We start from the raw sequence: 144,179 nt of genomic DNA on the forward strand, positions 1-144,179 counted from the left end.
TTATTTACATAGATAAGGCCAACCTCTGCATTCTCAGGATGCCATTCTACTATCCTGAGAGTGGTTTGAATGCTAAAAGTGTATTTTGCTGCACATAATGACCCGGTCATGATTAATAGTCAGGCTGTATGACAAAACTAGAGTTACCCAATAATAAGGGCTTCACAGTTATGGAGTGCATGAACTCAGTCAGGCACAGCCAACATATTACACACAAAATCCAATAATATTCTAAACATAATGTTAGCACTGGATCTGGCCTAGTTTGACCAATCTGATGAGTGAGTTTATCCATTCTCTGGACCCATCAGATGTCCATGTTTGCATAGAATCTAAGTATGTAAAATCTGACAATGAACACTTGAAATTCAAGAATGAACCTCAGAGTTCAGGCCTACACAACATTGGTTAAGAGGCACATGAAAGTGGTGTTAGTGTTTTTCCCATGCCTGGATATTCACTGGGCTTTAAGGTGGCAAAAGGGTACTGAGTGGTGTGACGCCCTTCCCTGGCTCTCCCTGTCAGGTTCCTACCTGCACGTGGCTACTGCCTGTCACTAGGCACCACCAGGGACTCCACCAGTCTGGACTGTCCTTTTTTATTGTTTCTCTCCCCGCTCTAGCACAGATCTCAACAGATCCCCCTGCTAGGCAACCACCAGTCACGTCCTAATACTAGTATTCCCAGAGACTCTGAATACTGGTATTGTTATTCTCTTCACCGCTGCCACCATTTGTTACAGTTCCCCTTCAGCCTTGGTCATTACCTTACCCTCCCTTCTGGTCTGTGAAACCCCAGCCAAGGATTAGGCCTTTGGTAAACCAAATTAAGTATTTATTAAAGATAACAAAGCTAACAAGATTAACAAGATTTCTTCTTAAGGCACATAAGCATATGGTTTTACTCAATACTAATCCGAACTCCACCCCCCTCCTTCTCCACTCTCTCCTGGCAAACAACTCTCTCAAACCCCACCAAGCAACCCACTCTTTCTCTTCTTCCCCCCTGATTCCACTCTCACTCTTCCTTTTATACGTTTAGCCATTTTAAACACTCAGCCAATCATCTAGCATTCTACTGCCCATTCACTCCCCCTCCTCTTTCACTACTTACCATATATCTTCTAAACAACCAACACTTACCATATATACATTAATATAGGAACATCACATTTCCCCCCCTTAAAACAATGGCAGAGTATTATTCCTGTTCCAGGATTTATACGTCACGTTAACAAATAAAAGTCTCTATGGGGAAAATGTCTTTCTTTGTTCCTCCATCTGGTCACGTCACTGCAGTCCCAGCCACTTGCCTGGAAAGTCCATCGGCCAGTACATTGTCCTTGCCTTTGATGAACTGGAAGTCCACTTGATAGTCCTGTAGGGCTCAGGACCACCTCTGCAGCATAGTGTTATGGTTTTTCATAGTCTGCAACCATAACAAGGCCCGATGATCCGTAGTCACTGTGAATCTTCGTCCCCACACGTATGGGCGCAACTTGTTCAGTCCCCACACGACCGCTAGGCACTCCTTCTGGACCAACGAATAGTTTTTCTCCCTCGGCGTCAGCTTGCGACTCAGGTACACCACTGGATGTCTGGTGCCTTCTCTCTCCTGCAGCAAGACGACTCCCAGCGCCAGGTCCGACGCATCTGTAGCCACGATGAATGGTTTCTCATAGTCTGGTGCTATTAATATGGGTCCTTGGCACAAGGCTTGCTTCAGTAGATCAAAAGCCTTCTGACATTCATCCGTCCATACCACACGCTCAGAACACTTCTTCTTTGTTAATTCATGCAAGGGGGTTGCTATTTCCCCAAAATTTCTCACAAACTTCCTATAAAATCCAGCCACACCCAGAAATGCCCTTACTTGTTTTTTGGTTAAGGGGATCGGCCACGCTTGTATTGCCTCCACCTTGCTCCATAAGGGGGTGATTTTCCCACTCCCCATCTTATGTCCTAAATAGATTACTTCCTTTAGTCCAAACTGGCATTTCTTAGCTTTTATTGTGAGGCCTGCTTTTCTTAAGGCCTCCAATACTGTTGTCAGGTGTTGGACATGCTCAGGCACCGACTTGCTAAAAATGGCCACATCATCGATATAAGCCACTGCAAAATCTGACATGCCTCGCAACACAGTATTGATTAGCCTCTGAAATGAACTTGGTGAGTTCCTTAGTCCCATGGGTAAGGTCACAAACTCATATAACCCATCTGGTGTACTGAAGGCAATTTTGGCTCTGGATTGCTCGTCTAGTTCCATTTGCCAAAATCCTTTACAGAGATCTAGTGTAGAGATAATGGTTGCTGCCCCCAATAACTCTAACATAGCGTCTACCCTAGGCATAGGATACGCATCTGGGACAGTAATTTTATTGATTAGCCGATAATCAATGCAAAACCTGGTCGTTCCATCTTTTTTCGGAACCAGGACAATACTTGAGACCCAGGGACTGATGGATTCCCTGATCACTCCCAATTCCAGCATATCTTCCACCTCCTTTTTGATCTCATTCAAAACTTTCCCATTCACACGGTACGGAACAGATCTGATTGGGGCATGATCTCCAGTATCAATGGAATGTATAACTATACTGGTTCGGCCAGGTTTGTTGCTAAAGAGATTCCTATAGGTTTTCAAAACTCTCAGAATCTCTTCTTTTACTTCCTCCTTCACCTCCTCTGACCATTCCACTTGATCTACCCCTCCTTTGTCTTTGCTTTCCTGTACCAAATCTGGAAGTTCAGGCCCACTTCCCTCAGGGAATAAGGTAACTTGCAACACCTGTGCATCCCTGGTATGGTAAGGCTTCAACATATTTACATGAACCACTTTGCTTTTGTTTAATTGGTCTGTGGTGATTACATACGTCACTGTGTCAAGCCTTTCTCTGATGGTATATGGTCCTTCCCAGTTAGCCTGTAATTTGTCATGTTTCCTGGGTATGAACGCCATAACCATATCTCCCACATCATACACACGTTCCCTGGCTGTTCTGTCATACCAGTAACTTTGCTTCTGCTGAGCTTGACTGAGATTCTCTTTCACCACTTCCATCATTTGTTTCACTGGTTCACATTCATCCTTTCTCTCAGCAGGCATCCACAGTCTATATAAAATCCCATTCTCACACACAACTTGATTCCTCAGTTTGTCAGTGAAAGGAATCTGTTGGGTCAGGGCTTGCTCCTTTATTTGATTCAAACTGGCATCCTTATTCAGTTCTTCTCTGAAATGCTCTGTCTCTTCCCCAGAGACCAGCTGATTCAGTTTGTCTCCTTCAGCAGGCCTGCTAGTGGTTGCTATGGTGACCTGAGGCTGGTTAACAGATTCCACCCTGTTTGTTTCAGCCCCCCTTAATATGGCTTCTTTTTCTCTGCCAAGTTGCTGTCTGGTCACTACATATATCTTTCCTTGAGCTCCCATTACATCTCTTCCCAGTATTACTGGTTCTTGTTGCTGGGCATTAATGCCTACTTTATATTGGCCCTCTCGGCCTCTCCAAGTCATTTCCACCAGGGCCACAGGCAAACTTTCTGGTTGACCCCTCACTCCTTGGATAGTCACAGTTTCCTGAGGTAATATTACCTCAGATTTTATTAAATCTGGCCTCAGTAATGTCTGAGCGGCACCAGTATCAAGCAATGCCCAATAATTTGCCCCTTGTACACTCACTTCCTCTCTCAGACTTGAATCAAGGTCTGTTACTTCTGTCCAGTTTATCTGGCAGAACTGAACCTTTTTCGCTGTTTCTAAAGCCTTGGGCTCTGTTTTCACTGCCCTTGTCTGAGCAGGATTACTAATGGGGTTGGCAACCTCACCTTGAAAACATAGGTGCCCCGGTCTACCACATTTGTAGCATAATTTCTCCTCACTTTTAGGGTACACAGATCCACTCTGGGGTGTCCTGTGCCCTTCAGATTTTACTGGAGGACTCACTCTCTGTGGTACCACATCCCTTCTGCCAGCGTTATATGGTCTGGGTTTAAAATCTCTTGATGTTTTCCCCACCCAGCCAGTTCTGTTGGAGGCAAAGTGATCCGCCATCTCTGCGGCCTCCTGCACCAATGTAGGGGAACGGTCTTTGACCAGGAGCCTTATTTCTGGTGGTAACTGATGGTATAATTGATCCAATATCATGAGGTTTTTCACCTCCTCCACAGACTGAGCTTTTGCACTTGTCAGCCATTTCCCAAATATGTCTATCAGTTTTGCCCCCAGCTCCACAAAAGACCTCCCTGTCTGTATCTGGCAATTTCTGAAAAGCTTTCTAACTAATCAGGCCCCAGTCTGAATCTTTTAAACACTGCTTCTTTGAATTCAGCATAGGTGACTGAGGGGAAATATTGGTATACCTCAGCCAATTCCCCTTTAATCAAGTTTGATAAATACTGCATGTATTTATCTTCAGGTAGCCCCCACAACTGAGCTGCTTTTTCAAAGGTGCTGAGGTAAATTTGAGGATCTTGACCAGGCTCATAGACAGCAAAGTCCTTTGGAGTAATTTTTATTTTTGCTCCATCTCTGTCTTTCCTTGCCTCCTCAGAGTGAAATTTCTCTCTATCAAATTTTAACTTTTCTACTTGTAATTCAGCATCCAATGCTCATTGCTTCTCCCTCTCCTCAAACCCCATTCTCAACTTCTCAGTTTCCAACTCCCTCTGTTTGTCTTTTTCCTCAGCCTCAAAGACCCGCTGTTTGTCTTTTTCCTCAGCCTCCATCCTCATTCTCTCAGTTTCCATCCTCAACTTCTCTCTCAAGTACTCTATATAAGCGGGATTGCTTAAATATCCTTCTGGGGACTCTTCTCTGACAGGTTGTTTTTGCTGGGCAGTTGCAAATCCTATAAGTGCTACCCTCAATTCATCTACCCCTTTACCCTCGTGAGGTAAATTGAATGTTATGCACTTCTCCACCAGCTCCTCTCTTTTCATTTTTATATATTCAGCCATGGTGTTTGAGTTCACTCACTCTTTGCCACACACTCTTTGCCAGTCACTCTCACAAGTAATCTTGTTTTGTTATTTCTGTTTGCCACACCACTGGTAGGGATTCTCTAGTATTCGTATCTCACTGCTACAGTCAACACCTGTGACGTAGTCTCCTTTGTTCGGATCTGGATTCTCTGTTGTTCGTATCCCACTGCTACTGCCACCACGTGTCAGGCGTCCTTCCCTGGCTCTCCCTGTCAGGTTCCTACCTGCGCGTGGTTACTGCCTGTCACTAGGCACCACCAGGGACTCCACCAGTCCGGACCGCTCTCTCTTATGCCACCTATAGCAAGGTGCAAGGGGCATGCAAGGGGTGGGTACGTTGAAAAGGTGTGATTTCACTATGCACTATTACCCATTTCCCTAGATCATAAAGACTGGAGTTTGATTCTGTAAGGTAGCTGTTGCTTTAGCAATGAAGCAGTTGAGAATGAGAGCTTATCTAGGAGATGGGTCTCTATCATTTCCTGGCTAGGCCCTGATCCAGGCATGAGCTTCCCCCTCTTCCTGAGTAGACTCATATGCAACTAGCCAGCTACTTTGATGACCACTTTGAAGCTCTTTCCTGGTTGTCTCCTCCACTGCTGTAGCCCTGTGGGACAGGGGTAGCCAACATGGTGCCCTTCAGATTTTTGTGTCACTAACTTCTATCAGCCCTGGCAATCATGGTGAATGTTCTGGGATGTTGGGGTTTTTAGTCTACAACTTCTGGATGGCACCATGTTGGCTACCTCTGCTGTGTGAAATGAGGAGTGGGACAGAGAGCTAGCTAGGAACCCAGGCAGTTGGTGTGATTACCTTCAGTCCTGGGATGTCTAGATTCAACGGCTCTTCAGTGTCACTGGCTGTGTCTCTTGCCCCTGCTCCTCCTGTGATGAGACACAGAATAATAGAATCATACAGTTGGAAGGGCCCTATAAGGCAATTGAGTCCAAACTCCTGCCCAATGCAGAAATCCAATTTAATGCATATCCAACAGGTGGCTGTTCAGCTGCCTCTTCAGTGTCTTCAGTGTGGAAGAGCACACCACCTCCCTAAGTAATTGGTTCCATTGTTGTACCACTCTAACAGTTAGGAAGTTTTTCCTGATGTTCAGCTGAAATCCGACTTCTTGTAACTTGAGCCCGTTATTCCGTGTCCTGCACTCTGGGATGATTGAGAAGAGATCCTGGCCCTCCTCTGTGTGACAGCCTTTCAAGTACTTGAACGGTGCTATCATATCTCCCTTCAGTTTTTTCTTCTCAAGGCTAAACATGCCCAGTTCTTTCAGTCTCTCCTCATAGGGCTTTGTTTCCAGTCCCCTGATCATCCTCATTGCCCTCCTCTGAACCCATTCCAGTTTGTCTGTGTCCTTCTTAAAGTGTGGTGTCCAGAATTGGACACAGTACTCAAGATGAGGCCTAGCTAGTGCCAAATAAAGGGGAACTAATACTTCACATGATTTGGAAACTATACTTCTGTTAATGCAGCCTAAAATCGCATTTGCCTTTTTTGCAGCCACATCACACTGTTCGTTCATATTCAGCTTGTGATCAACAATCTCAAAATCCTTCTTGCATGTAGTATTGCTGAGCCAAGTATCCCCCATCTTATAACTGTACACTTGGTTTCTTTTTCCTAGGTGTAGAACTTTGCACTTATCCCTGTCAAATTTCATTCTGTTGTTTTCAGCCCAGTGCTCCAGCCTATCAAGATCCCTTTGAATTTTGTTTCTGTCTTCCAAGGCATTAGCTATCCTTCCCAATTTTGTATCATCTGCAAATTTTATAAGCATTCCCTGTACCTCCTCATCCAAGTCATTAATAAAAATGTTGAAGAGTGCTGGGCCGAGGATCGAGCCCTGTGGTAACCAGCTCGTTACCTCTTTGGGTTCCAGAGAAGGGCAAGGCTGAAGCTTGACAGAACTATTTTCTCTTAAAGCTTCTGAAACAGAATTTATTTTCCTTATGATTTCACTGTCATATCATCACACCTTGATTTAAATTTAGTAAGGCTGCCAGAGACCAAATCAGGACCAGGATCCAATCCTGGAGGCTGTAAATTGACCAGCTATAGCAGCCTTCTCCTACCTGATGTCCTCCAGATGTTCTGGGCTACCATGCCCATCATCCCTGATCATTGGCCATGCTGACTGAAGTGCACGGGAATTGCTGTACAATGTACACAGAGAGACACACACTCCTTGTGGGCACCAGGTTGGAGAAGGCTGAACTATAATGTACGGCTAGGGATGGAAGATCTGTCAGTTTGCTCAGTTTCTCATTTTTCCAATCTTAAATTCAGTTCTCCACATTTCTGCAGCAATTTGCCTCTTAAAAAAATCCTCATGAAAATTAGTCAACATTTTAGTGTGAATTTCTTCTAATAAACACATTTTTGCATGCAGTTTTGACTAATTACACCTTTTTGCAAGCAATGTTTCCTAATATGATGTATAATGCATACTTTCCTCTAAAATATGCATTTTTGTAAACACCAGTTGGAGAACTGCATTGCAAAATTCAGATAAGTATGAATTTCGAAGGATGGCTGTGTTTCAGTTCTCGTATTGCTTCAGAAAGTGCAAATTTGATAGATTCAGCTTTAAATGTGTGAACTGAATTGAATTTCTCCCCCATCCTTATGTAAGACACATGGAACACACAGCAAAGTTAGTGTGCTGTTTCTTGCTATAAATGCCTGCATGGCTACATCATCTATACATGCTGGGCTTGAAGCTAGGGTAAAAACAAAAATGAGATTGAATACTAAGAAATAATCTAAGGCAAGAATACTCTCTGATGTTATTAACTTATCCTTTGTAGGGGTAGCCATTATGGAGAATGAGCCTGAGAGGTAAACAGATGTAGAGAGAGAGAAAGGCCCAGGCGCAGGGCTGGCAGTGCATGCCATACAAAACAAAGAGCATAGTTGGATAAATCACACATGCCATACAAAGCTGGAGGCACTGGGATTTATCTCCTGTCAATAGGGGTGAGAAGTGAGTCATCACTCACTCATTCCCTGCCTCTTGAGTGAGTGATGGCACCAGCTTAGACACTTCTGTCCCCAAGGAAGATAAGTTCCACATCATCTGTATTGTCAAGGCAAGTGGGTTCGTCACACACATACACACACTTTCTTTCTCAGTCTCTCTTTCATATATCATATGCTGGGCTTTACAGTGTTGCAATAAGCAGCATACAGAACTGATTGTCTCTAACCCTGGATCTCATGATCTACATACCCCTTCATTCATTCATTTATTCATTCATTCATTCATTCAGTTTATATCCGACCCTTCCTCCCAGAGGGAGCCCAGGGCAGCCAACAAAAACACTAAAAGCACTTTAAAATATTTTAGAAACAAAAAAATCTTTAAAACATTAAAAACAACACATCTTTTAAAAAACAACATTAAAAACATCTTAAAAATACAATTCCAGCAGAGACACAGACTGGGATAAGGTCTCTACTTAAAAGGCTTATTGAAGGAGGAAGGTCTTCAATAGGCACTGAAAAGATAACATAGATGGTGCCTGTCTAATATTTAAGGGGAGGGGATTCAAAAGTGTTGGTGCCACAACACTAAAGTTCTGCTTCCTATGTTGTGCAGAATGAACCTTCTGATTTGATGGCATCTGCAGGAGGCCCTCACCTGCAGAGTGCAGTGATCAACTAGGTATATAAGGGGTAAGACAATCTGTGATGTATCCTGGTCCCAAGCTATATAGGGATTTGTACAATAAAACCAGAACCTTGAACTTGGCCCAGTAGCTAATGGGTAATCAGTGCAATTCTTTCAGCAATGTGATAACATGTTGGCAATACCCTGCCCCAGTAAGCAGTCATGCTGCTGCAATTTGCACCAGCTGCAGTTTCCTGACCAACCTCAAAGGCAGCCCCACATAGAGTGCATTACAGTAATCCAGCCTGGGGATTACCAGTGCATGCACAATATTAGTCAGGCTATATCAGTCCAGAAACAGCCACAGATGGTAAAAGCTCATAAAAGGCACTCCTAGCCACTGAGGTCACCTGGATCTCTAGTGACAAGGGTGGATCTAGGAGCTCACCCAGATTTAAGTGCAAAGTAGCTCTCCTGCAGATAGAAGAAAGTAGAAGGGATAGAACAGGGCTGGGGAATTTGTAGCCCTCCAGATGTTGCTGGATTACAGCTCCTGTCTATTAACCATGCTGTCTGAGGCTGATGGGAGTTGGAGTCCAACAATGATATCTGGAAGACTTCAAGCTTCCTCATCCCAGGCATAAAGGGAACAAAATGGAGAAAATGGAGACATTATGGTTAATTAATGAAAATGGATAAATAAATACTGAGATGCAGAGGTTCCTAGAGTAAGAGCAAGAAGTATTGCCCTCACTCCCACTTGGCTTCAGACCGCTGTTATGAGATCACCACGTTGTGTTGTTTTGAAGCTAGTCCGGGTGAGAGCAACGCTGTGTGCCCTCACTCTGTTGGAAACTATGGAAGAATAAAATGGCAGCTGCCAGCCACTAGGAGACATATTGCTTTGTTCAATGTTAGTCATACTCAGAACAGACCTGTTGGCGGGAATGGACATGGCTAACTTTGGCCTTTTCATTACAATGGGTCTTCTCTGAGTATAACTTAGTTGGATGCAGCCCAATGAAGCACTGTCACATCAGTGGGGAGTTTGCTGCCAGCTTTGCCCACTTTTGTGCCCTCTAAAAATCCCCCTGGATCCAACTCCAGCTTTGTATCTATACATGCCCTATATCAGGGGCCATGAATCAATATTCTGCCCTCCAAATGTTGTTGGACCATCATCCTTGGCCTTTGGCTTTGTTGCCTGGGGTTGATGGGTGTTGGAGTCTAACAATACATTGGCTGTTGGTGCCCTATGGCTTATCCCTGAAGCACTGATGCAATAAATAAAAAAGATACATAAGTGTTAAGGCATATGCATGTGTGATGTGCCAACCCATCCATCATCTGCCAAAAAAGTTTGACTGGTCAGTTGTATTCTACTCATATTTCCTCCCAGCATTTGTTTCCATCGTATCTGTAGTTGTTAGTCACAACAGTTGTTGTCTTACTCCACATCTCTTTGTTAGAGAGGGAAAGTTTTATTCCCCACTCATTTTTTTTGGATACACCATTCTTTTGATTCATTCTCCATTTGATATTTATCTTATTTCTCCCAATTTCCCTTTTTGCTTCAAGAGATGTGCAATATTTTTACCGCTTCTCTCGCTCCCTCCCTTCCTCCCAACAGCCCAAATCCATCTCTTTTTCAATATTTATTTTACTTTTTGTTATCTTTTCCCCATATAGCGTCTGTTCTCAGGATTTATTTTCCTTATTCCTGCAATCCACCTCAGAATCCACTCCATTTTTCTCTTATATTGGATTATTGTTTAATAATGTAGGGGGTTGTGTAGAGGCTTTGCTTCAGGGTTCCACATCTAGGGACTAGATCAGATCAGGTTTGGGGAGCTTGTGGCCATACAGATGTTGCTTGAGTACAACTCCCATGATCCCTGGTCATGACTGAGGTTGATTCTGTTTTAGAAGAAGGAGGAGTAGAAGAAAGAAAAGGTCAAGGTCCACTGGCAGTGAATAAGGTATTGTTGATTGGGGCCTAGTGGTAGAGGGCATGTGACTCCTAGCTGCTGATCTGTTGCTTGGAATAATTCAAAGTTCTGGTGGTGACTTAGGACCAGCCAGGTTACCTGAAGAGCCACCTTCTCCCACGTCAGCCTGCCCAGGTCCTGAAAAATTTCAGAAGTATTTCTCTCTGTCTCATCAACACCAGGTGTGTGTTTGGTGGGTACTCAAGAAAGGGCCTTCTTAGCAGCTGTGCACAGATTTAGCCTTTCACTGGCAGGCATAAAGCCTTTTATTATTATTATTGAAACAGGTGTTTGGCCATTGATGTGATTGGTGGTTGTTCTTCATGAATGAATAGAACTTCACTACCACCAGTTAACCCAGTAGTAGCCTTCATGATCTTGCTGTACACAACTACCCTTTCAATTCAGCCTTCCAAGGACAATTTTGTTATTTTTATGCTGTAAACCGCCCAGAGAGCTTCGGCTATTGGGCGGTATAGAAATATAATAAATAAATAAATAAATAAATAAAATAAACTTGGAAGAACAATGCTTCTCAACTCACCTTGTGCAGAATGGAGGATGGATTATTTGCTTCTGCAGCTTAGAACAGGGATCTCTCCAGGCCTCTGTATCTGGTTCCTGGAACTGGGAAGGGGTGTTCCCTGGGGAGGGGTGTTCCCTGGGGAGAGCCATAAGGGCCTAGAGCAGCCTTTCCCAACTAGTGGGCCACCAGGTGTTGCTGGACCACAGCTCCCATCAGCCTCAGCCAGCATTGCCAATGGTCAGGAAAGATGGGAACTGTGCTCCAACAACATCTGGTGGCCCACTAGTTGGGAAAGGCTGGCCTAGAGGGTTGCGTTTCGCCCCTGGTCCTACGATTCTCCATCCCTGACATATTAAGAGTCTGGCCCAGGGCAGACATCAGATGTGAGTCCTTCTAGAGTGCTTGGAGAGCTGCCTGAGTATGCCTTGTAGTGGTGCTGGGCCTGCGCATAAGTTCAACCCATTAGATGCTAATGCTTTGATTCCAGGGTCATGGCAACAGCGGCAGCATTCACACAATCACCAACTAATAGTACTAGCAGCTCTACTAGAGGTTAGTTAGAGGACATGGTTTACTTCTCTGGTATTCACATGTCAAGATCAGGAGCCCAAAACACTATATTTTCCCCCTAGTATCAGAATCAGTGAAACCATGTGAGGTTATCAAAGAGTTGGGTCAGCTGGAGTTGCCTCCAAATTTTGCCTAGATGTCCTCTTTAACGCCCCCCTTTGTCACTCCTCTATTCTGGGGCTCCAGAAAGCAGCTTTCATAGAGAGATCTCATCTCAAACAGCTGGTCCATTAGACTTACAGCCAGATCCGATACCAGAGGCCGGCCAGATCAGGCCCTGGCTGAGGGTCCCTGCAGTTCAGAGGGGCCCCTGAAGGGCTCCTCCTTAGGGTGGGAAGGTGGCACTCTGATTGGGTCAGCTCCCGACCCTGCCATGGATCGCAAAGAGGGAGCTCCCAGACACCCCCTCATACAGTCAGTGCGGGCTTCACTAAGCCCGCATGCACACCTCACCTACCTCTCCTGTCCCTGTGAATGACATGCACACTAAGCACGCATGCCTACCATTAACCAAGATGGTGATGGGGGCTTCCCTAAGGGGCTGATGCACCTGTTGCCATCTTGGTTAATGGTGGCAGAGGCTTCCTTAAGGGGCTAATGCCCCTGCTGCCATCTTGGTCGATGGCAGGCATGCACATGCAGTGCTCATGTCATTGACAGGGACAGGAGAGGTAGGTGGGATGCATGGGTGGGCTTATTAGCCCCAAGCTGCCTGTATGAGTGAGTTGGGCTATGGCACCGCAGGCCCAGGGCAGGCTGGTACCCAAGGGCTCAGTCATGTCTGGTGCCGGTCCTGCTTACAGCTGTGAATGGGACTCCGAATTGTGACGAAGGTAAAAATACATTGTACTGCAATTTAACATTCTGATTGTTCTGAGCAAGATCTCATCTTTCTTGCTGAAAGAAGATTCTTACCATATTCATTTTATTCTATATTTGTTTTATTTGTCTTCTTCTCCTGAATCAAATGCTAAATAGGTTGGTAGCCCTGAGGTCCAAGACAATTACACAATGGTAACAATTGCACAGAGATCAGGATGCTTTTTCCCCCTTTTGCAGTTTGAGAGGGGCAGTGAATGCCCCCATAGGATAATTGGGTTTTTTAGATGAAATATGGAAAGTAGGCCAGGGGTGTGGGGAGGCTGTATGTTTACCTTAGCTGAATGTAGTGTAATGAGTTTGTGCAGTCTCCAGAATTTTTTTGTGGACGGTAGTGCTTTGGCAGTGGTACTTAATATAAAGGAGAGGCGAGTAAACCCCTGGCCCTTCAGGCTTCCCCATCTGGCCCGCAAGGTCATTTAGGCTAAACCATACTCACCTGCCCTCAGTCAGACCCAGTCAAAATGGGAATTGCAAAGGGGGCGTGCATCCTTGAATCAGTTCAGGATCCAATTCAGTGATTGTGATTGGGCCATAATTCAGGCTGGATCTTTCTGTGTCTGACTCAATCAATCTTAGCACAATCTTGGCCCTGAACTGACTTGAGACCTTGCAAAGTCCTAGGCCCTCGCCGCCCAACTGCATATTTAATATCATACACACCTGCACCCAACTCCAGATCACTCGCCGTGGACCCAATCTGATGTGGGCTGCCTTGACCTGCTCCAGACAAATCCTAGGTTGGCCCAATTTGGTTTGGGATCTGGTATTTGGAATGTGCAGACTGGACACACATTCCTAATCTGCATCCCATTGGTGGCACCTGCAAAGCCCTGTGTAACGTATTCGGCACAGGGCTTCAGAAGACCCAACAAGCTGTTGATTGTTGGGTCTTTCAAAGCTCCATGCAATATGTTCCACAAGACTGGAGGGGGCTGTATGTGGAGGTGGCTTTGGAGGAGGAACAGGATTAGCTAAATGTTGTTTCATAACAATAACACTATTTTTATGGACTGCATCCTAAATGAGACTAATGGAATGATGTTTGTTTTGTTTTAAATCTTTTGAGTGGTTTTGTGTGATGTGTGTGTGTGTGTGAGCACATATGCACGACATTTTGTAAGGTACAAGATAGGTCCTTGCCCCTAGAAGCATACAATTTTAAATTTGACACAGGGAAGAGCTTTATATTCATGTTCAAAAGCTCATCATTATTACGGGCAGGTAAGGTGGAAAGGGGGCAGAAGGATCGCAGGGCTCCTTAATAGGTGCACAGTGGCACTCAAACCCATTTTTTCTGGGGCCCATACAAACTTATAATTAGGAATAGAGAAAATAGTCTATTTTAAGCTGTGTCATTTTTGCACATGTTCACCCATAAATTTACATGAAAATTTGCATGTAAATACACATTTTAGATATCTGTGAAGGCACATTTCTAAACACATTTTCTCTCAATATAAAGACTTCTTTTTGTTCAAAATGTGTATTTTAAAAAATGTATTTTGATATGTTTCTTGAGCCAAGAACTGTTTGGGGAAGCCAGTAGGTAACTAAGGCTGCAATTCTGTACCCATTTGCTACCCAATGACCTGGACATAGCCCCCCCCATAACACTGTGGGACTTATTTCTGAGTTAACCTGTATAGAATTATACTATGAGTTCCATAGGAAGTTGCTTTAAACTGAGTCAGACCATAGGTCCATGTAGTTCAGTGTTGTCAACACTGACTGGCATCAACTCTTGAGGGTTTGAGGTAGGGGACATTTCCAGTCCTACCTGGAGATGCTGGGAATTGAACCTGGGACCTTCTGTGTCTAAAATAGATGCTCTCCTACTAATCTATGGCTGTTTCCAATTCACACATGAGACCAGGTGGTGCAGATCAGGCCATTTCATGTCAGAACTTGCAACTACTGAATTCCACAGGCATCCCTGCTTCCCCACCACAATTTCATCTCATACATACAATCCCATGAGACTTAAAAGAAATAAAAAATGTATCTGAAATGACGTACATAGACCCTTTCATTTTTCAGCTTGATTTTTCCTTTTTTTATTGCAAAATCGTGACTGACCTCACTGAAGTCAATTTCCCTCACAAATCAATAGACAAAATGGCAAGCTGACTTAAAGTGTTCTTATGCCAATATAAAGCTTTCAGGTTTTGATGAGTGCTAGCTTGTGCAAACTTTGCTGATGCTGGAGGCACTAGAGGCAGGTGGACAGCCACCTGTCGGGTACGCTTTAACTTGGATTCCTGCATCGGGCAAGGGGGTTGGACTTGATGGCCATATAGGTCCCTTCCAACTCTACTGTTCTATGATTCTTTCAGTTTCTGCCACAGTCACTCAGTGTTCAAGAAATCTATAGGGCCAGCCATACTTAATTTCTTTCTGCAGTTGTGTATTTTTTTTTAAATCTCATGAAATAAAATCATGACTGCTATCCATGTTGGTGATGTTCTACCTCCACTGTCTGAGGCAATACACCTCTGAATATCAGTTGGTGGGTAACAGCAGCAGGGAGAGTGTTATTGTACTCATGTCATGTTTGCAGGCCTCCCAGAGGCATCTGGTTGGTCATTGTGAGAACAGGATGCTGGACTAAATAAGTCTTTGTCCTGATCCAGCAGGGCTCTTTTTCATGTTCTTCAAACAAGTGCAGGCAATTTCCCAAAAACAGACTTGAAGATTTTGGATATTTGAATCCAACATTTCACAAGGAATTTTTTCAGAAAAATCTATATAGCAATTTGTGAAGGAGAGAGCCAGTGTGGTGTAGTGGTTAATGTGTTGGACTATGACATGGGAGACCACGGTTCGAATACCCACACAGCCATGAAGCGCACTGGGTGACCTTGGGCCAGTCACTGCCTCTCAGCCTCATGAAAACCCTATTCATAGGATCACCATAAGTCAGAATTGACTTGAAGGCAGTACATTTACATTTATTAATTTGTGAAGGAGAGGTTTAAAAGTTTCAGACTCAATGGACTATACAACAAGTTTTATTCTTTGGCACATGCCTGATGTGGCTAATGGTAAAAAAAAAATGGCTCTGGGTAGCATCACTGAACACACTGGAATTATTCCTAGATAAATGAGGAGCTGGATCACAACTTGATGGGTGAAAATGAAGCTTGCATATTTCCTCCTGGGATACCAACAAATTCCAAAGGCAAAACAAATTATCTTTTTATATTTGCTGTTTTCTTTTTCATTCATTTTGTCTTTGTAGATGTGCACCCAGCTTTGAACTTCAGTGCGTAATTAAGAATCCCAAAGGGGATTAGCAGATCCTAATAAGGCATCTATTTTGGTAACCACCATCTCAATATATTTCCCATGGCTTAGGCATGAATTCTTACTTTTATTGGTGTGCCTGAGTACCCTGAGAGCTCTTTTTAGGCCTTTTCTCTTATTTTCATATACTTTTAACCCTCATTAAATTGGACTCTTCCCTCCTCAAACTTTTGAAGGTTTTTTTTTTAAAAGGTCTGTGTTTTTACTTTCAGGAAATAAAACCATCCCCTAGTTTTTGATGGCTAGATCTTTCTGAACTCCCTATTAATAAATGCATTTCTTTTCAAACATTATATATATATAAAAGCAGCAAATCCTTCTGATATGTTAAACAGCCTTACCACTCTCATCATCTGAAACCCGTCTCTAGTTGAAGTTTAGGTCTCTTTCTCTATTAATTACACAGCCTTAAAGGAACTCCTGTTAAAGACACATAAATTCTCAGTAACAACACTCTTCCACACTCTCTAACAGCTTATTCCCCGAAACACACACACAGAGTCAACAATAGAAGCAGAGCTCCCAAAGACAGCATTCAGCCATACAATGTAAGGGTCCAGCTTTATCTGAGACAGTCCTTGTTTTCTGCTCTGTCTCAGGAATGTTGCTGGATTGTATCTGACGAAGGTCAACTCAGAGTAGATGCGTTGGACCTGATGGACCTAAGTTACAGAGCAATCCAAATCTGCTGCTGTCAGTGCCAAGGCTCTACGGAATGGCCGCCGCAACCAAGATCTGGCAGTTGCAGAAGGTGGGGGGCCAGGCAGATTGGTCCCAGTCCTTGAGCCAGCTCTAATGATCAGTCCTGGATAGGAACCGATGCTGGCTGGCTGGCATAACCGTGAGAACAGCTCAGGATCCAGCAGATCCCAGACTGGCTCAGCCCACTCTCAGAATGTCCAGTCTGGGGGTGTTCCACTGGGCTGTGCAGGCAGAAATACCACTGGTGGACTTTCTACGTACCCACATATTCAGGGTGCGAAAAGAGTGAGCTGCAGTAATGGGAGGTCAGCTGAGCTGGCAGAACTAGGTAAAGGGACATCTCCACTCAATGCAATCCAATCCAAACCCCACACACATACACACAGAGCCTGGAGTAAGGTGCGTTGGATTGCTGCCTTACAGTACAACCCTAACCAGGTAGGGCAGGATCATGGGCTGTCCTGGCTGATCTCAGCCAAGGCTATGCCGGTGAAATTCCCTCAGCCCAGCTCAACTGGGGCTCATCCAGTGGAACTTAAGTCAGTGGAGTGTACATTGGGGTACATCCCTTAAAAAGGGCATTCTGGGGGTGTGGCAGGGCAAAGAAAGACTTACACCTATTCCAAACCTCTTTCAGCTAAAGCATGCGACCTGGCAACCCAGTGGAACAAATGCCGGCCAAGTGGGTGACAGAAGTCAATCTCTATCTTAAAGGCTTGTTTTCCCTCTTAGGCCAGCTCAGTTGGCATTAACTTTGCTCCTGAATGGTGTTTGGCATGGGGCAATTGACACCAGCTTAATTTAAACCAACATAAGTTCTGCCAGCTTCCTATACTTAGAACTGCGCAGTTAGTCTTGCTCAGGGGTTTTTCGAGGAGCTGCTACCCGAATTTTATGCATTTATTTATTGTACTGTGAATATTTGTAATCTTTCCTTCTGCGTAAGGTCCAAGGATGGGGTACATACAAAATCAAGATAACAAATTTAAACAGCATATAACATAAAATGTCAATTAAAGCCATACTTTTAAACCCCACAACGTAACTAACAATTTAAGCAGCAAAAGCAACACAAATACAGCAGAGGAACTTTTCGTTTCATCTGTTGTCCCTATTTTTGCCGTCAGGTGATGCTTTGTTAAAAAAAGAACAGCGTGAGAGGATTAGAGCCGAGATGAAATTTTGCAAATGACATTTTTCTGAAATTTTTCTTTCTCCCGCCCCCTCCCTAGAATAAGGCCACGTTGCAGAATTTTCTCAGCATATCATCCACCTATTTACTTATTTATTGTGGCAGACACCATTTCTCCCACACACATACACACACAAATATTTTTGGAAGCTGAAAAACAATGCCCAGGCTACCTGTATAGGTGCTGCTGCAAAACAGGAAAGAAAGAAAGATGCATTACTGCCACTCTAATGGTGACCCTTTCACACGCTCATGAGAAATTCTTGGAGAATTTCTTCTCCTCTGCAGAAATCCAATGAAATGGTATCTCCAATTTCACTGTAACTAATAGCTGTTTGATCGTTTCACTATAACAAGCAAGGTGAAGACTTCGGAGGGGTCATTCGCACCCAGCTCTGGAGCTGATGGTGTGGTCATTCATCAGGGTTCAGCTTCTTTCCTCGGAGTCTCAAGAAGGTGATTCTTGAATGAGGAACGTATGCCTCTTACCTCTAGTGTGCAATTATTCATTTGTTTACGTGCAAGATTTCTATGCCATCTATTAACACAAACATTCTCTGGCAAGTACACAAATAAAACAATTAAAAATAAAAATAGAACGTAGATATACAACCCTAAAATAGTTAAAACAGTGCCAGATTCAAGCCAGCATAAACACCAGCAGCAAAAGACAGCCTTGGAGGCACCATAGCTCAGTGGCAGAGCATCTAGGTTCAATCCTTAGCATCTCCAAGTAGGGCTGGGAGAGATCCCATCTAGAATCCTAGACAGCCACTGACAGTGAGGGTCCATAATACTGAGCTACATGGGCCGATGGCCTGACTCGGGATGAGGCAACCTCCTTTGAACACTAAAGCGCCATACAGAACACACCTTGCAATTTCACAGTGTGCAGTTGCTGAGGCATAATTCCAATAGGGGTGGACCCAAAGAATAAATCTTGCAGCAATTTGGGGAGGGGGTATTTTGAGCCCCAGAGACTAGGAGATGCTTTGGGACATGGCCGCCTGGATTTTTTCCCCTTGATGCACCAAAAGGCTACTCTGTAATTCATAAACATGTTTGAGGGCAGCGTTGATATAGCTGCTGCTGTCGATCCGTTGCTGTGGTTAGGCTAGGACCTGGGAGACCAGGGTTAGAATCCCTGCTTACCCATGAAGCTCATTGGGTGACCTTGGGCCAGTCACAGTCTCTCTGCCTGACCTACCTGACAGGGTTGTTGGGAGGATAAAATGGGGAGGAAGAGAACTATGCAGAGCTTGGAGAAGTTACTTTTTTGAACTACAACTCTGATCAGCCCAATCCAGTGGCCATGCTGGCTGGGGCTGATGGGAGTCGTAGTTCAAAAAAGTAACTTTTCCAAGCTCTGGAACTATGTATGCCACCTTGAGCTCCTTGGAGGACAGGTGTGACATAAATGTAGTAAGTAAAAAATAATACTTGCTCATCTTATGTAGGGTGCTCTGAGGCGTTGTTAAAACTGACAAATAATAATAAAAAAGTGGAGGCTTCATAGCTTAGTGATAAAGCATCTGTCCCCAACCTGAAGCCGTCAGATCTTTTGGACTACAATTCCCATCAGCCCCATACTCCACTACCAGATGTTAGGGATTATGGGATTTGTAGTCCAAAATATCTGGAGGCTTCTAGGCTGAGGAAAGCTGTGCTAGAGCATATACTTGCGTTGAGTAGGTCCCTTGACCAATCCCTCAGTATCTCCAGGTTTAAAATGGTCTCTGGTAGTGTTTAGGATAACCACTGCCAGGCATAAGAAACAGTGTAAAGCTAAATCAGGAGTAGCCAACATGGTACCCTCCAGATGTAGTTGGATTCCAGCTCCCATCAGCCCGAATTAGCAGGCCAATAGTTAGGAATTATGGGAGCAACATCTGGGGGGCACCATGTTGGCTGCTTTGGAGCTGCATGGACCTAAGGATTGACTTAGTAAAAGGCAGATCCTCAGTTTTTTCCTTGATTAATTATCAAGCTGCTACTGAAATTTCATCTGGCAAAATATTTGATGTTGGCATGGAGGCTCCTTGGGAGAAAGCCCAAATAATTCTGATGAGACTTGTGCTATCCCCATCCCCTTAGCAAAGTATATAAACTTTACATATCAAAGCCAATCCCCAATATTGGTGAGACCAAGATACAAAATCCAGAGTAGGATTATTTGTTTTATTTATTTATTTATTATTTGATTTATATCCCGCCCTTCCTCCCAGCAGGAGCCCATGCTGGCTTAATCCTTAATGTCTGGGTTTATGGAACCATGGATTATCTCTTGTTCCACCTGTGGCAGTGGGCTTCCCACCTGCCTGTCAGTCTTGATGAGCCTTTTCACTACTGTATGATAACAAGGATGACATTATTTTCATATTCCTTTGATGTCTGCTGTAAAATTTGGCAGTTACATTTTGAGCAACAAGTGTTGGCTTTGTTGTAGCCTAGAGACCAAATTCATTCCTCTAAAAATAATTTTAAAATTATAATTGGAACTGTTGTGGAATAAGTATGAGTGTCATGGTACATAACTGAGGAAGGGCCGTACCCCATGACAAAGCACTTGCTTTGCATGCAGCAGGTCCCAGTCCCCATTCCCCAGCATCTCCAGGCAGGGCAAGGAGAGACCTCTGTCTGAAACCCTGGAAAGTGGTTGCCACACTCAGTGTAGGCAATGCTGGATGGACTAATAGCCTGACTTCTTCTTCTTCTTCTTCTTCTTCTTCTTCTTCTTATTATTATTATTATTATTATTTATTAAATTTATATACTGCCCGACTAGCAATAGCTCTCTGGGCGGTGAACATAGAAATACAATAACATAGGAAATGCAATAAATGACACAATATGATACAAAATAATACAGTCTAAAATCAATACAATAACATTTTTAAAATTAATTCAATTTAAATTAAAATGCTTCAGAGAATAGGAAGGTTTTAACCTGGCGCCGAAAAGAAAGCAGAGTCAGCGCCAGGCGCACTTCCTCGGGGAGACTGTTCCATAGTTCAGGGGCCACCACTGAGAAGGCCCTAGATCTTGTCACCACCCTCCGGGCTTCCCTATGAGTTGGAACCCAGAGGAGGGCCTTCGTAGTAGAACGTAGTGTACGGGCCGGTTCATATCGGGAGAGGCGTTCCGCAAGGTATCGTGGTCCTGCACCATATAAAGCTTTATAGGTTAATACCAACACTTTGAATCTGGCCCGGAAACATATTGGCAGCCAGTGCAACTGGGCCAGAACAGGTGTTATATGCTCGGACCGCTTGGTCCTTGTTAGCAGTCTGGCTGCCGCGTTTTGCACTAGCTGTAGCTTCCGAACTGTCTTCAGAGGTAGCCCTATGTAGAGCGCATTGCAGTAATCCAAATGCAAGGTTACCAGAGCATGTACCACTGATGTAAGGTCCTCTTTACTCAAATAGGGACGTAGCTGGGCTACCAACCAAAGTTGGTAAAACGCATTCCTTGCCACCGAGGCTACTTGAGCCTCAAGTGAGAGGGAAGAGTCTAAAAAGACTCCCAGACTACGAACCCGCTCCTTTAGGGGGAATGTAACCCCATCCAGAACAGGGTATATATCCACCATCCGATCAGAGAACCCATCCACCAACAGCATCTCAGTCTTGTCTGGATTGAGCTTCAGTTGGTTAACTCTCATCCAGTCCATTGTCGCGGCCAGGCAACGGTTCAGCACATCGACAGCCTCACCTGAGGAAGATGAAAAGGAGAAGTAGAGCTGCGTGTCATCAGCATACTGATGACAACGCACTCCAAAACTCCTGATGACCTCTCCCAATGCCTTCATGTAGATATTAAAAAGCAGGGGGGACAAAACTGACCCCTGCGGGACTCCATATTGGAGAACCCACGGTGTCGAGCAATGTTCCCCGAGCACTACCTTCTGGAGACGACCTGCCAAGTAGGAGCGGAACCACTGCCAAGCAGTACCTCCAACTCCCAACTCCGCGAGCCTCTCCAGAAGGATACCATGGTCGATGGCATCAAAAGCCGCTGAGAGATCAAGGAGAATCAACAGAGTTACACTCCCTCTGTCTCTCTCCTGACATAGGTCATCATACAGGGCGACCAAGGCCATCTCGGTGCCAAAACCTGGCCTAAAACCCAATTGAAATGAATCTAGATAATCAGTTTCATCCAATAGTGCCTGGAGCTGGCCAGCATCCACTCGTTCCAAGACCTTGCCCAGGAATGGAACATTCGCCACTGGCCTGTAGCTGTTAAAATTGTCTGGGTCCAAGGAAGGCTTTTTCAGAAGTGGTCTCACCACTGCCTCTTTCAGACAGCCAGGGACCACTCCCTCTCGTAAGGAGGCATTTATCACTTCCTTGGCCCAGCTACCTGTTCCATCCCTGCTAGTTTTTATTAGCCAAGAGGGGCAAGGATCCAGTACCAAAGTGGTTGCACGTACCTGTCCAAGCACCTTGTCCACGTCCTCAAGCTGAACCAACTGGAACTCATCCAACAAAACATGACAAGACTGTGCTCCGGACACCTCACTAGGATCAACTGCTATAACTTGAGAGTCTAAGTCCCAGCGGATGCATGAGACCGTATTCTGGAAGTGATCAGCAAACTGATTACAGCGGGCCTCCGATGATTCCACCGTGTCTGGAGGGTTTGAATGAAGAAGCCCCCGGACTCGAAAGAGCTCCGCTGGGCGGCAGAGAGATGATTTAATAGTGGCAGCAAAATGATGTTTTTTAGCTGCCTTCACCGCTCCTACATACAGCTTAGTTGAAACACTAACCAGCGCATAATTGTATCCGTCAGGAGTTCACCTCCATTTCCGCTCAAGCCGCCTCCTATCTTGCTTCATTGCTCTCAGCTCCGGAGTATACCATGGAGCTGTATGAGCTCTACACAGGAGAGGGCGTGCAGGAGCGATCGTGTCAACAGCCCGGGTCATCTCCGTATTCCACAGAGCGACCAGGGCTTCAACAGGAGCGCCAGTCCTATCAGCCGGAAAATCCCCCAGAGCCCTTTGAAAACCTTCAGGATCCATTAGTCTCCGGGGGCGGACCAATTTAATAGGTCCCCCACCCTTGCAGAGGGAAGAGGCTACTGAAAGTCTAAACTTCAGCAAGCAGTGATCTGTCCATGACAAAGGGAGTGTTGTAAGACTCCCCACATCCAGATCACTATCCCCATGTTCAGTAGCAAAAACAAGGTCTAGAGTGTGCCCCGATACATGCATTGGACCACTAACATATTGAGACAGCCCCATGGCTGTCATGGAAGCCATGAAGTCCTGAGCCGCACCAGACAAAGTAGTCTCGGCATGAATGTTGAAATCCCCCAGTACTAATAGTCTGGGGGATTTCAACAATATCTCCGAGACCACTTCCGCCAGCTCAGTTAGGGAAGCCGTTGGGCAGCAAGGTGGGCGGTACACCAAAAGGATTCCCAGCCTGTCCCTCTGGCCCAACACAAGGTGCAAACACTCCAGGCCAGTAACTGCATGAACATGGTGAGTGAGATGGAACTCTTATAGACGACAGCAACCCCACCTCCCCGACCCTCAGATCTACCATGATGCTGAACCAAGTACCCCGGTGGGCAGAGCTGAGAGAGACCAACTCCTCCCTGCTCACCCACCCAGGTCTCGGTTATACATGCCAGATCGGCTGTCTCATCCACAATCAAATCGTGGACGAGGGAGGTTTTATTATATACCGATCTGGAATTTAAGAGCAGCAACTGGAGATCTGAGAGTTGGCTGAGAGGACTACCAATGACCTTGCGGATGTGGGAAGGACCGGAACAAGGCACAGCCACAACATGTCTGGGCCGCGTTCCCCTTACCTGGCACATCCTTCTCACAGCGCCATACCTTCCTTTGCCCGTCACTACGGCAATTGGGGCCCCCTCAAGTCTCCCTGCCTGATAGATAAAGCTCTCTCCGAAGCACATAATAGAAACTTATATATACAACAATTATATGTATAATTGGTAAAAGGCATCTTCATATGTCATAGGATCATAGAAAAGTAGAGCTGGAAGGGGCCTGTAAAGCCATCAAGTCCAACCCTCTGCTCAGTTTAAAGCATACCCGGCAGGTGGCTGTCCAGCTGCCTCTTGAATGCCTCTAGGGTTGGAGAGCCCACCAGCTCCCTAGGTAATTGGTTCCATCGTTGTACTGCTCTAACAGTTAGGAAGTTTTTCCTGAGATTCAGCTGAAATCTGGCTTCCTGTAACTTGAGCCCATTGTTCCATGTCCTGCACTCTGAGGTGATCGAGAACAGATCTCAGCCCTCTTCTGTGTGACAACCTTTCAGGTACTTGAAGAGTGCTATCATATCTCCCCTCAGTCTTCTCTTCTCAAGGCTACACATGCCAACTTCTTTCAGTTTCTTTCTCCTCATAGGGCTTTGTTTCCATTCCCCTGATTATCCTCGTCCTCCTCTGAATCTGTTCCAGTTTGTCTGTGTCCTTCTTAGTGCGGTGTCCAGAACTGGATGCAATTAGGGTTGCCAGGTCTCCAGTTTTTGCCCAGACTCTGGATTTTGGGGGCCTATCCGGGTCTCCAGGTGAGTCACCCCAATCTCAAGACTCTCTAGTTTCATGAAAAAAAAATTCTAGGTGGTCTGGTTCAAGAGATATAAACCAAAATGTCAGCAGCCCCCCTGCAACTTTTGTTAAATGAACTTGTAGCTGGCTGCTCTAACCCCATCCTTTCAGGTTTGTAGCCAATAAGTGAAATCAGGGTTGTGATTGACAAGGGATTTGTTGACCTCCAGCTAGAACCTATTGCAAGGCTGGAAAATTGTTGTCTTTTCCTGGTTTATAGTTTTGAGCAGTAGCAAAAGTCCCTTTCTCTGTGTATGCAGGTCAGGAGATGTAGAATCACAGCAGGATCTTGGTAGGCAGTTGTTTCCTATAAACAATTTCTGTTATGATTATAATGTAAGTGTGCATGCAGGGTTTTTTTAAAATTACTTGCAAAAATAGCTTATTATACATTTTATATTTCAAATAATTTTTGAACAGAAATTTAGAAGTGTACATGCAATTTGTTTACATTTTCCTAGGCTGTTTAATTAGACAAATAAACTGCCCTCTTCATTTTTTCTATTTTGAAACCTTCCCAACATGAAGCTTTAATCCTATATTCACCTTTCTGGGATTAAAGCTGCAATGCTAATTCCACATACCAGGAGTAAACTCCATTGAATTCAGTAGGACTTACTTTTGAGTAGACTTGGTTAGGATTATGCTGAAAATCGATGGGACATTTGACTGAACATAGGAAAGGATTATGTTTGTGTTGTAAATCTTTCTCTCCCCCTCCAATCCTATTTTTTAAAACAATTGGGCAGGGCTTACCTAGGTGCTTTAATTTTGTAGGAAACTAATATTGATTTTATTTTTAAAAAATGTTCTGCAATTACCAACTAGTTTTGACAATAAACTATTATATGTGGTGTATGTTTTTTTATATCTCCAGGGTGTGTATATATGGAATCTTTCCAAGAACCCTGTTGGAAACTAAGGTAGCTCACAACAAGAAATAAATCCATTTAAAATCCTATAACCATAAACAAGTATGAAATAGTTATAAAACAACTTAAAATGGCATGATTCTGAATTCTGGGTTGGGTGAGTGAAGTTCCTTATCACTCGAGTTTGCAGTCTTGTGCATGCTTGTAAGCCCCACTGAATACATTGGGAATTGCTTCTGAGTAAACACACATAGGATTGCGTTATAAATATCTTTACAGGTTATGTAAATAATAAACATTTTTGGCAGTCATGCTTATGTAAATATTTCTTCATACTACATACTGATAAATATCTGATTTCACACTATGGTTGTACATTATTATTTCCTCTACATTTTAAGTGTGCCCTTCTTCCTTGGGGTGGTCATGGTCTCCCTCCATTGTTTCCACTCTGAGGGGCAAGTTAGCCTGAGAGATGGTGAGTAGCCCATGGTCACCCAGTAAACTTTGTAGGTGATTTCCATTTAAAAAATAATAATTAAAATGATTTACATGCAGGCAAAGTTTATTAAATAGATCCACATAATACATTTAAAGCACATCCAACAAACATTTAAAGTGCATGACATCCCCCAAAGAATCCTGGGAAGTGTAGTTTCCCCCTCATAGTTATAGTTCCCATGATTCTGTGGTGGGATTCATGTGCTTCAAATGTGTGTTGAATGTGCTTTAAATGAATGGTGTGGATCTGCCTTAGTGTGCTGTGCATTCATTAGTGAATTGAAAAGAACAATTTTAAATAGGGGAAGGGCTGTAGCTCAGTGGTAGGGCATATGCTTTGCATGCAAAGGTCCAAAATCCAATATCTTGAAGAAACTATTGCCTGGAATCCTGGAGAGCCAATGTTAGTCCTTGTCATCAGTACTGAGCTAGATGGTACCAAGTGGCCTGACAGTACAAAAAAAGGAAAGAATTGCAAGGGCCACAGTGCCTCCAAAATTTATTTATGTATTTTATTTACAACATTTATATACCACTTTGTTGTAAAAAAAACCTCAAAGCAGTTTACAGTAGAAATTAAAGCAATGAAATTATTGGCAAAAGCAGTTTAAAACAGGAATTTAAAAACATTCAAAATAATAGTACCAACAATAATAACAGATAAAAAACATAATAGCTGCTGCATGCCTAGGTAGGCTTGCCTAAACAAAAATGTTTCAGCAGGTGCCAAAATGAGTACAATGAAGGCGCCTGCCCAGAGCTTGGAAAAGTTACTTTTTTGAACTACAACTCCCATCAGCCCAATCTAGTGGCCATGCTGGCTGGGGCTGATGGGAGTTGTAGTTGAAAAAGTAACTTTTCCAAGCTCTGCGCCTGCCTAATGTAAGTAGGCAGGGAGTCCCAAAGAGTAGGTGCTGCCACACTCAAGGATCGATTTCTTACAAGAGGAAACATTGATAAACATGTTCCTGTGATGGACCATCTTTTCACCAAAGCATATGATACATGGAGAAAATCAGCAGAGAATCTACTCCCCTCCCGGGACTGGCAGAGGAGGAAATTAATTAGGAGGAGGAGAAATGATATTAGATATTTACCTAATCAAGACATTTGAAAGAATCCGCTATGCAGACACTGCACTCCCAATTTATTATGATAACAGCAGCCTGGCACCACTAATGAAATGGCAATCTGATCAAACACAATGGGCTATTTCTGGGAGGACTGCTGGCTCAGGCTGTAGGCAGTACAATAGAAATTGAAATGTAAAGGAAGGGCCATTGTGTTCCTAATCTTGCTATTGTCCCTCCCTAATTATTAGACCTGATCAGGACAGTAGAGTGGTGGAGGGACTCTCCCATTGTCCCAGGTTTCAAAGACAGAAACACAAAGGTGAAGACTCAGGAGTACAGAGGGCATCCAAAGGAATATGAAACAATCCTTTAGAGCATCATCCCTTAGATCAGGGGCAGCCAACGTGGTGCCCTCCAAATGTTGTGGACAGCACCTTCCATCAGCCCCAGCCTGAATAGCTAATGGTCAGGGATGATAGGACTTGTAGTCTGCAACATCTGGAGAGCACTATGTTGGCTAGCCCTGCCTTAGATACTGAGAGTGAAAATGATGCTGTCCTATCCTAAGGAAATACTCCTTCAGGGATGAGAGAAGCCTCTTTGTGGTACAGATAGTCATTAGGAGAGGTACCATGTCCCTGGGGGCTTGTGATGCTGCCACCTTGATGAAACTAAGCAGGTCTGGGTCTGGCCAGTGTGAGAATGAGGGACCACTTGAGGACCTCACGTAAGCAGCCTTGAGTCCCATGACAGAAGAAAGTCTGGACACAAATACTCTAAATAATGCCCTCCCTGAATACTCTGAGTTTGTATATTGATTGGTTGAGGACACAGAACAGAAAGCCACTTCCCTTAAATTAGCCAAGCAAGGACGGTGGGTTCTCCAACTGTTTTCTGTTTTTTTTCAGAGTTGGACAGACATTATTCATACAAATACATACAACATCTTATAGATCATGGAAACGGACAGGGAAATATGCTGAGGCTGGGTATCATTATGATTTATTTTTCAATTACTTTATACAAAAGACAAAAGTCTCAAAGCAATGTAACAAGATAAAATACAAAACATTAAAAGTAATTTGAAACCAGAAAAATTTAAAGCAATGAATATTACAAAAACACATAAAACGTTCATCCAATAATATATCAAGAAGGACAAAGTCCTACCCACTGTTTTTTTTATAATGTTTTAAACCCTTTTTAAAAGTTGTTTTTTTAAATGTTTTTAATGCTGTTTTGTTAATGTATTCTAAGATCTGTTTTTATGATGTTTTAAAGTGTTTTAGTGCTTTGTTTGCTGCCCTGGGCTCCTGCTGGGAGGAAGGGCAGGATACAAATAAAATAAATAATAAATAAATAAATAACAAATACATAAATAAAAGATGAGCACTACCATAGGAAGCAACACAATTATCAAAGACCTGAGTGAACATAAAGGTCTTAGTCTGGCACCTTAAAGAGAGGTCATGATGGTGCTAGGCATGTTTCCCTGGGGAGAGCATTCCACAAATGTCGGGGTCACACTGAAAAGTCCTGTTCTCATGTGGCCATCCTCCACACCTCCCTCGGTTGGGGCTCATGGAGAAGGGCCTCCAATGAAGAGGCAGGTCTGAAATGGTTCAGTTGTCAGCTTATTCATTTTGTATTGTAATGTTAACAAAAAAACATTAAAAATAAACTTAGGTAACACTCACCTAATAACCCATGTTCCTTGTAGAGAGCTCGTTTGGAATGATATACTTTCCGGAGGGAGGGAGAAACATTTTCAATGAGACCAGACAAGTTTTGGCCTGTCATTATCCATCAAACTTTAATACAAGGTCAAGCCCAGACCAAACATTCAGGACATGTATTATGCAGAAAAAAGGCTCCAAGATAACCTAAGGGTCCCAGCTTCCCCATGCACCCTCACTAACATTGCAATCCTATATGTGTCTCCTCAGAAGTAAGCCTGATGAGTTTAATGGCACTTGCTCCCAGGTAAATGAAAATAAGATTGCAGCCTAAGTATTTTCTAACTTTATCCCTTTTCAACAAAATATCCTTTCTCCGTTGGAACAACACCTGCAGCCAGGTGGGTTGCATTAGAGAAACTCAGCACGCCTTCTCCAGCGTGGAGCTCTGCTCCCAATGCTGGGCACATATGCTTGATGGATGGCCCTGGTGTCCCTCTATTTGTGCAGCCAAAAAGAATTACACCTTCTGCGTGATGAAGACAGACGTGTAAAGCAAAGCAGAGATCCCGCTGTGGAGGCAAGATGTGAGTGCATGGATGGCTTTATGCAAAAAAAAAAAAAAAATAACCCAGGTTAAAGGGCACTGCTTGAACAGAAGATCTCAAAAGGGATGCAGTTAGGCATCTCTAATTATGGAGTGGAGGGATGCTATAATTGCCCCAAACAGCATTAGGTCTGTACAAAGATAATTTCAGCAGGAGGTGCTGCTGCCGGAGAGCTGACCATTACCTTTTTAAAATCTGCTGCTCAATTGGGGGTGGCGGGGGGGCATCACCCAACCTGCTTCTCTGCCAGCTTCTTAGTGCATCTCCCCCACCTGGTGTCTGACATTTGTGAGAGTCTTGCTTGTTATAGGGGGAACTGCTGGGGAAGATGGATTCGTAAACAGCTTGAAAAGGACGAGGGAACTCTTCCACTTGTAACTTGGCTTCAACAGCTCTTTGTTTGCTGCATTTATCTATTAAGGACGAATCTGTCTGTTTCACATTTGTGTCATTTTTGCATCCAAGTCTTCACCCATGATTCTATTCCTTCTTGCTTCCACATTAATCTGCAAGGCTTTTTTTTTTTTTTTAAATATCATAGGAAAATACACATTACCTTTTAAAATTTCTCTCAAAGGATGTAATTATCGTTGTAATCCTGTGCATGTCTACTGGGAAATAGGGATGGAAGGATCTGTCAATTTCTGTTCTCTCAGTTTCTCATTTTTTATTTTTGCGATCTTAAATTCAGTTCTCTACATTTCTGCAGCAATTCGTATATATTTTTAATCAAAAATCCTCATGACAATTTTTCAGCATTATAGTGTGAATTTCTCCTAATAAACATATTTGTGTATGCAGTTTTGACTAATGCACACAATTTTGCAAGCTATTTCTCCTGTTATAATGCATTTTATATCTCATTTTCACCAATATATTCATGCTTTGTGCACACTTTCCCCTAATATATGCATTTTTTAAAAATTGTTTGGTTGGAGAAATGCATCACAAAATTCAGATAAGTGTGAATTTTGAAGGATGGCTGTGTTCCGGTTCTCATATTGTTTCGGAAAGTGCAAAATTGATAAATCCAGTTTTAAATGCAAACTGAATTGAATTCCTCTCCCATCCCTACTGGGAAGAAATCCCCACTGATTTCATTGAGTTTTACTTCTGGATAAATGTGTATAGGGCTGCACTTTAAGGTAGCATCCAACTGGTCCTGTTACCTCTGTTGTTCCACCAGAAGGCATCCTCTAATGTAGGAGGAAGGGTGGGTTTTTCTTCAGCTTTCTCTCTCTGCTGCACTCCCTGTACCCCCACCCCTCAGGATATCTGGTCTGGACGGCTGGAGGACACTCCAGAACAAAAATTGGGGGCACTGGAGGCTTCAGGGAGTGTGGGATTGGCAAAAATCACCTCCGCTCTACCATTAGTGGACACCACTATTTGGACTCAGCCCTTAAAACAGGAGTGGGTATCCTTGCGTTTGGGGGCCGAATGCAGCCCTCCAGATGTCTCTCTCTGGCCCTTGGAACTCTCCCCAGGACATCTCCCATTGGCTCTCCTCCATGCCTTCATATGCTGTAGCCTTTCCCAACCTTTGGATCCCTAGGTGTTGCTACACTACAGTTCTCATTCTCCCTGACTGTTGGCCATGCTGGCTGGGGCTGATGGGAGTTGTAGTCCAACAACATCTGGGGACACAATGGTTGGGAAAGGCTGATATAGTGCATTTCTCTGGCTGGAATGTATTCTGAACTATAATAATGACTTTTTTTTTTTTGCCTGGATGGAAAGCTGTGTGAGTAGAAACTGTGTTGCCAGAATGTAGCATATTTATATATTTATTTCAAAATCTCTAAGTTCAATATGAAAAGAGTATCTATTAAAATAAAAAAATGCAGCCTAAAATCAATAAAAGAGTATGAAAACACAAAAGCAATAAAACAGATTCAAGGGATTCATGCACAGAAATAATGGTCCAGTCTTACGGGTCACGGCAAGACATCTGAAGCAACCGATGGTCCCTGCTTCATGTATGGCAGAGGAAGGGCACTCCAGAGAACAGGGGCAACAGCAGAAAAAAATGCCCATTTTTGAGTCACTGCCATATGATATTCTGTTTCTTTAAAGTGGGTCTGTGGCTGGACTGCCACCACCCTGTCAAGCATCTTATCCCCCAAAAGGGGTATTAGTTGTCAAGTATCTCAGGCTCCAGGGAGGGCTGCTTGCACTACTGCCTCCTTCAAAGCAGCAAGCGCCCCCCCTGCAAAGACATTTTAACCACTCCCTGGGTCCACCCACCCAGCCCCCCTCAGCTGCTTTGAATTAGCCATGATGAGCAGGGGTTGAGGGCACATGAGGGCCAGACCACTGCAAGCACCTTGTCCACATCTCCAGACCTCATCACCTGAAACCAGTCCCAGAAGACTGGGGAAGATGTTGTGTCAGACACCTCATCCGGCTCTATAATAACGGTAGCATTCAACTCAACATGGAGATGAGTGATTTTCTCTCCAAAATGCCTTCAGGCCTCCAAAGGTTCCAACACTCAGTTCCTGGGGACTGGTATCTGCTCTCCCCTCACCTCAGAGAAAAGCTTTGGTGGCCAGGTGATGCCATGGGAGCAGCAGAGTAAGCCTTCTTTGCTCTCTTCAGTGCCGTGCAGCAGGCGTGGATATGTGCTCCAGAGTGCGTCCACTCAACTTCACGTTCAGTCTTACGCCACTTGCACTATTATTTTATTATTTATTTATTTGTTGGGTCATTTATTTATTTATTAAATTTATATCCCTCCGTCCCTCCCAGGAGAAGGCTTCCAACCAGAGAAGCAGACTCAGACACTGGATTTTACATAAAGCTTTATTCCAGAAGTCAGTATAGGAATTCCAGAAGTCAGGAAATCACAATGTTTGAAGCTTGAATACAGAGCACTGACAGCTGCGCTAGGCATGTGGAAGCAACAGAAAGTGATTGCAATGACCCAATCAACCCAGACTTTCTAAATAAAGAAGAGTTGGGTGGACAGTCTACTTGCTCGAGCTAAATCTTGCACTTTTCAGTCTTAGAAGCGAGGCAGGGACTTCTCCTGGGAAGAGATGAGGATTTTTGAAGCTCCAGGCTATGTTACCTTGCAGAAAGTGTTCTTTCTGGCCCTGAAAAACTATCTTCATCCTTATCTTTCTGGAAGAGTCCAGCCAGTTCATTAGAGTCTGTCTGTTTGAAAGCTAAGTCTGGACTGGGTGCCAGTGAAGATTCCTCTCCCTCCGTCATAGGAAAAGGGGGGTTATGGATGGGCATAACCATTAGGCTCACTAGACATGGAGCTGCCAGAGGTTTCTGGTAGCATTTCCCCATGGTTTCCCCAGTACCCTCCACAACATCTGTAACCCCCTCTCCATTCTCCTATTCCTGCTAAGCATTCTCTGTGGGGCCCATGACAGGCAGGGCTGGAGCATGACTTGGCCCTTTTGGCATCAGACTGGTCTGGGCCTGTGGTGCCCATACACAAGGTGCTTCATGCCAATTCCCTGCACGCTGTGCGTGCATGGATGCTATCAAGTTCAAGGTTTTGGTTTTGGTGTATAACAGGCTATACAGCTTGGAACCAGGATACCTGAAAGACCATCTTACCCCTTATATACCTAGTTGATCAGTGCACTCTGCAGGTGAGGGCCTCCTGCAGATACCATCTTATCAGGAGGTCCGTTCCCCACAACATAGGAAACAGACTTTTAGTGTAGTGGTATCTACCCTGTGGAATTCCCTCCCCTTAAATATTAGACAGGTGCCATCTCTGTTATCTTTTCAGTGCCTACTGAAGACCTTCCTCTTTCAACAAACCTTAAGTAGAGACCTTAACCCAGTCTGCATCTGTGTTGGAATTGCTTTTTAATATGTTTTTAAACCTTTTTTTTAAAAAAATATGTTTTTAAAGCTTTTTTTAAAAATGTTTTAACATTTTTTTGTAATGTTTTTAAAGATGTTTTGTTTTAATATGTTTTTAAGAATGTTTTGTTTTAATATATTTTAAAGTCCATTTTTAAGATGTTTTAGAGTGTTTTTAGTGTTTTTGTTCGCCGCCCTGAGCTCCTACTGGGAGGAAGAGTGGGATATAAATCTAATAAATAAATAAATAAACCAAGATGGTGGTGGTGACTTCCCTAAGGGACTGATGCCTCAATTGCCATCTTGGTTGATGGCATGCATGCGCACTATGCAGCACGTGAACATGCCTGCCATCAACCAAGATGGCAGCAGGGGCAGCAGTCCCTTAGGGAAGCCTTCACTGCCATCTTGGTTTCTGGCAGGTATGCCCACACAGTGCACACAGCATTCATGGCAACGGGAAGGTAGGTGGGATGTGTGGATGGGTTTCACAGGCCCACGCAGCCTGTGGCACTGGCTCTGATGACAGGTTGCCCATGAGGGAATGTCTCCTTGCTCTACCACTTCATTTTCTACCTTCTTCCGCATCTGTATCCACCCCGTGGATGCAGCCTTTAATGTGCATCCTCTTCCCACCCACCCCGCTGCCATAGCACATAATTTAATGTGTGTTCTATCTCAAATTACTCATTTTTAAATGTATATTTTCCTTAAAAATAGGCATGTAAAATGTGTACTTAGATATGTTAAAACTGCCAAGAACTGTGTCACACTCACAACATTGGGAGAAGTGCAAAATCCAGTGGAGAGCTAAGTGTCAATAGGCACTTTAGTTTCAGAGTTTGTTTCAGGACATTTCATATACAAATACAAACAGACAGAATTCCCAACGCATCCCTACTTCATTCTGCCTGCTCCAAATCTGGAGGCAGGTTGCCAAAATGGCAGTGCAATACCGTGTAGTAGCTTAGCATACAAGTTCTTTATTTATCTGCTTAAGCATGCACATCACACCCTTCTTTTTTTTTGGAATATAAGCCTCCGAGGCAATGAACAATAACTAAAAATGTTTCCTAAAAGGCTAATAAAAAAAAAATCAGAATATCCTTTCCATCAGTTCTTTTTTTTTTTTTAACCAGGTGTTCAAGGCATAAAAATCATAATCTGCTATCAAAATTCTGTTTGGAGAAAAATGTTTTCATCTGTGTGTACCAGTCCTTGTGTTGATTTATCAACAGATGCTCCAGCTGTCTTTATTTTTCAATGACAGCCCCATTTTTTCCTGTAGCAGTCCCCAATAAATCTGGAGTACTATTGTGTCCAGTTCTGGGTGTAAGGTTTTGGAAGGATGTTGACAACTTAGAATGTGTCCAGAGGAGGGGAACCAGGATGGTTGGAGAAATTAAGGCTTATAAAGAACGGATGAAAAAGCACAGTATATTATTGTTGTTGTTTATTACATTTGTATACCGCCCCATAGCCAAAGCTGTCTGGGTGGTTTACAACAATTAAAAATAAATATACAAATATATAAATTTAAAAACACATTTTTAAAAAAACAATTTAAAAACACAGTATACTGAGTATACTCAGGCTGGAGAATATTGTTCCTGCTATAAGGTGGGAGTTAATTTGTCACCCCACCTCCTTCCTGAAAAAAGTCTTGAGAGATTTTTTCCCAAAGGAAGGGGTGCAATGGGGAACTACATAATCTGGATAGCCCAATGAAGAGGGCCTGCTGGCTAGATATTTAAAACTGAATTTCTCAAATTCACGCTTTCTAAAACAATAAGAATTGAAGCACGGACATGCTTCAAAATTCATACTTTATCCACATTAATAACAAAGTACGACTTTATTTGGCACTTTTGATGGTTTGCAAGGATGATTGAAAAATCAATAGGTATACCCTTTACCCCGATTCCACCCAATGTACCTTAAGATGAAATTGTTTATGCTGGGGTTATGTATTATTCCAACCTCCCTTTATGTGTATCAAATCATGGTATGTTTTGTTTTCTCATAATAGTTATATGTTTGTACACACTGTAATATGTGACATCTTCTAACAAAGTAAATTCTCTAAAAGAAAAAAAATTGCACTTACTCAAATTTTGCAATGCAGTTCTCCGACCAACCAAAGTTTACAAAATGCATATTATTACAAAATGTGCCTAAAAATAAATATATTAGTGAAAATAACACACAAAAATGTATTATATGATAAATGGCTTTCACAAATGAGTACATTAGTCAAAACACATACAAAATGTGTTCATTAGGAGAAATAGGCACTAAGATATTGAAGAATTTTAATGTTTTTATTTTAAAAAAATCATAAATTGCTGCAGAAATGTGGAGAACCCAATTTAAGACTGGAAAAATAAGAAACCAAGAGAATTGAAATTGACAGATTCTTCCATTTCTAATTAATAGCAGTTTCTCTCTGTGTGTTTGAGTAGGACAAACAAATAACTGAGCTCTCTTTTTTATTTGTTGGCCAAGTGTTTTAGCCACTATTAAATGAAAAGGTGTTGTCGAATTCTGACTACAGGAGGACTGGAATGGTGATCCCTACAGAGCAGAAGAGTCTTTTGATACCTGCTGTGGTAGCTGGTATCGTTAAGCTCCTTTATTGTTGCTTTAGGAAGGGTTACCTGCTCATGAGGATGCTATTTGAAAGGAACACATGTAGGGCCACAACTCTTGCAATGTCAGGGGGTCGCTTTGAAGATTTCAACAACAACAAAAATTGCTGTATAGAAGCAAGCAGACATGCATTGGGAACAATGGGAAATAATGATGGGGGGTGGATAAGTTCATTTGACAATGATCAGCAAATGTCTGTAGAAAAACAGTGAACTTCTGTGGAACACTGATTTTAAACTTTCTGTAGTGTGGCCTTCTCTATGGAAAATCCCCCAGATTTATTTTCTGGTTCAACATATAAAGTGTGTGTGTGTGGGGGGGTAAAAGCATCCAAAGGCACTGTGGAATATAGCTTTGTATATATATACCCCTGTACTGTATGTCATATGAACATAGGAAGCAGTCTTAAATGAATGGGCCATCTAGTTTAGTATTGTCTACATCACCGTTCTTCAACTTTGGGTCCCCAGATGTTATTATTATTATTTATTATTTTATTCAATTTCTATACCTCCCACAGCCAACGGCTCTCTGGGCGGTGAACAGCATAAATTTAAAATACAATATAATAAAATCACATATCAATACCACACACATAACAAAATTCCAAAGACTAAAAACATATTACATAATTGTTCTAGTATACTAAGATGTAATAAATATACTAAGAATATTAAAATATTAAAATGCCTGGGAAAAGAGGTACATTTTAACCTGGCGCCGAAAAGAGAGCAAAGTTGGCGCCAGGCGCACCTCGTCAGGCACACTATTCCATAGTTCGGGGGCCACCACTGAGAAGGCCCTAGATCTTGTTGTCATCCTCCGGGCCTCTTTATGAGTCGGTACCTGGAGGAGGGCCTTCGATGTTGCACGCAGTGTACGGGTAGTTTCATATCGGGAGAGGCGTTCCATCAGGTATTGCGGGCCCGCGCCGTGTAAGGCTTTATAGGTCAAAACCAACACTTTGAATCTGGCCCGGAAACATATAGGCAGCCAGTGCAAACGGGCCAGAACAGGTGTTATATGTTCGGATCGTTTGGTCCTAGTCAACAATCGGGCCGCAGCGTTTTGCACGAGCTGCAGTTTCCGAACTGTCTTCAAAGGTAGCCCCACGTAAAGCGCATTGCAGTAGTCCAATCTTGAGCTTACCAGAGCATGGATAACTGAAGCAAGGTCGTCGTTGTCCAGATAGGGACGTAGCTGAGCTACCAACCAAAGTTGATAGAATGCACTTCATGCCACCGAGGCTACCTGGGCCTCAAGTGACAATGAAGGATCTAGAAGAACTCCCAGACTACGAACCTGCTCCTTCAGGGGGAGTGTAACCACTCCAGAATAGGTTGAATATCCACCATCTGATCAGAGAAACCGCTCACTAACAGCATCTCAGTCTTGTCTGGATTGAGCTTCAATTTATTAGCTCTCATCCAGTCCATTATTGCGGCCAGGCAACAGTTCAGTACATTGACAGCCTCACCTGAAGAAGATGAAAAGGAGAAGTAGAGCTGCGTGTCATCAGCATACTGATGACTACGCACTCCAAAACTCCTGATGACCGCCCCCAGTGGCTTCATATAGATATTAAAGAGCATGGGGGACAGAACTGACCCCTGCGGGACCCCATACCGGAGAACCCAGAGTGTCGAGCAATGCTCCTCAAGCACTACCTTCTGGAGCCGACCTACCAAGTAGGAGCGGAGCCACTGCCAAGCAGTACCTCCCACTACCAACTCTATAAGTCGCTCCAGAAGGATACCATGGTCGATGGTATCAAAAGCAGCTGAGACATCAAGGAGAATCAACAGGGTTACACTCCCCCCATCCCTCTCCTGATACAGGGTGACCAAGGCTGTCTCAGTACCAAAACCGGGCCTGAAACCGGATTGAAATGGATCTAGATAATCGGTTTCATCCAAGAGTGTCTGGAGCTGGTTAGCAACCACCCGCTCTAAGACCTTGCCCAGGAATGGAACATTCGCTACCGGCCTATAGTTATTTAGGTTTTCTGGGTCCAAGGAAGACTTCTTTAGAAGTGGTCTAACAGCCGCCTCTTTCAGGCAGCTGGGGACCACTCCCTCTCGTAAAGAGGCATTTATCACTTCCCTGGCCCAGCCGGCTGTTCCATCCCTGCTAGCTTTTACCAGCCAAGAGGGGCAAGGATCCAGAGCAGAAGTGGTCGCACGCACCAGTCCAAGCACCTTGTCGACTTCCTCAAGCTGCACCAATTGAAACTCATCCAATAAATGAGTACAAGACTGTGTTCTGGATACCTCATTAGGTTCAGCTGCTATAATATTGGAGTCTAAGTCCTGGCGGATACATAAAATATTGTCCTGAAAGTGCCTGGCAAACTCATTACAGCTATCTGTTGTTGGACTACAACTCCCATCATCCCCAGACAGCAGGGTTAATGGTCAGTGATGATGGGAGTTGTAGTCCATCCACATTTGGAAACCCAAGGTGGAAGAACAGTGGTCAACACTGATTTGGAGCAGCTATCCAGGGTTTCAGAACGGGGGCATTTCCAGCTCAACCTCACAGTTCTGGGGATTGAACCTGGGCGCTTCTGCATGCAAGGCAGAGGCTCTACAAATGAGCCCTACAGAGGCACTACAAGCGAGGCCCTGCTCTCCCCTCCTTATACCAAGTAGGGAGGGCAGATGTCATGTGACAATGGCATGAGCAGAGCAGTTGAGAGGAACAACAAGTGCTTTGTCTCCCACTGCATTAGGTGGGATATAGTTTGGTGCTTTTTATTTAAACTCCAAAGTCCATCAAGCAAAATAGTGGTTGGAGGGCAGTCCCAGTTACCTACCATGCATCATGTTTTGTACACTAGGATGACCTGCACATACAAACATAAATTTCCATCTGATTCTCTGCTGCAGATCAGGAATTCCACCAACCTACTATAGAAAGGGATTTCACATTCAGGAAAAAAGAAGCTTCTTGTGGTTTGTGCTATTGTGAAATTAATGTTGTATCCACTGCTGGTCCTATTCACAGTAAATGCATTAAAGGGCATGACTAACAGCTTCATTAATTTTAATGGGTCTACTCTGAGTATAAAGTTGTATTCAACCCGAAGATTCTGTTACTCTTGCTACTAATAAAAACCAGTCCTTCCTAAAAACACTCCCAGATCAAATCCAGGAGCAGAGCTGGTGACCAGGCCAGGAGGACAAAGATATATTACATTTGCCAAGAGTCTTGAACAGAGGTTCCCAGACTGTGGTCCGTGAGCGTCATTCACGTGGTCCATGGCACGTCCACATTAAAAATCCATGTTGACTTAATTGTATTTTTATTGCTTCTTTCATTTCCTATATTGTATTTTACTATATTGCAATTTGAATTCTATGGAATGCAAATTGTAATACAGTAAAGAATAAAAGAAGCAATAAGATACAATGAAAAAGCATACAGCACCTAGCACAGCACATTACAATAGCTGCAAAAGACAGAAAAATTAAGTGGTCCCCCCAAACCCTCAGCAATTTTCAAGTGGTCTGTGGGGGGAACAAGGTTTTGGAACCGCTAGTTTAGAAGGCATGAGCAGACCAGATTCTGCAAACCATTCTTAACCTTAAGTGGCAATTTCTTGAGAAAGGGTTCCCAAGATGTGTGTATGTCTGCAACCACCTTCCCCAATAATATCTGGCTGCCCAAGTAATAAGTAATTAACCTGAGCTGAGAAGAGGGGTGGAGTGTGTAAGGCTTCGAGGAGTGAAGCATGTTGCTTTCATGTGGGCTGCTTGAGGAGTATATGAAAGCACTCCAAATCTTCTTGTTGCATAGCTGCATTCAACACGTTTCACTAATCCTTTATTAAAATGCTGCCGCTCTTCCAAGGCTCCTTCAGGTCTGAAATTTTGCCATGGAAAATGTCATCGGAGAGAGGGGAGAGAGAGAAAAGCAAAACAGGACTTTCTTCATCTTTATCTTCTCCTCCGTGTTGAAATTAGAAAACACACACACTCACCCTTTCTTGGAGCTTACGTGTTATGAGATGAAAGGAAGAGGAAGGAAGAAGGATGTGCACTGTCTTTTAAATCGCATCCTTGGCTCATAGAGGTACATTTTTACTTTTTAGTAATCTCAGCTGTCATATGTTCACCGTGAATCGGTAATTGGGGGCCGCAACAGATGGCAAAAGCTTAAAATGACATAGACTGGCAGCACTACCTTGACAGAACGCAGCACAGATATGCTGGGAAGGAGTCAGGGTATATGGGAAAAGGAATATTTGCGGCAGGAAATTCAGTTATGGTATGGAATCCAAGAAGGAGGAAGGAGCCACTCTTGCCATCTGTTTTAGCCCCTTCCCTTGTCACAGGAGACTCCAGGGCCCACCCCAGACATTTTGCTGACTGTGGTAGAGCAGCAAATGTCTTACTCCTGCTTATACCTCCCTGCAGAGCCTGGGGCCCATGCTGGTTTGGGCCCTGGTGCAATCGCTCCGAGTGCCACCCTGGGCTCCTGCTGGCAGGAAGGGCGGGACATAAATCAAATAATGAATGAATAAATGAATGAATTCTAATCTAGCTATGCCTGCCCAGTCATTGGGACAGGCACTGCAGGTGGTGCCTTATCTACCGGATGTTCTCTCCAGTTGTTAAGGAGCAGGGTATTTGGCATTGCAGCACTTGGTTTGTGGAACTCCTTCCCAGTGAATAACAGGCAAGTATCAACAGTGCCAACCTTCAGATGCTTGCTCATAACAGTTATGCTCACTCAGGCATTCCCTGAAGTGTGATTCTAGCTATTTACATATTTGGGATCATGGCCAATCTTATATTGTTTATTGCGCTTTTTATATTGTGCTGGCCACTGCTTTGATATTTCGTGTTAAGGGGTATATGATTCTGTTAAATAAATCACCGCCACACTGTTAAATAAATAACCACAATATCCAAGGCAGACTAGATTTTTTGTTTTGGGAGGGTGGTTACACCTGAGGAAAAGAAATCCCAAAAGTGTTCATCCCTTTCCCTGGGGGCAAAATGCAACAGCAATAAATTCAATAAAAATGTACTGCCTTCAAGTCGATTCTGACTTACGGCGCCCCTATGAATATGGTTTTCATGAGGCTGAGAGGCAGTGACTGGCCCAAGGTCACCCAGTCAGCTTCATGGCTATGTGGGGATTCAAACTCTGGTCTCCCAGGTCACAGTCCAACACCTTAACCACTACACCACACTGGCTCTTAATAAATTCAATAGGTAATACTTTGTTGCTCTTTTGTGACACCCAATATCAGCTGTCTGAAGAAAGCACAACATTCTACCTAATGACAGAGCCGGCCCCAGGACAACATCTTTCTTACCCTCATGGCTGGTTAGAAGCGGCTAGTTGGGTGGGGAGGAGCTGCTTTCCTAGTTTCCTGGCAGGTGGGTTGTTGTTGCTTCTGTGGAAGCTCTGCTGGATTGACTCTGCTGGTGCATTTGCACCACACTAAGCTCCCTGCCATCTCGCCCCTCTCCCTCTCGGCAAGCAACAGTGCCCCACCTGCCAGAAAGCTGGCATAGCAGCTCCACTCCACTTGAAGGCAGTGGCGGTGATGCAGTGGCACTACTGCCACTGCCGCCGCCAAGGGTTTAAATAGGTCTAGCCACATCAGTGCATTAGTGTGCTGTGCACACACTTTCCATCACCCAAGATGTTGGTAGGGCACATTGACACCCCCACTGCCATCTTGGGTGATGGCAAGTATGTGCATGTAGTGTGCTGTTGTGGCAACACAGGAAGTGGCAACATGACAATGTGAGAAGTGGCACAGCCAGTCCACACTGGGACTGGGGAGTGTTGCCCAGGAGGGTGGCTCCCTCTCTGTGATCCATGGATTACAGAGCAGGAGCTATACCAGCCCAGCCCCAGCAATAGGGGCCCCTCTCAGTCACAGGGGGCCTCAGCCAGTGCCCAACCTGGCCGTCCACTGGCGCTGGGCCTGCATAGAATGGGAGAGTATTTTTCTGCTCATGTCATGGCTTTCCATAGGCATTTCATTGACAACTGTGAAAACATGTTTTTTTTTCCTACTGGCCCAACGCATGTGTTGGGACATACTCTTGATTTGATCTTCGCCACTGGTCATGGAGATGGTGATCTGGAGGTGGGATGTTTTTCATCTACCCCATTGTCATGGACAGATCACCGCTTGTTGAGATTTAGGCTTACAGTAGCTCTTCCCCTCTGCAAACGTGGAGGACCTATGAGGTTGGTCCGCTCCCGGAGTCTGATGGATCCTCTTGGTTTTCAGAGGGCTCTGGGAGATTTTCCGGCTGATAAGACTGGTGCTCCTGTCGAGGCCCTGGTCGCACTGTGGAATACGGAGATGACTCAAGCTATTGACACGATCGCCCCTGCACGCCTCCTCCGATGTAGAGCTCACACAGCTCCGTGGTATACCCCGGAGCTGAGAGTGATGAAGCAAGAGAGGAGGAGGCTGGAGTGCAGATGGAGGTGAACTCCCAACGAATGTAACCATGCTTTGGTAAGTGCCACCAATAAGTTGTATATGAAAGCGGTAAGGACAGCGAAAAAGCTTTATTTCGCTGCCTCTATTAGGTCATCTTTATGCCACCCAGCGGAGCTTTTTAAAGTTGTGCGGGGGCTTTTACACTCTGGCCCTCACGATATTATAGAAACATCTGAAGCCTGATGCAATGAAATTGCTGGACACTTTCAAAATAAGATTGCTTGCATCCGTGGGGACTTAGACTCCGATGTTGTGACAGATGAATCCAGTGAATTGTCCGGAGCACGGCCTTGTCCTTTATTATTGGATGAGTTTCAGTTGGTGCAGCTCGAGGAAGTGGACAAGGTGCTTGGAATGGTCCGGGCAACCACGTCTGTTCTGGACCCTTGCCCATCTTGGCTAGTGAAAGCTAGCAGGGCTGGAACCACCGGCTGGGCCAAGGAAGTGGTTAATGCCTCCTTGTGAGAGGGAGTAGTCCCTGGTAGCCTCAAGGAGGCAATAGTGAGACCTCTTTTAAAGAAACCTTCCCTGGACCCAGAGAATTTGAACAACTACAGACCGGTGGCGAATGTCCCCTTTTTGGGCAAGGTTTTGGAGCGGGTGGTTGCTAGCCAGCTCCAGGTGCTCTTGGATGAAACCGATTATCTGGATCCATTTCAATCCGGTTTTAGGCCCGGTTTCAGCACTGAAACAGCCTTGGTCGCCCTGTATGATGACCTTTGTCGGGAGAAGGACAGGGGGAGTGTGACTTTGTTGATTCTCCTTGATCTCTCAGCGGCGTTTGATACCATCGACCATGGTATCCTTCTGGGGAGACTCGCGGAGTTGGGAGTTGGGGGTACTGCTTGGCAGTGGTTCCGCTCCTACTTCGCGGATCGTCGCCAGAAGGTAGTGCTTGGGGAACATTACTGGACACCCTGGACTCTCCATTGTGGAGTCCCTCAGGGGTCGGTTTTGTCCCCCATGCTTTTTAACATCTACATGAAGCCTCTGGGTGCGGTCATCAGGAGTTTTGGAGTGCGTTGTCATCAGTATGCTGATGACACGCAACTTTATTTCTCCTTTTCATCTTCTTCAGGTGAGTCTGTTGATGTGCTGAACCGTTGCCTGACCGCGATAATGGACTGGATGAGAGCTAATAAACTGAGACTCAATCCAGACAAGACTGAGACACTGTTGGTGAACGCCTTCCCCGCTCAGATGGTGGATGTGTATCCTGTTTTGGATGGGGTTACACTCCCCCTGAAAGAACAGGTTCGTAGTTTGGGGATGCTTTTCGACCCTTCCTTGTCTCTTGAGGCTCAAGTGGCCTCGGTGGCACGGAATGCATTTTACCATCTTCGTTTGGTAGCCCAACTACGCCCCTATCTGGATGGCGACGACCTCGCCTCCGTTGTTCATGCTCTGGTAACTTCGAGATTGGATTACTGTAATGCGCTCTACATAGGGCTGCCCTCGAAGACAGTTCAGAAGCTTCAGCTAGTGCAGAATGTGGCAGCTAGACTATTGATGAGGACCAGTCGGTCTTCGCACATAACTCCTGTTCTGGCTCGCCTGCACTGGCTACCTATTTGCTTCCGGGTGAGATTTAAGGTGCTGGTTATGACCTATAAAGCCTTACATGGCGTGGGACCGCAATACCTGGTGGAATGCCTCTCCCACTATGAACCTACCCGTTCACTTCGTTCGTCATCTAAGGCCCTCCTCCGGGTACCAACTCATTGTGAAGCCCGGAGGGTGGTTACTAGATCTAGGGCCTTTTCTGTGGTGGCCCCCGAGTTGTGGAATAGCCTCCCCAAAGAGGTACGCCTGGTGCCTACACTATTATCTTTTCGGCGCCAGGTAAAGACCTTTTTATGCTCCCAGGCATTTTAATCATTTTACTCTTTTTAGCTTTAATCTTATCATACTAATCCTTTGATTTTCTTATATTTTGTCTAATTGTATTTTGTTTTTGTTTTTGTCTTGTATATGTTTTGTGATTTTACTATTATGATGTATGTATTTTACCCTATGCTGTTTACCTCCCTGAGAGCTACTTGCTATGGGCGGTATATAAATGCAACAAAATAAATAAATAAATAAAATAAACATGCTGCTAGACTAAATGGGCTATTGGCCTGGTCCAGTAGGCACCTCTTATGGCCATGCATCATCTGCTTCTGCTTGTGGCCATGGATAGACTTAAATTTGGCTGGATTGCAGATTGGTTTGTCCCAGTTTCTTATTTTTCCATTCTTAAATACAATTCTCCACATTTCCACATCGCTCTGTTTTGTTGTTGTTTAAAAAAGGTCCTCATGAAAATTTATCAGAATTTTAATGCAAATTTCTCCTAAAATAAAAAAAAATGCAGTTTTGCCTAATATAATGCATTTTTTTAATCATTCCTTGGCTGGAAAACTGAATTGGAGAAGCGCAAATTTCAAAGGATAGCTGCTTTCAGTTTGTGTATTGTTTCAGAAGGTGTGGATTTGGCAGGTTCGCCTTTACATGCAAACTGAATCAAATTTCTCTCCCACCCTAATTGTTCTAGTTCACTGCAAGCCATGTGCCACAGATGCTTCAACAGACAAAGCTGCTTGAACGTTTCCTGAATTAAAACTCTGCTCCTTTTGCACTCCAGTGCAGCTGTACATAACTCGCTGGGTCAAGGGAAAGAGAACACATTTTACTAAGCTTGTGTGTTCTACGTCACAGAGAGATTTGTCACTCAGAACACTGGCATTCAGCATTTCCTTATATATTTCCATCCCGGCCACTGGACCATCTGAAACCACAAGTGACTCTCAAAGGAAAAGTCATTGTTCCACCACAACTTTTCAATCAGGTGTTGGGAACCTTTGGCCCTCCAGATGTTGCTGAACTACACCTCTCATCATCCCTGGCCATTGGCCATGCTTGCTGAGGCTGATGGGAGTTGTAGTTCAGCAGCATCTGTGGAGGACCAAAGGTTCCCCACCAGTGATTTAAATGGAGGACCTGAAGCTCAGTGGTACAACACAGGTTTGGAAGCAGAAAGTCCCTGCCAGGTTCAAACCCTGCCAGCACCTGGTAGAGCTGAGAAGGACATTTGTCTGAATGCTCCCCCCCCCAAGAAAACAGCATAAAACACACAGTAGATGTATAAATAGTCTGTATAAGGCATTGATATGTTTCTAAAACTTTTTTCCTAGCCTTTGCTGAAAAGTCTCCAAAGAAGGTGATTCTTATTGGTAGACTTGGGGAAGGGACCACAGCCTCTGCAGTAGAGCTCATGTAGAAGGTCCTTGATTCAATACTTGGCATTTCCAATTAAAAGAAAAGCCTGGAGAGCCCCTGCCAGTCTGAGAAAACAACATTGGCCTAGATAGACAAATCAGCCTGAAATCAATCAGCTTCCTATATTGGCCTTCTTTCCAACACAGAACTGAAAATCATCTTCCAAGCATTTAATTCTGTTTCCTCCTGCCCTCTCCTTCTGTTATATGTGCAGCTAGCAAAGCCAATTCACAGGAGTACATGCATTCTCAAACCACCCTCCAGCTTGTTAGTTGCTAGTCTTGATGTCCACTTTGTGTGGATACTGCGGATATATAAGACATATCCTGCACCTGCTTGCATCTACATTCTGGATTAAATCTAAAGCTCCATCTGTCTTGGCTTGCTCCACACCAGCCTTTGCCAATGATCAGTTCAGCAAAGTCCAAATGCCACAGCCAGGCAAGCAGCAGGCTGATATCTGGATAGTTGAGTTGGCTATGAGAAGGGAATGGGTTATAACTGCTATGTAGACAGCGTCTATTCTCCAACAGAGCACCAAAAAGCCATTGATCCTAAATGAGCATAAGGGGTTGTGAAAAAAAGAAAAAAAATTCTAAAGTCAGCAATTAGGACAGATTTTAAATCTGGAACGAAGTAGATGAATTTAGAGCAAGGTAGGCAATGTGTTAAATGTGCAATGATACCATTTCACCTATTTTTGGGGGGGGTTAACAGCAGAAATGGGGGTCTCTGATCAGGTTTCAGACTGTGGCATCCAAGGTAGAGGGTTTAACCCAAGGGAGGGTAACCTCAGGCCTCAGGTCCAAATGTAACCTCCAGCTCGCTCCATTTGGCTCTCCTACCTTTTCTCAGGCCACACCTCTCCCCGCTCCACACCCTCGTTGGGTTCTCTTGCCTGATCAGGATGTGCCCTTGAACTGTGATCATGCCTCTTGCTTTCCTAGATGTAGAACAGAGAGGTGCATGCATGTTTGGAGGAACCTCCAACGTTTGGCTGTTTGGAACAGAGTCTCCTGTACAAAGGTAAGGCTCGCATCCTGTCAGGGACCAGGAGTCAGATTCCATTTCATCAGGTGTTGGAGGCAAGGACTCGGAATCTGAAGGGGAAGGACAAGCAAGGACAGCCCCAGAAGCACCGCTATCAGATGAACCCATGGAGATAAAACCTCACCCCCACGGCCCAAGGATGTAGCACTCCTGTTCTCTGACTCCTAGGAGTCCGCTAGGTAGAAGAGCCAGAAGACTCCCCTGCTCCGTTGCACTAGGATATTACTGGAGAAAGTTGGGTGCTTTTAAAGAATGTGGCATCTTGAAGCACAGGTGGTATTAACAATCAGGTTTCATCTACTGCTTCTACTGTATAAGGGCTGAGTTTCACCTGGTTCCTTGCTGGAGCAACTTCAGAGCTCAGTGCACTCCTTGTGTCTAGCCTGCCCTGCCCTGCCCTGCTCTTTGTATCCCTGCCATTTCCAAACCTTGTCCTAACTTGTCTTCTTTTACACCCTGGTCAGGCTTCGCTTTGCCTCACCACAGAGCAGGACACATCCATTGTCCCACCCATTTTTTGCCACCCACCACTTTCATGCAGTCCCCAGAGGTTTGTGTACAATGAAATGAAGCCCATGGACTGCATAAAGGTCCTCCATGCCTGGTTTAACCTTCCCCCCAGCTCACATCACCTTACTACCAGAAATTCCCTGCCCCCTCCCCTCCCACCAACCCAGCAGCTATTCCATCTAAGGCTGCATTCACACAGTACATTTATTCCACTGTTACTCCACTTATTCCCCAAGGAATCCTGGAAAGTGTAGTTTGTGAAGGGTGCTGAAACTTGTTAGGAGACCCCTATTCCCCTCATGGAGCTAAAATTTCCGGAGTTTCTTGGGAAGAGGGATTGATCGCTAAACCGTTCTGGGAATTGTAGCTCTTTGAGGGGAATAGATGCCTCCTAACAACTCTCAGCACCCTTCACAAACTACACCTCCCAAGATTATTTGGGGTAAGCCATGAGTGTTTAAAGTGGAATAATAGTGGAATAAATGTATGATGTGAATGTGGCCTAGAAGGGAAGCAGAAATGGCAGCTTCCCTCTGAAGGGGATTAGCTGCTTCAAAGGGGGCAGATTTCCACATTTCATTTATTGCCTAGTTTGGTCTTTATATGCATTTATTTTCTCTCATGCAAGACTGTACCAAGGAAAAGTCAGCTGTAACATAGTTGCAGGATTTATCAATCACCAAATAGAAGGAGCCCATATACGGGGCCGACACCAGAGGGCGGCCAGGTTGGGCCCTGCCTGAGGACTTCTGGGTCCCAAAGGGCCCTGAAGGGTGCCTCCTTAGGGTGGGTGGGTAGCATTCCCTTCCCTGATCTGCGGCAGCATTGGCTCCCAACCCTGCCATGGATTGCAAGAGGAAGCTCCCAGGCACCCTCCCTACAGCCTCACAGGCCTGCAACACCCACCTGCATGCCCCACCTACCTCTCCCTTGACATAAATGCTGGTTGCACTGCATGCACAAGCCTGCCATCAACCAAGATGGTAGTCAAGGTTTCCCTAAGGGGCTGATGCCCCGCCGCCATCTTGCTTGGTGGCAGGGATGCCCGTGTGTAGGACGCACATGTGCCATCAACCAAGATGGCAGTGGAAGCATCAGCCCCTTAGGGAAGCCTCGGCCACCATCTTGGTTGATGGCAGGAGTGTGCGCACAGCGCTGGCAGCATTCATCAAGGGAAAGGTAGGTAGGTGGAGAGCAGAGCTTGGAAGATTACTTTTAAAAAGTAATAAATTACAGTTACAATTACTTGGCCCAAAAAGTAGTAATTACCGTTACAATTACAATTGCTCTGAAAGTAACTGATTACTTTACTTTTTCTCAAAAGTAATCACTACAATTACATTTCAGTTACTTTTTTTAAAAAACTCCTACAAGGTGCTGGCCTTGGCTGCTGCACATCTAAGAAGCCTAAAACAATATTAAAAATAAACACACACACACAGGGGGTAGTAGAATAAAAAAAATTATCCATAAGATTAACATAATGGCATAACAGAATCTCACATCCCCCCAAGCAATGAAGTTACCCCAACTCTTGAAATCAAATTTTACACTTGAAATGCTTTTATAATATGTTTCTGTTATGTCTCAAAAGAACAAGATGCTCAAAGAGCATGTCAGACAAGGCATGTCTTTTTACAGTCATTACGTTGCCACCAGTACTGAACAGGCGTTCTACTGCGGCGCTTGAAGGCATGCCTGTGTTGTGCTGCAAAAAACACCGCAGCACACGTGGAAAGCCATGGAGTGATGACACTTCCCTGCTGGGAGACCTCAGGTACCTCACCAGTTCCTCCTCAGCAGTGTCCACTGCTGACTTCTTGCCCTGGGGCAGAAAGTTAAAGAAGTCATCTTCTAAGTCATCTCCTTCCTGGTCTTTATCTGAAGACTGATCATTGTCCTCATTAAGTACACCCATCTTTATTTCAGCTTTCAACAAGGCTTACATTGTGTATCTAAGAAAGAGAGAGGATATGTTAACACATATATGTTAGGAAACCATCATCTGGTCTTCATTTCCTGATGCTTGTCATGTCCCGGGGTTCAGGGTCCAGCCTGAGCCTGTGGATGATGACATGGAAGGTAGGAAGGTGACCAAGTCACCACACTCATGGGGCAGCACAGCAGACCCTTAAGGATTACCTGCAGCAACCCAAGGTTGTGATGAGGAGCCCCAGGAAGAAAAGGCCCAGCCCCTGCCTACCACCTTAAGCCCTCTGATGCCTCCCTTGAGACAACATTTCCCTTGGAGTAATCCACCCAAAGGGCTTCCCTAATGTTCTTACTTGTTGGTATGGGTGGCGGCCTGACACGATTCCAGCCAATCTAGTTTGAAGCGAGGATGTAGGCAGGCTGCCAGAAGCCTCTTGTCCTCCCAGATAGCTGCAAACCGCTTTCTTAGGGCTTCGCGCACACCTCTCAGCAGCTGAAAACAGTATGTGTACCTCTCAGGTTTGTTTTCCAGTCCTTCTAACTTGCGGTCCAGATTGCAGAGCGTTGGTAGCAAATATCCCATGAACATGCCGTTCTCCCGTTGCAGGATAGCTAGGGACTGGGCTAGTGGCTCCATAATCTCTGTGTATTCCTGTACCACTTCAATCTCAGCAGCTGTGATCCTGGACAAGGAGCAGCGGTCCATTATGGCATGCATTTTTAGTGGCACAGTTGACAGGAGCTCATGTAGTTGCTTCAACGCATCAAAGGTGAAATTCCACCTGGTCTTATTCGGTACCTTCAGATACACACCACATTGCGCACGGATATACTCAGCAATCTGGGCTGACTGGTTCTGCTTGGACCACAACTTGCTGCACTTTCCCATCAAGGAACGAAACTGTTTCTTGAAAGGACCAAGAAGACTACTTTTGGAGGAGTCAGAAAGCATGGCCTCTATGTCTTGTGTTGCCACAAGGTTGAGGGTGTGGCTAGCACATCTCTGGTGTGGTGTTAAAACAAAATCCTCTCCTGAGTCTGCAGCTTCTTCCTCTGCCTCAGGTCCTGTGTCCAGGATCTCACAGATAGGCACAAACTCCACCTCAGCCTCCTCCTCCTCCTGGTTATCACCATCATCATCACTGGTGCCTGCAGCTTCCACTGGTTCTTTGGCCATGAAAACTCTGAACGCTTTCACAAAGTTGGAGCCATTGTCTGTAGTAGTGCACATAACTTTGTTGTGGATCCTGTACTGCACATGCACATCATGCAGTGCTTTTGAAAGGACATCATATGTATGGCGCCCCTTCAGACGCTTACAAGCCAAGGCCCCGACCTCACATTTCAGGGTAGTTGGGTTATCCAGTGGGCTGTTACCCCAAAGTAACTCTTCTTGCCATTGGTCCAACAATCTGCAGTGGTTGCTATATATGCCACAGCACCCATTCGGTTTGCAAGAGTTTCTCTCATGTGGCATGCTCTCTTCTCAATTCTGTCTCTCAGAGTCTTGGCACATATGATGGTGAGATCTTTGGGGAGTCCAATGCAAACCAGATTAATGAATGATGGTTTGTCCACAGTCTGAAGTGGTAATGTCTCCTCTACAATGAAATCAATGATCCTCCTGTCGAGATTGCTCTGGGTGACAGGCTCCCTGCCAGATCCCCACCTCTCAAGGGTTGTCTGCTGCTGCTTCAGCATTTTGGGAGGAGGGGTGTCATGCATTGGTTCAGGAAGGCCACGTCTCCTTGCCTTTATTGCTTCTTCAATTGCTCTCAGCTTCTCAGGGTGTGCCCTCTGAGGAAGAAGAACAAAGCATAAATCCAAGAAAAAATGGAAGAGGAACTTCACAATTTAAACATAAATAGACAATGGACACTCTTTGAGGACCAGCATGACAAAGGCTTACCTCAAAATGTTTCTTCACATTGGATGAGGAGGAAACAGCTGATCTCAGATTTTTGATCCTTGGAAGGCAGTAATTGCATCATACAACAACATTTTTCCCACTCTGGCTCACAAATGTACAAGCTTTCTCAAAGCCAAACCATGGTACTTGCTGTTCTGCAGATGTGGCTGTGGGCAACTGGCACTGCTTCATGCCCTCCTCCTCCTCCTCATGCACAGGGCCTCCTTTCTGAACCTCGCTTTCTAGTTTTGCCTCCTCAGGATGAACAATCTGTGACTCAAGTGGCCGCACTAACTGACTGCTGCTCTTAGCAGCAAAACCTGCAACAGGCATCTCTGTAATAAACAAGAGATAATGCTCCTATATGGGTGAACTTCAGCTGTGATGTGCCCCCATCTCTTCCCCATGCTGCAAGATCCCCCAGTCAGAGTGGAAGTAAGCAGGTCGATAGCACAATTAAAAGAGATCCTATTTGCATCATTTTTGCTCACTGAATAACCCTGCCTGGGCCAGTCTAACCTACTATCTCACAGGGTTGTTGTGAGAACAAAATGAGACAAGGGTTCAAATCCCCACATAGCCATGAAGCTCACTGGGTGACCTTGGGGCAGTCACTGCCTCTCAGCCTCATGAAAACCCTATTCATAGGGTCACCATAAGTTGGAATCAACTTGAAGGCAGTACATATATTTTTTATTTTGAATATGATGATTATGATAATAAATATGCAGCATTTCAAATTAATTCTGTATGAGAAGCATTCCATGCCAAGCTTGGAAAACCAAGGATGAGGTATAAAATGTAGACAAAAATACTTTTGACAAAATGCTGTTTATCTTTTATATCTATATCTATAATTAGCAATACAGCTGAATGATGTATGAAAAGTATTTTTTCTTTCCCTTTTCTTTTTTATTAATATTTTAGTACTACTGCTAAAGTTCTGATGAAAGAATAAAGCATTCATTAGCCAAATTCAAATGATTAGAACACATCACATAAATTCCACTGAAGTTGGAGTTTTTGCCATAGCAAATGAAAAAAACATATAACCTATGATAGCCCAATAGACAATCAGAACTAATATAAAACCCTATTGCTTCTCATTTGCAAATCTTGCAAGATCTAAGGTAACTCTAGATCATGTGAGTTCAGGTGATGCATGTTATGTACATTTGTATAGATATTAGCAGAGATTGTCAACAGTCTATCTCTCTCTGGGACTGGGAATCTCTCTCTTTCTCACAGAACATGAGTTTGAGAGCTGGGAGACTGAGAGGAGGAGCTGCAAGGACCCTACTTCTCATCTCATCTCTGCCAAGAACAAAAAAATCAGCCTTAAGCCATTTATTATATGCCTAATGATTTTTTATTTTTATTATTACTGAGACAGTTTTTGTCCCACATACAATTCAGTCTTGTGATTAAACAGGACAAAAATACAAATAAAAAGAAAGATGGAGTTCAAATAAATATACAATAAAAAGCTAGCTGGCATTTTAAAAGGCAGGAGTGCTCTGTCTGGATAAATACAGCACACAGGTATGCATGGGAACAAGGGGGAGAGTTCAAAAAGGGGGGGAAGGAAGAGAAGTAGGCCAGAGCTTGGAAAAGTTACTTTTTTGAACTACAGCTCCCATCAGCCTAATCCAGTGGCCATGTTGCCTAGAGCTGATGGGAGTTGTAGTTCAAAAAAGTAACTTTTCCAAGCTCTGGCCTACTTCTCTTCCTTCCCCCCTTTTTGAACTCTCCTCCTTGTTCCCATGCATACCTAGGCAAGGAGAGGGGGGCGGGGGGGCAAAAATGCCACGGGGGGCAGAAGGGGCCACGGACACACACACACACACACACACACACACACAAATCATTGTCACTCACCTCCACAGCTCTTCGCCATTCTGCTGCTGCCTTCTCCTCCGTTGTCCTTGCCCTGGCTTTTTCCTCCGGCGTCCATTTTTTCCTCTCAGACGCTAGCAGGCCCTGCCTATTCACCTCTTCCCTCGTGCCTCCTAACACAGATCATGAGGGAAGAGACAGTCTGTGCAGAGGTCCAATCAGTGTGAGGCACATGTCTTGTGTTAACCAATCACAGCCAGGAGCTGACTTCCCCTTGTTCCCGCCCCCAAGTAACGTCCAACCTAACGTGGAAACGTTAAAGTTGCAGCTGAAAAGTAGGGAAATTACTAGTCATTCCGTTACTTGCCAAATGTAATGGAATTACCCACTCATTATTTAAAATTGTAACTAATTACAAGTAACTCGTTAAAAATAACGAGTTACTTCCAAGCTCTGGTGGAGAGTGCTTGCTTGTGCTAGGGCCTGGGGCAGGCTGGTGCCCCAGTGCCCCAGCATGCCTAGCACCAGCCCTGCCCATATAATTAGAGTTGGATGGATAAGTATGCTTATGGAATGTCTCACTTTTGCATCTGTTCATTCTTAAGCCCATCTGATTTTGCATTAATCTTTATTAAAAAAAACATGTACATGAAAAATCATTTGTGGATCCAGGGAGGAGGAGGAAGAGGAGAAAGGGGGAGCACAAAAATAATCAGGCTTCAGACATGGATGGGTGCATGTTTGTATATGCATTGTGGTACAGCTCCTGCAGCTATATTATGCTCAGGGTCTTTCCTGCACAGTCTCTGTTCAACTTTTCTCAGCTGGCAGTTGCCAAGCAGATATCAATTATACTTCCACTTTTGCTCTAGTTTTGTGCCATAAATATGGCATAGGAGACACTTGCATTACGAGCCTCTGACTTCTCGAATGAACAGAGCCGGCCAAAACAAGTTCAAAGAAATCAACCCAATATATCTTGTAATGAAGAGATTCAAGAACAAAATTGCTGGCCTGGGCCATTCTGTGGTAACTTGCATTACAGGAGAAAAACAAATGAAATAACATTTTGCTTTTTGAAGTTGCAATTCTAGAGCCCCTGGAAGGGCTTTGGATCCCCACTCCCTGCTGCCATGGAAACAGCGACAGCCCTGGTCCTACTAACATCAGAGCTCTGATGTCAATGGGGCCAAACGGTGGGGGAGGGGTTAAGGAACAGGGTGGGGAGATAGAATTTGGTTTGGTTCACACTGTAATGCCAGCCTACCTAATTTGCATTTCCAGAAACAATGAAGAAACTGAAACACAGCTATCCCTATAAATTCACATTTTTCCATATTTTGTGATGCATTTCTCCAACCCAAAAATGCATACAAAATTGTATATATTAGGGCAGGGTTTATTTAATGCAGATTTTTCCAATCGCACAAATTTCCTGCCAGACAACCAACACTAAAAAAAGACAAGCCAAGGGCTGCTTTCACACTGAACTATATCCTGTTATTCTGATGATTTCTTACCTGGTAATTTATGCATTATATGTGATCTTTCACATGATGTACAAGCTAGTTCCAAAAATCTTGTGGACTATAGTCCAAGTTTAGTGCTAACCAGTGCCAGTGCCAGACATGCCGGGGCCCTTGGGCACGAGCTTGCCCTGGGCCTCGGCGCACTTGCATGCGTGCCTACCTTTCTATTGCAGGGAGGGAGCTTCTTCCTCCCGCTCATTCACTGGCTCTGTCTCTCCTGTCTTTTGCGGCTGCATGGGCTGCTACGCAGGCGCATCGCTGCCATCAACCAAGATGGCAGTGGAGGCTTCAGCCCCTTAGGGAAACCTTGGCCTCCATCTTGGTTAATGGCAGTCCTGCACGCACAGCTGCAAAAGACAGGAGAGACGGGTAGGTGGAGCCAGCAAATGGGTGGGTGGAAGAAACTTCCTCCCTGCAATCAGCGGCAGCTACTCTGCTGTGGATCGTGGAAATGGAGCGCTACTCCCCCACCCTATCGAGAGGCCCCCCCAGGGGCCTCTGTGGCTCCAGGGGCCCTTGGCCAGGGACCAGCCCTGGTGCTAATTTTCATGATAAATAATATCAGAAATGTTTGCAAGCTTGTGAACCCAGAAAATCACAGGAGTTTTTTGGTAGCTGCAGCTGCTAATGTGACATGGGACTTACTTCTGAGTAAGCATACATAGGAATAGGCTGTAAGACTGCCATCCAAGGCACATTTACTTAAGAGTAAGTCTCCATTGAACAAAAGCGCTCTCTCTCACTTACACACACACACTCTCTACTTGAACACCCCTCCTTCTGAAAACTCCTCCCAGGGGCAAAGGAAGAGAACCACTTGCTGGCAGACAACAGCATCTTTAGCATACAGGGATCCACCCACTGCTCCATCCTTACCCTCACAACTTAAAACCAAGCCCCAATCACTCCCCCCAAGCTTGCAGTGATCATAAGAAAGTAAGTACCTGGGCTTGGCTGTTTACCCTCCTCTCTGCGTAAACTTCTATCTCTCAGGTCCTCTTGACTCTCTCTTCCCCACAACAACAAATGGTAGGAACCAATCAGTGTGCAAGTGTGCATGCTCTTATTGGCTGTAGTGACTGCTCACCTTGCTAGATTCAAGGCCCGTCCTTGGGTCTTTGGCTCATCACATGGGAATTGTGCAATTTGATTGGCTGTAGAGACAGAGGGACTCTAGGAGGGGGCCAGGAGGGGGCCGCCTGCAAAGCAAGTAACAAGACGGCATCCCAAAGTATCCTGTTGCAAAAATACACTTGGCTATGCAAATCAACGAATGTATACTCTTTCACATAAACACAAGTACATCAGTGGGGACAGCTTGTACCTGTGCTCAGGGTAGCATATGAACAAGTCTTAGTGTCAGGGTGGTTTGAGGACATATTGGAGGAGAACTGGCAAATGGCCTGGATCCAAGGCCATCCTGGCCTTCTAACAACCAGGGGCAGTTTTAGACCAGTTCAAGGGCATGTATTAATCTCTTTCTCTTCTTTCCCTTCCAAATAGTCAGGCCATTGGTCTGTCTAGCTCAGTGTTGTCTACAAAGCCTGGCAGCACCTCTCCAGCGTTTTAGGGAGGGTTCTGCCTAAGGCCTACCTGGAGATGGCAGGGATTGAACCTGGGACTTTCTATATGAAAAGGAGATGCTCTACCACTGAACTATAGCCCTTCCCCACGTTGACCCCTGCCCCACAAAACTACTAGCAGAAAGTGAATAAACCATCTTTGGTCATCAGCACGCCCCCTCCCTCCACGCTCAAGGATTGTAGCCCAAATGGTTACATTTGTGGTTTTCAGGCAAGTGGATATATTTCCAAGGGATATTAGATTGTAATAACCATTTGGTATGTGACCCAGCTCCATTAATTTCAAAACCAGTCATTCCCATTCTGTTCTCCTATTTTTGGTTATTTTTTAAAGATCATTATAGGTACAAATAATATCCAATATTTTATGATCCAGCATTTATTCCAGCATTCCAGAACACCACCAAAAGATGGCAACTTTTATTACATTGTCTTATGCAAAATTAGTTGGGCAATGACACTTGCTTTGTATAATGATGATTGCCTGCAATAATGATTATGTCTATGTTCCAAACGAAAGGTCTTGCTGGCCATCAGCTTATAGGTCATTATCATAATACTATTTTATTTATTCCTGTGTTTGATTTGCACATGCAGGGATGTTAACTTTGTTGAAAAGGTTTCAATCTGGCATTGGAATGGAGCATTCTTTGTTTTGCTTTTGGTTCTCCTTTCCCTCTGTATCTCATTGCATCCCCCCGCCCAAATCTACACCAGAGGGTTGGGGAGCCCTCCAAAGGGAGTAGGTGGCTGGAGGAGGGAAAAGGGTAAACCAGAGTCTGCTTTTTAATATGTTTTTAAATCTTTTTTTTTAAAAAAAACACATTTTAAACCTTTTTTTAAGATGTGAAAAGCTTTTTAAAAATATTTTTAAAGATGTTTTGTTTTAATGTATTTTAAATAATGTTTTTATGATGTTTTAAAGTGTTTTTAGGGCTTTTGTTTGCCACCCTGGGCTCCTCCTGGGAGGAAGGGGGGATATAAATCAAATAATAACTAACTAACTAACTAACTAAATTGTTTCTCCCAATTCAATTTGTGGAAGCTCTGCTGGATCCAACTCTCATGCAGAAAGGACCGTTCTACAAACAGAACTCTGTTCCATCCAAGGTATTGTGTTTGTGGATATATTTCCTCAATGTTGATTGATTGGTGATGGATTGTCTACATGTGCAAATAAAAAGTTAATGTTGCAATCATCAAATAAACATGCATGTGTGTAGAGATGTTCTAGAATTCTGCCCAATTCAGATTTGATACCAAAGTTTCCATTAATTCGCTTACTCTCAATCACTGAGGATCAGATTTTAATGTAGCAAATTTCTGCTGCTATTTTTGAAAACAGACTTTAAAAAAAACTGCCTCAAAAACATTGAATGTAAGAATGATAATTTATCAATATTTCCTTTTAAAATATCAATATTTTCTATATTTTTAAAGGAAATATTGATATTTCCTTCAAAATATCAGTTTGTTGTTTTGTTGATATGTGCCTTCAAGTCAATTATGATTTATGGTGATGCTATGAATCAGCGACCTCCAATAGCATCTGTCATGAACCACCCTGTTCAGATCTTGTAAGTTCAGGTCTGTGGCTTCCTTTATGGAATCAATCCATCTCTTGTTTGGTCTTCCTCTTTTTCTACTCCCTTCTGTTTTTCCCAGCATTATTGTCTTTTCTAGTGAATCATGTCTTCTCATTATGTGTCCAAAGTATGATAACCTCAGTTTCATCATTTTAACTTCTAATGATAGTCCTGGTTTAATTTGTTCTAACACTCAATTATTGGCCATTTTTGCTGTCCATGGTATCTGCAAAGCTCTCCTCTAACATCACATTTCAAATGAGTTGATTTTTTCTGTTATCCACTTTTTTCACTGTCCAACTTTCACATCTATACATAAAGATCAGGAATACCATGGTCTGAATGATCCTGACTTTAGTGTTCAGTGATACATCTTTGCATTTGAGGACCTTTTCTAGTTCTCTCATAGCTGCCTCAAAGCTTTTAATTTCTTGGCTATTGTCTCCATTTTGGTTAATGACTGTGCCAAGGTATTGATAATCCTTGACAAGATCAATGTCCTCATTGTCAACTGTAAAGTTGCATAAATCTTCTGTTATCATTACTTTAGTCTTCTTGATGTTCAGCTGTAGTCCTGCTTTTGTGCTTTCCTCGTTAACTTTCATCAGCATTCGTATCAAATCATTACAGGTTTCTGCTAGTAGTATGGTATCGTCTGCATATCTTAAATTATTGATATTTCTCCCTCCAGTTTTCACACCTCCTTCATCTTGGTCCAATCCTGCTTTCCATATGATATGTTCTGCATATAGATTTAGCACATAGGGTGATAAAATACACCCCTATTTCACATTTTCTGATTGGGAACCAATCAGTTTCTCCATATCAAAGGCTTTGGTGCAATTTTCTTCTGCAATTCCTTGGTCCGTTCCATTATCCAACGTATGTTTGTGATATGATCTTTTGTACTTCTTTGTAAATCCAGTTTGGACGTCTGGCATTTCTCACTGCGTATATGGTAAGAGTTTTTGTTGTAGAAACTTGAGCATTACTTTACTTGCATGGGATATTAACGCAATAGTTCTATAATTACTGCATTCCCTTTGATCCCCTTTCTTTGGAATTGGGATATATATTGAATGTTTCCAGTCCGTAGGCCATTGTTTAGTTTTCCATATTTGTTGACAGGTTTTTTTGTCAAAATTTGGACAGATTCAATCTTAATATCAATATTTTTTCAGAGCAAAAATAAAAGATCAGTAAAAGCAACGACTAATGGGTACAAAATGAACTCAAATTGATGTCAGGCTGTTAGGTCAATAGAATGCTTTTGAACCGGCACCAGCCAACAGATCACATTCCTACATGTGTGAACAGAGTTCTAGGAGCCTGTCTACTTTCTTCCTTGTTGAGAGATGCAAAATATTTGGATTATCAGGATTTGGATAAGCAGGATTTTTGTTTTTTTTAAAGTAAGAGTTACACTGGCCTGAGCCTACAGGGTATTTGTTGAGGGGCATCTTATGAATTTCATTGAGATTTCATGTTTTCATTCATCCAAGCCCAGCACTTGAACCATTGCACTACATGAGAACTCTAAGACAAGTATTTTAAAGCTATTTCTGCCATGATTTCCATAACAACAACAACATTCCTTGCGGATTGAGGCTTCAGTCATGTACCATTTACTCACTCATAAATCCTTCTGACATCAGTGGGACTTACACATATATAACTGATGGCAGGGGGGTATCCTTACATAGTGAATTAATTACTTGGATATTAACCAACATTGGTCTCTGTGTGGGGGGAAATACCACAATGGATTTAAGGTGATTTTACAAGCTGAAGATGATGTATCTGTGCTGTTTAGACTCTCTGTATTCTTTTAAAAACCTTTTAATTAAGCACTTTAAATATATAAAAATAAACTAGCTTAATGAACAAAGTACAAAATGCAAACATGCAGAAAATAGAGAGAGAAAAACCCTCCCCCAGGGCAGCAGACAACCTTGAAACAAATAAATCCAGAGTGGTATTTAATGCTAGTTCTACTCAGAGTAGACCCTATAAAGTTAATAGACATCACTAACTTATGTTCATTAATTTCAATGAGTCTCTGCTGAGTAAGGTTTATTTGAATACAACCCAAAGAGCAGAGGACATACACATGAAGAAGTTGGTAAATATGAATGAATGAATAAAATTTATTTCGGTCATAGACCAGCCAAGTTTATATAAATACCATACAGAAATTACATTTTACAAAAAGGAACCACAAGATAATAACATGGGAATAAAAAGAGTAATTAACAATTAAAATACTTGCTCCATGTCTAGTATCTTTTTCCTGCAAATAATGGCAGCTGCACAAAAGTTGGCTACCTTAATGGTGACCATTGGATTACAGTCGGCTAACAGGAAAGAAAGATAACCAGCTTCAGAATCCTCTGGAAGTGCTTGTATGATAGGAGTAATAAAAACATGGCGGAGATCTCGATAAAAAGAACAGTACAGAAGGACATACACTATTGTCTCTGCCTCCCCATTCTCACATGGACAGACCCGTTCACAGTAGGGAATACCATTATATCTGTCTTCAAGCAAAGCGGAGTAAGGCTTAGTTGAAAACAACCCAAAGAGCAGAAGACATACACATGAAGAAGTTGGTAAATATGACAGTTACATTGTCAGATTATACACTATTTAATACACTATTTGTTTCCTGGCAAGAGTGACTGCAAAAATCACAGGTCTATATGTGAGTGAACGAATCCTCATGACAATTCTCCAGCATTAGTGCAAATTTCTCTCAAGAAACACATTTTTGTAGGCGGTTTTGACTAATGTACACTTTTTTTTGCGAGCAATTTCTCATCCTATAATGCATTTTTGTATATTATTTTCACTCATGTATTCTTTCTTTATTACGGTCAACGACCCGCCAAAAGAGATAAAATTTACAGACAATACAGCAAATTAGCTAAAATTAGGACTAAAATTACTAAAATAGTATTAAATCTACAGAGAGGAGTTAGAGGCAAATAACGATCGTTTACACTGAGCTACATAGAAATACTTAGCAACTGAAATCAAATGGATACTGTCCTTACCAGATAGCAACCGTATCATCAGCTGCTCTGGAGATCTATTAGGAAACTTTGGGATGAGAGGTGTAATATAACAGACCCTTTCCTCAGCATATAATGGGCAGTCAAATAGAACATGGGAAAGGGATTCTACGTGTCCTTCCTTACACAGACATAAGCGTCGCGCCAGAGGTATACCCTTAAATCTGCCCTCCAGCAGCGCCGACTCTAGGCAGTTGAATCGCGCCTTAGAGAAGGCTAATCGATATTTAGGGTTCGTTAGAGCATCTAAATAGAGACCGTGCTTTATAAAATTGGAGCACAAATTGTGCTGGAGGGGAGAGCATGTTTTAGCTGCAGCTTGCATTGTAGATTGTCTGTCAATGTCCTGTAGCCGGGACCTAATAATCTGCCCAGCCTTGCTGGGGTCTTGGGAGAAGAGAAATTCTATAGATAGGCCAAGGTAAGGCAACTTATCTAAAAAACATTTCATCCAGGTAGAAAGGTACCCGTCGTCCCTTAGGAGCAACAAATAGCCTGACGGGCATACAAGAATAATTTTGGTCCAAAAGTTAAAGGCAAGGGACCATGCTTGGCATTCAACTGAGCTTGATCCCACGTCTATTCTTAAAGCAGCATTTGGTACACAGTTTGGGACACCAAAAACTCGGCATAGGAAAATGGACAGCACTGACTCAACAGAGGGATTAAAAGCATGTATCCAAAGTTGGACACCATACAGTAGTTGGGATAATATTTTGGCTCTGAACACCAGGATAGCTGCCGGGATATGTTGGCCCCCATTATTGTAGTAATACCTCATTGATGACCGAGCCGTCTCAACTGCCGCACGTATGTGTGGAATCCAAGAAAGGGAGGAGTGGAATATAATGCCTAAATACTTATAAGATCTAACTTGCTCAATAATGTGACCATTAATTTTCCAATTTGAAATTAAGGGAGATTTTGCAAATGCTAAAATTTTGGTTTTTGAGAAAGTAATCGTTAAGGAGTTCTCTGAGCAGTAGTCCATAAAGATCTTAGTCAGATGTTTAAGGCCGACTTTTGAGAAGGAGAGCAGAGCTGCATCATCAGCATAAAGTAGGATTGGGCAGCTGCTTCCTCTAATTTTAGGCGAATGAAGGTCAGGCGAAAGGCATTTAGGGGCCAGATCGTTCAAAAAGAGATACACACTCATGTATTCATTTTTATGCACACTTCCCACTAACACATGCATTTTTGGAAATATTGTTTGCTCGGCAAGTTGCATTACAAAATTCACATAAGTGTGAATTTCAAAGGATGGCTGTGTTTAGGTTCTCATATTGTTTTGGAAAGTATGAATTTGATAGATTAGGCTTGAAATGTGAACTGAATTGAATTTCTTGCCCATTTTTAGAGTGCTGTAAGGCCTTGATCCACATGGTTTACAAAGCAAAATCAAACCAAACAGTCTCAAACGTGTCACATTTCTTTTGTCCTTGGGCTACTCTAATTTTGGGGGTCAATTTTTCTTTTTTTTGAAAAAAGCGATTTGCCATACTTTATGATACTATAGCTCTAAGGCTGCATTCAGACATGGGGCTTACTGCATTATTTTTCCTTATTATAAACTAGTGCTTATGTGCTGATTTCTAATGTTCCTTTAACACTTCATTGCCTGTTGTATTATGGAACTGTTTCTTCCATCAATGTATCTCCATGTCACACTAAATTTCATTCACACTAATGGGTATGTTGTGACACAACAGTGGATGTCATTGCACATGTTGCCACCCCCCCTTTTATGTGCATGCATGCTTCTGTATGCTGGAATACTACCCCGGTTCTAATTATATGAGCAGCAGTGGTGTAATCCCAAGAAAACCATGGGGAAAATTAAATATCAAACTCTCATGATTTTCCAGGTTAACAGGGTTGCAAGCAGGGTTTTTTCTGGAAACAATTAATAGGGAAATGAGTGTTAAATGTCCACTTGATTCTGCTACATTTCCAGAAATGGCTTTTACATCATGTGAAAGATCACATAAAATATGAAAATTAAAATGTAAGAAACTATCAGGAAAACTGGCATGCTTCTGAATGCAGCCTAAAACTAACCCATGCAAAGTCTTGTCAGTTGTGGCCAGTAATGACTTTGGCCATTGGCAACATGTATTCTTACATTTTTGGAATAGAAACCAGTGGGCCTTTAGTCCAAGCAATGGTATTCAGGACATGTCTTCTGATGTGGCAAAATGTGTCTCATCATTAAATTGCATGCAAATATACTGTACATGACAACAAAATAATTACCATGGTAGGGAAAAATGATCAGAATGGAACGCTTTATGATGAGCTAAGTTAAAAAAGTTAATTTGCAATGTGCAAACCATTAACCACAGTGACCCCTTTAATTAGACTATGAAGCTTGCTGTCACACCCCATATGGGAACCATATGTTCTTTTAAATGAACTCTGGAGACTTATATTAGATCATCACTTCATATAGTAATAGGGTACTCCTTTCATGTGAATTTTAGATCAGTAAAGATACCTTCAATAATTACCCATTTTCTCTTTCTCCCACAAATGGATCCAAGCTGAGGCAATTCAAGATGAGAGAGAGAGAGAAAAAGCACGTCTGATTCTAAAGATAACTTTTGTGCCAAAGCTAGGGCTCCTGACCTATTGGTATAATAACTCAAAGCTTAATATGGTTTATGGCTCACTCTAGTTCCCATCCATTGTGACCTAGTAAAAGTGTTGTACTCTATAAGCAGTCTCTCTAAAGGTCAAATGATTGCAGAGGCAAATTGCTTAGCAATGAACATCATATTTACTGGATGCTTAGCAAACGGAAAGGGGGAGTTGTAAAACATGGAATTGCATTTGGGATCTACGTTTCTGTTTTTAAACTCCTTTGAATGTTGCAGAGCTACATCATAAGGGCATATGGATCTAAATGTAATAGGTGTTTGTATCGAATATCTGGTGTGGCCAATGACATGGAGTGCTAGTCGGAACCGCTAGCAGTCTCTGTGGGGTGATCAGAGAAGGGTGGGAATTTGGGTCCTTACCAGAAATTGATGGGAGGTAGTCGTGGGCAAGGGATGCATCACTCAGGGATGGACACATCTATCAATTTTGGTTTCTCATTTTTCCAGTCTTCAGTTTACCACAGTTCTGCATCAGATTGTATTTTTTAAAGAAATCACAAAAAATCAGCATTTTAATGAGCATTTATTTGATTGTACATTTTTGTATGCAATTTTATCTGGTACAATGCATTTTTGCATATTACATTTCACTAATACATGAATTTTCATTCACGCGTTTCCTGAATCAATGCATTTTTGCACAAATTATTTGGTTGGAGAACTGTATCACAAAATTCAGAAAAGTGTGAATGTCAAAGGCTTAGCTGTATTTCAGCTCAGGAAACATGATCTAGGTGGGTTTGCATCAAAACATGAAGTGAACTAAATTTCTCCCACATTCCTAGTCAGCATTGTGAAAGTGTGCAGTTGTCGATTGGCTAGTTTCCTTTGCTGACACCAGCAGCTCATGGCCCGGAAGGAGGCAGCTAGTGACTCAGCAATTACATTCTTGGATGGAGATGTCCCCTGCCACCATTTCTATCATATGAGGAGAACCTGTAGCCCTCCAGACATTGCTGGACTGCATTGGCCATACTAACTGGCTGATGGGAGCTGGAGTCCAACAAGACCTGAAGGGCCACAGATTCACATTCGGTATATGACTTTCATTTTAACATCGCTATGCATCATCAGCAGCATGTGAAATACTCCATTATTTGGAACCACTCGCTGCCGTTGACTGTGATCTGTGTCATCAGAGATGTGAGGAGAGTATCAGGTTTGTCCCATATCCCAGTGATGTTTCTGAGGGTGCACCCGTATTTTTTCTCACATGAGCAAATGGCTTGCACTCAGCCCTATGGCAAAAAATGCATACATGAAGAATTGCTAGTGTGGATACACTTTCCATGAAAACCAAATGTGCCCTCCACCCTCTGCACTGATAGGCTGTCTCTTTATGGGCTGGCTGTCACTGGAGAAATCTTGAGAGAGCTGTGATGCAATTTGCCTCTTTACAAAGAAAGTACAAAAACATGCTGAACCCCCAGGTTTCTTGCAATGTACAGATTCACTCCCTGTTCATCATAATGATAGACAGTTTGCTGTGATGATTAACAACACATACAATGTGTATTGGCTTGGGGGGGGTCCATAAGAAAACCCCCAAATTCCATAGTCAGGCTTTATTGGGATTGACCCAAAAAGTCACAAAATAGGGAGCAAGGTTTTGTTGTTGTTGTTTTGGTTCTTCAACTTTTTTTTTTATTTCAATATAGTGGTCCATTAAAATAGAAAAGATCTGATAGGATAAGGGTGTGTGTGTGTGTGTGTGTGTGCGTGCATGCATACATTTGTGTGTGTGTCCCATCTCACCTTGGAAAAAAGTCCTGTCTTTCTTTGCTTGGCGCACTTGACCTTGGAAATGTTTAGAGTGCAAGACAAGAAAAATGCCCCATTTTCCTGCAGTGTCATCCATTACTCAGCTGAGCGGACTTGCCATTAGAAAGTGGTAGAGGAATTAAAAAAGAGAGAGTCTCAGAGGAACCACAAATTACAGTCACGGTGATCAGATAACAAGGAAATACAGTCATGTCCCCCTCACACCCTGAGGGGAAACACGTCTAATTACACATTCAGCAGTGCTAATATTTTCTTTAAGGCTACGCATAAGGAGACAAAATCTGGGTGGCAACCTGCAAATACTCTCTCTCTCTCTCTGTTTTTCCCCTCCTTTTTGCTACTTGTTCCCTGACCTTGGTGTTTATCTCCTGATTTATCAGCAGCACTAGATGGCTTTTTTCACATCAGTAGGCACCATCCAAAAAACAAAACATAACATAACATAACAATCACAAAGAATCTGAGCAAAATAAATCAATGTCCACAAATGGGCCAATTTCGGCAAGTCCAATTTATTCATAAAAGTTATAGTCTGCAATTGGCCCTTTTCTTACATCCATAACATCCTTGAATGGTGGACCATGCAGGACACAGCCAGAGGAAACCAGCTGTTTGGTAGGTTTCCTATTGTTTCTCTCTGGGTGCTTCAGCTGTCTTTAGTTTTATGTTATCTCCCCCCACCCACAATACATTTCATAAAAGGCTTCTTAATGAATTCTGTCTGATCGCTCTCCTAATTAATTTCAGATAGTAGTGAAAATGGAGCTTGCCGAATGGAGAGGGGGTAGGCAGGTGGGCTCCCCTGTGCTCTGCTTGCAAAGTCCAGGCTGCTGTAGGGAAGCCTGGTCCATTCTTGGGGATGCATCCCATTGTTGCTCTTTGGTGGTCACAATTGTGTCTTTATGGGACCCAGGCGATGACACGCTTCTGCAATCTTTCTTATATTAATTGCTCATTCTCCCCTCAGGGAGATTGCATCTCCCATCTTGAAAATGAGAGAGAGGTTGCTTGAGTTGCTTTTCAAAGGAGCAAATGAGTTTTCGTTGTCAGGGGAAAAAAGGATTTTGTAAATTCTGCTCACTTGTGTGTCAGAGATGTGCCAAATGCTCCAATAGCTCAAAGTGGTTTTCTTTTTTGGGGGGGGGGCAATTTGAGACTAAGGAGTCAGGAAAGTACTGGGCTTCCAATTTAGGCCTGGTAAGAGGTAGCCTTTCTTCCAAAGAATGAGAGATAAGGACAGTAACATAGTAGCACATTCAGAAGTGCAGGGTCCCTTCATGATAGTCACAGCTACACCCCTTCTAAGATTATACAATTTTACAAGATTACAGAATAATCTGGCCAGGTCTGAATACTGCTTTCTGCTTCACTCTCACTATCAGCATTTGACTGTCCTTTCTCACTGTCAGAGATACTGCTTGAATAACTGAATTATTATTATTATTATTATTTTATTATTATTATTTATTACACTTTTATACCGCCCGACTAGCAGTAGCTCTCTGGGCGGTGGACACAAGAGTACAATAAAATCACACAGTATAATACAATTCAGTGTACACTTATCTCCTGCTGCTACCAAATTGCTTGATGATGTAGATGGGATGCTATCACCAGGATTCACTGTCTCTTCCCTTGCAGTTACAGAATTGTCACTCTCCACAACTTGGCTTTTTGAAGTAGGAACTGAAAGGAACTCCTTTCACTGTGATTGGCTCCATTCAGCAGGAAACAACAAGGCAGTAAACAATCAGCAGGAAACAGCAAGGCACACTCCCCTTTCATGATGATTTGCTTGTAGGATGCTGGGGACATAGGGAGCCTGCTGGGACCTGGCTCTCAAAAAAGTAAGAGGTCTAAGACCCCCTGAGACTCTGGATGACTACACCCCTGGATAAGGCAATACTTTGGAACAGATCAATCTTGTGTAAAGGATCACATCACAACACAAGCTTATAAGTCATCAAACCAGTATTTAATGGTGGCCACCCCACAAAATAAATAAATAAATGGTGGAGAAATATTTAGTGAAAATTCTGCATAGTGGCTTTCCTTCTGGAGCGGAGCAGAGGGATGTGATAAAAAAATCTCAGCAATTTTCTAAGGGGAAAAAAGCCTCCCGAGAAATGTTGGCTCAGCTCTACTAAGACAACATGGCATTAACCCTCAGGACTACCTGAATCATTGACCAGCTCCGTGGAATGAGAAGGCAGGGGAGAGGCGGGGATGGAGACTGCGAAGGAGGAAGATAAGCAGACTAGGAGAGGGAGAAGAATGCAAGACAGGTAGTGCAAGAGCTTTGTTGGCAAGGCAAAGCCCCGAGCCTGATGGAAAGCATTTATGAACAGTATCAACTCTTCTGCAATCATGCAGACTTGGGAGGGCGGGGGGCTCAATTCAGGCCCTGGTTGATCCTGACACAAAAAGGAAGAAGGAAAGAAACACAAATATTAGAAGGGAGGAAATCATGGCACAATTGAGAACACAATGTTGTGCATCTGAAATTTCTGAAACTTATTAGGCAATTAAATCTTCATTCCTAAGAACCTGTGAGGCTCTGCTTTCTCTCTTCCCACCCTCGCCTCCCAGTCCTGACAAATAAGTTTTCAACCTGGCAACTGTCAAAATGTCTTGAGAAGGAAGAGCCTGTACTGATACAATATGTGCTGCTAGTAAAAAGGCTTCCTCGAAGCAGCAGGAGTCTGTTGGGATAAGTATTAAATAAAGCAAAAGACCCTTAGGACATTTATTCCGTCTGATCATATAGCACCCAAATCCTGTAGAGCTTTGCTCATTGCCCTTGGAGACTGAATTAGCTTCTTTTCACAGACAAAAATACATACCCAGCCCTTCATCCCCATTACAGATGAACTTTTCTTTCTTTGTTTCTGGGCCTGTGGAGATTTGGCCATTGTCACGGGAAAAGAATCGTGATTATTATGGCTGCAGTGTTAGGTTAATTAACCAGCTAGATTAATCAATCAGAAGCGTTTCGATTCAGTAAAAAAATGCCCCTGATTCTCATTGTTATTTTAAAAAAAATCTTAATGCAAGTACTAATTAAAACTGCAGATTTCAGGCATCATCTTAGGACAGGTATTCCTTCCTGGGAGCGAGCAAAGGACAAAACCGTCTTCTGAACTGGTGTCTCCTGTGACAGATGTGTCATCTAAAAACAAAGAAAAGTAAGTTTCCCCCCCTTTTGAACTATTATTTGGTATGCAGATATATGTAGATTTGATCAATTAATTCATCAAAAAAACCCTCAACATAATCAATCAATTGCTGTAAGCAGCCCAGAGAGCTTCGGCTATGGGGCAGTATATAAATGTAAGAAATAAATAAATCAGCTACGATTTCTTTAGTTGGTGACTATTATGGATCTATTGGTTCAGTGTTCACTTTCCAGTGGCTTTTTACAATGGGGATAGTCAACATACCCATAGTTTCCTCCAGATGTTGTTGGATTCCAGCTCCCATCAACCATTGGCCATGGTCAAGATGATGGGAGTTGCAGACCAGCAACATCTGGAGGACACCCTGTTGACTCCCCTGATGAAAATAATGCCTAAATTTACATTCTTGGAAGTAAGTCCAATTGAAATCAGTGGGATTTCCTTATGAGTAAACACAGTTAGTCGTTGGGCTGTGTCCATTCAGTTCTATGTCAAAAAATGAAGGTGGAGAATTAGAAGAATGGGTTTTTTCTGGATCTCTGCATCATTCCCTCTGAGAATATGTAGCTTGGTGTTTTCCTTAAAGCAAAAAGACAAAAACACAAACAAATGGCTGAAGTGAACAGGGATATTCCTGCCCATCAGCATGGCTTCTGACAATATCCCTTGCTGCTTATCTTGTACTCATCCTCTCCACTCCATCCCAGCGCTGGCAGCTGTGTCTGTGTCATTCCACCTCTAGAGAAGCAGGCAAGGAGATTAGCTGTGCCTGAAGCCAGTGCCAGGGCTATATCCTGGATTAGCTTGGCAAGAGTGCCATGCTTATTTCTGAGTCTCTTACTGAATGTCAGAGTTGCAGTATTTTTGCGGGGAGGAGGGTAAGATTTGTGAAGAGATGGCAGTAACAATGAATGCTGGGAAAGGGAATGACTCAAAAGCACAGAGGTCCCCTTTGGGATTTGAAGCCCATTAGCATGTTCAGACGACCACGTGGTATAGACCTCCACATAACTGTACCACCTCTAACTGCACATTGGATTAAAATGTCAACATAGGAAGCTGCCTTATACCAAGTTCAGGCTAATGGTCCATCTAGCTCAGTATTGTTTACGCTGACTGGCAGCAGCAGCTCTCAAGGGTTTCAGTCTCTCTCTCTCTGAAGGCTCCGCAAAATGCAGCAGCAAGACTGCTCACTGAGGCAACATGTCTGCCCTCTGCTGAAAGAATTGCACTGGCTACCTATTAACTACCAGGCTAAGTTCAAGGTTCTGCTTTCGATGTACAAAGCCCTATGCAGCTTGGAACCAGGATACTGAAAGACTGTACACCTTATATACAGTACCCAGTTGATCACTGCGCTCTGCAGGTGAGGGCCTCCTGCATATACCATCTCCTCAGGAAGTCCGTTCCACACAACACAGGAAACGGACCTTTGGTGTGGCGGCACCTACCCTGTGGAATTCCCTCCCCTTAAATATTAGGCAGGCACCATCTCTATTATCTTTTCAACACCTACTGAAGACCTTCCTTTTTCAACAAGCCTTTTAAGTAGAGACTTTATCTCAGTCTGTGTCTGTGTTGGAACTGCTTTTTAATATGTTTTTAAACCTTTTCTTTTTAAAAAGCTTTTTCAAAAAATGTTTTAAAATATATTGTGTTTTAATATATTTTAAAGTCTGTTCTTATGATGTTTTAAAGTGTTTTTAGTGCTTCTGTTTGCTGCCCTGGGCTCCTACTGGGAGGAAGGGTGGGTTATAAATAAATAAATAAGATGCCAGCGATTGAACCTGGGAGTTTCTGCATACAAAGCAGATTCTCTACCACTGAGCTATGACCCTTTCCACAAATGATCCCTCAAATTAAGTGATCCCTCCATTCTTCCACAACAGGAACATTTGAATTAGCTTTCAGAAGTTTTTAGTGGGAAAACTATGGGAGTTTTCATAGGAAAGTGTGTTGATTATGACACAACCAAACCGTTTGAGAGAGAGAGAGAGAGAGAGAGAGAGATTGTTCTGGCTGTCAAAAGTCTTGAGATGAAAATGACTTTGCATGTCGCTGGCTTCTTTTTTTTCTTTTTTTTAATGATAAGATTCTTTCTTTCCAACTCGAGGAAAAGAGAGTGCTCAGACATGTCACAGTCCCAATCGCTGGATAAAGAAGGGACATTTTTATTTATTTATTTATTTATTTATTAAATTTATATACCGCCCGACTAGCAATAGCTCTCTGGGCGGTGAACATAAAACAGCATAAAAATACAATAAATAACAAAACAATACTAAAATACAAGCAACAATCCAACACAATAAACATTTTTAAAATTAAATCAGTGTAACTTAAAATGCTTCAGAGAATAGGAAGGTTTTGACCTGGCGCCGGAAGGAGAGCAGAGTCGGCGCCAGGCGTACTTCCTCAGGGAGACTGTTCCATAGTTCGGGGGCCACCACTGAGAAGGCCCTAGATCTTGTCATCACCCTCCGGGCCTCCCTGTGAGTTGGAACCCGGAGGAGGGCCTTCGTAGCAGAACGTAGTGCACGGGCCGGTTCATATCGGAAGAGGCGTTCCGCAAGGTATCGTGGTCCCGCACCGTATAAGGCTTTATAGGTTAATACCAACACTTTGAATCTAGCCCGGAAACATATTGGCAACCAGTGCAAGCTGGCCAGAACAGGTGTTATATGCTCGGACCGCTTGGTCCTTGTCAGCAATCTGGCCGCCGCATTTTGCACTAGTTGTAGCTTCCGAACTGTCTTCAAAGGTAGCCCTACGTAAAGCGCATTACAGTAATCCAAACGTGAGGTTACCAGAGCATGTACCACTGATGTAAGGTCCTCTTTACTCAAATAGGGACGTAGCTGGGCTACCAACCGAAGTTGGTAAAACGCATTCCTAACCACCGAGGCTACTTGAGCCTCAAGTGAGAGGGAAGAGTCTAAAAAGACTCCCAGACTACGAACCCGGTCCTTTAGGGGGAGTGTAACCCCGTCCAGGACAGGGTATATATCCACCATCCGATCAGAGAACCCGTCCACCAACAGCATCTCAGTCTTGTCTGGATTGACATCTGGAATTAGATCCTGCAAAATCCAAACAGATGGTCTAATCCAGCCCACCAGGTAGGGCCAATAGGCAAGGCAATTAAAAAATAATAATTTATTCCATCAAAGGTAATTCCATCGTTTTAACTTGACGTACACTAGCCTTGAATTTGGCCTACAGTTTTTAAGGTTGCAAAATGTTTCTGTTTTCTGAATACATTTCCCTTCTCACCCTCAGAGGTTCATGAAGGTCATTTGAAGCCAGACTTATTCTTGTACCACCACTGCTGCCACGACCCCCAATGCAACTATTGCTCATCATCATCATCATCATCATCATTTATTTATTTATTTGCTTCTCCCAAGTATTCAAGGTGGTTTCAAGCAATAAAAAATAATAAGCAATTATAGTAATATCACAATAACAATTGATCATACAAAAATACAACCAAATGTTTAGCAAAAACACAGACCAACAGTATCATCCTATGCACGTTTACTTCAGACTGACCCACCATGTTAAACAGAAACGTTTTGCAACTCCTATATATGTCTGCATAGGATTGGCTGGACTATAATAATACTGGCTACAATAGTGCTTTTTGTGATGGTACTCACTGGTACAGAGTACTGGCACCTCTTTGTAGCTCATAGCAGCCATTTTGAGCTGCCACCCATATCAAGCTATGAGTAGCACATCTCATTTTTTTACTACACATACACACCAGGTCTGGGGTAGGGATGTGCTCAAATTTCACAAAATTTGAATTTGACACCAGATTTCCTATTTATTTGCCTTTTTTTGTCCTCGTGGATTGACTTTTCTTCTAGCAGTTTTCTGCGGCTCAAGTGGATTTTTTTTTAAAAGCCTCAAAAATATTGATATTAATATTGATATTTCCCTCAAAATGTATGATATTAATATTGATATTTCCCTCAAAATATGAAAATAAGTTTTTAAAAATATTGATATTGATATCAATATTTTTGTGGGGGGGAAAACCCTGAATTGGTATTTATCGCAAATAGTGAACATTGGTCCCCAACAATGCGATACTGGACGAAAGTTTGATGGAGTGAAAATCAAACCAGCACAGAAATGAGGAACCCATCCCTAGTCTGGGGAACGTTTGAACCTCCTGATGACACTGAACTACATCTTCCATCGTCCCTGGCCATTGGCCATACTTGCTGAGTTTGATGGGAGTCTTAGTTCAGCAACTTTGGGAGGGCCAAAGGTTTTCCAAACCTGATATGTATGAAACAGCCTGCTGCTGGAATAGAATTGCAGTTGCCAGTCCAGTAAAAGTGATCAGTGATATGGCCAGGTGTACTCCTCCTGCGAGGTATTACAGATTTTGGGTGTCACAACCCATAAGACCATCTCTTGAATACCGAAGTGCCACATATCAAATAGTAGGTAAGCTCCAAAAGGAGAGCCTTAAAAGAGTAATTCAGTTCTTGGGCAGGCTCACGGGTGAGAGGCAATTCTTGAGTTATTTTGCTCTTAGACCTTTTAGGGATTTAATGTGTAAAGCAGGTGTGGGGTAGGTATGTGCTAGAATTCCGCCCAATTCAGATTTGGTACCGAATTTTCCATTAATTCACTTATTCTCTGTCGTTGCGGATCAGATTTTTATGTAGTGATTCTCTGCCGCTATTTTAAAAAATGGGTTGTTGTTTTTTAAAAAAAAATTGTCTCTAAAATATTGATATTAAGAACAATAATTTTATCGATATTTCCTTTCAAAATATTGATATTTCCTTTCAATGTCTCAATATTAATATATTTGTGAGAAAAAAGGATTGGTAAAAACAGTGATAAAATAACAAACTTGAATAGATACCAGCCTGTTAGGTTGAGGGAATGCTTTTGAACCAGCACCGGCCAACATCCCATCCCTAGTGTGGGGAACCTTTGGCCCTCCTGATGTTGTTGAACTACAGCTCACATCATCTCTGGCCACTGGCCATGCTTGCAGTGGCTGATGGGAGTTACAGTTCAGCAACATCTGCAGGACCACAGGTTTCTCACCCATGGTTTCAAGAGCAAAACCAGGATGTAAGCACCTTAACTGAATCTGAAAACAAACTCAAGTGAAGCCTCTGCAGATGCTGCTTTGAGAAGGGTTTCCCTTCAGGAATGCCCCTTGCAAAGCAGCAGTGCATGGGATTGCTGCACAGAGCAGGTGCAGCTTTGCAAAGAACTTCCTGCATGAAAGCCGCTTGCAAAACAGCACCCTACAGAATTGTTCCCTGCCCTCATTCTGCTTCCAGTGCCCCTCTCCTGGACACGCTTCTCTGCAACTGACAGATTTGTGGGGTGGGGGAAAATGGTGGGATAATTCCACAATCGCAGAGCTATGACATAACCAAGGCTTCTTGGTAGGTATGAGGAATTCAATTCAGTTCTCATTTAAAGCTGAATCTACCAAATTCACACTTTCAGAAACAATATGGGATCTGAAACACAGTCTTCTTTCAAAACCCGCACTTATCCAAATTTTGCAATGCAGTTCTCCAGCTAAACAATGCTTACAAAAATGTACGTATTAGGGGAAGTGTGTAGAAAAAATGAATATATGAGTGACAATGGCACACAAAAATGCACTGTATTAGGAGACATTGCTTGCAAAAATGTGTACATTAGTTAACATTGCACAGCGAAGCGTGCTGAAGAATTTTCAGGAGATTTTTTAAAAGATGGCAAATTGCTGCAGAAATGTGGAGAACTGCATTTAAGACCAGAAAACTGATCTACTGAGAGGACTGCAAGGGACAGATCCTTCCATCCCTACTTCTTGGCAATCCTCAATTAAGGTTGTATCTAATGCTGCTGTGCTGCTCATGAAACTGACTCGGGCAACAAAACTTCCTCCTGTTATTCTCCTCTCCCCTGAGACCCTGCACATCCCCTCAAACTCTGCTCCAGTTGGAGGACGCAGATTATAGGAATGAATAGGGAGAGGGGAAGTCCTGCTGTGTGAACAGAATGCCCTTCGCAAAGGGTTGGATACAACCCTTAGTACATTACAATAATCATTATTTATTTATTTATTACTTGATTTATATCCCGCCCTTCCTCCCAGCAGGAGCCCAGGGCGGCAAACAAAAGCACTAAAAACACTTTAAAACATCATAAAAACAGACTTTAAAATACATTAAAACAAAACTTCTTTAAAAAACACTTCTAAAAAGTTTCCAAGACATCTTGTTTTAAAAAAAGGTTAAAAACATATTGGTTTTTTTAAAAAAGAGTTTAAAAATATATTAAAAAGCAATTCCAACACAGACGCAGACTGGGATAAGGTTTCAACTTAAAAGGCTTGTTGAAGAGGAAGGACTTCAATAGGCACCGAAAATATAACAGAGATGATGCCTGTCTAATATTTAAGGGGAGGGAATTCCATAGGGATCGTTAGTATATCAATCTAGGAAATGTACGTATAGGAGGAGTTGCCATTAAATATCATGGCATCTCAGGGGTAGACAGCAACCATGTGACAGCCAGGACTCGCAGGACCCTTACAGGGGATGGGAAAGAGATGATAAAATTTCCCTTGAATGCATGTTAGATAAAGAATTGTGAATGTAATCTTAGAGTGCCTAAGGTTAACTTGTTTTGCATGGCCTTGGTCTGGCTGTTCAATTAGATTTTTATTGCCGCAGCTACTGAAAAAAAAGGTTTCTTTTTTCTCTTCTCAAACCAATGATCTGAATTTGAGTATTCTCTCCTTCCCCTATTCACAATACATGTTTGGATTTAAATCCGCATCCTTTAGGGAGTTTCAGTGAACTTTGACCAATTGAAATAATTTGCTTAATTTATCATTCACAAGTTGTTACATCATTACCTCACAATTTGGAATCCATAATTCATGAATTCATTAATTGCTTTCATGACTGTAATGTATTATTTTGGTATTTAAGCAAGTAGTCATATAATAGCACACAGAGGAGGTCTGAAACTCTGCATGATGTGGGCTATAATTGCCATTGATCATCTGTGGAGCACTTTTACTGCAGAAAAGTTCTGAAAAATACTCATCCAATCTGCCCCCCCGCGCCGCCACCCCCGTAGACACACAGGTGCCATGTTGTATTTATATGTTGTAGGAATACACAAGGATTTCATTTGGTCTGTATTTAAGGGAAGCGGCCTGATGTGTACTTCCAGAGTGGAACATAGCTATCCATTGATTTTCACATTCACTGACTTTTGCAATATAGTTCTTGGCTTAAACAAAATGTACCAAAATGCATACAAAATGTGTATTTTAGGATAGCATGGATACAGAAATGTAGAGTTTAGTATAAAATGCATACAAAACAATTAAGAGGGAAAGGGATTGAGAGTAACAGATAGTAATATAAATAACAAATGGTCTAACATTCTTGAAAGCCAGGGATTCCCAAACATCAGTGGTCTGCAAGTTTAATTGAAGTGGTCTGCGGCATATCTGTGGATTTGTGGTTGAAGATGAGAGATGGTACTTACATCATATCAAATATTCATATGGATTTTAATTGTATTTTAATTACTTCTTTTATTCCTTATATCGTATTACAATTTGAATTCTACAAAAATACAATATATATATACAAAAGAAGCAATAACATACAAATAAAACATCTATCACAGCATATTACAATTGTTACAATAGGCAGAAAAATCATTAAGTGGCCTGCACCCTCCACAAATTTCAAGTGATCTGGGGGGGGGGGATGTTTGGGAACCACTGTTGTAAGCAATATTGAAGAATCATCAAAAGTGGAATAATCCACTGAAGAAAATACGCCCACAGATAATAAGGGATTCATTCACAGAAGCTGAGTGAGGTTGGTCCTGTTCTCCAGGTTGAGACCATGTGGTGCCAATGTGTGCAGGGTGAATATTCAGAATTTCTCCTTCTTAGTTAATGTTATTGGATCTGTTGACTTCTATAGCTGTTATAGATTAATCTAACAGACTGTCATTTTCAGTGTTGAAATGTTTTGCAATGGGTTGCTCCACTTTTTTAGTCAAAATTGTGTTTTGCAGGAGAATGGGATGGGATCCGTTGGCTAGTGCCAGTTCAAAAGCATTCTATTTACCTAACAGACTGGTATCGATTCATGTTGGTTCTTTGTCCACAAGCAACAGCTTTTACTAATCCATTTTCCCCTTGCAAAAAATATTGATGTTAAACAAAATATCAATGATTTTAAAGGAAATATCAGTATTTTAAAAGGAAATACCGATAAATGAAAGGAAATATCAATTAAAATTATAGTTCTTAGTACTGCCTTTTTAAAGATGGAATTACAGTAGTCTAAGAATGCTTTACATGTATGGTATGAATGTCACCATAATTACTGCTTTTCAGTAGAAGCTGGAAAGTGAGCCTGGAATATCCCTGAGGGTGGCAGACCCCCCACACACCCACAGACAGCAAAGACATGACTGAGACATCTCATCTGAAACTCTGAGAGACATACAAAATTAAAATGTGCAGGGCTGGTACCAGAGGGTAGCCAGGTTGGGCCCTGGCCATCAGCCCCTGTATCCCAGAGGGGCCCCTGAAGGGCCCCTCCTTAGGGTGGGAGGGTAGCACTCCTGTTCCATGATCTGCAGCAGTGGCAGCTCCCAACCCTGCCACGAATGAAGGAGAGGGAGCTCCCAGTCACCCACCCATACAGACATTGCGGGCTTCAATCAGCCCACCCACATGCTCCACCTACCTCTTCCATTGCTATGAATGTCGTGTGCGCTGCTCACACATGCCTGCCATCAGCTAAGATGGTGGCAGGGGCTCCCCCTAAGGGGTAACTCACTGCTGCCATCTTGGTTGATGGGAGGCATGCTCATGCAGCACTCATGGCATTCAAGTGATGAAAGAGGCAGGTGGGGCATGTGGGTGGGCGCTCCTGGCCTGGGGCAGGGGGGTACCCAAGGACCCAGTCATGGCTGGCCCTGGCCCTGAAAGTGTGGAATATCTTTTTTTAAGCATATCTTAATTAGAAGTTGGTAGGCTTGCCAGGGAGCAGGGACAGGCAAATATGTCCATATTGATTTCTCTCTGTTTCTCATTTTTCCAACCTTAAGTTCATTTCTCCACATTTCCACATCAGTGTGAATTCCTTTTTGTAAAATAGTCCACATGAAAGTTCATCAGTGTTTTAGTACAGATTTACCTAATATGAATACTTTTTGTATGCAGTTTTGCCTAATATACAGTACATATTTTTGCAATGTTTCTTAATATAATCCATTTTTGTATGTTATTTTCTGAACTATAGACAGTTTTATGCACACTTTCCCCTAGGTTCTTCAACCTTGGGTCCCCAGATGTTGTTGGACTATAACTCCCATCATCCCTCACCAGCTTAGCCAATGGCCAAGGATGATGGAAGTTGCAGTCCTACAACATCTGGGAATCCAAGATTGAAGAACGATGCCCCTGCACATGCATTTGTGTACACTTTACCTGGTCACAGAACTGCATTGCAAAATTCAGAGAAGTGTTAATTTCAAAGGATGACTGCATTTTGGTTCACATATTGTTTTAGGAAGTGTGGATTAGCTAGATTCACCTTTAAATGTGAACTGAACTGAATTTCTCCTCCATTCCTACCGGGGGCAAATAAAATTGCTTCAGAGGCTGGTTCCAGCCATTGTGTTCCTGCTGGCCATCCTCATGGCAGGGGAGGTGATGTAGGATTTGCACTGCTGGCTGATTTGCATGAAGCAAGAGGTTCTTTTAAAATGCAACCTTTCTTTATGGGATAAGATTGGGTCCATCTTGAAGTAAGTAAATGAATGAAGAAATAAACTCATCTTGGACCTAATCTAATTAAGCATCTTGTGTAGTCGTACAACTCATTCATTCCTCCCTATCCCCCACATCTCGTAACCAACTGTAACCAAAAGATTGCTTGTTGTATTTGTAAAAAGCTGGGTGTTTACAACTTTCTCAACTTTACAACTTTCTCCCCCACCCCAGTTGGAAGGGACCTCAGTTGTCATCTAGCACAATTTCCTGCCAAGGCAGGAAATCTCTTACTACAGAAGACTTGATAGGTAGCCATCCACTCTCTGCTTAATAACTTCATTCATTCCTCCCTATCCCCCCCATCTCGTAACCAACTGTAACCAAAAGATTGCTTGTTGTATTTGTAAAAAGCTGGGTTTTTTTCCTGTACAAGTGTGAACAAGGGAGGCAGGAATGAACACATTGTCTCTGTGTTAATTAAAAGGATGCCTGAAGGTTAGCCTCTCTTGCACCTGGAAAACTGCATGATGAACCCCATTTCAAAGATGATTTTTTTTTAATAAAAAATGATGTTTTGAATTTCAAAGGAACTCAGGATTATTTGAAGGACCAATGCTTATGACATACCTGATGCCTACAGAATCTATGTAACACAGAGGGTAAAAGGTTCCGATTGTAAAAGAAGCAGGCCTTTAGGTAAGAGGGATTGACATCAAAATACAATACACCACAGGGGACATCACAGGAAACCTTGCCCTTTGTTTTACTTCCTGTTTTTCTGTCTCTTTATGTTTACTTCTTGGGACCCCAATATCTTCTGGAACACCTCTTGTGATAAGGACATATCCAGATCCTCCAATCTGCATCTTAGGTCATTCTCTGGGCCTCTCCTTTGAGGGAAGGTTGGAAAAGGATGGCAAGGGAGAGGGCCTATTCTGTTGTGGCTCCCCATTTGTGAGTGTTAATGTCAGTGTTTATTTCTGTGCTGCCTTTTCATCCCCCAAAAAGGGCCCCCAAGGTGGCTCACAAAGGAAAATGCAAAGGATTCAAGACCCCCCACTCCAATACAACTTAGAAAAAATTGAAATCTTAACATTCGTTTAAAAAGACTGAAATACATGCATGTTCCTGGCAACGGAAAGGACCCAGAACAGGGATGGAAGAATCTGTCTATTTCAGTTCTCTCAGTTTATCATTTTTCAAACCTTAAATTCAGTTCTCTGCATTTCTGCAGAAATCTGCAATTTATTTTAAAAAAAACCTCAAGAAAATTCTTCAGCATTTTAATTTTGTCCTAATTTGTCCTAATAAACAGATTCTTGTGTTTGCAATTTTGAATAATGTACACATTTCTGCAAGCAAAGTCTTCTACTATAGTTCATTTTTGTATGTTATTTTCACTAATATGTTTATTTTATGCACACTTTCCCCATATATATGCATGTTTTGTAAACAGTGTTTGGTTGGAGAACTGCTTTGCAAAATTTGGAATTTCCATTGTGCATTTATTTATTTATTTATTGCATTTGTGTATCGCCCCATAGCCAAAGCTGTCTGGGCTGTTTACAACAATTAAAAACATTAAAAACAAATATATAAATTTAAAAACACATTTTTAAAAAAGCAATTTAAAAACAAACCGTGTGAATTTCAAAAGATGGCTGTGTTTCGGTTCCCCTGTTGTTTTGAAAAGTGTGAATTTGTTAAATTGTGACTTTACGTGCAAACTGAACTGACTTGCTACCCCGTCCCTAGCGCAGAAAGATTTCAGAGGGAGCAGTAGCAGCAGGTCCTTATAAGGGTTTAGGCAGCGGAATGGGACCTTTATGGTCTCTGCATGGCCTCTCCCCTGCAACAATGTTTCCCCAGTGACATTTGCCTGGTGTCTTTGCTGACATCTTTTCAGTACCAGGTAAAAACTTACCACCACCACCCTCAGCTTTTCATGAGCTGCTAGTTGTTCTGCTGAAACTTTTCGCTGCTATTACTGAGGGTTGGGATTTTTTAAAAAAAATAAATAAATTATATGTGTTTATGTAAATGGGTTTTCATTATAATGTATTTTTACTTATGCTTATGCTCTTAAACCTATTGCAAGTCACTTATTATGGTATGGTATATTTTTATGGTATATTATGTTTTATTGTACTTGCATATATTGTTGTACACCACTGTCATAGTTATCATAGTTAAAGAGAGGGGGAAAGAACACCAACCATAATCAAGATAACAAAACCAGCATATAATAAAAGGAGCAATAATCTGTGATGAAACTTCTATCACACAGAATAAATGTTCTGTCTCATAGGAAGCTTGCCTTATGTCCTATTAGACTTTGTCCATGTAGTCCAATATTGTCAAGTCTGACTGGCAGCAGCTCTTCAGGATTTCAGGCAGAGGTCTTTCTTGTCACAAGCTTATCCCGTCCTTTCAGGGACAGGCGGCTGGCAATCTGTTGAATTCAAGATAAAAAGGTCTTTATCGGATGCTGAAAATACATTAAAGTAAATACCAGGGAAGTTCCCCAGAGGGAATGATTTCACAAATGGGATGCTACAACACAGAAAGCATTCCTAGATAATGGTTAGAAGGTGGTGAACAAGTTGGGCCCAATCCAATTGGATACAGGTCAGGTAAAAGTCCATTTTGGAGCCTACTCTGTGGTGTGCATTTGCTAAGGAGTGAGATTCATTGCACTCAAGACTGCTTTGAGCAACTCAGATAAACTAAGATTTCTTTAACCAGGAGACAGCCCTAGTTCTTGAGTTACTTTGTTTTTTGCATTGATTTTTGCTGCAAAATAAAACCAATGGGCTGACTGAATGGGTCAAACCATAGGTCAGTTGGATCCAGTGCTCTGTTTCTTACGTACTCCTAAGTACTGGAGGGCTGCATTTGGCTCCTGGATCTGTTGTTCCCTACCCCCATATTCTAATCAGAATGCACAGCTGTTCTCTAAAGATATCTAAGAACATAGGTAGAACTATTGTTTCCTCCGTGTGTGTGTGTGTGTGTGTGTGTGTGTGTAACAAGATGGGGAGAGGAGATGAGGCCAAGAACAACAGCAAAGGAGGCTACAAAGGCTTTTGCTCCCCCTTGGCCAGATAATTGTGGAGGTGTCAGCTTGCATCCTCCATCAGTTGTAGCAAAGTAAAAGTACTGGCTCATTGCCTCTCCCAGAAGGGAAGGAGGTTGAAGAACTCCTCCTTCTTGCCCAGTACCAATAATACAACAAAAGAATCCAAAATCCCTGTAGGAGTTTACGTGGCTTGATTAAGCAGACGGCACAGCTTCTCTGCTGTGCTCTGAACCCTCCTTGCTTCCATCCCTTCCTTCCCTCCTTCAATTTTCTTTTCCTCTCCAATCCTTTTGAAGATGCATCAGGTCTGGAGTTCAGCTTAATCCAACTGCTAGATATATTATTCATTTCTACACTTTAATGATGTGATAAGGTTTCTGGAAATAGGAAAAGGCTCATTAAACTGTCATTTGAATATAGATCACAACTAAATTTGTAGGGAGAGATAGAGCCTGCCAGCCAAGCGTTCCCTCTCCATCCTGTAGCTCTGCTTTGCACACATGCCGTGTGGGCATTTCCAGAGGAGAGAGTGCAGAGATTAGCACTTATACACTATTGATTCTTCAATTAATTAGTGGAAGGTGTGCACAGGAAAGGGGAAATTCACAGGGGTGGGGGAAATGCCTACAGCTAGAGAGATCAGCGAGGCAGGTCTGCCAACTTGCTATATCATCATCGTCATCATCATCACAATACTTTCCTGCTTGATAGTCTAGCAATATCACAACGATCTCACAGGTTTTTTTTTCTGGTTGGTTGTTCTTCCCCATTTTCTAAGACAACCAACCAACGAAAACTGGATTTTATGTCTCTTGACTTCCGCACCACCATGAGGTTAATTGCTTCCCTTCCCACTCCCCTACTCAAGTCCTCTCCAGTTTCTACTAAAGACTGGAGATGTTTCAATCCTTTTTGAAACTTGATATGTGTGCTTTTCTTCTTCTCAAAAAAAAGAAAAAAAAAGCACCTTGGATCCAGTAGGATGCAATCATCTCTAAAGCTTCAGGTTAGGGTTTTGGGTTGGCAGGTCTTCATTCCATATCTTTGTGGAGTTTTCAGAGCTTATTTTTTATCACAAGGCTCCACTCATCTCTGAATAATGTCTTATGTGGTCTCCTTCCACCATTCCTGTAGAATCACAGAGCTAGAAGTAGGGATGGAAGAATTTGTCAGTTTCAGTTCTTGTAGTTTCTCCTTTTTTCAATCTTAAATTCTGTTTTCCAGATCTCTGCAGCAATTTGTGTGCTTAAAAAAAAAATCCTCATGAAAATACTGTATCATTTTAGTGCAAATTTCTCTAATAAACATCTTTTTGCAAGCATTTCCCCCTAATGTAATGTATTTTTGTATGTTATTTTCACTAATATATTCATTTTAATGCGCATTTTCCCCTAATATATGCATTTTTATAAATGTTCTTTGGGTGGGGAACTACGTTGCAAACTTCAGAAGTGTGAATTTTAAAGGGTGGCTGTGTTTCCATTTTCATATTCCAGAAATTGTGAATTTGATAAATTTGGCTTTAAATGAATCAACTTTCTCCCCCACCCCAGTTGGAAGGGACCTCAGTTGTCATCTAGCACAATTTCCTGCCAAGGCAGGAAATCTCTTACTACAGAAGACTTGATAGGTAGCCATCCACTCTCTGCTTAATAACTTCAGAGTGTCCACCACCTTTTGAGGCAATCCACTTTGAAGCAGCCATCAGGAAATTATTCCTAATGTTTAACTGAAATCCCATTTCTCATAATTATAATTTGGCTCCTGCCCTTAGAACAACAAAACACAAACATGCTCCATCATCTACATGACAGCCCTTCAAATATTTGAGGATGGCTACCATATCACCTTTTAAGTGTCTCATCTTCAGCTAAAACGTACCCAACTCCTTCAGCTTTTCCTCAAAGGTCTTGCCATCTTTGTTGTCCTCCTTTTAGACATGTTTCAGTTTGTCAATATACTTCTTAAAGCTCATTGCTTCTTCTTCCTCCCCTGTCCTCTAGGCATCTCCAGCTGAAAATTGGATGGGATAGGTTTTCATTCTTTTTGAAACAATATGTTTTTTCTTCTGAAAAATAAGCACATACGGTCATCTCTAAAGCTTCAGGTTTAGTCTTTCATGTGGCCACCATTCATTCCATAACCATGAAGAATTTCCAGAGCTACATCACTGGAGAACACAATAGATTTCATGTTGATCAACACTGTGGGAGTACACATAATCTGACCTGATTTTGGCCCAACTGCACTGGCTACAGATTAGTTTCCAGACTCCATTCAAAGTGTTGGTATTGACTTATAAAACCTTATGTAGCTCAGGACCCTAATAACTCGAAGACTGCCTTTCTCCACATGAACCAGCCTGCACTCTGATCTTCATCAGAGGACCGTTGTCATGTGCCTCACCTGAGGATGGTGTGAAGGGAGCCACATGAGAATGGGCCTTTTTCAGTTGTGCCCTTCCCCCACCATATGTGGAATGATCTCCTCAGGAAAACAGGCCTAGTACCATCATTGGCAGGTTTTAGGTGCCAGACTAAAGCATTTTTATTTACCCAGGCCTGCACTGGTCATCTTTCAGTGGGGTGGAGTAGTTGTCGTCCTTTTTATTGTGCAGCTGGATAAGCATTTTAAGAATTTTGTATTGCTCATTGTTTTAAATTTTCTGCTTCTTAATTGATTTTATCTGTTTGGCTTTTACTTGTTAAATAATAAATAATAATAAAATAAAATTTTATTTATTAGTCGCCCATCTGTCCGACTTAACGGACACTCTGGGTGACGTACATGAAATTGCTTTGAGGCTTTATAAAATATGGAATTAACGAATGTAATAAATCATCATCGTCGTCATCTTTGAACAATGACTCATGCAGTCTCCTGTAGTCTCATGTGGTCTCCTTCGACCAGTCATGCCATGCATATGTAGAGGCACATCATTCTGCCAACAGTCTACAGATAAAGATAGGAACGCAATGCCACTGTTTTCACATCAAGAATCACTTTGCATGCCCTTCACTCTCATCTAGGAATGGAGAGATTTGTCGATTTCAGTTCTCTCAATTTCTCATTTTTCTAATTTTAAATTCAACTCTCCACATTTCTACAGCAACTTGTGATTTTTTTTAAAAAAAAATCTCATGAAAATTCTTTAGAATTTTAGTGCAATTTCCCCCTAATAAACACATTTTGTATGCAACTGTGACTGATGTACACATTTTTGCAAGCAAGTATTCTAATATAATCCATTTTAGTATGTTATGTTCACTAATATATTCATTTTATGCACACTTGTCCCTAATAAAGACATTTTTGTAAACATTGGTTGGTTGGAGAACTGCACTGCAAAATATGGACAAGTGCAAATTTCTGTGGATGGCTGTGATTTGGTTCTCATACGGTTTCAGAAAGTGCAAATTTGATAGATTCGGCTTTAAATGCAAACTGGATTGAATTTCTCCCCATCCCTGTTCTCCTAATCTTCCTTCCTTTGTGCTGCATTCATTTGCATTCATGTTTAAATCCACTGATATGAAAGTGAAAAGGATGTTTTGTTCTTTTGGTTAAAGATTTACTAGGGAGAGGTTGGGCAGGGGAAAAACCGTAATTGTCTTACAATCTGTTTTGAAGTGTTCAGAACCTACCTTACCAGCTGCAGTATGTGAAATGGCAAGCTGTGCACCGCATGGTGCCTTTGGGTTCATGTGCACTTACATCTACGCTACTGCATTGGGGGCAAGATACGTTCACCCATCCAATTCAGAGATTTCACTTCTATAGACTCTTGAGAGGGAGCTGAGTCCTGGAGAATCACAACACAAGGAACTCGGACTCACAATGTTTTAACACAGCTTCCTCAAAACACATAAACGAGGACATTTGGCAGGTCCAGGGTTCAGAAAATGCCTGTCGTCTGGTACATGTGGCAGCGAATGTGCACAAAATCGACACATTGTTCCTTCTGTTTCCAATATTCAGAGCTGAGTATCGTTGCTTACATCACCAAAATGACAGTGCCCATGCACTAAAGGGAGATATAAGCAAGTCCGGGGAAACCCTCAAGGTTTGCAGAAGTACAAAAGATTTTTTGGGAAAATACTGTAGAGGAGGAAGAAATCCAGTGAAAATTGAGCATGTTCACTGGGCTCAGAATATTGTCTGCCTGTTGAGAGGTATTAGAAATGGAAAGGGGGAGGGAGGGCATGTTGAATGGAGTATCCTGGAAAAGGGCATAGCTGGCTGGCTGGAACAGTGAGCAGGAGCACCCCACATTTTGTAGCAGGTCCCACTTGCCTCCCCTTAACTCCATCCCTGGTACCCATTCCTCTCTCACCTTGAGATCATCCGCAGAAGAGAGACAGTTCAAGGCTTAGTGATGTCCACATTATCAATATGGTAAAGTTTCCTACAGTTAGAAACGTGGTCAGTGTGTCTTCATGATGTGATGAGGAGCAGTGGTCTTGAGGAAGGTTTCCCAAAGGCTGTGTTGTGCCCCAGACTGAGGGAGAGCTAGATGAGGGAATGGAGTCAGATGAGGATGAGGTTCCTTGGGAAGCGGGAGGAAGGGAGAGTAGTGGGGAGGGTTCTGGCAGACCCCAAACTCCCATGCCCAGCACTTCCACGGATGCAGTTCCTGCCCCTCCTGTGAGTCCAATGCCAGAGCAGTTAGGAAGTGACTTCCCAATCAAGCCATCCACAACCATGCAGGAATCCCTGCCGGACACTTCAAACGCTTCCCAGCCAATCAGCGTTCAGCTTCCAGAGCCCACACTGGCACCTAGTGAAGTCCCCTATCCAATGTGCCATCTGAGGCTTGCCCCCCCCTCACCCTGCATGAGGAGGCATGAGAAGAGAGACTTTCAAAAGGTGAAACTCAGGCAGAGCTGCTGCTTGTGTGTGAAAACCTTCCCTACTTAAGTTGGTGCCTTCCGAGGCACAAGTGCTGAATCAACTTTCCCCAAATGCTGCAGAGGCTGATTAGTTAGGTTAGTTAGGAAAAGTAGAGAGTCAGAGTAGATAGGTAAATGAAGCGCACTGCTTTGGATGTAACCATAACTTTAATAAAAAGAAAGACATCATCTCGCCTCAGTCTGAATCCTTCGGCTCTGGGCAGGACAGGCTGTGCCTATACAATTTTGAGGGTCCGGGGTTTGGTTTAAAATGGTTTTGGGAGAAGGCATGTCAGAATGTGTACTTCCTCTGATAAAGTACGGGAGGCTGCAGGCTCTCCACTTTGCACCCTGCTTTACCAACTTCTGCCTGCTGTTGCATGGTGCAGTCCCTGCACACCATCTTTCCATAGCAGAGAAGTTAATGGTACAGGCACAGCCTCTAGGTGAATACCTAATAACTGTAGTTCTGAGGTGCAAGGGTCTCCTCCCAACCCACCTGCCCAGAAGGACTTAAGTTCTAAGAATAGATTGGGGACATACTTTGCTTTCAAAAAATCTTCACTCTAGCAGGGGGGCTAACTGGCTTCCACTAGAAGTCGAGCATTTACTATTGCTGGTCCCATGCTGTGGAAGAATCTTCCAGCAGAGATTTGGCAGGCACCCTTAAATTTGCTGTTGTATGTAGAGAGACCTGTGTAACTGATATTTTCTTTATTAGCCATTCATTGTAATGATCCTTTTTTACTGTGTTTATGGTGTTTTGTATCTGATTGTATAAGTTGTCATTATATGCCATGTATGAATTGGTAATATATAAATACTTTTATAAATAAATAAAATGAATAATTGGCCTGGGAAGCTACCTCCTCTTTGGCGTACTTAACACAGTAATTAATCTGGTCCTGGAAGTTCCAGTTGATTTTAGAGGAGTCCTATAAGGAGTGTGTTGAGTAAACTTACTGCTCTACTGTAGACCAGGCAGGAATGATTATGTGTGTATGTTATGCAATACATATATTATTGACAAAAGAGAGCAAGAGAGGGAGGGGTTAGACTGTAATAGAAGATAAGAAAATATACTCATTTGTACCACTTCCATATGGTGGGTCTACTTACCTGTGTGCCATGTAGTTTACTGCAAAGATGGCATAAAAGCTACTTTAGATAAGTGTGTCAGTAAAAATCTCACAGAGTACACATGTTCATTACAATGGAAAAGGTGAACATAATTTGTCTTCCACCAGGGGGTGCTATAATGTCTTGTCATCTAGCCAGGAATAACTGCAGAGGAGATGTTACATAATTCACTGGTTGGGTAAAGGCTGTTTCATTTTATGACTTTCCATGGGGTTAATCTCTGGAGATCTATTGTTGACCACCAACTTTAGAAATAGCAATGGGTGAGCCACATCCTCTTTACTTTGGTTTGATGAGGAATTGGCTTGGGTAAAATTATGACTTTTTATTTAATCAGGAAAACAACTGGTTCATTTCTGAGCCATTAGCTGGCTCCATTGCACTCCTGATGATGACATTGGGAGTACAGTACAGTCTGGGGACCTTGAGGTCTCCCCATCCTCAGAAGGAAACATATATCCCCTTCTCTTTTTCCCAATACTTATATGGCATCATTGGCAGGAGAACCATCACTGCAAGAAGCCATGGGAAATGCAGTTCCTATGGATCCTGATGTGCCTATGGATCCTTGCACTTGCCATGGCTGTGCTGAGTGCCAAGGACCAGTAAAGGTTTTCTGATATGGTACAGCTATCTCCTGCAACATTCGCAGATATTGGATGTATGGTTCTGTGTTAGCCCACTTAAGACCAAGACCTAAAGTCCTAGCTCTGATTTAGAATGCTGTTTGGATGGCAAGGTGTCAGAATTTGTAAACATCTTATCCTGAATTTTTCTGCCATCACTGACTAACAATCTCAAAGGCAGTTCTTTAATTTCTCTTCTCATTTAAGGAATGTTCATTGTGCATTTCTGAACAGATGTTAGCAATGATGCCTTTGAGGCTCCTCAGAGTTACCTCTTCAAAGTAGTTGTTTTGCAGCCATCTGAAAATAATTCTACATTCCCCTTAGATGAGCTGTGTGTGTGTGTGTGTGCGTGTGCATGCGCAGGCGTGCACATGCATGCTAAGGATTGAGAGATGAATCTATTTCTGTTCTGTTTTCCTTTGGCATTCTCCACTGGATGTTCTGTCCCATATCTGCATAAATGGGAAAAAATCTGTCTCCCCTTTTTTATTATTGCCCAGGGAGAGTGCTCTTGCACTCAGGTCCTGCATGCAGGCTTCCCATAGGCATCTATCTTCAGTTCCTGGAGAAAGAAAGATGGGATATAAATGAGGGTTGCCAGGTTCATGGCCTGAGACTGATCCTGTATCTTTAGGAGACGAGAAAGTCAGCCAAGTGCAGGTGTTCTTGCAACCCTGTAATGGGAAAAACCACAAGGTGGAATTCCCCCTCCCCCCTGAACAACTTTTAAAGATACGGAAGACTTCTTGGAGGCTGGGCTTGGCAACCAAGAGGTCTTCTGTATCTTTAAAAGTTGTGCAGAGAGAAGGGAGAATTCCACCTTGTGCTTTTTCCCATTACAACATTGCAAGAACATCTGCACTTGGCTGACTTTCTCTTCTCCTAAAGATACAGGATCAGTTTTAGGGCATGAACCTGGCAACCCTAATATAAATGTAAGAAAGTAAATAAATAAACCTGGCTGGCCCCTGTGGAAACAGGATGCTGGCCTAGATGAGCCGTTAGCCTGACCCAGCAGGGCTCTTCTTATGTTCTTATGTCCTTACCTGTTACACCCTTTTAAAAGAAGGCTGAAAATTCTGGGATTCATGTAGCGATAGGCCATTATGACTTCTCCTATTCCTCCTAGGCATTTCCTACAGAAAAAAATGGCTGCCCACATGGAACCACATTACATACACCCTGCGACTTCCAGAGTTCAAGGGGCATTTCCAGCCGTTTCAAAACACACAGGTAGCTACATTTTCTAGCTTCCACAAGAATCTAGAAAAACTTGCTTAATATGCTTGCTAAGCACATGTTTTTAAATTATTTTTCTGAAAAAGTGTTTTTAAATTTGTATATTTGAATTTAATGTTTTTAATTGTTGTAAACCTCCCAGAGAGCTTCGGCTATGGGGCGGTATACAAATGTAATAAATGTTGTTGTTGTTGTAATAAAAATACATTAAATGCAGCACTTGGACTATGTCATCAAACTGTAAGTACCAGTTCAAAGAAGTGGACACCAACCTGCACTTTGCCTTTCCAACCTACACAGTGGTACAGGTCAGGTCAGGTCACTCCCAGAGACAGAGCAAGCAAATTTCTCCACCATCTCGTTGGATTCCCCAGCATCACCACCGCTGCCTCAGGATTACAGCCTTAATAGACAAAGTGTATTAAGTCTCTCTGCGAGAAGAAAATGAATAATATGTGCCAAAATCCATTTGTACCTCAAATCTTGGCATCACCACGGCGGTTGAATGAAATAGACTCCAAATATCTTTCCTGACATTTGGAAGCCTTTACTGCAAAAGAGTGTCTCCTCTAAGTCATGTATTGATCAGCTCCTTGTAACTTTTTTTAAACCTACATTTTTTCTTGACGCGTTCCAAAAAGTCATCTTTTTGTTAAAACAGACTCCTTCCCCTTTCACCGAGTGGTGCTCAGTTCTAGTGGCATTCATGTACAAAACCACGCGTGGAGCTGGAACTCCTGGAAAGGGCGAGTCTCAAAAAATGTTCCCACTGCTCATGATTGGGGAGACACATGCATCACCCAACAACAATAAAGAGGAATGGTGGTACCAAATCAGCATTTGCTAATTTCTATACATAGATGCAAATTTGAAATAATTACCAACATATAAAATGAAACAGAGTACGTCTCACCATCATGGGAAAGACTGTGACCTGAGTGCTTGTTCAGCCTGCTGTCCAGATGTTAACTCTCAATGGGCAATTCCAAGGCCCTCTTGTTGGCCTATTTAGGGTTCTTCACCATTAAACCAGACAGCCCATCAAACAGGGAACTGCTCCAAGCAGAGGGCTACCCTTTGTAAAGTAGGACACGCCAACACTCTTTGTCTGATTGCAGGGAAAGGAGGGCTTTATACATGAAGGATGAGCTGTGCCAGATTCTCTCCCCTTTCCCCTCCCCAGATAGTTTTGCATATCTAGATCAGAGTTTGAGAAACTGCAAAAATAAAAGCCATGGCACCACACGTTCAGGCTTTTTCAGTTTCATATCTCTTTACTCCTGCACCATTTTAAATATAGAAATTAAAAGCACAAGCCAAGAACATAAAACAACAGATAATCAAAAGCAAGAGCCACTAGAACTGAGCACTGTAGCAGTGAAATTCGAGACTCGGCACTTGCCTCTGGTCAGACTCTTGGGCCATCCAGCTCAGTATTGTCTACTCTGACTGGCAGCAGGTCATCAGGGTCTAGGACTGAGGTGTTTCCCTTCATTTGCTCCCTGATCTTTTTTTTTTTTTAATGGAGAGACAAGGGATTCAACCCAGGGCATTCTGCATACAAAAAGCTCTGCCACTGAGCTGCAACCACACCTTGTTTACCAAGGAGTAATTTACTACAGTGCTGCTAAACTCATGGAAATGTGCACTGCAACTCCAATATCTCTTTCTCAAGAGTAATGCTTAACAGTGAAGGATGGGTAAGAAATTTAAACCAGTTTTCCTTTAATGGTTAATCTTCCTAACTCACACTTCCCGAAACACTATGCAACCTGAAACACAGCCCCATCCTTCACAAGGCACACTTCTCCAAAGTTGCAGTGCAGGCCTCCAGCCAAATAATGTGTTCATAAATACATATACTAGTGGAAATAACATATAAAAATGCATTATATACTTGTGTGTGCGATGACTATTCTATCAAGTGATATTGTTCTGACAAGTTCGAGTATTTAATGGGCCCTGTATAAATTTCTCTTTGCTTTCCACATCTTTTTTTTTTATTTAAACCCTTTTCCTCCACTGAAGGATAAGCCACCTGTGCGGGCCTCCTGAAGATACCATCTTATCAGGATGTCCGTTCTGCACAACATAGGAAGTGGACCTTTAGTGCTGTGGCACCTACCCTTTGGAATTCCTTCCCTTTAAATATTAGACAGGCACCACCTCTGTCATCTTTTCAACACCTACTGAAGACCTTTCTCTTTCAACAAGCCTTTTAAGTAAAGACCTTATCCCAGTCTGCGTGTGTTGGAATTAGTTTTTTAGGTGGTTTTAAAGCTTTTCTTTAAAAAGATGTTTTAATATATTTTAAAGGTGTTTTAATATATTTTAAAGTCTGTTTTTAAGATGTTTTAGAGTGTTTTCATGTAATAAAAAGGGGCCTTATTATTGTTATGATTTACCATTTATCAAGCAGCTCTAAGTCATAATCTCTGTCATTCTCCAAACTCAGTATCAGGGTGCTGTTGTGCCCATTGTACAGATGGAGAACTGAGGTTGAACTGTAGTAAGGCAACCAAAGGCTGACTAGTAATTTAATGGATGGATTGGGATTTTGCTGCATGGCACACTGACTCTCAAAATCTGCTTTACCCAACTCAGCTATATGCAGAGTGGATGTATATCAGATACAATTTTAAAAGTGCAGTCAGATTCTTTGCGATAAAAAAATGATATATAAATGCTGTCACAGCTAAACGAGTCTCATTACCTATAATAAGATGCAGTGATGTTCTGTATTTTAGGAGTGTTTCCAGGTTCCTCAAATGGCACTTCTCTGCCACCAACTCAGGCACTTACAATAATGTGGCAGGGGGAAAAAAACACCATCATTGGATGTGTTTGTGTGTATATGTTTTTATACATCCATCCAGTGGGTGTGAATAGAACATAAATTCTATAAATAAATCCCATTACAGTATTACACTGCAATTTTCTGTCATTATCCTCAGTAAAGATCAGCCTCATCTGCAGGCAATGATGAAGGAAAGTGAAATAATGTTGGAAATGATAAACTCATTCACTTAGCAGAGGGTTTTGTGGGTCTGCCACAAAAATGCAGAGTTCAGGAGTATATGTAGTACATCTTGGTACTGAAAGAGTGGCCCTTCAAGTATGGCTTCATGCTGGAAATATTCATGCTTAACAGTATTTTGGAACAACCCCATGGACTTCTTTTGCAAACTTTATTGTTCTGTTTTGAGATTACTTCCAAACTATAGTTAACATCAAAGATGGAGAACCTATGGCTTTCCAGATATTGTTGGATTCCAATTCCCATCACCCGTGCCAGCATGGCCAGTGACTGGGGAAGATAGAAGCTGTGGCCCAAAGCATTAGGAGGGTGCCAGTTTGGAGAATGCCAATCTAAAGCAATAGTCTTCAACTTATTAAGGTCTGGGATAGGGATATAAGGATCTTTCAATTCCAATTATCTCAGTTTCTCAGTTTTCCGATCTTAATTTCAATTCTCCACATTTCTGCTGCAATTTGCAAGGTAAAAAAATATGAAAATTCATCAGCCTTTTAGTGTGAATTTCTCCTAATAAACACATTTTTGTAAGCAGTTTTGATTAATTTACCTATTTTTGCAAGCCATTTCCCATCATATAATGCATTTTTGTATGTTATTTTCACTCATATATTCATTTTTATGCACACATTTCCATTACATATGCATTTTTGTAAACATTGTTTGGTTTGGGAACTGCATTGCAAAATTCAGATAAGTGTGAATTTTGAAGGATGCCTGTGTTTCATTTCTCATATTTATACAGCCATGAGAGTGGCTGTATACTATAGTCAGCATGGATTTTTCACATTCCGCAATGTTAAATTGAATATACCCCATGCCATTTTGATCCTTCCCACAAGCTCATTTCAAAACAAAACCTTACAAAACATATAGTCCTGGACTCAGAAATGTTTGCCTAACAACCCCCTAAATTTTCATGGCGATAAACAAAACAGTCAGAGAGAAGCGAGCGTTCAAAGTCTAAAAAGAGAACTCTGTCAAGAGTTCTCATAATCTGTTGAAATTAATTAAAAATCAGCCATGTTCATAGAGTACCTGAAATCCTATTACTGACCTTGCCCCATACTCTGACCTTCATATTATGCAGTTTCAAAGTTTAAAAAATGCCTGGCTGATTTTTAATTAATATAAGAATTTTTGCATTGAACTCAATGATAATGTCAGGCATGCTTAGTAAGAACCAACTGTCAGTGTTCTAAAAGCCAGACTCACAGCTGCTGGGCTTGCCTACTCAGGGGGCCACACGAACACCAGACCTTTATTTCACTTTAGACAGTCATGGCATCCTCCAAAAAATCCTGGGAAGTGTAGTTTGTGAAGGGTGCTGAGGGAAGACTCCTATTCCCCAGACAGAGCTCTAGTGGCCAGGGTGATTTAACAGTCAGCCGTCCTGATTGAAGCTCTGTTAGGGGAACAGAGTATCTCCTAGCAACTCTCAGCAGCCTTCACTAACTACACTTCCCAGGATTCTTTGGGAGGAGCCATGACTCTCTAAAGTGAAATAAAGGTCTGGTATGGATGTGGCCAGGGACAGGATTGGTTTAAATTTGGGTGGGAGGCTACATGTGCCTGCTGTAGAATAAAAAGGTGGGGAAACCCTGAAAAGCAATGATACTGTTCTCAATGATTTCCTTTTGGAAAGCAAAGGGGGTTCCCCTCTGCCCAGTGCCTACCCATCCAATCTCCTCCCCTCCCCTCCCCCTCACTCCCTCCCCCTCCACCAGGTCAGTTTTATCTATCCTAAGAATGAATACACAGGAGTAAATCCCATTGAAATCAATAAGCATGCAAATGAACAAACCTGCCCCCTCCCATCACCTCCCTTTTGCCCCTTCCTTCCCCCTTCCTCCATCCCCTTCCAATCCCTTCCTTCCCCATCCCCCTCCTTTTGCTCCCCTCCCCTTTTTTTGCAAATTGTGTTTGCATTTTGAAAAATTTGTAGGGCAGTACAATATCTCTGAGAGAAGGTCAGGTCTCCTGCTCTCCTGGTGCATTCACTATAGCTGCCCGATTTCCCTGCTTTTTAAAGTTTGGTAGAAATATCTGTTGGCTGTAGGTTCATTCTTAAACCGCAAGGATTTTTACCTATTAGTGAATAGTTTTGGAAAGTGTGAAGTTGATAGATTCTACTTGAAATTCAAACTGAATCAAATTTCTCGCCCATCCCTCCATCACTGACACACAATGGCTCTCCAGGCTTTGGGGCATGGATCTGTCCCAACCTTAACTGGAAGAGCCAGGGATTGAACCTGGGGCCTTCTGCATGCAAGGCAGATGATCTGCTCCTGACCTACAGTTCTTACCCAGTTTGCATAGTTTTTCAAGAACCTGTGAATTAGGTAGGTTCACATTAAAATGCAAACTGAACAGATTTCTCCCCTGGCCCTAGAGATATGCATATTGAAGCTTGTTTTTATGCCAGGGTTGGGGAATCTTCTTAAGGCTTGGGGTCACCTTGTTATGAATGGACCTTGGACTTCCTCATGAGCATAGCTCACTAGAAATGCAAGTTCCCTTATTGCGAGGGGAGGGAGACCTTTTGCTGGAGTTAACTGCACGTCACTCTTAAAGCATATATGTTGCTACCCTTAAGCCAATGACACACAGAGAAAGTAAAATAAAGAGTGGTTTTATTAAGAGAAGAAACAAGGGAAAATATTGCCGTTTACACTTACAATTAATAGCGAGCAATGTTCTAACTATTATTCATTCATTCAGCAGCACTAGATAGACTGAAGCAAAGAGTCTAACCTTATGCACACTTTCAGAGTTCAGTTCACCCACACAGAGAAGCTCCCTCCCTGCGAGAGACAGGTAGATGTGTGTGAGTGCGCGCATGCGTATGTGAGTGTGCCTGCACCGGAGCCCAGGGCAAGCTGGTGCCAAAGGGCCCCGGCATGCCTGGAGCTGGCCCTGCATTGCAGCCAGGAAAAAAAAGGTCAAGGAGGTTGCAAAGCAGGGCTGATGGGGGTGAGGTTTGGGAGGATGTGTGGCCTGGGAGAGCCTTGGGGGTTAGACCGAGAGGCCTAGAGGGCTCCATTTGGCCCTGGGTTCCCCATCCCTGTATTATGCACTTCTGACCCTTACGTGGATTGTGGCATGGCTGTTTGGTCTCCCAAACTGCACTGCCTTCTTGTGCAACATGGAATTATTTAGTGAACAATGAACAGGACATTTTTTCTCCCCACCCTCCAAAGCCACCCTGTGTCTAACCATTAACGCCTCTGAGGAAGAAAACAAAGCAAGCCATCTCTCTGAATTAACCTCTCAACACTGGGTGACTCTCACCTGCCACAGGCAATGGCTGATGGGATTAGGTCAGCCTCATTAAACGTGGATAATCTGATAATAAGCACTCTGCTCCCTTGCCCGCCATAACAACCTGTATTACAAATGCTTCATAAAGTGGATATGTTCTAGCAGATGCATTTAATCTGCTTCAGACTTAGCATTAGTGGAAGGGAGAAAAATATTCTGCTTCTCTCATTGGCTAACAGGGTTAGTTTTAAAATATCTTCCTTTTTTTAAAAAAACACTCCCAGAGCCTATTATTATTATGAAAAATACAATTCCGCTATTGTCTGTGTTTTAAAAAAATGTTCTGGTTTTCTACTGTGTGATACTGAATCTGAGGCAAGCAGCAGGGCCAAGAATATGTTAGGGCACACAATCAGATACCACTTAGCCAAAGCAATGGTTTCCTTCTTGGTAATATAATTTTAAGCCTCAAGGTTCTAGTCCTCAGTGCGAGTACGAACATGAAAAAAATGGAAAAATGGTTTTGAAAAGTGGAATAAATAAATAAATAACTTAGCAAAAAGAATGTAACATATAAAAAGAAGTCAAAAGGTTACCTAAACGTCCATGAAAAGAAAAAACATGTCACAATGTTCAGGAATAGCATTTTGAGGAAGCAGAGGAGGTAGAGTTGAAGAGGGTGAACAGTGAGATCACTGTAGGACGCATGCATTTAGGATTCTGCCAGGATGCTTGGGGAATCCAGTCTTTTCAAAACACACATCTGATATGCATCTCCTGTACAAATGTGCAGATCAGACATTAGTTTCCACCAGCTTTTGTGCTTGCTCAGTGTTCTAAGGCAGCTCTCAGCTTAAAAAAAAGTAGCAACACATATTTTAAAATGTGTGTGTGTGAAAGTAAATTAATTTAGAAATGCGTATCTGACAAAATATGCTTCATTTTTTTTTAAAATGCAGATTAATATGGAAATGGGGCAGAGCAGAGCTGATGATGAGTGAAGTCATGTGCAAGTGACACAGACACCCATGGCTGGTCCTCTGTGGGGAATCTCAATCTCTCACTTCATGCATGGGGCATCAAGGAAGGTCAGGTGCAACGGAAGTCCATCTTACATAATTTGTATATTTACTTCAATGCATTTGTCAGGTTTCTTGCCCCCCCCCCGAAGCTCTCAGATCTCCAGGTCCCAATGCCCTAGGAAGGGAAGGATCCTTCTCACCACAAGTCCCTTTTGTAATATGCAGTCCTTGTAAATTTCCTCTGCTATCTCTGGCTCACTGTGGAGGCTGTAGCTTCCGACGCCCTCCCCCAGCTTTCTGTCTTTTTCACAGCTGTTTCTTTCACAGCTGCCTTACTCTGTCTCCTAGTTTTGTCTCTGTAACTGCAAGCTTCCTCCCTCCATTGTCCTTCTCTCGCCTCCCCCCCCCCGCATTTAGTATTCTGTTCCTGCGGCTTCACTGGGGCAGAGGTTCTCCTCCTCTTTCTTTGCTCCTTATCTTTCCCTTGTTCCGCATTCTTGGTACTTGCCGATAACCCTCCCCCCTTGTTCCCTTCTGTGCTTTTTTATTGCTTCTGTCATACTCTGCTGCCCCCACTGACCATCCTTTATGCGAGAGTGTCTGTCCTGCAGTGAGGGTGCTGCCTACGTCACTACCACACCCTTCACACTATATAATTAATGTGTTTATACGTATCTATAGCCCACCCTTCACCATGCAATCCTATGGAGGTTGCAGACTTCGTCTAAGGTCAGATTGACTTGACAGTGTGCCTTGTTCTTTTGCAAATCTTCACAACAGTGAAGTTGGCTTGTTCAGATCCATGAGACAGTGAGAGGTCGTGTTTTGTTATGCAAGCTTTCCATCTCCATATAGGTATATGTATTGATGATATTTTAATTGCATAATTTGGTTGTTTTAAATTATGTTTAACTGTGTTAGTTATTAAATGTACATTAAAATTATATTAATCATTTCAACACAAACTAGTATACCACTTAGCCCAGTTTTGTATTTCAGCTTTTGTTCAGGTTGGGTTTTCATCTTTTGAAGTTGTAGTTTACGTACAGCTCAATACAACAATTAAACCATGTAATACATTATGCATACATGTCATTCAACCATAAACAAAATCAAAAGGAGTCAGAAACAGCAACACCACTGCAAAAAGAGGGATATTCAGATCTTATTCTCCATCCTAAAGGCCTGACCAAAAATGTATAGCTTGGCATGATATCAAAATATATCCAACGATGAGGACAGACATACCTGAGAGGTTAGTAAATTCCATGATCTGGTCCCCACCAAAGGGAAGTAGGTCCATTTATGCGATGTCCTTTAAAAAAGGGGGGGGGAGATTCCACAGTGATGTATAATAAAGCAAAGTAATAGCTATCCCCAAAATAATAAACCATAAAAGGGAGGGAAGATGCTTTCTTCATAATACTGCCAAGAACTGAGAGCTAGACAAATGCAGATGATATCTGTGCTTTTTAATGGGGGGTTTATCTAGTTATTTAATTAGTTGACATTTTGGGGAGACGGATTATGTAGTGTTAATTCAGAGAAATATAAAGTAAATTGAGAAAATATGATTAGTGATATGTTTGAGTAAAACTAAAACCATGTATTTGGTTGATGCAATTGTTTGAATATTAATACTCTATATGTAATGTTTTTGGTATGGTAATTTATATGAGAGAGCCAGTGTGGTGTAGTGGTTAAGGTGTTGGACTATGACCTGAGAGACCAGGGTTCAAATCCCCACATAGCCATGAAGCTCATTGGGTGACCTTGGGCCAGTCACTGCCTCCCAGCCTCATGAAAACCCTATTCATAGGGGCGCCATAAATCGGAATTGACTTGAGGGTGGTGCATTTACATTAATTTATATGAAATATACAGAACAATATATTATTCCCATTTAGATCTGTAGTTAACCCTTGGTATCTTTTTCCTATATGTAAGAACAAACCTCGAAGCTTTACGTATAAAACAATGGCAAATAAGGAGAACCATAGAGAAATACAAAGCTGTGTTATACTAAGTCAGACCATTGGTCTATCTAGCTCAGTCCTGTCTACACTGAATGGCAGCGGTTTCCCAGGATTTCAGACAGGGTTCTCTCCCAGCACTACCTGGAAATGCTGGGGATTGAACCTGAGACCTTCTGCATGCAAAGCATGTGCTCTAGCACTGAGCCACTGTCTCTGCCCACTGGTTGGCCCAATAGTGCCTTCAGGGTCCAACCATGGGGCCTGGGGCTTAGATTAGATATCTAATGTTGTTAACCTTTCTCAGGAGCAAATTGTGTTCATTTATTTTAGTCTAATACATCATGAACATAGGAAGCTGTCTTATACTATTGGTCCATCTAACACTAACTGGCAGTGACTCTCCAAGATCAGACAGAGGACATTCCCAGTCCTACCTGGAGATGCTGGGGATTGAACCTGGGACCTTCTGCATGCAAAGCAGGGACTCTACGCCTGAGCTACAGCTCTTCCCCAATTAGTTATGAACTTTATCAACATCACTAGTTCAGCCCTTTCTCACCTTGACCTTGCCAGCTGCTGGGACCATCCATGGAGTGTTCTGTCTGAAATGGAAAGATTCCTTCTTTCTGCTTTTCATTCCCTCCCTCTCCCTTTTTTCCTTGTGATTGCCCAGAGAATTTAGTGGGATGTGTGGAAAAAACAGGAAGAAATGAGGGGGTGGGTGGGAGGCACATCAGGCCAATGTCTTAGTCTTTATTGTTGGCACAGTGAATGGAAGAAAAATGTATCAAGTAATGAAAGGAAGAAATAAGGAAGGTTTCAGGCCAAAAGGCTGAGCTGCCCATCAAGTTAAATTTTAATATGAATTGTAAGGAATTTACATAGTTCCTAGCTAAAGCAGAGCAAAATTAAGCTGCTTATGAGTGTACTAGTGAATAATCAAAAAATATGCTTTAACTTTTCAGTAAATGTCAACCTAGGGTTTAATAAAATCCTGTGTTATGGAACGGGGAACTGGCTCCCATTTTTCTTACTTTGTGGGCATGGGGCGAGATGTACTCTGACAACTGCCAAAACTTGTTCGCTTATGACAAACTATTGCCCCTGCAGATTAAAATGAAATGAGATGCACCGAAGCAATAAGATAAGATAAAGAAACCATTTGGAGACTCCCTCGTTATATTTTGTAAGAAAACAGTATGTTCAACTAAGGAGCAAATGGATTAATTCCCCTATTGTAAACAGTACCTGCAACTTACAGCAGGGATGAAGAGCCTGTGGTCCTCCAGAGATTGTTGGACTCCAACTCCCATCTGCCTCAGCCAGCAGACCAATAGTCCGGGGTTGAGGGGAGCTGTAGTCCAACAACACCCAGAAGGCCACCTGCTTCCAGTCCCTGATATCCTACCCACATAAGGATTAGGTATGGGGGAGAAATTCAATTCAGTCTGCATTTAAAACCAAATCTATTAAATTTGCACATTCTGAAACAAGATGACAACTGAAACACGCCCATCCTTTGAAATTTGCACTTATCTGAATTTTGTGATGGAGTTCACCAACCAAACAATGCTTACAAAAATACATATGTTAGGGGAAAGTGTGTGCAAAACAAATATGCCAGTGAAAATAACATACACAAATGCATTATATAAGGAGAATTGGCTTGCAAAAATGTGTGCATTAGTCAAAACGTCATGCAAAAAATGTGTTTATCAGAAAAAATTAGCATTAAATGGATTAAATTAAATTCTCTTTAAATGCATTACATTTTCAAATTGCTGCAGAAATGCGAACTGAATTTACCATATGCTGATAGGAGTTAGAGTCCAGCAACATCTGGAGGGCCACAGGTTCCCATCCTTGCTCTAGAACAGCCTTTCCCAACCGGTGTTCCTCCAGATGTTGTTGGACCACAACTCCCATCAGTCTCAGCCATTGGCAATGCTCGCTGAGGCTGATGGGAGTTGTGGTCCAACAACATCTGGAGGCACACTGGTTGGGAAAGGCTGCTCTAGAAGCTAGGTGGTGCTTGTTGTCAAACTCAAATATTTGAAAATCTTATGTCCAGACCATAAAATGGTGTGATGGTTTTGAAATCTCAAGATTCTACAGATGATGTGTTCCCTCTGTTCTTTGAACCATGGACACATGTAACAACATGCATTGAATTTGTGTTCATTTCTGCTCATTGTTAACTGTTTTTGGGAATAAGTGCAGCTTGTGCAGTAACCAGCAGGCTGTTAAAGGGTCAAGTGGTAAGTATTGTGTATTTAGGAAGTAGGAAGGAATGATCTTCTAAAGTTTTGTAGATGTCCCATATTCTGGAAGCCAGCACATCTCATGTGCCCCCAGCAGAAACAAATTATAGACTACATTTTTAGGCAAGCTTCAGAGTTTGTTGTGTTGTGCTACATTTTCATAAATTAACTATGCACATTTCTGTAGAAAAAAAACCACTGTTGTAATTGCTTCAAGGAAAGCTAGTAACCTGACCTACAATTAGCAATGTTTTAGAGTCATGACGTTTTCTTCTCATCTTGACAGTTCTTATTTTAGGACATATTGCTTTTTATATCATCTTCATTTTGCTTACTAAATAGTATGTATCTGAGCCAGATTGGACAATATGTCTCCCTGTTCTGACCCAGAATGAGTGCATTCAGCTTCATTCTGTTCATCCTGTTTCCCTATGTCTATATCCCTGATGTATAGCCAGTTGTTGCTGGTGAGTAGCTGTTTAGGTTGGGAATTGTCTGTTTGTAAGTACAGGGCTGCCACCCAAGGCCTGTGACAGAGAAGTCTCATTGTCCAGAATGGACTGCACATAAAGAGATGTTTGAGTGATTTAACTGAGAGTTGACAAGCACAACAGAAATACGGACACGGGGACTAGAGTCCACTGTTCTTCAACCTTGGGTCCCCAGATGTTGGTGGACTACAACTCCCATCAACCCCAGCCAGATAACCAATAGCTAGTGATGATGAGAGCTGTAGACCAACAATATCTGGGAAGCCAAGGCTGAAGAACAATGGACTCTAGTCCCTGTGGCAGACCCAGATGCCAACTCTGTCCCCATATCTACTCTGGCAGCACAATTACAGGACCTATTCCTTACTTCAATGCACTCTATGTGGGGCTTTCCTTGCACTTGATTTGGAAACTGCAGTTAGTGCAGAATGCTGCAGCCAGGTTGTTGATGGGAGTGAGACCCTGTCAGCATATAGTAACACCTCTGCTCAGAGATCTGCACTGGTTGCCGATTTGTTAGCAGGCCAAGTTCAATATGTTACTATAGGTAAATAAAGCTCTTAACAGCTTGGGGCCAGTTTGCTTGCAGGACTGCCTTACCCCATATGTGCCCACTCTACTTCTTTGTTCTGCGGACCTGGCACAGTTACTGGTGCCATGTAATACTCATTTGGCACTTTTAAGAAATCATTTTTGTCATGTGGCAGTACTTATGCTTTGGAACTCCCTGCCTATTGGCATCAGGCAATCACCTTCGCTGCATTCTTTTTGGCACCTGTTTTAAACATTTTTGTTCAGGCAAGCCCTATCCAGACACATAGATGTTGATGTGTTTTATTTCTTTTTAGTTTATTGCTGTTTTAATTGTTTGTAAACTGTTTTTAATTATTTGTTTTTAACTGTTTCATTGCTAATTGTAATGTTTTTTTTGTAAACCACTTAGAGGTTTCTACAATGAAGTGGTGAATAAATTCTGTGAAATAAATAAGTAAAAAAAGTCATCCACAACATCAGGGTTGTGTTTACCTGCTGATCTTCAAGTGTTGTAAGTGCCATCATTGGTCAACCCTGCCCTTCTACGTAGGATAAATAAGCCAGTCTTTACACAAAAAGACAAAGAGACACAAATCTGACATCAGAAATGGCAATTGAGAAAAGCCAGTGGGGAAAGCATTTCAGCCTCCCAGGATACTCTGTTAATGACCTGAGAGTGACTGTTCCTGAAGAAACTTCAAAGGGAGCCTGTAACCGGAAATCATCGCATTACAATACATCAAGAGGTTCAGTGCTGTCACTTTTGGATGGAATCAGCACAAATGTACCTCCAGCTCAGAATAACACTTCATGCATCTGATGAAGTGGACAGTAGCAGCCCACAAAGGTTTACACCATAATAAATTCATTAGTCTTTTAAGGTGCCAGAAGTCTCTGTTGTTGTTTTTGTCACAAGAGATTAACACGGCTACCCAATGGTGTCGTGGCAAATTCAGAAGAGCAGGGTCCCTTCATGATAGTCATGCCACACACCTCCACAGCTGTGCTTTGCCTTGTCTCCTTTGCTGCATTGTCAAATGCCTTGCCCTGGGCAGACACAAGACAATGTAGTTCAGAAGGCAATGAACACGCTGGTGGTGAAGAAGTTAAAGAGTTTATTAGGCCAACACATGTATAGTTTCAATAGCACTGGAGTTACTTGTGTTTTCATGATTATTTCTTTCTCTGAGCTTCTTTTCTTTCATTTTATTGTATTAACCACAGAACTGGATTTGTTTCAACTGATTCATGTATTTCTGAAATGTCTGCTTTGTTGCTTGCTGTTCTGTTCTTGCACATGATGCTGAGAACCTCTCTCACACCCTTGTGGCTCATGAGTGAAAGTGTTTAATGTGGGACAGAACATGTAGGAGAGTCTCTTTTAACTGGAGCTACTCTAGGCTTTCCCTTGACATTATCAATATGAGAAATACAGAAAGACGGCTCTGCTGTCGTTGCCCTTGGCATCTTTCGCTTAGGAAGTCCAAGGTGACATGGCAAGTGTCCCTTTTGCTTAATGATACTAAGTACCTGAAACTTCAAGGGGAGGGTTGTTTGCTTTGTTATGGCAAGCGATATGTATATCAAGACATTTTGCCATCCCCTCCTCAATATGGCCCCTACATTTTTTAACTCCCTTCTCAGGAATTAATGACTCCATTAATTCCTAGGAGGAGTGGAGAAAGGATCCAGTGACTGCTAGATTCCTTGAATTGGCACAGAAACATTTATTGTTGTTGTTGTTGTCGTCGTCATCATCGTCATCATCATCATCAACAGCAGCAACATGTCCCCTGTTGGAAAACCTGGAGTTCTGCTGCCAGTCAGCATAGGCAATACTGAGCTAGATAGACTAATGGCCTGACTCTGTAAAAGGCAGCTACCTAAGATCTTAATTTTGTTTGCATCCCTTTTGATAATCAGTGGAGTTGCCATAACACTGGAACCACATGCTTTGTATAGCAAACCCAACTAGAACTTGGGCTGCTTGATCTGGGACTACTTTAGGGGAGATTTGGTGAGTCCCTTATTCCTTGAATTTGAGACTCTTCGCGTCATAATATATCCCGGTAGTAAGTAAAGGTCCAGTATTAAAGCACACCATCCTCTTGACCCGCTATTTTTATTAATAGGGCCTTGGAATTTCTTCACAGAGAGCCTATTTACTGACAGTGCAATCCAACACATGTCTACTCAGAAGCAAGCTCCCTTGGGTTCAATGAGACTTACCTCCAGGGAAGCGTGTACGGGATTGCAGCCTTAGCTGTATTTCCTTGTTAGCGTGTCCCCCTAGGAATCTCCTTTGCTGTGTCTCTCCTTACCTCAAAAGGTAAGTAAATTCCACTCTGGTAAGTAAGCTGCTGCTTCTGTTTCCTTTGTCCTACCAGCCTGCCTGACTTGTTATATCCTGGCAGGAGAAGCAGCATCCACTAGCCCTTTCTGTCACTGCCTGATTCCCCCAACCCAGCTGGGTTTACTACCAGCTGGGGTGGAGATGGAACAATGCGGGAATCAGGTCCACTCACTGCCAGGCCCAAGGTCACAAGAGTTAGGAATCAAGAATATAAAACACAGATGCAAAGTGAAAGACAGGAAAAAGAGAGGGGAGAAAAACATAAAAAGCAAAATAAGAAAAAGCAATATAGTGGTTTATCAAAGCAAACTGTGTTGTTATATATCTTCGATTATGACCAGAGCTTGGAAAAGTTACTTTTTTAAACTACAACTCCCATCAGCCCAATCCGGTGGCCATGCTGGCTGGGGCTGATGGGAGTTGTAGTTTTAAAAAGTAACTTTTCCAAGCTCTGATTATGACTTATGGCGACCCTATGAATCAGCGACGTCCAATAGCATCTGTTATAAACCACCCTGTTCAGATCTTGTAAGTTCAGGTCTGTGGCGTCCTTTACGGAAGCAATCCATCTCTTGTTTGGCCTTCCTCTTTTTCTACTGCCTTCTGTTTTCCCCAGCATTATTGTCTTTTCTAGTGAATCCTGTCTTCTCATGAAGTGTCCAAATTATGATAACCTCAGTTTCATCATTTTAGCTCCTTTTGATAGTTCTATTTAACCAGAAGAGAACATATCATACCATAGACACTTCCAATTTAATACTCTTCCACATTCTCTTAAAACTTTTCACAGGAGCATGACATCAATATCTGCTCAGTGGATTATGATTTCCTCTGGGAGTAGCCTCCACCTCTTCTTCTAGTCACCCCTATCCTCTCGTTAGGCCTTTTTCTAATGTGATGACTGAGCGCAAGGAAGCATCCCAGCCAGCAGTTTGCCTTGTAACTCTTGGAAGGAAGAGAAAGAAGAGAGCAGGAAATGGCAGTAGCCACACTGCATCTCTTGTTTGACCCTCAGGAAAAGCCCTTTAGTTAGTGTTCTTCCCCCCCCTCCAAAAAAAAATGCTACCAGTGTAAGGGTTGCATCTCTGACCATTTCTACTGTTTCCCCATTGCACCATCCATGGTGCCTTGTTTATTTATGTGGCAACAATCAGATCCCCTTGGTGCAAGGTTTTGTATATAAGCCTGTCAAGAGAAGGCACAATAGGGCAGACAGCAATGACTTGCAGCCTTGAGTGGACTGAGGTAAAACGGAAGAGTTGTTTATGTACCAAAACGCTGCTTGAGGTCTTTTTAGAGTTTTTATGGCTCCCTTTGAGGATCATTGGCTGTCTAGAAGCCAAGCCATCTGGCTTTACACATGGAGGACTGTGAAAAATAGTCCTAATAAAAAGGCTTTAAAGCGTCCCTAAATATTCCTGAACTATATCCTCCTCCCCCACTAACATGTGCTGTATCCTATGCAGAGCCTTTTAGAAGGCTGTAGAGAATGTGGGGCAGTGTGCAGATGGGGGATGAAAGGATGCTTAGGGATGAACAGCTGCAGAACTGGCCAGCAGAGTTGGTGACTGACCCATTATCACCCTTCATCAAAACCTTAATGGTGTTATCCTCTCTTTCTCCCCCACTTCCAGGACATGTATCTGTGCTCTGTGCCACTAAGAATTTTTAGGAAAAACTTCACCCTACACTGTTCTCTGACAGGTTCATGATCATTTACCTGTTTCAAAAATTGCAGTTATTTGTCCACAGTTCTCACTGTCTGAATATCTGAGGTGTTGCATGGTGCAAATTAGAAAAAGGTGGTTGTACTGAATAATGAGAGACGCTGCACTGGGCTCCTTTGGAAGAAGGTGCAGAATAGAAATTTATTAATAAATAAATAATAGGTTTGTTTCACGCTATTAAAAATGTTTTAAAAACTCTGAGTCAAACTGAAATCCCATCATTTCAGCCTTGTTTTGCTTTATTTATTTATTAAGTTGCAATTTATAAACAAATAACAATAAGAGTGCAACAATAACAGCAAGAGGGTCAATGAGTATGAAAGTAGAAAGTAAGTTGAGTCTAACCAGATTAATCCCAAAGGTTTTTGTAAGATCTTCCTTACATAATGAACCATTGGTCACAGAAAGGTTACAGCTATGCTGTGATGTAGTGGCATTTGTAATAAAATAGTACAAAACAGCACCAAAGTTGTCTTTTTTTCCACATCACTTGACTTTCATGGGTTAGCTCCTCCATGAGCACCTTGATTCCAGCTGTCCAACAGATTATTCCTCATTATTTTCTAGTTTGGGACAATTATTAATGCAGACGTTGCTATAAAAGATTGTTAATTCTTCTGCAGTATAGATTTAGAGTGATCAAGGTAAATATCATCAACAAAACCAGTTCTGGATTGGGTTATATCATTTGATTAGTGATTTTACTTATCTTTTTGAACATTAATACCCAGAAGTAGGAAATTACCTTGACATTGCCACCACATATGATAAAATGTACCACATTCTCCTCAATACGATTTTGAAATTTTGTTTTTCAATGGATTTCTGTTTATATGAGCAAGTAGTGAGTTGATACAGGAGAAGACAATGGAGGCAAGGGTTGGATAGATCTTCAAAACCGGGCTTAGAAAATCTCTGCAAGGAATTTTTTGCTTTACAGCTGAAGCTTCCCCTAAACTCTGGAAACCAGCCACAAGGTACTTTGCTCTCTGAAGGGGCATTGGCCTTCTGGAAAACCCTCCCTTATAGATAGCTGTTGGCAGCCATCTTTTCCTTCATTCAGTTCCCAAGGAAGGGATTGCATGTTCTGATGTACAGAAGTTTTCTGGAAGCATTTTAAAAGAGAATTTTACCAATGTGGTAACAGAGATGCTCTGAGCAGCTATGAAGTGTTAAAAGGAAGAAAGAGGTAGCCCTTGGACCATCTCATAAGTACTTTTTTTTTTGCTTTGGTAAAACAAACAGGTTGAAGCAGAGCCAGGTTTGTAAATAAACAAAGCTGGCATGGGATGGAAATATATAGATCTGTCTGTCCCTGTACTACAAAGCCATAAGATGTGGTGATGGTTACAAGTTTAGATGGCTTGAGAAGGGCAGTAGACACATTTATGGAGCTTATTCATTTATCTGTTTATTCCATTTATGAATCACTTCCTATGAGGCATCTCAAGTTGATCTACAATACAATTAGGTCTGTCAGTGCTTATCAGTCATGATAAGTAGTGCCTGCAATGTAATGCCTCCTCAGGTGTGCTCCAGTTAATGCACAGGTGGGGAACCTCTGGCCCACAGTCCTAATTAGGCCCAGCAGGGACTAGGGATGGATGGATCTCTCAGTTTCAGTCCTCTTGATTTCTAATTTTTCCAGTCTTAAATGCCATTCTCCACATTTCTGCAGAACTTTGTGAAATATTTTTTTAGAAAATCCTAATAAAATTAGTGCAAATTTCTCTTAGTAGATTTTTGCTTCCAATTTTGACTAATATACACATTTTTGCAAGCAATATCTCCTAATACAATGCATTTTTGTATGGTTATTTTCACTAATATTGTATATTCATTTTTGTGCACTCTTTCCTCCAATATTTGGTTTTAGAAAAAATGACTGGAAAGCTGTTTCCCCCCTGAGCCCTACCAACACCTAACATCAGGTGTGGGTCAGATACAGTCGCAGCCACAAAGGAACAATTGGGAGAGTTATAGTATGCTCTTGTTTGTTCTTGTGAAAGCAGGAGTTGCATTTGGCACCTTTGGCCCAGTAATGTATGTTCCCTAGGTGGCTCACATAAATTAAAGAAAGAAAATACAATATTAAAAAATACAAAGGAAAACAATAAAAGCAGCATAAAAATGTCATAGAATTATAAGATGGAGAAACCCACAGTATACAAACACAAGCTGTTTAGAAGGGTAAGGATTATACAGCATGTTTTTCTTGCAGAGATGATATAGTCACGCTCCAGCAAATAGACTGCAGAAAGCAAAAAGAGTGACAGCTTGGTCACATGCATGAACTGAGAAAATGATCTTTGGAGCCATGTTCCCTTCACCACATCTGATTATTACTCAGCCTTTGAGTAATATTTCCTATACTGGGCTGAGAAGACGAGGTGGGTGGACTATAAGGAAAAGAGCTATAGCAAAGAAGGCGGAGTGTTTTGTTATTTCCACTTCAGGCATGAAACAGACACACAAGAGCACAAGATGGTCTGTCAGTACATTTCTACAAACTGCAAGTTGTTACCTAGACATATTGATTTAAAGCAACCTGTCGTCCCTGATTTTAAGAAGCCTGTTTGATTGCTGACAGGTTTATAGGATTATGGCTTTAATTGGATGTCTGGGCTTTGCTGGATGTAAGGAGAATTTATAGCCATGCTGATATATTTTTGGCAGCTCAAAGGGGGAGTCTTCTTACAGAATCACAGAATTATAGAGTTGGAAGGGGCCTACAAGGCCATCGAGTCCAACCCCCTGCTCAATGCAAGAATCCAAATGAAAGCATACCTGACAGGTGGCTGTCCAGCTGCCTCTCGAAGGCCTCTAGTGTTGGAGAGCCCACCACCTCCTTAGGTAACTGGTTCCATTGTCATACTGCTCAACAGTTAGGAAGTTTTTCCTGATGTTCAGCTGAAATCTGTCTTCCTGTAACTTGAACCCATTATTTCGTGTCCTGCACTCTGGGATGGTCAAGAAGAGATCCTGGCCCTCCTCTGCGTGACAAACTTTCAAGTACCTGAAGAGAACTATCATATCTCCTCTCAGTCTTCTCAAGGCTAAACATGCCCAGCTCTTTCATTCTTTCCTCACAGGGCTTTGTTTCTAGACCCCTGATCATCCTTGTTGCCCTCCTCTGAACCCGTTCCAGTTTCTGACCACTCCAGTCCTCGACAGGAGGCACAAAACATCGTCACCAAAAAAAAAGGGGGGGGAAGCAAACCTGGAGTTAGTTCCATCTCATTTGATTTCTCAGCCAGCCCTGTGACTTCTGGAGCTCAGTGTCAGGGCATACTTTTGGACAGATCACACTAACGGTACAGCTTTGAAAGGAGACAGAGGGAACAGGCAGCAACCCAGTGTATGCATTTCTGGTGGAACATGGTGGTGAAGAGTTTGAGCCACCAAGTGGCTCCAGTAAGGATGGGGGGGAGTTGGTTAAAAAAATGCACTTCCTGAAAGAATATGCAAAAGCACCAATTTCCTTTGAAATTTGCACTTCTCTGGATAATGTGTATCAAAAAAATAAAAATAAATGAAGATGTTAGGGGAAGTGTGCAGAAACATGCATGGGTTTACAAAAATGCATTGTATTTAGGGGAACTGCCTTACAAAAATGTGTCTATTATGCAAAATTGCACTGTAAAATGTGTACAAAGAGAAATGCTCAATAAAACACAGATGAATTCTCACAAGGACCTTTTAAAAGAAATTCGGAGAACTGAACTGAAAAGAAATCCGGAGAATTGGGAAAGGGAGAGAAACTGACAGAAACTGAAAGTGACAGATTCACCCATCCTTAGCCACTTCTCGGTCACTATCTGCAACTGGCAGGTGTGGTTCTATACCTATATTTATTTATTAGGTATTTTTTATTTATTTAACAAAATGTATATTCCACTTGATTGTAAAGAGAACCTCTTAGCAAATTACAAAAAATAAATATAAAGTATCAATAAAGCAATGTTAAAAGCAAAAATATATGTTGGCAGGATGCAACTAAAGCGTCCCACCAGCACAAGCATTTCTGTTTGTGCAATGGCACTTCACCCTCTCCTCTCCCTGTGTGCACCCCAGGCCCTATCTAAATCTGCTCTGGAGAGTTGGGGGAGCCCCTAGAAGAGATTTAGGGGGCGCAGGGGAAAAGGAGACAGATAAAAGTTCCATTGCACAGGCAGAAATCCTTGCATTGATGGAACGATTTAGCTAGCACTACTCTGGATACAAACCTGCATTTTTATTGATCTTTACCCTGGTCTCAGACAGGACACCCTTTCAAATTCAGGACTGTCCTCTGCAAAATAGGCCACCTTCTCTCTCCCCCCCTGCTATTTTGCACTATGGGAATGGGGATGCAGTGTCTAGGGCAGTGGTGGCTGGTGCCGACTGGAACAGGTGGGGTTGAAGGCAGGGAGCCCAAAGAGTAGGCAGGGCCAGAGGGAACAAGTGGCAGAGCCAACAAATTCTAGTTTTGTCCCCATTTTCTTCACTGATTGGTTCCACAAGGGCAACACTGAGACTAAGGAGGAGGAGGACGCTGACAGGCAGCGTCATTCCCTGGGCTGGATGCGAGTAAGAAAACAGACAGGTGGGGACTGTCTGAGGGCAGACTGAGGCTGGTGGGGCGGTCTCCCAACCGCCCTAATGGACCAGCCTCCACTGACCTAGGGATGGGAGACTGCAGCAAGTGTCCTTTCTGTCTATGATGTGCTTCTTCTGCAGATGAACTTGCCAGTGCGCCCTTTCGTCACTAAGTGCCACAGCCCCACCTCTCATTCCCCTTTTCCCCAGTGAAAACGGCTTTTCTCTGACTAGATGTGTGAGAAAAAGCTTGTAGTTTCAGTAGTTCCCAGTAGGAATGAAGCAGTCATTCCATACAACACAGTAAATATCTCTATGCCTGGGAGGCAACAGTGAGCTAAACACAGTTACCTTTCTCCTCTGCTGGCCTAAGCCCAAATAACCAGAAAAAAATGAGCTTGGGAAGTCTGAAACTGGGCCCTCAGTGGAAGTCCTTCCAGGGCAAAGATCTGTCATATAATTCACATGCCCAGGCAATCTCTCTGACAAAATCATTCAAGAATGGGCCAATCCAGCTACTTAAGCAAGCCTGAAAAAAGAAGGGGGGGAAAGAAAAGTTTGGGAAAGAAGATCTAGTAGCATAAAAAATGGCATTTAAGAAATGGGGTGACTAGATGCATGAGCTGCCAGCTTTTCAAGTGGTAACTGTAGCTATGCTTTTAACAGCATCAGTGCACAGGGATTAGCATGTGATTGTGTTCATCTCCATGCTGTGAAGAGCAGCATTCCCTGCTAATTGATTTCTACAGAGCAAAATTGCTGTTAAAACCAGGCTGTTCTTTTTCTGGTCAGATGGCAACCAAACACTTGCTTTTTTGAAGAAAAAAAAAGCCTTTTCATTATTGCAAGATAACATCAATGATCTCTGGGAAAATCTTACTCCTGGCAATATATATGTACACTTGCTTTTTAAAAAAAAACAAACTTTTCATTATAATGAAAAGGTTTTTTTAAAAAGCAAGTGTATATATATATTGCCAGGAATATTTTTTTCCAAGAGACCATTCATGTGATCTTGCAGGTCATAAGAACATAAGAAAAACCTGCTGGATCTGTCCAGTGGCCCATGTAATCCAGCATCCTGTTCTCACAGTGGCCAGCCAGATGCCTCTAGGAAGCCTACATAAAGGACCTGAGCACTCTCCCCTCCTGCAGTTCCCAGCAACTGATATTCAGAAGCATACTGCCTCTTGCTGTGGAGGCAGAGCATAGCCATCATGGCTAGTAACCATTGATAGCCATATAAATACAGGTCTATACAGGGGCAGGCAGTTCTCCAGGTAACCTGGTCCCAAGCTATTCAGGGCTTTTTAAGTTAGTCCCTGGGATCCTACTGGGAAGAAATGTGGGATATTAAATAAATAAATAAATAAATAAATGGACCCAGAACATGGTCTGATAGCTGATTTGCAGCCATTGCAGTTCCCTCAGCACAGGTGTAATATACACAAATCCAGGGTCCACTTAACAACCATCCATAGCATTCTGCACCAGCTACAGCTTCTGGAACTCTCTGAAAGTGAAATGTAATTGAAAACATGGAAACATATACAGTAGGACTATAAAGATCTACAGTAACAATGGGGAACCTATTGCGATCCAGATGTTGTTAGACCATTGCTGGCACTGATAGGAGCTGGAGTCCACCAACATCTGAAAAGCTTCCATTCCCCATCTCTGATCTACGTAGATTAAATTCTAAGTAACTTCTCAACTCTCTCTCACATAGAGACACACGCCATAAACACATTATAAAAAAGGACCTAATAGAAGGGAAGATTGAAGTTGCATCTAGCCATTTTAAAATGCACGTAAAGGGACCATGCTACTGGAAAGACTCCATCTGTTGTTTTCCCTCCAAACTCCAATGCCTTTAATTTTTAATATACTTTTTATTGTTATAAAGTTATCCCATTACAAATCAGAAACTTTTCAAGGCAGCATCAGGTTTTAGATTATCTTGCAATTTGTTGTTCCAAAACATCAAAAACAAAGTTTATTTTCTCACTTTAAAAGGTTACTTGTTGTCCTTTATGCGTACATATTTAATTACTAGTCAATTTTAGCACTGAGACAGTGTCCTGTATTCTAAACTGTCAAATTCATTATATAGAAAAGGCAACGTGTTACATTTTCTCAGGCAATTGGCATTTTTACTGCTGTCAACAAATGAGCAATCATTTCCAAGGCAAGGCTCCTGCACCTTTAAGAGGTGTACAGAATAAAGAAAACCCAGCAGGTGCAGCATTCCTCACCTCCGTGTGTCATGATGCACCTGCCAAAATTCTATTTTCTGCACAATTATTCAAAACAGAGGAACCCTGTACTCCTTTGCAGAGCAGAACTCTGTGAAACTTAAGAAGAGTTGCATATATATATATATATATACAAGCACAAAATACTTTTCAAAACTCATTGTAGTGTAGTAGCAATAACAGAATAACTACTCCTTGCCCCTTGGCATTTCACAAACAACACTATGTATACGTTGACATTAGCAAAAGCTAAAAAAAAAAAAAAAGGAAAAAATGGAGGCTAGAAAACATTTTTCTCTAACATTTTTGAACAGATGATATGATGACTTGGACAACATTTATTCCACTATTATTCCAGTCCTGGCTTCCCCCAAAGAATCCTGGGAAGGGTAGTTTGCTGAGAGTTGTTAGGAGACCATCTATTCCCCTCATAGAGCTACAATTTCTAGAGTACTCTGAGAAGAGGGACTGACAGTTAAACCACTTGGGAATTGCATCTCTTTGAGTCAAATAGAGCTCTCCTAACAGCTCTCAGAAAATGTTACAAACTACAATTCCCAGGATTCTTTTGGGAAAACCAGGACTGTTTAAAATGGAATAATAGTGGGATAAATGTATGGTGTGAAAGTGGAAAGCCAGACATGCTCACTGGCTATACTCCCCAGTGACAGCATGCCCACTAACTGGTCATATACTCCCAATGACCCAACCTTTGGCATCACTGAAAAAGAAGCCTGATGTGCACCCAATTATTGATATGAACTAGTGCCAGGCCAAACATTTCTCTCTGTCAATTAATGAGAAAAGGAATTGCATTTGAAAATCATCAGTGGGAAAATAAAATGTTAGTGAAAATCTCATGGTGCTGGATTTTTGCAGTGTTTACCTTATGTTCAGAGTGAACAGCAGTGTTTGTGAGTGTCTTTTCATTCATTCTAGAAATCATCTCTCTCGCTCTCCGCAGCCTTCCAGGATGTTCAAGCTTCCTAAAAATTCCAGCTGAACTTTCTTATAAGCCCAGGAAAGTAGGCATGTTAACCACTGTGCACCTGAGAGCTTTTTATTTGTTTTAAAAGAAGTCTTCTTACATTTAAAGAAATCAGTGTGGAAATATTTCCCTTAAAGGTAAAAGGAAGGACTTCCTTTAGAAACAAAATCAGCAAATACACTGATACCAGGAGCTTGATAGATAACCTCCCTCTATTTTAGATATTGTACGGCCATACTACCCTGAACACGCCCAATCTCGTCTGATCTCAGAAGCTAAGTAAGGTCAGGCCTAGTTAGTACTTGGATGGGAGACTGCCTGGGAATACCGGGTGCCTTAGGCTTAGAGGAAGGCCATGGTACACCACCTCTGAATACCTCTTACCATGACAACCCTATGAATATATCAAAAAAAGATTAATAGGGTCGCCATCAGTCGTAATTGACTTGAAGACATTTTACATATTTTATGCCTTTTACGTACATTTTGGGTAGCAGTCAACATTAGACCTACTCAGAGTAAATTCACTGAAGTTAATGGACATGACTAAGGTTCATTAATTCCAATGGGTTTACTTTGAGAAAGTCTTAGTTGAACACAACCCTTCACATTTAATTTGCCCTGAAATTCTATGGGGGAATTGAACATAAAATACATAGGGTTGTATCCACAGTTTGTTGAGAAGTAAGTTCCATGTAGTGCAAGGTGGTTTCTTTCCATGCAAGTTGGTACAGGATGGCAACCTTACAGTGCAATCCTGTACAACAGACATGGGGACCTCCAGTCCACAGTTCTAATTGGGCCCAACACAGGCCCCAAGTTGACTTATGAGGGCAGTCTCACACACCCACACATCATATGTGACTCAATAGGTCTTGCTCAGGGGTGTAGTTGTGCAGGGTTCCAGGGGGTCTTAGACCCTTTACTTTTTTGGGAGCAAGGTCCCAGAAGAGTCCCTATGTCTCCAGCATCCTACAAGCCAATCAGCATGAAAGAGGAGTGTGCTAGCCACTGAGAAGAGTCTTCTAACATGCTTCCTTCTCCTTTCCTGCTGATTAGAGCCAATCAGAGTGAAAGGAGGTGAGTCAAACACTAAGAAGACTCTTTTCAGTGCCAATGCTCTCCTCTTTCATGCTGATTGACTCCTAGACATTAACAAGGATCTCATTCTCAACCCAACAGCAAAAAAAAAAAAAAAAAGTGGGGAGGGTGCATGGCTGTGATCAACATGTAGGGACCTTGCACTTCTGAATTTGTCACTACACTACTGGTCTTGCTTCTGAGTAGGTTTGTATAGATTTGCAGACTAGACTTTGTGTAGTGTACTAAGTCTAAGTTGCAAACTTATAGAATGCAAAGCCTATTGAGTTATCAGGGAAATGTGTATAAGGCTGCTGAGACTGAACCCCATTGATATCAATGGGACTTACTTTTGAAAATTTAGTTCCTAGCAGCTGTGTACCCAACATCCCTCTGGAATTCTAAGAAAGCCAAAGATCCATGCAGTTTTATTTATTTATTTATTTATTTATTTATTTTATTCAATTTCTATACCGCCCACAGCCAACGGCTCTCTGGGCGGTGTACAACATAAATATAAAAATACAGTAATATAATAAAATCACATAGTAAATACAAACATACCACAAAAATTCCCCAGAGCTAAAAACATATTACACAATTTAAATTTAGAATACCAGAATGTGCTAAATATGCTAAAATATGTTAAAATGCCTGGGAAAAGAGGAAGGTTTTAACCTGGCTCCGAAAGGATAACAAAGTTGGTGCCAGGCGCACCTCATCACAGAGACTATTCCATAGTTTGGGGGCCACCACTGAGAAGGCCCTAGTTCTTGTTGTCATCCTCCGGGCCCCTTTATGAGTCGGTACCCGGAGGAGGGCCTTCGATGTTTCACGTAGTGTACGGGTAGGTTCATATCGGGAGAGGCGTTCCACCAGGTATTGCGGACCCGCGCCGTGTAAGGTTTTATAGGTCAAAACCAACACTTTGAATTTGGCCCGGAAACGTATAGGCAACCAGTGCAAACAGGCCAGAACAGGTGTTATATGTTCTGATCGTTTGGTCCTTGTCAACAGTCAAGCCGCTGCGTTTTGCACTAGTTGCAGTTTCCGAACCGTCTTCAAAGGCAGCCCCACGTAAAGCGCATTGCAGTAGTCCAATCTTGAGGTTACCAGAGCATGGATAACTGAGGCGAGGTCATCACTGCCCAGTTAGGGACGTAGCTGGGCTACCAACCGAAGTTGGTAGAACGCACTTCGTGCCACCGAGGCTACCTGGGCCTCAAGTGACAACGAAGGATCTAAAAGAACTCCCAGACTACGAGCCTGCTCCTTCAGGGGGAGTGTAACCCCATCCAGAACAGGCTGAGTATCCACCATCTGATCAGAGAAGCCACTCACTAACAGCATCTCAGTCTTGTCAGGATTGAGTCTCAGTTTATTAGCTCTCATCCAGTCCATTATCGTGGCCAGGCAACAGTTTAGTACATTGACAGCCTCACCTGAAGAAGATGAAAAGGAGAAGTAGAGCTGCGTGTCATCAGCATACTGATGACTATGCACTCCAAAACTCCTGATGACCGCCCCCAGCGGCTTCATGTAGATGTTAAAAAGCATGGGGGACAGAACTGACCCCTGCGGGACCCCATGCTGGAGAACCCATGGAATCGAGCAATGCTCCCCAAGCACTACCTTCTGGAGCCGACCCACCAAGTAGGAGCAAAGCCACTGCCAAGCGGTACCTCCAACTCCCAACTCCATAAGTCTCTCCAGAAGGATACCATGGTCGATGGTATCAAAAGCTGCTGAGAGATCAAGGAGAATCAACAGAGTTACACTCCCCCCGTCCCTCTCCCGACATAGGTCATCATACAGGGCGACCAAGGCTGTCTCTGTACCAAAACAGGGCCTGAAACTGGATTGAAATGGATCTAGATAATCGGTTTCATCCAAGAGTGTTTGGAGCTGGCTAGCAACCACCCGCTCTAAGACCTTGCCCAGGAATGGAACATTCGCTACCAGCCTATAGTTATTCAAGTTGTCCGGGTCCAAGGAAGACTTCTTCAGAAGTGGTCTCACCGCCACCCCTTTCAGGCAGCTGGGGACCACTCCCTCTCGTAAAGAGGCATTTATCACTTCCCTGGCCCAGCCGGCTGTTCCATTCCTGCTAGCTTTTACCAGCCAAGAGGGGCAAGGATCCAGTACAGAAGTGGTCGCACGCACCAGTCCAAGCACCTTGTCAACTTCCTCAAGCTGCACCAACTGAAACTCATCCAATAAATGAGGACAGGACTGTGCTCTGGATGCCTCATTAGGTTCATCTGCTACAATATTGGAGTCCAAGTCCCGGCGGATGCATAAAATCTTGTCCTGGAAGTTTTGAAAGGTTCAGTCTGCCTTGGTTGGATCCATTTGTAACCAAACATAAACAAAACCTTGGTCCTCCGCAGAAAGTAGTAGACAAGCATATTATTGTGCTGCGAGTTCTTTTAAGATTGTCACTGGTTTTATTGATCTCTTCCTTTTATTGTTGTGTATTCTTTTATATTTTTAGCCACCTTGAATATTTTACAGGAAAGTTGGATATAGCTGTCAACAATAAAGAATAATTAAAAGGCTTATTAGGAACTTAGGGGGCTGTCTTATCCTGAGTCAGACCATTGGTCCATGTAGCTCAGTGTTGACTGCACTGACTGCCAGCAGCTCTCCAATCTCCTGGAGATGCCAGAGATTGAACCTGGCACTGTTTGCATGACAAGCTGATAGTCTGACACCACTGAGGCAAAAACACCTTCATATATATTATAATCCAAGGTGCTCTGTCAGTTAATACTGCAATATTACTATTTTATCTATTCTTTATTTTTTTGATATTAATATCACTGTGGTCCTCCTTTGGAACTCCATGGAGATACCCTCACTATTTGAGAGAGCATCATAGAGACATTAGACTAGTCCTCAGGAATCAGGACTTGCTTGGAAAGGTCATCTCCATTCTAAGAATGTATTTGCTGCAATACTCTTATTTTTCCCTGCTGCCTTGCATAAAGGTGAGCTGCAGGGGTGACCATCGGGACTGGTGGGGCAGAAGCAGAGCTTGGAAAAGTTACTTTTTTGAACTACATCTCCCATTAGCCCAATCCAGTAGCCATGCTGGCTGGGGCTGATGAGAGTTGTAATTCAAAAAAGTAACTTTTCCAAGCTCTGGGTGGAAGGCAGTAGAGGAGTCAGAGTCAATGATGGGTAGAGCCAACTCATCCTAGTTTTGTCCGCATCCTCATCCCTGCTGAGTTCTACAAAGCTGACACTGAGACTAAGGAGGAAGAGGAGGGAGCTGACAGCCAGGGCCACCTCCTGGGCTGGTGGTAGGAAAGAAGGTAGGGAGGGGTGGACAGGCTGAGGACAGTCAGAAGTTGTTGGGGCAATGCTCTATTAGCCCCTGTGGACCAGCCTTCACTGGTGAGCTGTCTCTGCTGATTAGGGATGGGGGAGACATGGGGAGCACTGGATTTAAAACTGGAAAAAATCAAAACTGGAATTGACAGACTCTTTCCCCCCTACCCACAAACAAATCAGAGTGAATGCTCCATAAGTAGTTCACACCATCTAACTGCCCTGCCAACGCTGGGCAAAAAAAACAGGATGAATGCTCAATCAACAGATTGCCTGGAAGTGACCTAGGTGACCAGGTGTGGCAGCTCAGTCTGCTGTCCAGGGGTTAACCCTTGACAGGCAACTTCAAGGCCCCTCCTGCCCTCTCTTTTTGTAGTCCTTTACCTTGAACTGGGACTTGGATCAGACAGCCCTTCAAACGGAGGACTGCCTTCTGGCAGCCCTTCAAATAGAGGGGTATCCTCTCCAAAATTGGGCAGATGGCCACCCTACAAGAGAGAGTATCCCAAATGCACAAAGCATGCCTCCATCACCCCCTTTCCCACTCAACCCACTTGCTTTCAGCTTTCCCCTTCAGATGCTGCACCTAAGTGGATCTCAAGCATTCTGCGCACATCCTTGGTATGCTCTAGAGGGAATTCTGGCATTACAATATCACTCGGAGCCATCCAGCACAGAGAGTGGAGCTATTTCCTCCTATAGAGGTTTATGTCATTATAGCTTGAGCTCAGCTGCCGTCTGCTTTGCATCCTCATTCGGTTCTGCCTCTTTCCTTTTTTCCCTCCCTGCCCAGTACTCACAGCTTGTGCTCCTGGCTCCATCCTGAATATGTCACCTTTACCCACAATGCTTTTCTCTCTGTGCCCCCAGGGGAATGCTTGGTATTTATCTCTGCTGTGTTCAGGGGAAAGGACCTCTCTGACTCCTTGCTCCGCTCTTGCCTCCAAATGAGATTCTCTGCTTCTTTCAGGAAAACTACCAAAACAACGCTGGGGAATATGCCTATTTTTTGCACAAAGTGTGAATTTAGCAGTCAAGAAACTGCCTGGCACGTACTGAAACCAGCTCAATGGAATAAGCCAGAGAAGAAACTGCCACCATTTCCAGACAATTCATCATTACAGACTCTATCTGTGAGGATTTTTTTTTTTTGCAAGTATTGTGCTTTAGATTTCCCACTCCTTCAGGTAACAAAAGAAACCTCTTGCAAACAAAGCAAAACAAAAAAGGGATGATGTGTTCATACATTATGTACCTTATATGGAGACCACTATAATAAAGACTGCACATAGTCACTTTGGATCAGCATTAGGGATGGAAGAATCTGTCCATTTCAGTTTTCTTGGCTTCTCATTTTTCCAAACTTAAATTCAGTTCTCCACATTTCTGCAGTGATTAGTGAAAGTTGTTTTAAACAGCTTCAGAAAATATCAGCATTTTAGTGCAAATTTCTGCTAATCAACACATTTTTTGTATGCAGTTGTGACTGGCTGTCCATTTGCTTATAGGCCAAGTTCAAGGTTCTGGTTGTGGTGTAGAAAGCCCTATACAGTTTGGGACCAGGATACCTGAAAGATCATCTTACCCCTTATATACTCAGTCGATCACTGTGCTTTGCAGGTGAGGGCCTCCTGCAGATACCATCTTATTAGGAGATCCATTCTGCACAACATAGGAAACAGACTTTTAGTGTGGTGGCACCTACCCTTTGGGATTCCCTCCCGTTAAATATTAGACAGGTGCCATCTCTGCTATCTTTTTGGTGCTTACTGAAGACCTTCCTCTTTCAACAAGCCATTTAAGTAGAGAGTTTATCCCAGTCTGCATCTTTGTTGGAAATGCTTTTTAAGATGTTTTTAAAGCTGTTTTATTAAAGCTGTTTTAAAGATATGTAGTTTTAATATGTTTTTAATTATATTTTCTTTTAATATGTTTTAAAGTCTTTTGCTTCTAAGATGTTTTAAAGTGTTTTTAGTGTTTTTGTTTGCCACTCTGGACTGCTGTGGGAGGAAGGGCGGGATACAAATTTAATAAATAAATAAATAAAGTACACATTTTTGCAAATTCAGAAGTGCAGGGTCCCTACATGACAGTCACAGCCACACCTCTACTAAGATTATACAACCTTCTATAATTATAGAATAATCTGGCCAGGTCTGAATACTGCTTTCTGCTTCTCTGTCACTGTCACCATTTAACTGTCCTTTCTCACAGTCAGAGATATTGTTTGAATTACTGATTTCAGTGCCTGCACATTTATCTCCTGCTGCTACCAAACTGCTCAATGATGTAGAAGGGATGCTATCATCAGGATTCACTGTCTCTTCTTCTGCCATTATAGAATCTCCACAGCTTGGCTTTTTAAAATAGGAACTTTCACTCAGATTGGTTCCAATCAGCAAGAAACAACAAGGGAATAAGACTCTTCTCAGTGGCCCCTTTCATGTTGATTGGCTTGTAGGATGCTAGGGACATAGTGCCCCTAGCTCTCAAAAATGTAAGGAGTCTAAGGCCCCCTGAGACCCTGGACAACTACACCTCTGCTTATATTGCTTCAGAAAGTGCAAATTTGATAGATGTGGCTTTAAATGCGAATTGAATCAAATTTCTCCCCATCCCTATTTTGGGGAAATTTAGATGATGTTGCATCAAGTAAATGTTACTCCACACTTCCCAGTGCATTTTCCCACCACTTTTTGTATCTCAAAATTTTCAATTCTGGGAAGGAAGCGGGTTTGTTGTGCAAGAACTCCAAATAAAGTGCAGTCCTGGGGCCTGAATTTTCCAGTTTGTGATTGAATCCCACACAAATACATAAGTGCGGATACACCCCTGGTCATGCTCTTATTTCCCACTATTGCAAATTGTATTGTATTTCTATGCAAACTGTAATAATTATTTCTAAATATGGATCTATACAGATACATTAACACAGTGGTTCCCAACCTTTATGATTACGGGACCCCCTTTGTAAGCTCAACACAATTTGTGACCCCCCCCACATACACACTAATTGTGATTTTAGTCTCTGTTAATTGAAAAAATGGTGCAAAATCACATCTCCAAATAAACCTTGCCATGAAAAGCTCCTTGCAGACAGGGAGGTGTTATTTTTTTTTCTTAATGCAAAGGTCCAATGAAATTGGTATCCCCCTCCTCCCCCCAGTCTGAAGAGGTACAGTCCTGTCTCCCAACACCAGAGGGGGACTGTGTTGGACTAAGATCCAGGTTCAAATCCCCACCCAGCCATGAAGCCCACTGGTTGACCTTGGACCAGACACAGTCTCTCATCCTGACCTTTCTCACAGGGTTGGTGTAAGGATAAAAGGTTTAAGGATAAAATGGAAAAGGGGGGAACCGTATGCACCATCTTGAGTAACTTAATTAATTTAATAATTAAGTAAATAAATACATTGCAGCTGCTGTATGTGTATCCCAGCCTCAGCCAACCCACTGAGCTTTTTAATAATAATAATAAAGAAGCAGCAATGTGATAGTGGTGGGGATGCTAGATTGTGAAGACAAAAGGGTGGATAGATTGAGGAAGGGGGTCAGTGCTTTCACATCTGTACCTGTCTATCTTCCCTCTTTATGACTTCCTAGCACTTTTGATTTTCAGTTTTGCCTTTTCCTGATTCATCCTACATTCCCTGAGCCTCCTTCTTTAGTCTTTCTTGTGTTTTCTACTCTGATTTTGTTCTTATGTTCAGTTCTGGAGTGGAAGAAATGGAGTGTACTCCTTCAGATGGTGTGTGGCAAAATCACATCGCCAAATGTCCCTTTCCCTTAAAATCTCCCCACAGACAGAAACCCAGAATCATGAATTGCATTAGAAACTCCCTGATGTGCTAAACTTCTATCTGCAGGGAAGGGTTGCTTTCTTTTTTTAATGCAAGGGTCCAAAGAAATTGGTATCCCCCTCCCCACCCATCCACCCACACAGTGTGAAGATGTACAGTCCTGTTTCTCAACACCAGTGGGTGACAGTGTTGAGCTGCTGAACTTTTTTTTATTAACTTAAACAAGCAGCAGCAATGTGGCGGTGATGGGGATGCTAGATTGTGTACTGCAGACAACAGGGTGGATGGATTAAGTTGGGCGGTTAGTGCTGTTAGGCCTTGGGATGATAATCAGAACTCATAGTTAGCGTGCACTTCGAGAATGGAAGCAGAGCAGAAGGCAGATCAGCACACACACACACACACACACACACACACACACACACACAAACACACCTGCCCCTCCTGCAACCATTTGCAGGTGTGCATGCATTTGGGCAGAGCTTGGAAAAGTTACTTTTTTGAACTACAACTCCCATCAGCCCCAGCCAGCATGGCCACTGGATTGGACTGATGGGAGTTGTAGTTCAAAAAAGTAACTTTTCCAAGCTCTGCATTTGGGCATGTGGAAGGGGGTAACTGCCACAGCACCTTGGAGAGAGAGATTGGGGGGTAGAGTGTAGGTGGAAGAAAGGGGGGACGCTGGCACACACACTTAGCCTCAGAGATGGGGTGTGAGCAAGTCCTGGGCTTTCTCACTGCTCCTTGGCTCCATCTGGGCCGAAGGCGAGATCTGGGCGGCCTCGCAAATAATTTTTAAAGGAGGTGGCAATGAAGCAGGAGCCAAGAAAGGGAGGCACGTTGGCTGCCAGGAAGGCAGGTGGAAAGCAGCTTTTCCTTGTAGCCTTGCTTCTTTTTGCTTCACAAAAAGCCTCTGCTCTCATTCTGAGCAAGGGTGTCATCAGCAGCAGTAGTGCGAGGAGACGGGAGCTGGCGATAGTAATCCCCTTTTCTTCCCGGTAGCTCCATCCTCAGTCTACTTTGGCATCTGCCATATGTTTTATAGCCAGACACCTGCCCTCGGCATGCCTGAAAGACGCTCTGCCACTTCAGCAAAAGTCCTCCTTCTCGTTTGGAGCAAGGGTGTGTGTGCAGCGACAGTGGGGAACAGACAGCATTCAGGGAGTGGACTTTTTTTTTAAAAAAAAATAATAATTCATTTCTTTATTGTTCGCATCCCCCTTGGATTACTTTGCAGCCCATTTGGGGATCACGGCCCCGAGGTTGGGAACCACTGCATTAACATATGCAATTTCCCTGCAAATCTGTGCCTTGGTATTTATGTCCTCATCTTTTTGGTGATGCATTTCTTCTTTTTCGGCAGTGCATAAGTGGTCACCGTTTCAGCCTAACTCAGGGTTGTGGTAACGACGAAATGGGACAGAGCATCAAACACCCTCCCTTGAGCTCAGTGTTGCAAAAGCGGTACACCACAGATCTCTGTGAAATCTATTTACATGGATGTGCTGCACACTCATTAGTTTTAGATCCTGTCTCAGTTGGGTTGCTCTTAGCCTGAGCTTCTAAAAAGTGGCATGAGAAGAATGAGGCTCTTTTGTGCCCCTGTACATATCTGATTTGATGAGGTAGGTCAATGAAATTCTGCTACACCTGCTGATGAGTCATAGTCAGTGCAGAGCTCAGGTGCAGTGTGCTTGCAATATGAAGCGGGCTCATTGAATTGTCATTTTCCCCCTGTGTTCTGAAAGGCTAGTCCTCATGCGGGGAGCACAAAGGGGCACTGGTAATGAGGACACTCTCCCACTTCTCAAAGGTAAAGCTGAGCCTGAAGTAGAGACCTGACAGGGAGACTGTCAGCCCTGAAAATGATTGTTCTCCCTTTCCCCGAGCGATGGCAGGTTCAAAGTATATTTTTAAAGGATGTTTCCTTTAAAGTGTGAGCAAGCACTAGGCACATTTGGCATCTTTCCATCAGAAAGAGAAAGAGACAAACAAAAATCTTATTTACTCATGCACATCTTCCAAAAGAACAGGGGTGCAGTCATATTTATCACCCCCCAAAAAATCCAGTTTAACCAGATCAGAAGAACATTAGGTAAGGACTTGGGATCAACCTCAAACCACTTTTTAGTCACTAAACTACAGGCTGATTCACATGCATACCGGTCTGATAATTCTCCTCCTGTTGCAGAGGAAAACATACACATACCTGCCCCCCCATCTTTTCACATGTATCCCATTTGCAGAGGGCAATTTCAGTGGAAGGAGCTGCAATACTTAGCCCCCACCTGCAAAGTTGCACTGCTTCTCTTGCTCCCACCATCACCATTGTTATGTTGTTGTTAGAATATATTACCCACCCATCTCCCAGAGGTCCCAAGGCGGATTACAAGAATTTTAAAACACATAATTAAAACAGTTAAAAACAACCTAAACAACATCATAAAAAACAGGGAGGATCCTAAAAATATACATCTCGGGTGTCGAAGGCCAGGGTAGAGTCCTCAGCATTCGCCAAAAGTTGTACAATGAAGTCACCATGTTGAGCATAACTTCTGCAGTAGGGAGTGTTGGAGAATGTGGGAGCAACTCAATTTGTTCTGAAAGGGTTAATCGGATGATAGAGGTTAGGGCTTCCAGAGGCTTAGGCTATGTTTAACCTGATGACTGAAAGATGATACCCTAAGGTTGCTGACCACAACATCTGGTCTCTCTTCTTTCTCATTCTTCTCTTTGTTCTCTTGGGAGAAAGGAGACATCTTTGCTTCTCTCTCCTCCAGCATGAGGGCATGGACTGGGATCAGTGCCATGGACGTTCAACTTAGTCAGAGATAGTTAGAATCACTTTCCTATCATCTTATGCATTTCCTTAAATAAAGTAGCTTTTTTTATTTTCAAGCTGAAAATCTCCTTGAGTAAATTCCAGACAAGGTGAGCTGCTTAACTGAGATTCACCCAGTGATCACTGCTTACTCGCACTATGTAACAGGAAGCATCTCCCTGTATGATTCCTTGTATTATTTAGAACCGTGATTGCCCAGGTTCTGAGTTCCCCACTGAACTAGATGGACCGGTTATCTGATTCTGTATAAAGCAACTTCCTATGTTCCTAAGTTTCAGAAAAGAACTATCAGCTTAGCCTTGGGTGGAAGGATTCCATGTATATCAGATATGGGGCATATTTGGCCTTCCAGATGATGCTGAATGACAAATCTCATCAGCCCCAGCAAGCATGGCCAATGGCCAGTGATGATGGGAGTTGTTGTTCAGCAACATCTGGAGGGCCAAAGTTTCTCCACACCTTATGTTGTATATGTTAATACCTGATCATCTCTTTCCCTTCTGCCTTTTTATTCGGGGTGGGTGGGTGTACCAGACATTATGCAATCTCTATGGGGGAAGGAAGGGTACACACAGGAAGAATAATGTCAACCGGATATGTGTGTCAAATATCCCACAGCCTCAAACCAAAGATCAAAGCTCGTGCTCTGGTCTTCTACCCAGGAATGGATGTCACTAACATTATGTTATTCTTAGTGAACAGAAAGAAAAAGGATGGAAGAGTTTCCTATTGCCACTAATTGTCTGCTTAATGAACTCTGATTACCCACTCCCACCTTCCACTCCATCAATTAGGAGGCTCTACCATGCCGAAGCTAGAGGACTTCTCAGAATAGATCTGGATCAGCAGCTCTAATCTTACTAATAGCAGAAGGTCAGGGGGAAAAATACTAAAGATCACCCTAGTGATGCTTCTCCCTTCCTGTACAGCCTGTGATACCCATATTAATGCACCTTAGCAACGTGCTCTTTATCTTAATTGCTGCTGACATCTTCATCAAGTTGTCCACAGTGAAGTCGGTATTATTTTCCTGAGAGGCTACAATTAATTCAGGAGCCATCAGGGTGTGTGAATAGTTTAATTGTTCCTCCCAGTGTGCATTCCCTTTCACTTGTCTGTGTTGAATAACATCTTCTAACATCACACAATTACAGTGCGTAACTTTGTTAGCCCTCCCCCTGGGCTTTTCCCAAACCTCCCATGGTTTGAGTAACCTAAATGCATGTATCTCCTCAGAGAGCTTTCTTCCTTTCTTATTGTTTCTTGCTCCCTTTGTACTAGCTGACTAAAGATTTGCTTAACAGGAAAGAAGTGCATGGACGAAGGAGGAATTTGATTCAGTTCACATTTAAAGGCAAAACTCCCTCGTTCGCACTTTCCAAAACAGTACGCAAACTGAAACGCAGCTGTCCTTTGAAACACTGCACTTCTCTGAATTTTGCAGCGGAATTCTCCAGCCAGCTACAGTGAAGGCAGGAGGCAGGGGACAAAGGATCCACCTGCATTATACAGGTTCACGTGATAATGAAAACTGCACTGAAAGGCACTTAGAATGATGTGTGACCTACAGTAAAGTACTTGCTGAAGGTTTTAAAAGTAGAGAAGTTACATTTTAGGCTCCCCTTTGAAGTAGTCAGACACTTTGGTTTGGCAAAACTCAGCAGAGTGTTCTCTCAGCAGGTAGTTCTTGATGCTGCTCAGATGGAGTAGATGAAGGTGCTCACAATCGCTCTGCCACTCCAACCACTTCATCACCTTGTTGACGTTTGCAAGCCCTGCATTTACGTGGGTGCTGCTTCAGAGGAAGCCCCACCATCGCCATCCAACTCACTCCCTGTGTTGCTGGCTTCATGCTGCTTGTTCATCTTGCCACTCATCACAGAAGCCACAGTTTCTTCCTTGCTCCAGAGCTACACCGCAGGCGGGATCCTAGCAGGTGGTGGCCTGAGGTGGGATCCTGACAGGAAGGGTCCTGACAAGTGGTGGCTGTTAGTGGTGGGATACGAACAAGAGAGAGTCCCTAGAAAGTGGTGTGATTGTGAAGGGAATAACTAATAAAGATTACTTGTGAGTGTGTGGTAAAGTGTGTGAGCTCTGAGAAACATGGCTGAGTTCTTAAAAATAAAGAGAGAAGGGCTGGTGGGAAAATGTATAGCTTTTCATTTACCTCATGAGGGTAAAGGGGTAGATGAATTGCGGGTAGTGCTAATAACTTCCACACCCACCTCCGTCCAGGCAGCCAGATCATTCGCTGCAAGATTTCCCACGAGTGCACTGCCAGCAGCCTTCACTTCCTGCGCTGGAAATGCTTCTGCATGCAACTCCATGTCTTTGTCCACGATCTCCCCACTTGCAACACATTTTTTTCCAGGAGTTGGCAATAGGCATGGAACTTAACATGACTTGGAACATGCCAAGCCGATGCTGTATGTCACTTATTTCAGCGTTAATGCATTTGAGAAATTTGGAATTTGCATTTGTGAGCTTACAATGCTGGCCAGCAACTAACTGCAATAATAAGCTTTACATGCCTGAATGATGTCTTGATCTGTGGGCCGGATCAGTGTGATGCTATTCTTCAGGAGAAAGAGGGCTTTTCTGTCTTTGGAGTGCAGGGCATTGGCTGAGGGATGGGCTGGACAACGATCCAACAGCAGGAGAGCTTTCTGTTTCAGTTGTCTTGAACACAAGTGGCATCTCATCGATGATAACAAAGTCCTCTTCAAACCACAAGGTGAAAATATCGCACGTCACCCAGGCATTGGAACTGCTGCACTGCAGCATGGGCAGCAATTTCACGTTGATGTGCTTGAAACACCGAGGACTGTGACTTTTGCCAATGCACAACATCAACATTTAGCTTGTGGTTGCCACATCTTGTTTGGCACAAAGCAACAGAGTCACTCTCTCCTTCTGGGTCTTCATGCCCGCCTTGTTTGGTGCCTTGATAATGTCCAGTGTTTTGTCTGGTGGAAGCTGGAAAAACAACTCTCTCTTGTCCTAGTCGCCCAGCTGCTCATTGCTGTAGTTGCCCTCTTTGATCACTATGACAAGAATTTTAGGGAACTCCACTGCTGCATTAGCATCACTGCATGCAGCTTCAGCGTCAAGGTGTACCTGAGAGATCCCATGATGAACCGTCCACTTCCAAAGCCAGCCACCAGAAGCCTTGAGGGTGTCATCTCCACCAAGTATCAAATTTTACTGCTTGCACTTTCAGGCTCACCCCATTTACCACAACTCCTTTAGAACTTTTCTGTAGGAACCATTTGTATAAGCAGTCGTCCATATTGCTTTTCTGAGAAAGACTGGTTTTCTCTGTCTGCAGCCCTACCTTGTCCTCAATGCTGTCTATGAACGCACATAACTTTTCTCCCTCTTTCACCCAGCCCTTGATTGTCCCTTCTGGAATTTCACACTCCTGGATAAACTGACTTTTGATTCACCATTTTTTACTCTCCTGATAATTCTGAGCTTTTCCTGCACTGTGTAGCTTTTTCTTTTGCTTGCCTTTATTCAGTGCCTGCTATTCTCCCCCTGTGGTTTCCAAGCCACTGGCAGTTTGGTAGGAACAACCCTTAGTGCGCCCAGGAAATAGTGTCTCTGCACATTCCATTTTCCACACTTTCCAACTATCCCTCCACCCCCTTCATGCAAAAAGCACTTGGAGAACCTTCCCTGATTGCATTGCAGTTCAGGCTTACCAGCGAGTATCAGTTTCTAGAGAGAAGCCAATCCACTTGTGGTTTAGAAACCCCACGGGAAGCAGGCGCTGAACTGAGGAAAGTTGTTTGGAAGGATGGGAACAAATATTATGAGTTAAAATATATGTGTAACCTATTGGACCATATATTTAACTGGGAACCATGTTCCTACCTGCAATACATCCAAGCCGGCAGTACAGTGAGACATTATTTGCCTACATGGGCTCCTACTGGGAAGAATGGCGCAATATAAATTAAATAACAACAACAAGCTTCCACTGTAATGTGTACAAAAATTCAGATACTAAGGTCAATGTGCATAAAATGCATATAATTCTACTGGATCCAACTGTTACCCAGATCTCTTGGGAAAGTTAAATTTGTTTGTGCATGTTCTCTCTTTTTGACATTCATGGGAGCAGGCAGAGGGCTGATCCAGGGAAGTAGGTGGGGGAAGTGACCAGAGGGGGGGTGCCCATTGCACCCACTCAAAAATCCAAATGTGTTCACAGACCTAAAATGGTTGGTGACCCCTACCCTAACCATTGTACCACATTGCCCCTACACAGTCATATAATCAAAATTGCAAAAATAGGCCATCGTGTTTCCACATAATATATTATATGTACTTCCATCTAATCTCTCTGCTTCCTGCCTTTGCCCCAACTGCAGTCTGTTGCTTCATATATCTTACCTCCATTTTCCCCAGACCTTCTGTGTGTTTAGAAGAAAGTACCAAGGGCCTTTGCCTCACTCTCAATCTTGACACTTTCTTTCAAATGTCGCATTCCCTGCTGAGTAATGAGCAGGCGGATCCTGCTGTGGTGAAGAGATTGAGGCCCCCATCCAAACCTTCCTTGCCCTCAGAGGGGGGAAGGAAGGATGGCAGGATCAAAGACAAATAGGTCCTTTATCAGGTGCAGAAAGATGAAGGGGGGTTAAGCCTCCTTTTTCCCAAGGTGTAAGATGCACATAATGAGGGGCTGCTTTAAGACAGCTGATCTTCAAAAAAGTGTGTGTGTTTCCAGGAAAACAGAAAAGACATAGCTGAACTCTCAGCTTCTAAAGCTTCTGGTGTTGCCTGATGGTGGAATTACACATTACAGGACACATGCAGGGCAGCCCCATCAAAAATGGCTGCCCATTTTCAAGTTAGTAATAATGCCACCAATTGCTGCTATAGTTGTGAATATTGTTGTTGTTGATGATGACAATAGTAATTTATAAAGTTCCTCGAGAAACTGACTAACAGCGTGGGAAATTGTTGTGACCCAGGTTGGGCGGGGAGGCATTGAAGAGGGTGACACCAACTTTGAGGACTGGGGTGATGAGCTGGGGAAAGCGACTAGCAGCGAGGAGAGCTCACAGCACACCCAGACCCCTGTTACTGTCAGTTCAACTTCCCCCGATCCTGGCCGTCCTGCTGGAGTGCAACCTGAACTTTCAGAGACTCCCCCGTTAGAGACTGATCCATTAGACATGCCCCCACACCCGTGCCAGAGGCGCTGTCTTGTCAACCTGACGTTCCCCAGCCGAGCGCCCCTCAGCTTCCCATGCTTGAGCAGACAGATAGCCCCCACCAGTTGGAGGAGGCAGCTAAGATCCAACCCCCATTGCCCCATGCTTGGAGGCTTCAGAGGTGGGAAATTCAACGGATGAAGTTGAGGAGGAGCCTTTGTTTATGCATGAAAGCCAAGCCTACTTAAGTTGATGCAGGGGAGGGGCTAGTTGCTGAGTCAACGTCTGAGAGCTGCAAAGACATGCTTAGTCAGTGTTAGTTCAGGGCAAAAGTTCCTAGAAAGCATAGAGAGGTTAATGAGCCACAAAGCTTTTGATGTATCTATAACTTTAATAAAAAGAGAGAAAATCACAGACACGACTGCGACTGAGTCTTTTGACTTCAGCAGGCCAGAAATATGTATATATTTTAAATGTATTCTCTGAGAATATGCATTTCTGAACTATCTAAATACACTTTTTGATTGAAACCATTCACACCAATCAAAGGCGCACAACATTTGGCAGATAGCTCTGTTATAATGCTCCATTATGAGCCATTAGTTTGGGAGGGCAGATGAAGTCGGTTTTTATTATTATTTTATTATAAAGCCACAAGAGTGACTGTGTACTATAGTCAGCATGGATTTTTCGCAGTCTGCAATGTTAAATTGAAAATATCCCCCATGCCATTCTGATCCTTCCCATAAGTTAGTTTCAAAACAAAACCTTACGAAACTTACAAAAGTTATAGTCCTGAACTCAGAAACACTTGCTTAACAAACCTCTAAATTTTCATGGTGATACACAAAACAGTCAGAGAGAATCGAGAGTTCAAAATCGAGAGTTCAAAATGTAAAAAGAGAGAGAGAGAAATCAGACCCCTTTGGGACTTTTTTCTGTCCGAGTTCTCATAATTTGTTGAAATTAATTAAAAATCAGCCATGTTCCTATCCCATCCCTCTTGCCCCTCCCCTCTCCCTTCCCCTCCCCTCCCAATCCCCTCCTCATCCTCCTTCCCTTTCCTCATCTTCCTTCCCCTGCCCTCCACTCACCCTCCCCATGGTCAGTTTCACCTATCCTAAGAATGACTGCAGAGGAGCAAATCCCACTGCACTCAATAAGTATGCAAATGATCAATCCATTCTCAGCAAACTTGCACAGGATCCCATTTCTTACCTCTTGGACTATAAAGCAGGGAAATTCTTACCAAATTCTTCCAAGCTACACAGGAAGTGGATTGGATTGTGAAAGACTAACCCAAATTGTGTTTGCATTTTGACAAATTTGTAGGGCAGTACAATATCTCAGAGAGGAGGTCAGGTCTCCTGCTCCCCTGGTGCATTCACTATAGCTACCCAATTTCCCTGCTTTTTAAAGTTTGATAGAAATATCTGTGGGCTATAGGTACATTCTTAAACCGCAAGGTTTTTTGCCTGTTAGTGAATTATAATATACAAACTTCCACAAGCATCCCTATGAACAGCATCTTTACAGGGTCTCAGGCAAGGGATCGTTCCTAAAACATGCTGCCTGACTCCATTGACTGGAGACACCAGGGATCAAATCTGACACCTTCTGCATGCAAGCATGTGTTCTCCCAACAAGTTTTGGTCCCTCCTTAAATGATGGATAAAGTGAGAAAGACATTATGGAAGGAAGGGACATCTCTTTTTTTGACAGCTTCAAGTTTTTTGTAATATTCAGTTCCACCCTTTAGATGAAAGCTTCAAATCAACAAATCTGATCAGGAATTCAGCACACACATCTGGTCCAGTATTCACTCAAGTCTTACATAATGTGGACAACCTTCATAGAAGCAGCACTGAGAAAAGAAGGAAAGCCATGCATATTTTATATAGATACTAGGGCTGCTGCCCAACTCTGCCTACAGCAAAAAGAAAAAAGAGTTAAACTTTGGAGTTCTATCAATGCATAAAATTGTACACCCACCAAAATTCACTTTGTTTTCAGGCATGTTCATGCAGGAAGTAGTCTGTTGATTTTAACAACCAAATCCTTTCACACAATGCGTAGAAGAATCAATGATGCTTCCACCACCTCACAAGTAAGTGTGCTAAAGTTAAGAAAGTAGCCCCTTTGCTCCTTCCCATAATGCAGTGGAGCCATAAGCAAAGCATGAAAAACTGCTATTTAAGACTATGAAAACCATAATGCAATGTAACAATGAGATGAACATACACATGGGAGGGGGTGGGAACATGATATATAACCAAGGCAAACAACTGAAGGTATGGTTTCTGGAGCTCATAGATCTGACCTGTGTGTGAGATTTCTGAGGTTCACTTTGGATATTTTATTCACGTTTTGATAGAAATTGGAAAGAAAGGTGACTCACTTGAACCTCTTTCTCATCTTCTCGATGACATTGGGAGCAGCTCTCAGACACAACAGATCACACATCACCAGCAATAACAGAGCACAGAAATGTGTTTTCTTTTTAAAATATTCCACATGTTTTTAGAATGGTTTAGGCTCTTTTATAGTTGGACTCCACGCTAAATTATTATTATTGTTGTTGTTGTTGTTGTTGTTGTTGTTATATCCGACCCTTCCTCCCAAAAGAGCCCAGGGCAGTAAATATAACAAAGCAATTTAACAGTAACAAAAGAAAAGCATTCTGAAAACAGTTAAAAACAGTCTAAAACCCAGTTATAGTTTAAAAATACAGATACGTCCCTTGATCTTAAGTGGACCTTTATTGCTGTTGCTGCTTAAAGGCTTTTTTAAATGAAGAAAACAGACTAGAGATGGAAGAATCTATCAATTTTGGTTCTCCCATTTTTTCATTTTTCCAATCTTAAATTCATTTCTCTGCATTTTTATGATTTTTTAAAATCCTCATGCAAATTCTTCAGCGTTTTCCTAATAAACATGCTTGTATGAAATGTTGATTAATGTACACATTTGTACAAGCAGTTTCTTCTAACATAATGCATTATTTTCACTAATATATTCATTTTTATGCACACTTTCCCCAATACATGCATTTTTGTAAACACTGGTTAGATAACAAAATTCAGGTAAGTGTTTCAGTTCTCATATTGTTTCAGAAAATACAAATTTGATAGATTCAGCTTTAAACGCAAACTAAATTGAATTTCTTCCCCTTTCCCAAAAACGACAGTGATGGGAAGGAGAAAGGGGAACAAAGAGGAAGGGAGGAAAAGATGATAGGTTACTGGTTTCTCTAAAGTCTGAAAAAGTTGAGGAATGTCAACGGAAAGGTTTAGGGTCTCTGCTTGCAAACCTATTGCCAATCTCCACTCCCCAATAATATTTGATCCCCAAAAGACTAAAAAAGAATTCGTATTTTTTTGGTATTACTTAATTTTTTTCCAGAAAACACATAAAATGTGGAAGATATATAAATTCAGATCAGATTATTTGCATTACATCTGTAATACTTTCCCCATGGTGTATGTGGTCACAGGGTAGATGGCAGAATGCCATTACTCTGCACTACAAAAAAACCTGTTATAATACTACCAACTGCGTATCTACCTAGGGGGTAAGTTGGCTTCAGCAAGGCTTGTCAAAAAATTGTGTCAACTACACATGGTTTGCAGAGTGTCTCCATGGGAAGGGTTCAAAAATACCTTTGTAAACCCATCTCTCAGCATGCGATGATACAATACGAAGACATTTGGGCAGACATTCTGCAACATTTCCCTAGATTAGAAATGAATATGGGCCTAATTGATTTTCCTGATGATATCTAATTAATTTTGTTTTAATTTCCCTTTGTACAATATTTGGGAAGCACATTATTCAAGGTGATGTTCTTCTGGTATAATGGGCAGAGTGTTCACCCTGAACTGAGGGAGACTGGGGAGCAAACTCCAATTCTGAGCTGCTTGTCACTTAATGTAGGGTCAGGGGGGACAACAGAACATAAAGCATAACAATTAAAAAGGTAAAATAAAAACCAGAATGTCCAAGTTCAGGGGAATTCTTAGAGAAACAGGTTTGTATTCAAGAGCTGGTGGAATGCTAATATCAATTGGGCCTCTCGTATTTCAGCAGGGCAAGCATGCCATGACACTGGTGCCACCAGTGAAAAAGCCTGCCTTGGTTTTACCGCAAGCTGATAATCATCAGGCTCGTTGAACTACCACTCCCATAATCCCTGACATTTGGCCATGCGGCTGAGGCTGATGGCTTTTGGAGTCCAGAAACATGAGAAGGGCCACAGGTTAGCCACTCCCTGGTATATGGAGAGAAATTCATTAGCCAGAACTAACAGCCTGTGCAATAGGAATCAACACAGTCATGGGAATCCAGGGCCACAAAGCAGAGCCACAGGTTGTGAAAAAGGGTCTAAAGCTTTGGTTAAAAATAAGGGCTGTGCACAGACACACACACCCCTGCTCTGTGGCTCCCTCGTGAGCAGAGGGAGCGATCCTGTGTGGGGTCATCAATGTGATGCCCATGAGTGCAACAATACCCTTGAGGTCTTTCCTTGGTGCCCACATAGCCTCTGGGCACTCCCACTCACTGTTCCCTTGGTCATGAGAGGATGAGAGTGGGTACCTTTTTCTCCCTTGAAAAGTACATAGAGATTAAGGAGGAAGTTGGAATAGTGACACTCTTTCCCACTTTCAACTCCATGTGTTTTTCAAGGCTCAGATTAATTAAAATCTCAGGTTTTGGGATGCTTCTGACCTGGCAACCCTATGTGTGACGCTGTTTTGCAAAGGGCTTTCAGGCCCAGGTCACTCTGGGTCATCAAATCTGACTTGTAGCAATCCATGGCTGTCAGAACCTGATTCCACTAAGGCCCCAAAACATCTGAATGGGCCCAATTTGGCTCAGGCCTCAGCTGAATCCAGTGCACTGCCCTATTAAAAAATACACTGAAAACATGTTTTTTTCCCCCCTTGCAAAAGATGTTTTGGGTAATAGCAGCAATGCCATTTCCTTACCTCGAATGTCACCCTTTTATGCTCTTCAGCTGAAAAAAGACGACAAATTACAAATTGACAGGGTTGCAATTGCGAAAAGAAAACAATGGAGGATTCCCCCCCCCAAACATACACACATACACACAAAAGAATTATTTTGAGGCTTTGCGGGGCTTTTTAAAAAGAGAAATGGTGATATGCTCTAAACTGCCCTATGCCAGAGTGGGGAACAGCAATGGTTGTGAAATAGTTCACTAAATCTCTTGAGGCAGCATCAGCCTCTTTGTATTTTTCTTCCCAATGAGAATAATTATACTACAGAAAACTTTTTTGTTTTGTTTTTTGTTGATATCATTTAAGAAGTGTCAGTCATCCCAAAGCCCCTGGAGGCATTTTCTCCATTTCATATCTTACAGTCCTCAGTCTTCTGGGTATGTAAATGTTTGTTTTGTTTTTAGCCTAAATTAAAATTGGAGATTATTTTTCCTCTGTATACTAAAAATACAATCATCTGTGGTTTTCTACATGGAGCATTTGAATTATAAGCTGGCTGTTTCTATAATCCTAGTAGGAATACATAATCAGAAAATTATTCATACCCCTATTTCCAAAAAAAATAGGGGGTCAGTAATTGGTGGTGCGGGGAGAGTTGCCCTCTGCTTGGGACTCAGGGAACAACAGGTCATATGTGCTATCAGCAATCAAAAAGAACCACTGATGTGGAGCATTTGCCTAATTGGGGAAAAGAGGATGTGGGGCACAATATGTGCATTCCAAGAAGAAAGAACTTATTAATATAAAGATTACAATTTACGGATATGCCTTGTCAGTCTTCTCAAACAGTTTTTTAGATGCTTTTAGTTTTCACTACTGGCATTTTTTGATCATTATTGATGACTGGAAGTATACTTTTATTTGGTTGCTTTTCGCTACTATATCCAGAATACAAAAGCAGTTGTAACACATGGAATGGGAGAAAGGGGGGTGGGTGGGTGGGAAGAAGAGAGATGTCAATTGTATGCTTCCTACCTGAAGTAGTACCATCAGTGTGTGAGTGCCAACTTCTTGTACCTCGTGGTTCAGGATGGAGGGTGAGTGTGCACCCCTGTAAATGGCTCTTTATGAGAGGGATGCAGCAGGTCAGTGTGGAGTCCAAATAATGAGGGTGATTTGGGGTGCTTTTCCCCCTCCCTGAGTAGAAGTGTAATGTTAATAAAGCTTCCCAGATCAGATCATGGGCCCCACAAAGTCTGTTATTTCCATACATTGCTGTCCTGTATAGCTCTATGCTGCTGCTGCTGCTGCTGCATTAGTCACTTTTTCAGAAAAGTGAACCCAAAGTGACTTACAAAAACAAAAAATTAAAAGCAAGCATAAAAACAATCTAAAAAACAACGCACACTCAGTCCCACCTGCTAAACAAAACAAGCAGAAAACTGAAGTCCAAAGGTCTGGTTGAATAAGAAAGTTTTTGGCTGGCACTTAAATGGCGATGGTGCCAGGCATGCCTGCCTGGGGAGAGCATTCCATAAATGGGGAACCAACACTGAGAAGGCCCATTCTCATGTTGCCCCCCTCCACACCTCCCTCAGAGGGGGCACATGGAGAAGGGCTTCAGATGATGAATGCAGGGTCCAGGTTGGTTCATGTGGAGAGAGGTGGTCCTTGGCGCATTGGGGTCCTGAGCCGCTTACAGCTTTACAGGTCAAAAACCTCATTTTGAGTTGGGCCTGGAAACTAATTAGTAGCCAATGAGGTCATGCCAGGATGGGTGTTATGTGTTTTCTTATACAGTAGGGCCCCACTTTTCGGTGCCCTGCTTTTCAGCATTCCGTTAATACAGCACCAGCTCCCTGCACTCCAGCTGATCGTGCCAGAGGAGGGGAAGATCAGCTGTAGCGTGCTATAGACGATCTTCTCTTCTGGCATGATCAGACTCCTGCTCGAGCTGATCGCGCCCGAGGAGGGGAAGATCTGATCTTCTCCTCCTCTGGTGCGATCAGCAGGTTAGGTTCCAGATCCCCACGCTACAGCCAGTCCACTTTTATGCGGTTTTCACTTTCCGGCGGGGGTCTGGAACCTAACCTGCCGTATGAGTGGGGCCATACTGTATCTCTATGCTTCCCTAGGTCCATGGACTTTGCAAGAGTTAAGCTGTTCAAATTGTTGCCTGAGAAGCATTGGTCTGGATTTTAATGTTTATATATATATATCTTATTAGAGTACAGCAGTGGATGATTTTTTTCTAAAAAAAGGTAAGATCTTCATTAAAGTGTATACAAAATAATATATTGCTCTGCTTTGATTACAACAAAACCCAGAGCTCTGCAGAACTCCGTAGGCAGCATTCGTGATAGCCTCACTTTATAATGCCTATCAGAGGTTTGTAAGGCCTATTGGAGGACATAAACAAGCACCAGAAAGGCCAATGTGAAGCGGAACTTTTTTAAAAAAAAATGTACAAGCAACAATACATAGCACAAGTTAATTATTTCAAGACAAGAAAGTGCAAGAGACAAAACCCCACCCCTCACTCTTCTGTTCTCTCCTCACGCTTCTCTTCTCAAGGCTAAACATGCCCAGTGCTTTTAGTCTTTCCTCATAGGGCTGTGTTCCCAGTCCCCTGGTCTTCCTTGCTGTTCTACTCTGATCCTGTTCCAGTTTGTCTGCAACTTTCCTAAAGTACGGTGTCCAGAACTGGATGCTATACTCAAGATGAGACCTAACCAATGCTGGATAGAGGGGAACTAGTGCTTCACACGATTCTGAAACTATACCTCTGTTAATGCAGCCTAAAATAGCATTTGTCTTTTTTGCAGCCATGTTGCACTGTTGGCTCATGTTCAACAATAAATCCAAGATCCTTCTCGCATTTAGTATTGCAGAACCAAGTATCCCCCATCTTATAACTGTGCATTTGGTTTCTTTTTCCTAGGTGTAGAACTTTGTACTTATCCCTGTTAAATTCTATTCTGTTCTTTCCAGCCCAATCTATGGCAGGTGTGGGGAATCTTTGGTCCTTTCTCCAGATGTTGCTGAACTACAACTCCCATCAATCCCAACCAGCATGGCCAATGGCTAGGGCTGATGGGAGTCAGGGCCGGATTAAACTGAGAAGGGCCCCTAGGCTGATTGGTGTTTGGGCCCCCCTTCTCCTCTTAGGCACGCATACATGCCATCAACCAAGATGGTGGCAGAGGCTTCAGCCCCTTAGGGAAACCTCAGCCGCCATCTTGATTGATGGCAAACTGTAAAAAACAGCAGAGAAAAAGGTAAGCGAAGTGAGGGGATGGCGGGCGGTTCGGAAGCTCTTGTCCCGCGATCCACGGGTCCTGTCCTGCTTTTGCGAGTCGTGGAAGGAGAGCAGAGGACCCTCTGTAGCTCCAGGGGCTCTCGGGCCAGTGCCCCATGGCTCCCCAAGAGCTCTGGGCCCCTAGGCTTCAGCCTACTAAGCCTAATGGATAATCCAGCCCTGATGGGAGTTGTAGCTCAGCAGCATCTCCAGGGTCAGAGGTTCCCCACACCTGATCTATAGTGATAAAAGGTAAAGGTGTCCCCGCACTTGTAGTGCAAGTCATTTCCAACTCTTAGGGTGACGTCTTGCGACGTTTACTAGGCACACCGTATATATGGGGTGGGATTGCCAGTTCCTTCCCCCGCCTTTCTTTACCCCCCCCAGCATATGCTGGGTACTCATTTTACCGACCACAGATGGATGGAAGGCTGAGTGGACCTCGACCCCTTTTACCGGAGATTCGACTTCCTCCTTCCGTTGGAATCGAACTCCGGCCGTGAGCAGAGCTTTCGGCTGCTTTACCACCGCTTACCACTCTGCGCCACGGAGGTGTTCTATAAACGGAGTGTTCTATAAATATTGGAAATAAAACAGATCAGTACAATACAGATCTGCTTGGTAACCCTCACCAGATCAGATCTCCCAGGTGGTTGCCTTTGAGAAACCCCAGCCTTAGGTGTTGCTTTAAATGTTCTGGAAAAATAAAGGAGATCCTTTATGTTCCATTGAATCTTATGAAATCCAAGATGACAGAGAGTTTTTTTCAGAATAACAAAGCTGCTCTAGTTAATAGGATCACAAGGCACTTGCAAAACAAAAAAGTTCAGGCAGAGGGGACATTCCTGACTCCCCCTCAACAGCAGGAGTTTCGTGAGAGCAATAATGAGGATCTGAATCTTCACAAGGCACTTGCCGGCTCCCAAACACAGCATACATTTTGTCTTATTTGATTAGCTTTTGATGTTCCTGATTGCAGCAGCTTTAAGAAATTGCAGCCAGAAAAGAGCAGAAGGTGACAAGAAATGTTAGCACTTCATTCCGAGAGCAGAGCTAATGAATTGTGCGGTGCAATGAAAATTAATTTAAGGAAACCTGCTTGGATTAAAAGTGAGATCCCAAATCTGCTAGCAGCTTGTCAAAACAAGGCTTGAGCAGGTCAGCATGTGAGCTGAAAACGATTTCCTGCTTAAAAAAAAAAAAACTTTGAGCACAGTGCTGTTCCCTTCTGCACACAGGCACTCTCCCAACCCCCAAATCTGGCTGGTGTTAAACGAGAACCTCTAAAAGAGAATATCTAGAGAGATTCCCACAATGCCTGTGACCAAGAAAGATGCTTTGAACTCTGAAGCAACAGTCACATTCTAACATCCATTGTGAGATCTGATGTTATTTATTTATTTGTTTGTTTGTTTTATATCCTGCCCTTTCTCCCAGTAGGCACCCAGGGCAGCAAACAAAAGCACTAAAACACTCTAAAACATCATAAAAACAGACTTCAAAATATATTAAAACACAACAACCATTAAAACATATTAAAACAAAGCATCTTTAAAAACAGTTTTTTAAAAGCTTTAAAAACATTTTAAAAGGTTTAAAAATATATTAAAAAGCAATTCCAACACAGACGCAGACTGGGATGAGGTCGCTACTTAAAAGGCTTGTTGAAAGAGGAAGGTCTTCAGTAGGAGCCAAAAAGATAACAGAGACACAGTGCCTGTCTAATATTTAAGGGGAGGGAATTCCAAAGCGTTGGTACCACTACACTAAAGGTCTGTTTCCTATGTTGTGCAAAATGGACCTCCTGATAAGATGGTATCTGCAGGAGGCCCTCACCTGCAGAGCACAGTGCTTGACTGGGTATATAAGGGATAAGACAGTATTTCAGGTATCCTGGTCCCAAGGTGTATAGGGCTTTCTACACCAAAACTACAACCTTGAACTTAGCCTGGTAGCTAATACGTAGCCAGTGCAATTCTTTCAGTAGCAGGGTGACATGTTGGCAATAACCTGCTCCAGTGAGCAGTCTCACTGCCACATTTTGCACTAGCTTCCAGACCAACCTCAAGGGTAGCCCCACATAGAGCGGATTACAGTAATCCAACCTGGAGGTTACCAGTGCATGTACAACAGTGGTCAGGCTATCCCTGTTCAGAAACAGCTGCAGCTGTCTTACCAACCAAAGCTGATAAAAGGCACTCCCAGCTACTGAGGTCACCTGGGCCTCTACTGACAAAGATGGATCCAGAAGCACCTCTAGACTACAGACCTGCTCTTTCAGAGGGAGTATGACCCCATCCAAAGCAGGCAACTGACCAATTATCCAAACTTAGGAACCACCAATCCACTGCCTCTCTGTCTTGCTGGGACTGAGAGTCAGTTTATTGGCCCTCAACCAGCCCACCACAGAGTCCAGGTAGAGGTGCAGGGCTTGCACAGCCTTGCCTGCACAGAGAAATAGAGCTGGGTATCATCAGCATACTGCTGAACACCTCATCCCAGAACTCCTAATGACTGCTCCCAAGGGCTTCATTTAGATGGTAAACAGCATGGAGGACAAGATGATACCTTGTGGCACCCCACAGCACAATTGTGCTGAAATATAATTGCCCCATGCATTTTTTTCCTTTCTGTATTTTAGTGAGGTATGTTAGTGACTGCATACTGCTTTGTGAGACAATTGTTCTGGAAAATGGTATATCGAAGCCTTTAAAATAAAAGAAATCAAATGACTTCCTGGTGGCCCTGGAGAGTTGTGGCACTTTCTCACTTATGACTCAGTAACGACAGAACCTTACCCCTTGTGATCAGAACAGCTTTTGGGGGGCATACAAAGCCTCCGCCTTTCAATGAGCATTTTGCAGAACTGGGATTGTCTTCTGTTGCTGTTAATTCCATGATTATATTATCGCCAGTGATTATTTTACATTATTTCCCGCTGGCATCAGCACCACTTCTATGAGCAGTTGCCAAGGGCCTCAGATGCTGCTGCTTGGTCAGGTTGATGCCCACACATCCTTAGTGCCCATCTCAGATTTTACCTGGTGTTATGGTGCTCTGGGCTGCCTCCTATTTAAAATTGCCACCAATGACCCACGGTGATGCTATATCAGGGCATTATAAGAAATATAAAATGTAGGGAAGGGGCTGCAGCTCAGTGATAGAACATCTGCTTTGCATGCAGAAGATCCAAGTTTCCATTCCTGGTACCTCTGGGTAGGGCTGGGAGAGACCCTGGTCTGAAACCTTTGGCATAAGATTACTTCCTATGTTCCTAAGATCATGGCACTGCTGCTGTCCACCATCAAAACCACCAAGTCAACCTGGTGCCTGCTGGTGCTGGAGGAGCGCTCCCTAGTTGGCGGTGCTGGTGTCAGAGGACCCCACCAGATGGCAGCTGGTCAGGGACACCCTTGAAGCTGGAGCCAGCCCTGTTGTTATGCTATTTATAGTTCTGTTCTCATGTCATGTTTTACGGTTGTAAACTGATTTGAGCTGCTAAGACAAGTGGCGTAAAAGTAATTCAAATTCAAAACAGTCAAAAGAATTTATGGGACGCTCTGCTCTAGTCTAATGCTTAGCTGAGAAACGAATCACCCTTCACTCCTGCCTCCCTCCTTGTGGCAGGTTCTTCCCACCCCCCATAATTTGGGCCGACCATCAAGGTAAATGATCCTGGTGACTGGATTCCCACTGGGACAGTGGATTTCACAGACCAAGTCAGCACAGAGGTCCTTCTGAGTCAGCATCATCTCTGTCTGTCTTCTCTGAGATTTAGAGCTACCTTGAAAAGCCTTTGCTACACACACACACACTTTATGCACTGATGTTTCTTATGTTTTCCTTTGCCACATCTCTCCACATCTGGATGCCTCAAATTCTCAGAATGGCCATTGAGAATTTCAAAAAGTTGTTTTATTTCCCCCTGACATCTTTATTTCCCTCTACTACCCAAGGTTATGTTCCTGAGCTGTGCTTCGCAATGAAGGCAAGTGCTTCTCTAAAACATAGCTTTGAAGTCCATTTATTATTACTCACTGTGGAGTAAACTGAGGCGGGATGTTACCTTCCTTCTGTACCTTCACAAGGAAAAGAGCTGGTTGGCTCCTAGCAGGAAAGCTGCAGCAACAGTTGAATTGCAGAGTTTTACAACAATGACATGCAGGCATGAATAGCCCTGTCCTCTACCAAGAGACTAGGAAAAGGAGAGTTGTGCTTCAATTACATTTCACAGCCATTGGGCTCAGCACCCCCTGGCCTGTTACGATTAAATATTCATATTCTGTCAGGTCTCACATTATTCTGTGGCTGTTTTCTCTGTTGGTCTTGTGTTGGTAGACTGTCAAGGAAGGCTCTCCACTAGACCATTTTATGAAGGAAATCAAATCAATTCGGGGGCCTCCTGGAAGTGCATTGGGGGAGTTTAATTGTGTGTGAAGGAACTGCAGGGGGGGCAGCATGAATGCATATGAAAAACATAAATACAAGAGACAAATAGACACCTTTCCCTGGCTCGGTTCCTGAGCTTTTAAACAAGTCTGTGGCTGACAGAAATCTGATAGGAGAAGCTTTTCACTACTTGGGCTTCTGTTGTGTAAAAGATCCAGATTTTTATTTTCTGTGAAACAGCATGTCATGACCCTGGCATCTAGCTCCCCTACTTCAGGGCAGGGACAAACCTATCCTAGTGGGACACAGAATTGCCCTCAGAGCCAGCCTCAGATGTCCCGCAGAGCTTGGAAAAGTTACTTTTTTGAACTACAACTCCCATCAGTCCCAGCCAGCATGGCTACTGGATTGGGCTGATGGGAGTTGTAGTTCAAAAAAGTAACTTTACTAAGCTCTGCCCAGCCCCAGAAGTTTGGATGCAGAGAGAACCCATCTTGCTCTAGCAAGGAAACCTTGTTAAAGGAAGCGCTCCTTTAACACTGAGGACACCAGTCCAGAAGATCCTGTGGAGCCATGGTGTGGTAAGTTCCTGATACATGCTTAAGATCCCCGGGATCCTCATAGCCCCAGAATGTGTCTGACCTCCAGACACCCCCAGTGAGCCCCTTACTCTGAAAGTCTGAGTATTCCGTTCATCACCAGATCTTGTGTTTGTAAGGCTATTTCTATAATACAGTAATCTGTCCCAAGCCTATTCCCTGTCCTGCATCTCTTCTAGTTTACCCCCAGGATTGCAAGCTCCAGAGCCTCCTCTTTGCCCTACCTTTGTGTCAAGCCATGTCCTTGTTAGTGTTAACCTTACCTTCTTATCTCTCCTTCCTCTCTCTGCCTTCTGCATTCCCTTGCTCCAGGCTCCCATCCCATTTGCACAGGACCTACCTCAGCTGAGTCAGCAGCTTCTACCTTGAGTCTCCACCTTCACCCATCTGTTTCTGGTCCCCCCAGCTCATTATCTAAAAGGGCTGTTGAAGTGGCAGCATGAAGATTGGTGCTGCAGTCTCCTGATACATTGTCTCTCCTGAACGGTCAGAGACAATGGCTATTGAACCACGCTAGGACCTTTTACATGTGGGTTGTGCTAGCCTCCCAGACAGAGTTGCAATTCTATTAAAAGCTCAGTTGGCTGTTGCTGCAACAGCAATATTTAAGCTCTGCATCCTGAAGCCTTGCCTTGCTTTGCCAGAACCTGGACTTTGCTTCACCTTGCCTTGCCTTGCTTCATCCTGCTCCATCTTGTTGAAACCTAGACTTCACCTTGCTTTGCCTCACTTCATTCTGTTTTCTGAACCCTAAGCTCTTACTATGAACCCTTGCTTGGGCCAAAACCTCCACTCTACTGTCCCCATCCCTCAGAACAGAACAAAAAGCTTCCCACCTGCAGAAAACTTCTGCTTAGACTTCCCAGAAAGGTGTCCCTCTCATTACTGTTCTGGTAAGAAACAAAAGGCATGTGTATTTAGAAGCACATGGAGATTATAATTAAATCCCAAAATACCAGGATCTTAAATTAGAATTTTAATTAAAGCTGCAGTCCTAAAATACTTACTTGGATATACATCTTATTGAAATCCAATGGAACGTATTTATGAGAAAAACAACTTTAGGAAAGAGTGTTAATATATGTACTGATGTACAAAACTTCAGCAGGGAATGCTGTGGAAGCATACTCGCCATCATTTAGACCGGATCTAGGGAAATTGTGGCCTCCCAACCTTGTTGGATTCCAACTCCCATCATCTGCTACCATTGACCATGCTGGCAGGAGCTGATGGGTGCCAAAGCCCAACAACATCTGAAGGGCCACAGATTCTTTATCACTGGTTCAGATACATCTAGAGTCTTCATACTTGGGCTAAGGGGGACCTGTTCTCCAGATTCTTGCTTTTTAGCAGAAAATGGTTGTTTCAGTGACTGATCTACGGTGAAGCCAAAGAGTACAGGGCTGTGCGCTGTGGTGATTGGCTGCCCATTGTGTCAAAGCCAATCTCCTGCCCTTTCTGAAATATATGGTTTTTAAAATAGTGTAGAAAGACACAATTCCCAATGAACTGTGTTTGGGATTTGTGCTTGAAGGGGAAAGGGG

The 144,179-nt window shown here is 42.9% G+C and overlaps 1 pseudogene; it reads left to right on the forward strand.

Moving 5' to 3' along the window:
* The first annotated feature begins 113,398 nt into the window (after window positions 1-113,398).
* LOC133368849 (5S ribosomal RNA) lies at window positions 113,399-113,517 on the forward strand (annotated as a pseudogene).
* Window positions 113,518-144,179: the final 30,662 nt, after the last annotated feature.

This window comes from Rhineura floridana, chromosome 12 (genome assembly GCF_030035675.1).
Source record: "Rhineura floridana isolate rRhiFlo1 chromosome 12, rRhiFlo1.hap2, whole genome shotgun sequence".
Taxonomy (NCBI): Eukaryota; Metazoa; Chordata; class Lepidosauria; order Squamata; family Rhineuridae; genus Rhineura; species Rhineura floridana.